The sequence below is a fragment of the Zalophus californianus genome, chromosome 13 (genome assembly GCF_009762305.2).
Source record: "Zalophus californianus isolate mZalCal1 chromosome 13, mZalCal1.pri.v2, whole genome shotgun sequence".
In the NCBI taxonomy this organism is placed as follows: Eukaryota; Metazoa; Chordata; class Mammalia; order Carnivora; family Otariidae; genus Zalophus; species Zalophus californianus.
The window spans coordinates 70717242-70861420 of NC_045607.1; the positions used below are offsets into that span (position 1 = coordinate 70717242).

Below are 144179 nucleotides of genomic sequence, written 5' to 3' on the forward strand. Positions count from 1 at the left end.
AGGAGAAGCTAATACTAGATCTCCCTCAGCTTCACCCCATCGTGACAACTAGTACTAAGTTTTGCCCTCTTTCAGAAAGCAGTGACAGAGATGTGCAGTACATTAAACATGAAAGGGAAATTCACTACTGCTATGGGCAGAAACCCGGCAAATTTTTAGAACTTTGGCTGATTGGCTTGGGAGATGAGGGAGTGGGTGCATAATACTTCTTAAGAATGGCACCAGCTGGGGTGCTGACTAGTTCAGTTGAAAGAGCAGATGACGCTTGATCTTGGGGTTGTGAGTTGGAGCCCTGTGTTGGGCATAGAGATTACTAAGTAAATAAATAAACTTAAAAAAAAAGAAGAAGAAGAAGAATGGCAACTGCTAAGCTGTCTTTCCCTTAAGTCTATCATGCTAATCTTAGATCCACCCAGACATGACAGTAAAGGGTCTCAGAGGTTTTGTTGTTGTTGATTTGTGTGTGTGTTTGTTTACAAGGCATCCGAACTGTTAGAAGGAGCTTTGCCACTCTCAGCTTCTTCTGGGGCCGACCAATTCTTGTGGGAAAGAATTTAGCTGTGTTTTCTCCGCCCCACATTGGGTTTATGATGCTGATGAGGTAACCCACTGAAGATTGAGAAACAGACCCAAAGAAATATAGATAAATTCTTACAGTCTGCCCTTGCATCATAGAAAACTTTCCCCTAGTATTGATGTTGAATTTAAGAGATGTTATTTTTTAAATTTTTTATTGTTATGTTAATCACCATATATTAAATCATTTGTTTTGGTGTAGTGTTCCATGATTCATTGTTTGTTCATAACACCCAGTGCTCCATGCAGAATGTGCCCTCTTTAATACCCATCACCAGGCTAACCCATCCCCCTACGCTCCTCCCCTCTAGAACCCTCAGTTTGTTTTTCAGAGTCCATCATCTCTCCTGGTTCGTCGCCCCCTCTGACTTACTCCCCTTCATTCTTCCTCTCCTGCTATCTTCTTCTTTTTCTTTTTTCTTAAAATATGTTGCGTTATTTGTTTCAGAAGTACAGATCTGTGATTCAACACTCTTGCACAATTCACAGCACTCACCGTAGCACATACCCTCCCCAATGTCTATCACCCAGCCACCCCATCCCTCCGAACCCCAACCACTCCAGTAACACTCAGTTTGTTCCTGAGATTAAGAATTCCTCATATCAGTGAGGTCATATGATACATGTCTTTCTCAGATTGACTTATTTCACTAAGCATAACACCCTCCAGTTCCATCCAAGTCATTGCAAATGGCAAGATCTCATTCCTTTTGATGGCTACATAATATTCCATTGTGTATATATACCACTTCTTCTTTACCCATTCATCTGTCGATGGACATCTTGGCTCTTTCCACAGTTTGGCTATTGTGGACATTGCTGCTATAAACATTGGGGTGCACGTACCCCTTCGGGTCCCTACATTTGTATCTTTGGGGTAAATACCCAGTAGTGCAATTGCTGGATCGAATGGTAGCTCTAATTTCAACTGTTTGAGGAACCTCCATACTGTTTTGCAGAGGGGTTGCACCAGCTTGCATTCCCACCAACAGTGTAGGAGGGTTCCCCTTTCTCCACATCCCCGCCAACATCTGTCGTTCCCTGACTTGTTAATTTTAGCCATTCCGACTGGTGTGAGGTGGTATCTCATTGAGGTTTTGATTTGGATTTCCCTGATGCCGAGCGATGTTGAGCACGTTTTCATGTGCCTGTTGGCCATTTGGATGTCTTCTTTGGAAAAATGTCTGTTCATGTCTTCTGCCCATTTCTTAATTGGATTATTTGTTCTTTGGGTGTTGAGTTTGATAAGTTCTTTATAGATTTTGGATACAAGCCCTTTATCTGATATGTCATTTGGAAATATTTTCTCCCATTCTGTCGGTTGTCTTTTGGTTTTGTGGACTGTTTCTTTTGCTGTGCAAAAGCTTTTTATCTTGATGAAATCCCAATAGTTCATTTTTGCCCTGGCTTCCCGTGCCTTTGGTGATGTTTCTAGGAAGAAGTTGCTGCGGCTGAGGTCGAAGAGGTTGCTACCTGTGTCCTCCTTTAGGATTTTGATGGACTCCTGTCTCACGTTTAGGTCTTTCAACCATTTGGAGTCTATTTTTGTGTGTGGTGTAAGGAAATGGTCCAGTTTCATTCTTCTGCATGTGGCTGTCCAATTTTCCCAACACCATTTGTTGAAGAGACTGTCTTTTTCCCATTGGACATTCTTTCCTGCTTTGTCAAAGATAAGTTGACCATAGAGTTGAGGGTCCATTTCTGGGCTCTCGATTCTGTTCCATTGATCTATGTGTCTGTTTTTGTGCCAGTACCATACTGTCTTGATGATGACAGCTTTGTAACGGATCTGGAAGTCCGGAATTGTGGTGCCGCCAGCTTTGCTTTTCTTTTTCAATATTCCTCTGGCTATTCGGGGTCTCTTCTGGTTCCATACAAATTTTAAGATTATTTGTTCCATTTCTTTGAAAAAAGTGGATGGTATTTTGATGGGGATTGCATTGAATGTGTAGATTGCTCTAGGTAGCATTGACATCTTCACAATGTTGGTTCTCCCAATCCATGAGCATGGAACGTTTTTCCATTTCTTTGTGTCTTCTTCAGTTTCTTTCATGAGTATTTTATAGTTTTCTGAGTACAGATCCTTTGCCTCTTTGCTTAATTTATTCCTAGGTATCTTATGGTTATGGGTGCAATTGTGAATGGGATCGACTCCTTGATTTGTCTCTCTTCTGTCTTGTTGTTGGTGTATAGGAATGCCACTGATTTCTGTGCATTGATTTTATAGCCTGCTACTTGACTGAATTTCTGTATGAGTTCTAGCAGTTTTGGGGTGGAGTCTTTTGGGTTTTCCACCTACAGTATCATATCATCTGCAAAGAGTGAGAGTTTGACTTCCTCTTTGCCGATTTGGATGCCTTTGATTTCTTTTTGTTGTCTGATTGCTGTGGCTAGGACTTCCAATACTACGTTGAATAGCAGTGGTGAGAGTGGACATCCCTGCCGCGTTCCTGACCTTAGGGGAAAAGCTCTCAGCTTTTCCCCATTGAGAATGATATTCGCTATAGGTTTTTCGTAGATGGCTTTTATGATATTGAGGTATGTACCCTCTATCCCTATACTCTGAAGAGTTTTGATCAAGAAAGGATGCTGTACTTTGTCAAATGCTTTTTCTGCATCTATTGAGAGGATCATATGATTCTTGTTCTTTCTTTCGTTAATGTATTGTATCACGTTGATTGATTTGCGGATGTTGAACCAGCCTTGCAGCCCAGGGATAAATCCCACTTGGTCGTGGTGAATAATCCTTTTAATGTACTGTTGGATCCTATTGGCTAGTATTTTGGTGAGAATTTTTGCATCCATGTTCATCAAGGATATTGGTCTGTAATTCTCCTTTTTGATGGGGTCTTTGTCTGGTTTTGGGATCAAGGTAATGCTGGCCTCATAAAATGAGTTTGGAAGTTTTCCTTCCATTTCTATTTTTTGGAACAGTTTCAGGAGAATAGGTATTAATTCTTCTTTAAATGTCTGATAGGATTCCCCTGGGAAGCCATCTGGCCCTGGGCTTTTGTTTCCTGGGAGATTTTGGATGACTGCTTCAATTTCCTTAGTGGTTATAGGTCTGTTCAGGTTTTCTATTTCTTCCTGGTTCAGTTTTGGTAGTTGATATATCTCTAGGAATGCAGCCATTTCTTCCAGGTTATCTAATTTGCTGGCATAGAGTTGCTCATAATATGTTCTTAGAATTGTTTGTATTTCTTTGGTGTTGGTTGTGATCTCTCCTCTTTCATTCATGATTTTGTTGATTTGGGTCATTTCTCTTTTCTTTTTGATCAGTCTGGCCAGGGGTTTATCAATCTTGTTAATTCTTTCAAAGAACCAGCTCCTAGTTTCGTTGATCTGTTCTACTGTTCTTTTGGTTTCTAGTTCATTGATTTCTGCTCTGATCTTTATTAGTTCTCTTCTCCTGCTGGGTTTAGGCTTCATTTGCTGTTCTTTCTCCAGCTCCTTTAGGTGTAGCGTTAGATTGTGTATTTGAGACCTTTCTTGTTTCTTGAGAAAGGCTTGTATTGGTATATACTTTCCTCTCAGGACTGCCTTTGCTGTATCCCAAAGATTTTGGACAGTTGTGTTTTCATTTTCATTGGTTTTCATGAATTTTTTTAATTCTTCTTTAATTTCCTGGTTGACCCATTCATTCTTTAGTAGGATGCTCTTTAGCCTCCATGGATATGAGTTCTTTCCGACTTTCCTCTTGTGATTGAGTTCTAGTTTCAAAGCACTGTGGTCTGAAAATATGCAGGGAATGATCCCAGTCTTTTGGTACCGGTTGAGACCTGATTTTGTGACCTAGGATGTGATCATTTCTGGAGAATGTTCCATGGGCACTCGAGAAGAATGTGTATTCCTTTGCTTTGGGATGGAACGTTCTGAATATGTCTGTGAAGTCCATTTGGTCTAGTGTGTCATTTAAAGTCTTTATTTCCTTGTTGATCTTTTGCTTAGAGGATCTGTCCATTTCAGTCAGGGGGGTGTTAAAGTCCCCCACTATTATTGTATTGTTGTCAATGTGTTTCTTTGCTTTTGTTATTAATTGCCTTATATAATTGGCTGCTCCCATATTCGGGGCATAGATATTTACAATTGTTAGATCTTCTTGTTGGATAGACCCTTTAAGTAGGATATAGTGTCCTTCCTCATCTCTTATTACAGTCTTTGTTTTGAAATCTAGTTTGTCTGATATAAGGATTGCCACCCCAGCTTTCTTTTGGTGTCCATTAGCATGGTAAATGGTTTTCCACCCCCTCACTTTCAATCTGGGGGTGTCTTTGGGTCTAAAACGAGTCTCTTGCAGACAGCATATGGATGGGTCTTGTTTTTTAATCCAATCTGATAGCCTGTGTCTTTTGATTGGGGCATTTAGCCCATTTACATTCAGGGTAACTATTGAAAGGTATGAATTTAGTGCCATTGTATTGCCTGTAAGGTGACTGTTACTGTATGTTGTCTGTGTTCCTTTCTGATCTATGCTGCTTTTAGGCTCTCTCTTTGCTTAGAGGACCCCTTTCAATATTTCTTGGAGGGCTGGTTTCGTGTTTGCAAATTCCTTTAGTTTTTGTTTGTTCTGGAAGATTTTATCTCTCCTTCTATTTTCAATGGTAGCCTAGCTGGATATAGTATTCTTGGCTGCATATTTTTCTCGTTTAGTGCTCTGAAGATATCTTGCCTGTCCTATCTGGCCTGCCAGGTCTCTGTGGATAGGTCTGTTGCCAATCTAATATTTTTACCCTTGTAGGTTACATATCTCTTCTCCCGAGCTGCTTTCAGGATTTTCTCTTTGTCTCTGAGACTCATAAGTTTTACTATTAGATGTCGGGGTGTTGACCTATTATTATTGATCTTGAGAGGGGTTCTCTTTGCCTCCTGGATTTTGATGCCTGTTTCCTTCCTCACATTAGGGAAGTTCTCTGCTATTATTTGCTCCAATATACCTTCTGCCCCTCTCTCTCTTTCTTCTTCTTCTGGGATCCCAGTTATTCTAATGTTGTTTCGTCTTATCGTATCACTTATCTCTCGAATTCTGCCCTCGTGATCCTGTGGTTGTTTCTCCCTTTTTCTCAGCCTCTTTATTTTCCATCATTTGGTCTTCTATATCACTGATTCTCTCTTCTGCCTCATTTATCCTCGCAGTTAGTGTCCCCATTTTTGATTGCACCTCATCAATAGCCTTTTTGATTTCGACTTGGTTAGATTTTAGTTCTTTTATTTCTCCAGAAAGGGTTTCTCTAATAACTTCCACGCTTTTTTCAAGCCCAGCTAGTATCTTTAAAGTCATGATTCTGAACTCTAGGTCCGACATCGTACTAATGTCCGTATTGAGTAGGTCCCTGGCTGACGGTACTACCTATTGTTCTTTTTGCTGAGGTGATTTTTTTCGTCTTGTCATTTTGTCCAGAGGAGAATAGATGAATGAGAGAACAAAATGCTAACAGGTTAACAACGTCCCCAGCAAATATACTGTACACAAATCAGAAAAGACCTGAAACCAGGAAAAAAGAAAGGGAAAGAAAGAGAAAAGAAATAGAAAAAAAAATGAAAAAAAAAGGATAAAAACAAAAACAGAGCAATACAAAAAAAGCAGAATGTGATCAAATATGATCAGGCTAGTGCATAGATCAGTGCCACACACTAGATTTTGGGCGTATTTTGGTCTGTTAGAAAAAAGTGTCTCCTAAGATTTTAAAGGAAGAAAGACATATATGTACAAAATAAGGGTTGATACAATGAAGGGATAGAAGATGACTGTAAAGATGAAAATTATAAAAGATTTTATAAAAGGACTTGATAAGTTGTTTGAAAAAAGAAAGAAGATTTAAAAAAATAAAAAGAAAAAAGGGAGAAAATGTGATCAGGCAGGAGACTAGAACAGAGCCATACACTAGTGATTTAGGGTATATTTTCATCTGTTAGAAGAAACTATCTCAAAATTTTAAAGAAAGAACAACTTATATATATATGCCAAAAATAAGGGTAACTAATATGAAGGGATAAAATATGACTGTAAAAATGAAAAATAAAAAATGTTTTTCTTTTTAAAAAAGAGATTGATAAGATGTTGGTTGAAAAAGGGAAAAAAGAAAAAAAAACAGTTAAGAAAAATTAACTTTGATGAACTAATGAATCATGGTAAAAAAAAGCCATGAATTCTATGTGCAGTATTCCCCTAGCGCTGGAGTTCTCCCATTCTCCTTGATCGGTAAACTTGGTCTTGGCTTGCTGGCTGTTCCGGCTGATCTTCTGGGGGAGGGGCCTGTTGCTGTGGTTTCCAAATGTCTTTGCCGGAGGCTGAATTGCGCCGCCCTTGTCGGTCCGGGCTAAGCAAGCTGCTCGGGTTTGATCTCAGGAGCTTTTGTTCCCTGCAAGCTCTCCGTACAGCCTTGGAGGACCAGGGCAAAAATGGTGGCCTCCCAATCTCCACCCGGAGGAGCTGAGAACTCGGGGCCCCGCTCCTCAGTGCGCCCCCAGAGAAAAGCAGTCACTCCCTTGTCCCCGGTCTCCGGCCGCTCTCCGTGCTCACCCGGCCTGTGACCGAGCGTTGCTATCTGTGGCACCCGACCCCGTGTGGAGTCTCCAAACCCAGCAGATCCCTGCAGTGCGTTCCCGCGCCGCTCCTCCCCGGGAAGGAAGGGGAGTCTTCCTGGATCTGCCGCCTGTTGGGTCCCTGCTGTAGGAGCAGTGGCCCGACTGGGCCGTGGATCAAAGTTTATGGCAACCCCAAGCTGAGAGCCCGCGCCTTGGCTCCGTCTCTGTAGTCGGCTTCCCCGCTCCGATACCTGGGAGTTCTGGCGCACTCAGGCTCCCCCGGTCTTTCTGTGACCCCAAGGGTCCTGAGACCATACTGTCCCGGGAGGATTCCACCCCCTGCTTAGCCACTGCAGTGACGTCCCTCAGCGGAGCCGACTTCTAACAGTTCCGATTTTGTGCTCCGCGACTCTTTTACTTTCCAGAAGGGGCCGGCGGAGGCCCCTCCCCCGCCATCTATCCTCCCGAATATCTCCTCGGATTCACTTCTCCTCACGTCCTACCTTCCAGGAAGTGGTCGCTTCTCTGTTCAGATAGTTGTTGCTACTCTCCTCTTTGATCTCCTGTTGAGTTCGTAGCTGTTCAGAATGGTTTGATCCCTATTCAGCTGAATTCCTGAGACCAGACGAAATCTAGGTCTCCTACTCCTCCGCCATCTTGCTCAGCCCCCCTCAAGAGATGTTATTTTGATAACGGGCAGCAGATGCCTCAGATTAAGGAGGACTTCTCAGAAAAGGCCATCCGCCTTTTCTTCTGAAAAGAAGGGCACAAACCCCAGCCACAGCTGGGAAAGGTGGCTGTGGCCTGCCACAGTTCCTGAAGCTGGAATCGGGTGAGCGAATGATGACTCTGCTGCTTAAGACAGGGCTTGGGCTGCATGGATAACACTGGAAATCTGTTTGGTTAAGCTGCAGTCAACCACTGCACCACTTCCAACAAAGTCCAGGCGCTTCGCTTCCAGCGCGCAGTCATCCTCCTTCATGCCTCTTGGTCCCTCCCTCTTCCTCTGTCAGCCTTTGCTGCTTTAATGAAAAGATGATTAGGGGAGGGCCAAGGATGCCCTGTCACTGAGGGGAATCAAAGGTCTATGCACCTGGCAAGTATGCTGGGCAACTTTGGTAAGGAGAGGAGCTCACCCCTGTATGGCTGTGCTGGATACACATGCCCAAGTCACCGTTCTAACCCTTACATGGGGACCCGGCACCTGGATTCAGCTAACAGGATTTGGGCAGGCTTCATGGGTGGGGGGGGGACGACTATCATGACCCTGTAGGTGGGGCCCTCCAGCCAGTTCAAAGTGTTATTGTTATTTTTACATCTGAATGTCTATGAGGAATTGATGTGTTAGGTACTTGTGTTTCCTCTCCTGAAAGTGCCAGATGAGATTCTCCTGATTGCGGAGAGCTAGTATGTAGGGAAATGCTAGTACCTTTGAGGCGCCACAGTTTGAGCTACAAATCTGTGGGACTGATGATCTTGCCGATCGGAGCCTCCTCTTGTCAGAGGTGCCAGTTTGGGGTTTTGGGACCCAGCTACTGTGTACACCCCTTTTGAAGAGCAGCTATTGGCTTGCTGCTGCGCTCTTGTTGCAACTGAAGGCCTGACGGGTAAAGGGCTTGCAACTCACAGCATGAGACTCCTATTTTAGGGTGGGTCAACTTGGACTGAATAGACTGTCCAAGTGAGAAGGGCTCAATAAGCCTCGCTTGTCAAATGGAAATGGTATATCCAGGAATACTCCTGGCCCCAGGGGCATTTTATACAAACAACTGGGAGCTATCCTCCCGGAGAAGCTTTATCCTCGCCTTTTCCTTCCTCTGACTTTTCTGCCAGAAGCAAAATCCCTGGCTTAATGGAGCTCTCGATTCAGTTTCCCCTAAATGCCTGGGTTTGATTCACTGATGGTTTGGCTACATGGAAGCCTGGTAGGTTTCAGAACTGTAACAGCTGTTCAAGCTCAGTGTCATCATGTAGAACTTTTGGTTCTCAGTGGGCAGAATTCAAGGCCACTCTCTTTATCTCTGCCCAATAATGCTCTTGTTATATTTGTGTTGACTCTTCGGCTGTTGCCAACGGTCTGGCTCTTTGGTCTGAACTTGGAAAACTACAGACTGGCAGATGGAAAACATCTCTCTTCTTTGGCGACATGAATTATGGAAACAAATCACAGCTGTGGAGCCAACCACGTGGGTCTCTCATGAAGATGTCCCTGGAAGGGGCCATTCTGAGGAGACCGACTAGAGTCCAGCTGCTGACGGAGCTCTGTGCTGCCCTGACCATCACCACTGCTATCTGTGTCTGTCACTGTGCTGGACACAGTCCACACCAACCATAGAGTGGTCACAGAGTACAGGAATTGATGTGTCTCATGCAAAGAGAAACTACCCTACCACTGCCTGCCAGACTTGGACTCCTGACCAAAGGTGACACATTTGTTTCACAGCAAACAAGGCCACCCTGCATGACTTATGGCCACCACCTACTCCTGGTTTACATTAGACTTTTGATCCACTCTCAGGGCTATTGGCAGTGCCTCCCTGCTGTTGACACTGTTTTAGCTTTGGTGTTACTGCTCCAGTCCAATTGACTGACTCTAGTCACACCATGTGGCCCTTTTGAAGTTAATCTGTGTCACGTGTTAGGCTTTCTGGACCATTTGCAGTCCTACAATGGTGTACTTTTTATTGCAAAAGCCACTCAACAATGGGCTAATGGCAAATGTACTTAATAGACTTCTCATGTTTTCTGCTACCCACAGGCATCTGGTAGTGTTGAGTGTTGGGACAGTTCACTTCAGAAATCAACTCAAAAAGATCTCTTACTCAATATCCCTCACCTCCTCCTAGTTCATATACTTTAATTGGGATATTTTGGTCACTGGATGTAGCCATCCCCAGAAAGGAATCATCCCCTCTTAGCCACTTCCTGGATTATGATAAGGACAAATGGGTGGGGTGGGGAGTTTACACCCCTACTTTGAAAATCCAGCAATCTACCCAGGACATTCCTGGGCATGTTGCTTCTTTCTTTCCCCTAATGGCAACTGCAGCCTGGCCTGCTTGGTACTCCCTCTTGGTGGCAGCACAGTCAGAAGGGGGCCTAAGGGACTTAAACTTAATTCTAGGTCAACTACTTGGATTTTTCTGCTGGACTGACATGGGCCTAGTGCATAAGGATAATAACTACGTAGCAGAGCACAGTCTTTCTGAGTTCCCTTATAAAGGCCCATGAGGGCCTACGTGGAGGACATAATGGGTCTCCATAAGTTTTAGAAAAATGTCCTCAACTCTTTTGCATCTTACCCTCTGGACACAAGGTGTAAGTGGGAGATGGTTGGGGAAAAGGTGAAAGGGAAAACACACTGGGGTTTGGTGGTAGAAGTAAGCAATCCCAACACCAGGGAAAGGAATGTCTTGGACCTTCCTTGGAGGCACAGGAGAGGGAGAGACAATAATCCTCCATACTTCCAAACTACCCCTGGACCTTTCTTCATAAAGGAAAGCACTCAGGTGAGGTTCCCCTGAACTAACATTAAATTTAACTGACTGTTAAATTGACTGGGGTCTGCTGTACCCCACCAGATAGCTCTGACCACAACTGATCCCCATTTTCCATAGATTTAATAAGAGGCCAATTGAAAATGGCAGGGGATGGCCCAGTTCTTGCACCTTTCATGCAAAACATCTGTCAACACCTCTGGATATCTTTCCCACTCCCATTCCTGGAGCCTTCACTAGTCCCGTGGACTGGATGAATGCCACCTGGACAAACAGGACAGTTTTGACTAGACTCCATAAATAAGGACTAGGCTCAATTCCAACAGATTGAGGAACCCAAAGGCCTACCAACCAGCTGAGAAGCCACAGTGAAGACACTGTCAACCCGTGCCCCCCAACTGATGTAGATCACACTTGGGGGGATTCCAAGAATTACAAACAACATTTGCTTTCCAGTTGTACCATGTGAGCTCCCAGGACTGTGCTTCTTTTTTTTTTTTTCAATTTTTTATTGTTATGTTAATCACCATACATTACATCATTAGTTTTTGATGTAGTGTTCCATGATTCATTGTTTGTGCATAACACCCAGTGCTCCACGCAGAATGTGCCCTCTTTAATACCCATCACCAGGCTAACCCATCCCCCCACCCCCCTCCCCTCTAGAACCCTCAGTTTGTTTTTCAGAGTCCATCGTCTCTCATGGTTTGTCTCCCCCTCCGACTTACTCCCCTTCATTCTTCCCCTCCTGCTATCTTCTTCTTTTTCTTTTTTCTTAACATATATTGCATTATTTGTTTCAGAAGTACAGATCTGTGATTCAATAGTCTTGCACAATTCACACCGCTCACCATAGCACATACCCTACCCAATGTCTATCACCCAGCCACCCCATCCCTCCCACCCCCCACCACTCCAGCAACCCTCAGTTTGTTTCCTGAGATTAAGAATTCCTCATATCAGTAAGGTCATATGATACATGTCTTTCTCTGATTGACTTATTTCACTCAGCATAACACCCTCCAGTTCCATCCACATCGTTGCAAATGTCAAGATCTCAATCCTTTTGATGGCTGCATAATATTCCATTGTGTATATATGCCACATCTTCTTTAGCCATTCATCTGCAGGACTGGGCTTCTTATGTGGAAGTCTGGAGTTACCTTGCTTCCTCTTGAAAACAACAGTGGCTTGCACCTTGGGGGTGGTCATAAGAGAGCTTCAAGTGTTTAAGAAAATACCATTAGTAGGGGTGCCTAGGTGGCTCAGTCGTTAAGCATCTGCCTTCGGCTCAGGTCATGATCCCAGGATCCTGGGATCCAGCCCCACATCAGGCCCCCTGATTGGTGGGAAGCCTGATTCTCCCTCTCCCGCTCCCCCTGCTTGTGTTCCCTCTCTTGCTGTGTCTCTCTCTAAAATCTTAAAAAAAAAAAAAAGAAGAAAATATCATTAGTAGATCCCAGAGCCCTCAGATAAGAGGGAGAACTCTCCAAAATGATGCTGCCCTTGATAACTTGGAGGAGTTTCTCTGAGGGATAACTTGCTTACTGTTTATATACAACCCGTGTGCAGTTATTCGTATGATGAGAACCACCCAATTAGAAGCAGTGAAACAAAATTTATCCTGACTTTAGCTGAAGAGATCAATGTATCACACTGGCCTTGGAAGGCATTCAAATAAGCTTCAACTCACTGCTCAGGGTTGTTATCATTGATATAATTGCCCTAGATTTCCTCCTTGCGGGCCACGGCAAAGGACGTACAATTACTAATGCATCCTGCTGTACCTAGATTAATACCTTGGGCCAAGGGGAAAAGTCAATACAGAAAAATCTCTAGGAGCCTGCCAAAGTAGACCTTCTTGGTTTGTGGGATTCGTTCAGCTGATTGGGTCTGAACCCCTGAGGAGTACAATTACTAATACTAACAGTTGGCCTCTTCCTGCTACTTAGAATCCTGTTGATATTAGCTATATGAAAGAAATTGAATGGATTTTGCCCCAGCCTCTGGTGGGCAGTTTAATCAGAATGATGAACAGAGTGACATACTAATGGGAAAGTTTGCCAGAAGCCAACAAAGTGTAGAAACAATGGGTAGATATTCCTGGGAGACAATTCTTCATGGGTCTCTCCTAATTCTGCACATCTTGGGAATATAGGCGCTGACTGCATGGGGTGGGCAGAATAATGGCTCTCCCAGGAAGTCCACATCCTGGTCCACAGAACCTGTGATTCTGTCACTTAAAATAAAAAAGGGATTCTGCAGCTGTGATTAAGGGTCCTGAGATAGGGAGATTATCCTGGATTATATGGGAGGGCCCAATGTCCTCACAAGGGTCCTTATAAGTGTGTGTGGGGGGGGTACAGTAGGTCAGAGATTGACAATGGAAGCAGAGGTTGGAATGACTTGGCCCCAAGCCAAGGAATGTGGGCAGTCTCTACAGGCTGAAAAAGGCAAGGAACAGATTCTCCTCTAGAGGCTCCAGAAGGAACACAGCCTCTGATTTTCGCCCTTTAAGATCCATTTTGAAGGGGACGGGGGTGGGAGGGTGAGGAATGGGGTAATTGGATGAAGGGCATTAAGGATGGCGCTTGATGTAATGAGAAGTGGGTGTTATATGCAACTGATGAATCACTAAATTCTACCCTGAAATTAATAATACACAATATGTTAACTAACTTGAATTTAAATAAAACAACAACAAAAAATGAAAACAAAAAGGTATAAACTTTCAGGTATAAGATAAATAAGCTCTGGGGATGTAATACAGCATCATCACTATAGTTAACAATATTATATTGAATATTTGAAGGTTACTAAGGGAGTATATCTTAAAAGTTCGAATCACAAAGAAAAAATGTAACTGTGAGATGATGGATGTTAATCTTATTGTGGTATCATTTTGCAATATATGCATATATCAAATTGTGTTGCACACCTTAAAATTTATACAATGTTATATGTCAGTTATATCTCAATAAAACTGGGGAGAAAAAGAAAAAGAAAGATCCACTTTGGACTTCTGACCACCAGAATTGTAAAATAATAAATCTCTGTTGTTTTTAGCCACTGAATTTGTGGTTATTTGTCACAGCTGCAATAGAAAACTAATACACTGCCTTTATTCTGGACTCCTTTTTCAAGGATATTTGTATAGTGAACAGTCTTTAAGGATATCATATCTCCCCCCAGAGCAAAGGGCTGCAGGTTTACTGCCCACTTAAAAGATCCAAGTTCCCCCTGCTTGGGGTTCCTCTCTTAGAATGCAACCCACTGCATGCACAAGTGTCATTGGCCCTCTCTGCATCATTCTGTGGAAGTTAGGGCTTGGGGAACTGGGGCAAGAAAATGCTGATACACTGCCTACTGCTATTGCTGTTAGTAAGAGTACTTTGTTTCTGACCTAGGAGTCTTGTATCTTCTGCCAGCAGTCACAAAACTGTTAGTTTGTAATAGGGAAAAAATCTCAGACTGTTCACAATTCTTAATAGATTATAGAACAACTCAGATAACCCACAGTGTTGTTCTTTGGTGAGAGCTCATGAAAATTTTCTAGGCATCATAACCAAAGCTTAGTTATAGAAGGATAAGATGGCACCAAGAGGAGACAGTTTCGAGGATGGAGACATTACCCCGAGGCAGAAGAACCTCTGTAGGACGCTATTGCTGTTATCTAGGCCAGAGTTAATAAGGATGTGACCTAGACTGGTGGCAGAAGAATAGTTTTAGATAATAGAAGCTATGTTACAAGCGATGAATTGTTAAGTAAATTGTTCTATTATGATGGAGGATCAGAGAAAAAAATTGATTCCGTAGGTGGCTGTTCAAGGTAGGTGTTAGAGAGGAGGCAGCAATAATGGGCACAGTGTGGGGGAAAGGGATGTAATGACTTGAAGGAATGACCAGAGGTGAGGAGAAAATAATGTTATGTACAAGTGCTTCTACAGATGGTGATAAATATGTATGACCGCAGTGGAGTCTATCTATAGGTTAATGGGAATGAAACTTGAAAGCCAGACTAGGAGTTAGTAGAAGGCCTTGAATTTCTAGTTAAAGAGCTTGGGCTTTATTTTCCAGGCAGCACGGAACTTCTGATGGATTTTGAATAGGGGAGTAATACCACTTATTTGACATGACATGTGTACTACCTTGTGTTGAAGTTATGTAAATTCTCGGACACAGCATTAAAATGTGCTCAATAAATTCATGTTGGTTGAATTAATTGCCTCATTTTGTCAAGGAAGAATTCTTCTACCATGTGAACAATAGCCTTTTGTCATTGTAGTTGAAGTTTGGGTATCTGGCTCACATTGGCTTGTGAGAACTGACTGGTAAAATTTCAGGAATCTTGTGAGCAAGTTGACGTCAAATTGGTAGCTTGAGATTGGCAATTCTGCAAATATTTACATCAAGGAAATTGGCAAACGCTATAAATCAAAGCTTGTTTTCTGAAGACTTGGTCATTAAACATTTACCAGCTTGTCACTGCTATCTCCCTCACTTCTCCTACTCCCCATCCAACCAGCCTCTAGGTTTTCTGAGGACATGGACTGAGTCTTATTTGTCTTGTATTCTCAACATAGTACTTGGACATTGGTCATGCTCAATTGATGTTTGTAGAATGAATGAAATATATGCTCCTGTAATTTTTCTCCAACTGACCATTTAATGAAAAAAATCATTTAGAAGAAAATGCCTCAAGTAGACATGTAGACCCTGGGGTTCCAATCAGATCCTAGGCCTGTTTTTTAAGTGGTTTTGGAACACAGCCACTAATTCATAGACTACTATGAATTGCTTTGTGCTGCAAGGGCAGAGCTGATTATTTGAGATAGAGGATGTATGCCCTGCAAAGCCTAACATATTTACCATCTAGTCTTCCCTGGAAATTTGTTGATCCTTAACTAGACCCCCACTACCAATGGTTCCTTAAAAGGTAGGATTATTTCTAAAAAGTGGCATATATACTATATATTCTTAGAGATAAATTGTTATTATTCCATAAACTGTGCACATACATTTTTTTAAAAGAAATTAGACACAGGTAATTACAGAGCAATTTCATAAGAACAGGGTTAGAGATAATGACTGGTTGTCTGATGGTGTAATTTTCTACCTTGAGAAGTAGTGATTTACCTCACATCTAAACACATGCAAGTAGTCACCCTTTAGCAGTGTGCATCCTTCAGCAGAGAGCCTTGTGTAATCTCTTCACCTTATTGAGCAATGCTGCCGGAAATCTAGCTGATGTCAAATGATGTCTATATTGCAATTTATTCTTTCAAACTCTTAACACCCAGATTCCCAAGGGGTTCTGCTAAAAAGTGGTCTTCATGGTACTGTATTTTTTGCCACAACAGAGCTGGATTGTTTAAAAACAGAAATACAGAATGTGTCTTTGCATATTTGAGTCATAGTGGGCTGTCAGTTTCCATTTGCGCAATACTATTTAATAAAGTTAATGTCCTGAGTTCTATATTCCTTGCAAGTCATCTTTAAAGGCAAATGATGACGTCATTTCAAATTCAGGATTGTCAGGGGAAAAATAATTAAGTAACTTATTTCTTATTTGTACCCATACTGTACTGAAAATGATTTTTGAACAACTACTGAAGTCTGAACTGCAGCAATAAATTAATTTGATAGACTATAAAATGAACACCTCAGCTACATTAACTGCCCCAGGAGGGTGGGCTGTCCTTGGGCACCCTGTTTCTGCTCCACATATTTTGAGGGCCAGTGTTCAGAGAATTCAGGGCGCTTGCGCAGTGCTGTCAGAGCAGAAGGAGAGGCCACGGTCAACAGAGGTGGCCTGATCGCCAGACCAAACCTGGCTGGCCCGAGGGCGGGACACCGTGGCCATGGAGCAATGACTCCGCGGGATTGCGCAGGGTGGCTGCGGCCCATTTTCCTTTCGTTATGATGAGCTCGTTCCCCCATTAACTTAGCTTCCAACTCCCGCGCACCGAGCAGTAAGATCAAGCATTTAAAATCCTACAAGTAGGCAAATGGAAGGATGTTAAAACGATAGCACAACTCGCCAGCATTTTCACAGCCCTCCCCTCGAGGTCCTGGTTGCGCGCAGAAGCCACGCGAGGAGGGCCTGACGGCACGGAGGGCCTGAGCACCGCCAACGCGGGGTCTGCAGGGGGCGGGGGACGCGACCCGGACAACCAGCGCGCAGGCGCATTCGCGGCTGCAGCGCCCAGTGGTCGAGCCCCCTTTCTAGTAATTTCGCTAGCCGTGAGGTCATCACAGCGCGCCGTTACAGCGCCTCCCAGAACCCCCTAATTTATTTTTTGGTTGGGGGATGAAATGAACTGATCTCTCCCACCCCGTTTTGCTTTTAGTCCTCCACTCTGGCTGTGCCTACCCTCCGAGGAATGGAGCGGGACAGGGAAAGAAAGGCAGCCGGAGGTGGCAGCGGGGCCGGCCGGGGATGACTCGGCGACGCCGCCAGCCGAGTTACCCGGCGTGCCCTGCGCGGCGCCGGCCGAGAGACGTGGGGGGAGGGGCGGGGAGGAGGAAGAGCGGCGGCGGCTGCGGATGTCGCTGCGACCGAGCGGCGTCTGAACACACGGCGGCTGCCGAACGCCCGACGCGGGCCTGCGCCGGAGCCCACACCGAGCTCCGCGGCCCCTCGCCTGCCAGGGCGGCCTTGCACCCGCTGTCACTGAGGCGGCGTGCCCCGCATTCTCCGCTGCCCGGGCCGGCCGGCTCTGCCGTCTGCTGGCTCCCCCTCGCTCGCCCGCTCCCTCCTGCGCGCCTGAGTCACCGCCGCCGCCGCCATGGCCGAGAGTGGTGAAAGCGGCGGCCCTCCGAGCTCCCAGGACAGCGCCGCCGCGGCCGAGGGTGCCGGCGCCCCCGCGGCCGCTGCCTCTGCGGAGCCCAAGATCATGAAAGTCACCGTGAAGACCCCGAAGGAGAAGGAGGAGTTCGCTGTGCCCGAGAATAGCTCCGTCCAGCAGGTGAGGGCCGCCCTGGCCTCGGGCCCGGGGTGGGGGTGGCGGCAGGACCTCCGCCCGCGGCAGGAGGAGACGGTTTTGGAAGGGTCTGGGAGGGGATCGTCCCCCGAGGTGCCCTGGGCACTTCTCGCGGGTCTCTTCTCGAGTTAGATCACACCCAAGTTCCTGGGTGTGCTTCTTGGGACACCGCAGAGGCTTCTGACGGGGCCCCGCGGCCTGTTTGTGGGACGCGCCGACGCCGCTTCCCTCCGCGCCCTCCTCCTGCTCCCGCGTCGGCCGACCACCAGCCTCCTCCCCCAGCTCCCCGCCCCTCGCCGCCTCCCTCCGGCTGCTCACAAAGGAAAGGGACCACCGCCGCGCTCCGGGCGGGGTGGGCTGGGGCGAGGGTTCGCTATAGCCTCCTCTGCGGTTTTGTCTCATGAATTAAAAAAAAAGGGGGGGGAGGTGGTGCTCATTTTTTTACCTGCCTGCGGATTAAGGTAGATTTTGGGGCGAGGAGCACGTGTACATTTAGTTTTGCGTTTTGATTGCTGAAATTTGTCCAACCTTCCAGTCTTCAAGAAAAAAATTAACCATGACGTAGAAATTGTTTTCAGCCACATGTTAATACTACTAGGCTTAAGGAGAAAGGTGGATGACTTTCATTGATGACTTGCTCTTTTCTTTTCAGTATATTTATCTCTCATCCCTTCCTTAGGTGCCAGTCATTGGGAAGGTTTTTGTTTGATTTTAGAGGGATGGTAGCCACGTTTTGCAGATTGCAATCGAATAAAAGAAAACAAAATTGGAATTAATGGAGAATATTACCAAATGATTTACTACTTAAAATCTCTTCAGGTATAGAAGCTTGGCTGTTAAGAATCTTGAGGAATTCAACAAATTTGCTTTAGCTTATTGTTAAATGTACATCCCAGGATATTTTTCATAATTGTTGAATTGATCTCTCACGATCTAAAATAATGCGAAGTCTATGAGGAAACAGTTCCTGAGACGTACCTGTGAGTTTCCTCAGGAACAGTACATGGAGTATTGATTTATATAGTTCTGAAAGGTGGTGTGTTTTGTGAAGCATTAAATAGTGTACCATCAAGTGAGAAACTTTTACCACTTACTGAATCACCTTTTGGTGGGGGGGGGGGTGTCCTCAATTAAATAAAAATTTCCTTTAACATTTTTATGTTTTCCAACATACAGGAAAGTTGAAAGAATGGTACAGTGAATATTCACATGTGCATCACCTACAATTGACATTTTGCTGTATTTGCTCTATCACACAACTAATCACGTATTGGTTCCTTTTGTTTTTTGGAGGCATTTCAGAGTAAGTTGAAAATACCATTAAATGTTTTTCACAAATACATGCACCTGTATGATCCAAAAGCTTTATCAAGATGTAGAACTTTATAGTTGACTAGAAAGTTCCCTCTTGGCCTTTCCTAGTTCGTTCAGTCCCACTCCCCTCCATCCACCATTGATATGATTTTTTTTCACCATCAGTTTTGCCTGTTCTAGAACTTCACATAAGTGGGGTTATATAGTATGTTCTCTCTTCGGTAAGGTTTTTTTCACTCAGCATAATGTTTTTGAGATTCTTTCTTGTGTATACCAGTAATTTCTTCTTATTGCTGTTTTCCAGTGTATGACTATGCCATAATAAATGCACTCTCCTGTTGAGGGCCACCTGGTCTTCTTGCAGTTGGTTGCTATGAACCCTTTTGTACAAATTTTTTTTGTTGGACAGATGTGTTTCTCCTGTTAAATACTTGGAAGTGGAATGACTGGATGATAGGATAGCTGTAGGCTTAGTTTTATAAGAAACTATGTTTTTAAAGAGTTCTAATGTCCTACAGTTCCACCAAAGGTGCTTGGGAGTTCCTGTTGCTCCATATACCTGCTAGCATTTGATAGTGTCAGTCTTTTTCATTTTAGCTCTTCTAGTGTGTGTGTAGCCATATTAGCTTTTGAAGCCCTTGGGTCTTCTTTCTAGGATTCCTAGTTCAGGTCTCTACTTTCCTACCTGCTTTTCAGCACTTTATTGTAAAAGATTAGGAAGAAAGAGTCAATATTTTATAAATAGAAAAATTCACTTAAGTCATTTTATGGTGTTCTGTGAGGGTTTGTTTTTACTTTTTGTGATGGTGACGTTAGAATTTTAAAGTCTGTGGAAGTTTTAATCTTACTCTTCTGTAACCAAAGTAAATTGGTTAAATTAAAGCTTTTCCAAAGCAGCTTATTCTGATGGCAGTTGAATTTTTATTCTGAAAAGTGCTTTCTATTGAAGCAGAAAACATGATTTAAAAAACATGTAACACTGCACCAAGAACCTGAGAACTATCTGTGGGGTCTGTTAAGGGAAACATACATGAAAAATGTGTGAGTACAAGAAAAGCAGTTTTCAGATGATTTGTAAATTCTACTTGAAGCACAAGAAAGTATGTCATTTTGTAACGTAAATTTTTCTTAAAGGGTTTGATAGATTTAAACTATTTGTTACCAAGTAAAATTTGTCATTAAAATATATTTAATGACATTAAGATTCCATGTTCTGTAAAAATGCTTAGTAAAAAATTGGAAAGTATTTGGTCCTGAAAATTTTTATCTAATTTTAGAGATAAAGAGGGTATGGTAGGCAAAAGACTTAGAAAAAGAAAATATTGAAGGCTTAGGCTTTCTATCAGGCAAGTTCCATATTCTACAGTTTAGAATCTCTTTCAGTAAATGTTTCTGTATAATGTAAATTCTCTTATATACTGAAACAGTATTTATATGAACAAATTATATTAAACTTTCTGGGTCAGTTCTAAAATATGTTGTAAGGTGTTAACTAATTTATTTTATCCTCAGGTTCTGTTTGAGTGTATATAACTAATAGGCAGAAACAGGATACCTTAATACAGTTGATATTAGTGTTACTTCTTTGGGGTTGATAATAATAACACTTTTTTTGAAGTTAAAGTGAAATTTACTTTTCATTGAGCAGTCAATTGAGTAATGTTTAAATTTCTAGTTAAGGGTAGTTAGAATATAAACTTAACCATGTGTGTTTCGAGGTGGTTTTGTAAATAGGGGTTTTCGTAATATAAGTAAGTACATTAAAAAAATAGATAAGTTGTGTGTATTGGCACAGGGTCCCTGTGTAGGAGACTTTTTTTTCCTATTAATTATTCATTATCTACTATGGGAAACAGTTTGAGGACTTCCAAGTGTCAACAAGGGAGATGAAATCCAAAGTGGGGTGGGGGTGTAGTGTGTCAGTCACTCATTAAAATTAGTGCAGAGAATGGAAGGGAGCTTTCAGGTAACATCTAACTAGCTTGTTCTGGGATTTTATAGCTCTCTAGGTTATAGTGTAAAATTTGGATTACAGTTACCTTAAATATTCAGGCAACATATAATCTAATTTTAGAAAACATTTTCATTACTTGAAACTTTTAGAAAAGTATTAATATACTTAGACCTAACATGAATACTGTATTGCATAGATTTGAGCCTTTTCTTGCTAAGGGAAATTGCTGTGTGTCAGGATCATTAACACAAACACCATTTAACATTATATTTTAGGATAGATCTAGAAAAGCACTGTCCACTTTGGTACTACCGGCCACATCTGAACTATTGAATACTTAAAATGTGGTTGGATTGATTTTTTTTTTTTTAAGATTTTATTTATTTGACAGAGATACAGCAAGAGAGGGAACACAAGCGGGGGGAGTGGGAGAGGGAGAAGCTGACTCCCCGCTGAGCAGGGAGCCCGAGGTGGGGCTCGATCCCAGGACCGTGGGATCATGACCTGAGCGAAAGGCAGACGCCTAATGACTGAGCCACCCAGGAGCCCCGGTTGGATTGATTTGAAATGTGCTGAAAGTGTAAAGATTTTGAAAACCTGTGACTGGGTTCTTTCACTTAGTGTAATGTTTTCAAGGTTCATCTGTGTTGTTGTAGTATGGATCAGTTCTTTTTATTGCTGAATAATATCCCATTGAATGGATGTATTTCTCATTTTATTTCTCTATTCATCAGCTATTAATCCTTTGGATTGTTTCTTTTTGACCAGTCTGAATAATGTCTCTGTGAATAACTCAAAAATTTTTGTGTGGACATAGGCTTTGGTATTTCTTTTGAGTGTGTACCTATAAGTGGAAATGTTGGGTCATGTGGTAGCTCTGTGTTTAACTTTTTGAGGAACTGCCAAACTATTTTCCAAAGTGACTGCACCATTTTATATTCCCACTAGCAGTGCAAGAGGATTCCAATTACTCTGCATTCCCCAGAACACTTGTTATTGTCTGTCTTTGATTATTGCCATCCTAGGTACTGTGAAGTGCATCTCATTGTGATTACATGACTCAGTGTGGTCGGTGGGGGGGGGGGGTCCCCAAACCCCTTCTAGGAGGACCGTGAGATCAAAACTATTTTCACAATAATTCTGTTGTGTTTTTCACTCTAATTCTTTCAAAAATCAACAGCACACTTTCTTGGACGTTGTAAGATGTGGGATATCGCAACAGATGTGAAAATCCAGCTGTCTTCTACTAGACTAAAGTGATTTGCAAAAGTTTAAAACAATGCTACTCTTCACCCTGGGGAAATATAGTTACTTTTCATAAGAATGTTATTTATATTAATGTATGAGTTTATTGTTACTTTTAAATGAATTTTTTAAAGATGCCTCAGTGTTAATTTTTAATATAGCAAACATCGGTAGATATAAATATGTTCATAAGCAAAAACTCGGGCTTCAAATTTGTAAGAGTGGTGTCCTAAGACCAAAAATTGCTCAAGTATTTAATAGATTAAATAGGTACTTCTTAGATTGAGGATTGATTCCATTAAGTTGCCATTGTCTCTTGCCTGAAAACTGTAGGAGCTTGCTGGTGAGTCTCCCCACCTCACTGCCCCCCGCAACATTCATTCCTACAGCAATCTCTGAAAAATGTTAATCAGATCATGTTATCCTCTACTTATAATAGCTCCCCACAGATCTTAGATTTACTTAGTGCTTACAGCTCCTGCCTGCCTCTCCATTCTGATGTGTTCTTTCCTCCTCGGTCACTTATCTTGCCATATTGACTTTTTAGTTCCTTGACCTGTTGTTACATTGTTTTTTCCTGCCTCAGACTTCTTTGCAATTTGTTCTTGCTACCTGGAATGGCTCCTACTCTGCCTGTTCCCACCCATACCGTAAATCTCAGTGAAAAGGTCACTTTCTCAGAAAAGTATCCCTGATTGTCTAGACTAGGTTGGGATTCCCTGTTGTATTTTCTCACAGCATTCTGTTTTTTGGTCATAATTCATCACAATTTAAATTCAGTGTTTGGTTATTTGATTAATGCTTATTTCTTCTGCTAGAGACGATCTCTGTCACCTTTGTGTTACTAAAGCATAGCACACAGTATGGGTTCAGTAAATATTTGTTTACAGGTGAATCTAAACCATTATGCACAATAATATCTATTTAATAATAACTGCCAGTTATTAAACCTTCATTGGGTGCAGGATATACATAATCTCATGGCTTCCTGCCCTTCTCACAGCTTGTCTTAAATTGCTCTCCCCTTAGGTTATTATTCTCCACAGCTCTTGAGTGCTTCAGATGTTCACTTTTGTTTCTGGTTGCTAGAACATAATTCTCCTAGAACAGCCATTCTTAGCTGGTCGTCTTCGTTTGAACCACAGAACACAGAATGACTGTTGAATGACTATCCATTTTTCTCAAAGACAGTTCACGACTACTATAATTTTATTTTTTATTTTTTTAAGATTTTATATATTTGAGAGAAGGAGCATGCATGTGAGTGGGGAGAGGGGACAGAAGTGGGGGGGAGAGGAAAGGGGAGACAATCTCAAGCAGACTCCACGCTGAGCACAGAGCCTGTGGCAGGGCTGGATCTCAGGACCCCGAGATCAGGACCTGAGCCGTCATCAAGAGTGGGATGCTTAACTGACTGAGCCACCCAGGTGCCCTGACAGCTAATGAAATGCATTGGAAGGAAGTATATACAGTCGGTGGTGTGTTGGTAAATGTTTGTCAACCACTTCTTCAGGAAAAACAGCACTGATTTGTAGTGTTTGCTTATTTTCATGGTGTACACTTACCATGCCAGATATTAAGCTACCAATATTAAACTGGCTGACAGAATTCCTGAAAATTTAGCAGTCTTAGCTGGTAGGAGTCATTGATTACAGTGCCTTAACGCAGGGGTCAGCCAATGATAGTGGGCTGAATCCACCATGTCCATTCACTTACATTATTATCTATGACTGCTTTCAGAATAGCCATATGGCCCAGAGAACTGAAAATACTTACTCTTCAGCCCTTTACAGAAAGTTTGGTGACTTCTGCCTTAGGGCATTAGAGCTTACTGTTCTGGATCTTGTCACATGGGTGCTCAAAACCCTTCTCACTGGAAAATTTTATCGTGGCTTAAATACAGTGCTATATAGTAGAAATTTAATGCAAGCCGTATGTAATTTAAATTTTCTCATATTCACTTAAAAGTGAAAATTTTTAATGGTAAAATACACATAAAATTTACCATCTTAACCATTCTTAAGGGTACAGTTCAGTGGCATTAAATACATTTGCATTGTTGTGCAACCATTACCACCATCCATCTCTAGATTTCTTTTCATCTTGCAAAACTGAGGTACTGTACCTATTAAACAATAACCCCATTCCCCTCCCACCAACCCCTGGCAACAAGCATTCTACTTTCTCTCTCTGAATTTGACTAATCTGTGTATCTCATAAAAGTGGAATCATAAGTATTTGTCCTTTTATGACTGATTTCACTTAATATAATGTCCTCATGTTTCATCCATGTTGTAGCAGATGTCAGAATTTTCTTCCTTTTTAAGGCTGAATAATACTCTATTGTATGTATTTGCCACATTTTGTTTATCCATTCATCGGATGATGGACACTGCATTGTTCTACCTTTTGGGTATTGTAATTTTAATAGTATGTTTTATTGAACCCAGGATGTCCTAAATGTTATTTCAACATGTAAATAGACATAAAAAGTTGAGATATATTTCCTTTTTTTAAAATACGAAGTCTTCAAAATCTGGAGTGTATTTTATACTTACAACACATCTCAACTTGGACTAACCATGTGTGGCTACAGACTCTGAATTACATAGCACAGTTAATAGAGTCTTCATGTCTTGCTCCTTACTTACCTCTCCTCTGTTATTCACTGCATTTCAGCCATTTGTATGTCTTCTTTTCCCTTAGATATCACTCACTAGCTTTCCCTTCCTGGGCCTTTGCAAATGCTGCTAATGACAGTAACAGAATAGCTAGTACTTATTCTAGACTTATCAAGGTGTAATACATTATTTTTTTAAGTTTCACAGCTTTATGATGAAAGCATTATTAACCCCCCTTTTTTTTTAATGAAGACACAGAGGCATCTGGGTGGCTCACTCAGTTAAGCGACTGACTCTTGGTTTCAGCTCAGCCAGTGATCTCAGGGTCATGAGATCAAGCCCTGCATAGGGCTCTGTGCCTAGTGTAGAGTCTGCTTGGGAGACTCCCTCTCTCTCTCAAATAAACAAATAAATCTTTTAAAAAAAGAAAAAAATTTTAAAAAGTGAAGAAACAGACTTAGGTTAACAATGTGATCAAATTCAGATACCCATTAAATAGTGGAGCCTAGGTTCAAATCGAGTGACTAACTTTGGAGCCCACATCTAACCACTACTCCAGGCTGCCTTGACTTTTCTCTGGCTGGGTTTTTCAGCCTTAAAGTTTGTTTATATTTTTTAAAGTTTTTATTTAAATTCCAGTTAGCATATAGTACAATATTTTAGGTGTACAGTATAGTGATTAAAGTTTATTTAAATGTTTATCAGAGTTTGCGCTCACCAGTCTAAATGAGTTCAACAATTCTAATTTGTGATACCATTTTGTGATTATATGTACTTTATCTTTCCCATCCCATATTGAATTTGCAAGACTGTTTTGCTTACCTCCTAATCCCATGGTGCTTGGCACCTATTGTGTAATGCAGGTATTTATTGAGTGAGCAAATAGTGTTTTAAAGATTTATTTGCAATATTTTGTACTTATTTGGGGGATATTTTTAACTGTGATTTACTTAGAAAAATGTGATGTTTGTTTTTAGTTTAATTGTTTAATGGCATTATTTCTGTTGTTTTTCTGTAAGAGCAGCTTCCACTGTTTAAAAAAAATTTTCATTAAATTAGGATTGGAATTTATTTAGAGACTAAAGTTGATATCTTCTGTAAATCTGTTTGATGCAAAAAGTTTTGGGTTAGCATTCCACTCATTATAAGTATGATAAAGTGTATATATGTGTGCTTGTACTTTGCAAAATATTTTCATTACCCCAGAAGATCTGAACTCTGGTCTTTACAGGTAAACTTACGCCATCATGAGGTAGTTTGATTTCTTACTGATACAACCTGGACTGCTTGGTTTATTTATTACTGGTTAAGCGGCTGCTTTAGATTTCTAGGGTTGAGACTTGGGTATAATCATTTTTGGTAAAAAAATTTTTATACCCTTTAAAACTCTTCTGGTGATTCTGTTCAGAAAAGTATTTATCTGTATACCCATATGTAATTTTCTGTTTATTCTTGTTAAGCAGATGGATCATTACGCTTTGCTTTACTCTCTTTTCACTTGTTTGTTTGTGATCTTTCCATATTGACATATGTGGAACTGACTTACTCCACTATTATTTATTTATTATTCATAAAAGTTTTGTTAGGATTTTGAGAAAGGGGGAAGTGTGTATTGGCATATTAATTTAAGTATGTTGAAATGTGGTTTGCATTTTGGAGAGAACATGAACATTGGAATTGGAGACATCTTTGAGAAAGGTGCTTTACTTCTTTGAGCCTCACTGGCAGCATTTTTAACATGTGATACAATACTTGATTCACTAGATTGTATGGAGAATTTCATGAGATAATATGTATGTAAGTACTTGGCTCAGGGTTTGTATGCTGTACTCGTATTGGTTTCTTTCCTCCTGCACCCTTTTAATTGCCAGTGAATTGAGTCTTAATTTTTTTGTAGTAGAAGGAAGCTTGGATAGTATCCTAGCATGTGAATAATTAAACATTTAGTTGGTTATTCTTTGTCAGATTTAGATCGTAGAAAGTCTTTTTCAAAATAGTACATTTAATGGCTAATGCAGTATAACATTTATGGCTGAGTGTTCAATTTTATATTTATAAGAAGGTGCCCTTTTCCCATATAACTGCTCATGTCTCTAGTTATGTCTTATACTCTACATCTTTGTGTTAGATTTATGCGGTGTTTTTTAATGAGGGTACTAATTAAGTTTACTTGGACAGCAGGTATTTGGAGAGTGATAACTGGATGAAGTTATGCTATTACATAGGATGATGTACTGAGTATGGATTTTTTTCAAGATTAGCAATATTGAATGAGGAACTGATTAAAAGACTTGTGACTTAAAATACTAAAATAGCAAATGTTTGAATGTAGTATATTATTCAGACAACTATTTAGAAAATTCTTGCTAAGTGCTATTAATATGAGGTTCTGCAAGGAATACAATTAATATGTATGTTTTAATATTCAGAGCTTTTTTTAAAAAAGTTGCAAAATTTATTTTTTTCTGAGGATAGTAAGAGCAGAGACAGCTAAAGGCAGGTTTGGATTGTGGGTTAGTTGTAAAGGGTGACAGTATTTCTTTTAGCTGACTTAAAAGTCAGATTAACTTAATTTTATTTATTTATTATTTTAGGTTAACTTAATTTTAAAAAGTGGTTATATTTCAAAGTTTATCTTCACATAATTTGGGTAGAATATTTGAGTGTTTGCATGAGTGTGAGTATTCTGCCCCCAGGTACTTTACATACTTCTCTTAATTCTCCCATCAGCCCTGCAGAATAAATATTATCTCCATTTTACTGATGAGGGAACCTAGGGTCAGAGATCCTTAGGTAACATCCTCAAGGTCACAACTGGAAAGTGGCAAAACCAAGATTTGAATTCAGGTCTAAATGTTTCAGAAACATTCTTTTTTTCTTACCATTTTGTTCCGTCTCCTCACTCCACTTGTATGTGTGTCTATTCCCCCAGTCAGTCAAGCACAGGAAATAAGTGAAGTGGGCCCTGAACAGCTGAGATTGGTGTCATAACATTTGAAATACTAGATCACACGTTTTCATGTCAGGAGAGCATTTCAAAGTATCTCAGCATTCTATTTTATGGCTTTCTAATTCTTGATTACTTATTTGCCTCTTCCTCCTGATTAAAAATAGCAAATTTAGGGGGAAGGGGGGATATGCTGTCAAGGTACGAACTCACAGTCTGGCAAAAAAGCAGATACAGGACACCTCGAGAGTCTGGAACAGTAAGTATAGTTGTATTGCAGAACAGCAGTTGATATGTGCAACAGTAACCCAGCATTTAAAAAAAGTTACATTATATTCAGTAGAACGGAAAATAATTTTGGTGATCACACAGGGGTAAACTTTTTTTTTTTTTAAAGATTTTATTTATTTATTTGAGGGAGAGAAACAGCATGAGAGGGGAGAAGGTCAGAGGGAGAAGCAGGCTCCCTGCTGAGCCGGGAGCCCGATGTGGGGACTCGATCCCAAGACTCCGGGATCACGACCCGAGCCGAAGGCAGTCGCCCAACCAACTGAGCCACCCAGGGGTAAACTTAAATTAGCTGGAGAATCTGTTGATGTGAAACATCTGACTTTGGATGATGTTGAAAGAAGTGGCTAGTGACGGTTGTTTTATACATGCTGGGTTGATTTCAAATTATTTGAAGTATGTTAGAATTTTGATTCTTCTGGTTATTGGGAAAATGTCTAGTACTTCTAAGTTTTCAACTGTTTGGCTTGTTGGTTATTACTGTAGGTTGTCAGTGCAAGAGCAGAGTAGGAAACATACATTTATAGGAAACATGGATCGTTAGAGGCCCATTCTAGCATATATTTTTCATTTTTGAGTTATTGGTGGCCACATGGGCCTCAGGACAAAAATAAGAGTATCTATCTGGATAGTCCAGAAATAAGTAAAGGAAATTACAAAAATCTTGCTCTTATGGTTAAGATTCTTCCCTAGATAGATGGAAACATTTTATATAATTTGTTGCATAAGTTTTATGTTTCTGAGGAGAAATAGTATCTGTAGACTGCCTCTGTGTTAAGCAGCTTTGACAGTTTTCAAGATTGCTAATTGTTCTTTTTTGTTGTTGTTAATACTACTTAGCCTCTAATTTTTTCTTGTGTTCAAAAAAAGTGTAGTAAATAAAACAGACATCAGACATGGAAGTAAAGTTCAGATGTTAGAAAATTTTGATATTTTGAAACCACTACAAGCTGAAACGATTTTCCTCTACCTAAATAGTGCAGAATAGGAGTTTAAGGAAATCTGAAATATGCAGAGTTTTGGCATTCCATAAAAACATAACATTGTTGGGTACTAAATGAGAAAAATATGCAGCCAAGAATATTTTATCCACCTAGACTGTCATTGAAAATAAGGAGTAAATAAAAGCTTCCTGAACAAACAGAAACTAAAAGAATTTGTCACCACCAAACCAGCCCTACGAGAAATATTGAAAGGGGTCCTCCAAGCACAGAGAGAGCCCAAAAGTTACATAGACCAGAAAGGAACAGAGACAGTATACTGTAACAGTCACCTTACAGGCAATACAATGGCATTAAATTCATATTCAATAGTTACCCTGATTGTAAATGGGCTGAATGCCCCAATCAAAAGACACAGGGCATCAGATTGGATAAAAAAAGCAAGACCTATCGATATGCTGTCTGCAAGACACTCATTTTAGACCCAAAGACACCCCCAGATTGAAAGGGAGGGGGTGGAAAACCATGTATCATGCTAATGGACATCAAAAGAAAGGTGGGGTGGCAATCCTTATATCAGACAAATTAGATTTTAAACCAAAGACTGTAATAAGAGATGAGGAAGGGGGACACCTGGGGGCTCAGTTGTTAAGTGTCTGCCTTTGGCTCAGGTCATGATCCCAGGGTCCTGGGATCAAGCCCTGCATCCGGCTCCCTGCTCGCCTGCTTCTCCCTCTCTCACTCCCTCTGCTTGTGTTCCCTCTCTTGCTATGTCTCTCTCTGTCAAATAAATAAAATCTTAAAGAGAGATGAGGAAGGACACTGTATCATAAAGGGTGTATCCAATAAGAAGATCTAACAGTTGTAAATATTTATGCCCCTAACATGGGAGCAGACAATTATATAAGCCAATTAATAACAAAATCAAAGAAACACATCGACAATAATACAATAATAGTAGGGGACTTTAACACCCCCCTCACTGAAATGGACAGATCATCTAAACAAAAGATCAACAAGGAAATAAGGGCTTTAAATGACACACTGGACCAGATGGACTTAACAGATATATTCAGAACATTCCACCCCAAAGCAACAGCATACACATTCTTCTCTAGTGCACATGGAACATTCTCCAGAATAGATCACATCCTGGGTCACAAATTAGGTCTCAACCAATACCAAAAGATTGGGATCATTCCCTGCATATTTTCGGACCACAATGCTTTGAAACTTGAACTCAATCACAAGAGGAAAGTTGGAAAGAACTCAAATACACAGAGGCTAAAGAGCATCCTACTAAGGAATGAATGGGTCAACTGGGAAATTAAACAAGAATTTAAAAAATTCATGGAAACAAAAACACAACTGTTCAAAACCTTTGGGATGCAGCAGAGGTGGTCCTAAGAGGGAAGTATATAGCAATACAAGCCTTTCTCAAGAAACAAGAAAGGTCTCAAGTACACCACCTAACCCTACACCTAAAGGACCTGGAGAAAGAACAGCAAATAAAGCCTAAACCGGGCAGGAGAAGAGGAATAATAAAGATCAGAGCAGAAATCAGTAAAATAGAAACCAAAAGAACAGATCAGTAAAACTAGGAGCTGGTTCTTGGAAAGAATTAACAAGATTGATAAACCCCTGGCCAGACTTAACAAAAAGAAAAGAGAAATGACCCAAATAAATAAAATCATGAATGAAAGAGGAGAGATCACAACCAACACCAAAGAAATACAAACAATTATAAGAACATATTATGAGCAACTTATGCCAACAAATTAGACAATCTGGAAGAAATGGATGCATTCCTAGAGATGTATAAACTACCGAAAGTGAACCAGGAAGAAATAGAAAACCTAAAGAGACCCATAATGAGCAAGGAAATTGAAGGCAGTAATCAAAAATCTCCCAACAAACAAGAGCCCAGGGCCAGAAGGCTTCCCAGGGGAATTCTACCAAACAAAGAAGAATTAATAACTATTCTTCTGAAGCTGTTCCAAAAAATAGAAATGGGAGGAAAACTTCCAAACTCATTTTATGAGGTCAGCATTACCTTGATCTCAAAACCAAAGACCCCACCAAAAGGGAGAATTACAGACCAATATTCCTGATGAACATGGATGCAAAAATTCTCACCAAAATACTAGCCAATAGGATCCAACAGTACATTAAAAGGATTATTCAACAGGACCAAGTGGGATTTATTCCTGGGCTGCAAGGTTGGTTCAACATCCGCAAAGGAATCAATGTGATATACTACATTGAAAGAGGACAAGAACCATAAGATCCTCTCAATAGATGCAGAAAAAAACGTGATAAAGTACAACATCCTTTTTTGGTTAAAACTCTTCACAGTGTAGGGTTAGAGGGTACATACCTCAATGTTATAAAAGCCATCTATGGAAAACGCACAGCAAGTATCCATTCTCCATGGGGAAAAACTGAGAACTTTTCCCCTAAGGTCAGGAACACGGCAGGGACGTCCATGTCCACTATCACCACTGCTGTTCAGCATAGTACTAGAAGTCATAGCCTCAGCAATCAGACAACAAACAGAAATAAAAGGCATCTGAATTGGCAGAGAAGTTAAACTTTCACTCTTTGCAGATGACATGATACTTTATGTGGAAAACCCAAAAGACTCTGCTCCCAAAACTGCTAGAACTCTTACAGGAATTCAGTAAAGTGGCAGGATATAAAATCAGTGCACAGAAATCAGTTGCATTTCTGTATACCAGCAATGAGACAGAAGAAAGAAATTAAGGAGTCAATCCCATTTACAGTTGCACCCCAAACCATAAGATACCTAGGAATAAATCTAACCAAAGAGGCAAAGGATCTATACTCAGAAAACTATAGAACACTCATGAAAGAAATTGAGGAAGACACAAAGAAATGGAAAAACATTCCATGGTCATGGATTGGAAGAACAAATATTGTTAAAACGTCTATGTTAGGGGCACCTGGGTGGCTCAGTTGGTTAAGTGATTGCCTTCTGCTCAGGTCATGATCCTGGGGTCCTGGGATCGAGTCCCATGTCGGGCTCCCCCTGCTCTGCGGGGAGCCTGCTACTCCCTCTTCCTCTGCCTGCCACTCCCTCTGCCTGTGCTCACTTACTCTGTCTCTCTCTGTCAAATGTTAAAAAAAATGTCTGTGAGAAGATGTGGTATATATACACAATGGAATATTATGCAGCCATCAAAAGGAATGAGATCTTGCCATTTGCAACGACGTGGATGGAACTGGAGGGTGTTATGCTGAGTGAAATAAGTCAATCAGAGAAAGACATGTATCATATGACCTCACTGATATGAGGAATTCTTAATCTCAGGAAACAAACTGAGTGTTGCTGAGTGGTGGGGGGTGGGAGGGATGGGGTGGCTGGGTGATAGACATTGGGTAGGGTATGTGCTATGGTGAGCGGTGTGAATTGTGCAAGACTATTGAATCACAGATCTGTACTTCTGAAACAAATAATGCAAGATATGTTAGGAAAAAAGAAAAAGAAGAAGATAGCAGGAGGGGAAGAATGAAGGGGAGTAAGTCAGAGGGGGAGACGAACCATGAGAGACGATGGACTCTGAAAAACAAACTGAGGTTTCTAGAGGGGAGGGGGGTGGGGGGATGGGTTAGCCTGGTGATGGGTATTAAGGAGGGCACGTTCTGCGTGGAGCACTGGGTGTTATGCACAAACAATGAATCATGAAACACTACAAAGAACTAATGATGTAATCTATGGTGATTAACATAACAATAAAAAATTTAAAAAATGTCTCCGCTACCTAGAGCAATCTACATATTTAATGCAATCCCTGTCAAAATACCATCAACTTTTTTCAAAGAAATGGAACAAATAATCCTAAAATTTGTATGGAACCGGAAAAGACCCCGAATAGCCAGAGGAATATTGAAAAAGAAAAGCAAAGCTGGTGGCATCACAATTCCAGACTTCAAGCTCTATTACAAAGGTGCCACCATCAAGACAGTATGGTACTGGCACAAAAACAGACACATAGATCAATGGAACAGAATAGCAAGCCCAGACATGGACCCTCAACTCTATGGTCAACTAATCTTTGACAAAGCAGGAAAGAATATCCGATGGAAAAAAGACAGTCTCTTCAACGAATGGTGCTGCAAAAATTGGACAGCCACATGCAGAAGAATGAAACCGGACCGTTTCTGTACACCACACACAAAAATAGACTCAAAATGGATGAAAGACCTAAATGGGAGACAGGAATCATCAGACTCCTAAAGGAGAGCACAGGCAGCAATCTCTTTGACCTCAGCCGCAGCAACTTCTTCCTAGAAACATCACCAAAGGCAGGAAGCAAGGGCAAAAATGAACTGTTGGGACTTAAAGATCAAAAGCTTTTGCACAGCAAAGGAAATAGTCAACAAAACCAAAAAACAACCAACAGGATGGGAGAAGATATTTGCAAATGACATATCAGATAAAGGGCTAGTATCCAAAATCTACAAAGAACTTATCAAACTCAACACCCAGGGAACAAATGATCCAATCAAGAAATGGGCAGAAGATATGAACAGAATTTTCTGCAAAGACGACATCCAAGTGGCCAACAGACACATGAAAAAGTGCTCAACATCGCTCAGCATCAGGGAAATCCAAATCAAAACCTCAATGAGATACCACCTCACACCCGTCAGAATGGCTAAAATTAACAAGTCAGGAAACGACAGATGTTGAGGATGTGGAGAAAGGGGAACCCTCCTACACTGTTGGTGGGAATGCAAGCTGGTGCAACCACTCTGGAAAACAGTATGGAGGTTCCTCAAAAAGTTGAAAATAGAGTTACCCTACAACCGAGCAATTGCACTACTGGGTATTTACCCCAGAGATACAAGTCTAGTAATCCAAAGGGGCACCTGCACCTCCACAATAGCCAAACTCTGAGAAGAGCCCAGATGTCCACGGACAGATGAATGGATCAAGAAGATGTGGTATATATACGCAGTGGAATATTATGCAGCCATCAAAAAAACGAAATCTTGCCATTTGCAATGACATGGTGGAATTAGAGGGTATTATGCTAAGCGAAATAAGTCAGTCAGAGAAAGACAATTATCATATGATCTCACTGATATGTGGAATTTGAGAAACAAGGCAGAGGATCATAGGGGAAGAGAGGAAAAAATGAAACAAGATGAAAACAGAGAGGGAGACAAACAATAACAGACTCTTAATCTCAGGAAACAAACTGAAGTTTGCTGGAGTGGAGGTGGGTGGGAGATGGGGTGGCTGGGTGATGGACATTGGGGAGGGTATGTGTTGTGGTGAGCACTGTGTATTGTTTAAGACTGATGAATCACAGACCTGTACCCCTGAAACAAGCAATACATTAAAAATCACAACATTGTTTACATTGATCATATTTGGATCATACTTTTCTAAAATACAGCATATTTGGAAAAGCATCATATCTGTTTGATATGGTACGATTAAAAGTAAGGTTTATGGAGTAGCAGGCAGCTGAATTGAGTAGTTAATCCTTTGTTTTTTGCTAGTTTGTTCCAGGCTTTGGATAATTAAACAGAATACTCATGTTAGTCTTCTACAGGATTACATTAGTCTTCTGTTTGGGAGTGGTTCTAATATCTAAATGTTTTGAGATTGCTTGAAATTTAAAATTTATTTTTAGTAAGGACTGAGTTAAAATTGGCCATCAGATGATACAGTTTTCCTCTCTCTAGTACAAGAGCTATAGCTGAAGTCTATCACCGTCTCTAACATAATGCTCTCCAACTTGTCTGTGAGTTCATACTTGAATTGCTTTAGGTGCCCCTGAGAACCAAGAGTTCCACCCTTGTCATCACCTCCTCCTCCCAAAGGTAACCACTATTTTCGCTTTGACACTATGGATTTTGCCCCTCTTTTCTTGAACTTTATATAAATGAAATCACAGATTATCTTCATTTGTGATTGGCTTTTGCTCTGCATTGAGAGATCCATGATGACATGTGGCTATAGTTCATTTGTTATCGTCATGTGTAATGTCATATTAAGTAAATATACCACAATTTCTTCTACAGTTAAAGAACAGTTGGGGAAAAAAAAAAAGAACAGTTGGGTTGTTTAAAGTTTTTGGCTAATAACAAAGAATTCTGGCTTGAACTCCCTTGAACATGTCTTTTGGTGTACCTATGGATACGTAATTTGTTAGATAAAATCCCGTAAGTGGAATTGTTGGGTCAGTAGAGTAAGCATCAATTCAGCTTCTGCCTCAAAATACTTTTCCAGGGGTGCCTGGGTGGCTCGGTTGGTTAAGTGACTGCCTTTGGCTCAGGTCATGATCCTGGAGTCCCAGGACGAGTCCTGCATTGGGCTCCCTGCTCAGCAGGGAGTCTGCTTCTCCCTCTGGCCTTCACCCTTCTCATGCTCTCTCTCTCTCATTCTCTCTCTCAAAATAAATAAAATCTTTAAAAATATATTTTTCTAGAATATACCAACCTATACTTCTATCTGTAATGTACGTGGATTCTGGTTGCTCCACATCTTCTAGAACACTCTGTACTAGTCTTTTAAGTTGAACCATTCTGTCAGTGTATCACTGGTTTTAATTGGAAGTTACCTGTTTGATAATTAGGAAAAGCAGCACTTTTCGTTTGTGTTAGCCATTTAACTTAATTTTGTGAAGGTCTTATTTTAGTCTCTTGACCATTTTTTAATTGGGTTTTGTTTTTGATATTTGTACATGTCCTGTGTAAAATCTGGATTCAGGCTCTCTTGGTTGTTGGTATTTTAGATGTTTTCTCTCTGTTGCTTACCTCTGTTAATGATAGTTCAATTTATTGTGCCTTTTTTGTTTAAAGATTTTATTTGAGAGAGCACGTGGGAGCATGCCTGTGAGCACTAGGGGGGAGGGGCATAGGAAAAGGGACAAGCAGACTCCCCGCTGAACAGGGAGCCCTATGTGGGGCATGATCCCAGGACCCCGAGATCATGACCTGTTGGAAGGTAGATGCTTAACCAACTGTGCCACCCAGGCGCCCCTGTTGTGCCTTTTTTTTTAAATGGTTGCATCTTTTTGTGTTCCGCTTAGGATATCATTTCCAGTTGTATAGAATTTTATTGATTTTCTTTTTGGTACTGTTTAATTTGCATGTGGTCATAGTTCATGCTTGGTAGGATTTTCACTTGAAATATGTTGCCATGCTTTATGGCACAGCATATGGTCTAATTTTATAAATGTACTTTAACAGGAATGTTTATTCTGCAGTTTTCTATACTTTCCAATTAGGACATTTGTTAATTATGTTCAAGTCTTGTGTGTGTGTGTGTGTGTGTGTATTCCTTTTCTTTTCTTTCTTTTTCTTTTTTTTTTTTTTTTTGGCCTGTTTCAGGTACTGAGTTAAATAAGCTAAAATCTTACTGTACTTTTGGATTTGTCTGTTTTTTGTTGTGGTTATGTTTAGTTTTTGTTTTATGTATTTTGAAGCTGTTTTATTATGTATGTATAATTTTAAAGTTTTATCTTGTGAATTTAACACTTTAAAACGTTTAAATGTTCTAGTTGCTTTTGTATTAAAGTCTATTTTGTTGACTAGAATAGCCTCACTCACTTGTTTGGTCCCACCCATTCTTTTTATTTTCAACCTTTCTTTTTCTTTACAGTTTAGGAATATCATTTTTAAGCAGCATGAAGTTGTTTTTAAATCCAGTCTAGTTGTCTTTGTCTTTTTAATATACAGTCTGTTATGTAATTGCTGCTAAATTTGGTTTACGTTTACCATTATACTATTTGATTTTTAAAATTTTTCCTGTTTATTCTGTACTGCCTTTTCTGTTCTAGATTATTTTGTATTATTTCATTATCCCCTTTATTAGGTTGGTAGATGTATGCTGTTTTTACTATTCTTTTAGTAGTTATTCTAGAGATTACCATATACATCTTAATTTATAAAATGTCTAAATTAATAAGTACTTGTACTTCTTCCCAGTTAGTTCAAGGACCTTAGAACAGTTGAATTCCCATGTACCTGCCTCTGGACTAGACTTTCTTTCATATATCACAAGGCATTATTTTTAATGCTATTTTATACAATCAGTTTTCATTTTGATTTACCCATGTATATATCCTTTCCATTTTTTATTCCTTAATTTAGGGTCATTTTCTTCTGAGGAACACATTAACATTTCCTATAGTCTGTATATGCCAGGTAACAAAATCTGTTTTTGTATGTCTGGAAATGTTTTCATGTTGAGGGATTTTTTACTGTATGTAAAATTTTATGCCTTTAAATTTTTTTGTAATTTTTTTATTATGGGTGATTTCAATTACACAGGGAGTAGATATAATAAGTTAAACTGTCAGGAATCCTGTACCGAGTTTTGACAGCTAATCTTAAAGCCAGTCTTGTTTCAGGTATACTTTCCCTTAAGGTGCCTCCCTCTTCCTCATTATTTTTTAAAAAGATTTTATTTATGTATTTAAGAGCAGGGGAGTGGGTGAGGGGACAGGAGAGAGAGCGCAAACAGGGGGAGGAGCAGAGGGAAAGGGAAAAGCAGGCTCCATGTGGGGCTTGGTCCCAGGACCCTGGGATCATGACCTGAACTGAAGGCACACGTCTAACCAACTGAGCCACCCGGGTGCCCCACCCGTCCTTCCTCATCATTTTGATAATCTCTCATGCATTATATCATTTCAGTTTCATCCCTTAGTACTTCAGCGTGTATCTCTAAAAAAATAAGGACGTGTTTTTTTTTTTTTAGTGTTCCATGATTCATTGTTTGTGCATAACACCCAGTGCTCCACACAGAACGTGCCCTCTTTAATACCCATCACCAGGCTAACCCATCCCCCCACCCACTCCCCTCTAGAACCCCCAGTCCATTTCTCAGAGTCCATCGTTTCTCATGGTTCGTCTCCCCCTCCTATTTACCCCCCTTCATTCTTCCCCTCCTGCTGTCTTCTTCTTTTTTTTTTTTTCTTAACATATATTGCATTATTTGGTTCAGAGGTACAGATCTGTGATTCAACAGTCCTGCACAATTTACAGCACTCACCATAGTACATACCCTCCCCAATGTCTATCACCCAGCCACCCCATCTCTCCCACCCCACCCCCACTCCAGCAACCCTCAGTTTGTTTCCTGAGATTAAGAATTCCTCATATCAGTGAGGTCATATGATACATGTCTTTCTCTGATTGACTTATTTCACTCAGCATAACACCCTCCAGTTCCATCCATGTCGTTGCAAATGGCAAGATCTCATTCCTTTTGATGGCTGCATAATATTCCATTGTGTATATATACCACAACTCCTTTATCCATTCATCTGTCGATGGACATCTTGGCTCTTTCCACAGTTTGGCTATTGTGGACCTTGCTGCTATAAACATTGGGGTGCACGTACCCCTTCGGATCCCTACATTTGTATCTTTGGGGTAAATACCCAGTAGTGCAATTGCTGGATCGTATGGTAGCTCTAAAAAATAAGGACCTTTTTAAAAAGCAATACAGTATCCTGCCTTTGCAGTGAATAATTCCTTAATTTCATCAGTTGAAAATTTCCCTGTTATCTCAAAATGATTTTTTAGCATAATGATAGTATGAATTTATTTTATCTTTTTGTTTTCAAAAAAGACTTGTATTTTTTTTTTTAGAGCAGTTTTAGATTCACAGCAAATTGAGTGGTGAGTACAGGGTTCCCATACCCCCTGCTCCACATCCCTCCCACCCCATAGTAGTACATTTGTTATAATTGACGGACATCATCACCTAAAGTCCATAATTTAAGATTCACTCTTTTTCACTTTTTTAAAGTTTTTTTTAAATTTATTGGAGAGACAGCATGAGTGGGGGGAGGGGCAGAGGGAGAGGGACAAGCAGACTCTCTGCCCACCCTGGGATCATGACCTGAGACGAAGTCAGACGCCCAACCGACTGAGCCACCCAAGTCCCCCCCCACCCATAGTTTAAGACACACTCTTGATGTTTTTACATTCTTTGGGTTTTTACTTAAATTTAATGACATGTACCTGCCTATTCATCAGCCTTTCCTAATCCCTAGCAACCACTGATCCTCATAGTTTTGCCTTTTCCAGAATGTCATATAGGTCATATAGTTGTAATTATAAAATATGTGGACTCTTCAGATTGGCTTCTCTGACTTAGTAATAATATATATTTAAGGTTCCTTGATGTGTTTTCATGGTTTTATTTATGTATGTGTATACACACACGCACACGGTTTTATATACATATATGAGTAGTATTCCATTGTCTGGATGTGCCACAGTTTATTCATTCATCTACTAAAGAATATCTTGGTAGCTTCTGAGTCTTGACAGTAATGAATAAAACTGCTATAAACATCTGTGTGCAGGTTTTTGTGTGGACATAAGTTTGCAACTTTTATCATTTGTTAATACTACTTAGCTCCTGATTTTCTCCTTTTGTGTGGACATAAGTTTTTAACTTCTTTGGGTAAATACCAAGGAGTGTGATTGCTGGATCAAATGGTAAGAGCTTTATAAAAAACTGCCAAACTGTCTTCCAAAGTATACCAAATGGTACCTCATCAGCAATGAATGAGAGTTCCTGTTCTACATCCTTTCTGGCATCTAGTGTTATTTTTGGATTTGGACATCTTTAAGAGTATATAGTGTGATCTCCTAGTTTTATTTTTCAGTTCTCTAATGATACAGGACGTGGAGAATCTTTTCATGTGCTTGTTTGCATTTTGTATTGTAATTTTTGGTGAGGTGTCTGTTAAAGTCTTTTGCCCATTTTTTAAAAAATTTTATTTTATTATTATGTTAATCACCATACACTACATCATTAGTTTTTGATGCAGTGTTCCATGATGCATTGTTTGTATATAACACCCAGTGCTCCATGCGGAATGTTCCCTCTTTAATACCCATCACCACATTTTTAAAATCAGGTTGTTTAATTGGTTATTGTTGGGTTTTAGTTCTTTGTGTGTGTGTGTGTGTGTGTGTGTGTATGTATATATATATTTTAAGTTTTTTTATTTATTTGACAGAGAGAGAGACAGCGAGAGAGGGAACACAAGCAGAGGGAGTGGGAGAGGGAGAAGCAGGCTTCCTGCAGGGCGGGGAGCCTGATGCAGGGCTTGATCCCAGGACCCTGAGATCGTGACCTGAGCCGAAGGCAGACGCTTAACGACTGAGCCACCCAGGCGCCCCTCGTCTATATATATATTTTTAAATATATTATTTATTTGAGAGCAAGAGAGAGGGCATGAGCAGAGGGAAGGGGCAGAGGGCGAGGGAGAAACAGACTCCCCTCTGAGCAGGGAGCCTGACGTGGGGCCTCGATCCTAAGACCTGGAGATCCTGACCTGAGCCGAAGGCAGATGCTTAACCAACTGAGCCACCGAGGTGCCCCAGTCCTTTGTATATTTTGGATAATAGTCCTTTATCACACATGTCTTTTGCAAATATTTTCACTCAGTCTGGCTTCTCATTTGCTTAAAAAGATTAATTTTTGAAGTGGAATGTAGATAAGGCATTGCAAATGACCAGTAAGTTTCTTTTTTTCTTTTTTTTTTCTTTTCCAGTATCTGTGCCTTTATTTCTTTTCCTGCCTTGTCGCATTGACTAGGATTTTGAGTACCATGTTGAGTAGAGTGGGGTGGTGGTGGTGTATTGGGGGTAATATCTTTGCTTTGTTCCTGTTATTAGTGGAAAAGCATTCACCATTAAGTATGATGTTAACTGCACATATATCCTTGATGCACTTTATCAGGTCTAAGTAGTTCCCTTTTATTCCTAATTTGCTGAGACTTTCATCATGAATGAATGTTGTCACATGCTTTTTTACTATTGACTCATAAGATTGTATGGTTTTTCTTCCTTTGTGTGTTGATATAAAATTACATTAATTTTCAAATGTTGGCTTAGCCTCTTGTTTCTCTGTATAGTGCTGGATTTGATTTCCTGGTATTTTTATGGAGGATTTCTACATCTGTGTTCCTGAGGGATATTGGTCTGTAGTTTTCTTCTACTTTGTTTTCTTGCTTTGGTTATCAGGGTAGTATTGGCCTCATGAAATGAGTTGAGAATTGTTCCCACTTGTATTTTCAAAAGAGATTGAATGAGTTCTGATAGCTAGACTCAACAAATTGACTCATTTCATCAAAGTTGTCACATATGTATGTGTGGAGTATCCCTTATCCTTTTACTGTTCATGAAGTCTATAGTCTTTCCTCCCTTGTTCCTGACATTGTTAATATATGTCTTGCTGTTTTTTCTTGTTCAGTCTAGCTAGAGGTTTATCAATTTTATTGATGTTTGAAAAGATTTTCTCTTTATTTTGTTGATTTCTGCTTTTTTTAATACTAATTCCTTGTTTGGGTTTCGTTTGCTCCTCCAGTTTCTAAAGGTTAAAACAGATTGTGATCTTTCTTCTTAGATATAAGCCTTCAATACTATAAATTTCCCTAGGCATTGCTTTAGCCGAATCTCACAAATTTTGACATATTGTAGCTTCATTTTCATTTAGTTGGAAATACTTTCTAATTTATACTCAAGACTTCCTTTTTGATCCATGAATTATTTAAAAGTATTTGTTTAACTTGGAGATTTTCCTGATATCTTCTCTTACTGATTTTTAGTATAATTCCAAATTGTCAGGGAATATATTTATATGATTTCTGTTATTTTAAGTTTCCAAGGTTTTTCTCTTCTCCAATTTATGGTCTGTCTTGGTGATGGCTCCATGTGTACTTAAAAAGTTTCAATTTCAGGGCACCTGGGTGGCTCAGTTGGTTAAGCATCTGACTCTTGATCTCAGCTCAGGTCTTGATTTCAGGGTCATGAGTTGAAGCCCTGCCTTGGGCTCCATGCTGGGCATGGAGCTACTTAAAAAAAGTTTCACTTTCATCTACAGGTCCTTCTCTACTTTTTTCCTCCTTAGCAACTTGTTTGTTCAGGACACTGTGTGTGTGTGTGTGTGTGTGTGTGTGTATGCGGTTGTATTCTTTTGATGACCTTTAATATGTTCCTTTATCATCTTCATTTTTGGGGAATATTTGTTATACTTAGAGCAGGCAGTGGTCCTTAAATTTTAGTGTGCATCAGGATTACCTGGGAGGCTTGTTAAACCATAGATTACTAGGCTGCATCCCTGGGGTTTCTGATTTGGCTGGTCTGGGGTGGGGATTGAGAATTTGCATTTACCAAGTTAACCTAGTAATGGTGAGTGCTGCTCATCTGGGGACAGTACTTTAAGAAGTACAGGTCTAGGGCAGTTTTGCAACCTTGTCATTATTGACACTTTGAATTGGATAGTTCTTTGTTGTTGGGACTATCCTGTGCATTGTAGGAGGTATAGCAGCATGTCTGGTCTCTACCCACCAGATGACAGTGGTTGTGACAAGCAGAAATGTCTTCAGACTTTGCCAGATGCTTCCTGGGGTGGATAGAGGGAGGCACCCATCCCCGTTGGGTATCACTGTTCTAGGGTGCCTGGGAAAAACTCTTATATCCATATCTTTAAGTATTTTTCTTTTAGGATGGTTAGATTCTCCTTGGAGACACATTTATAATATTACAGTCTTCCTGCCTGATGGTGAAGGCCCCCTGCCAGTGTTCTGTTTGATAGATGTGGGGTGAAGGGGTAAGGGATCAGCATCTAGTATGTCTGTGTTTTCTTAATTTTCTTCATTTTAGTATTATACTCTTGCTTTCATTGTGCCTTGTGTGTTTAGTCGAGACTCTCTGTTCCCTTTCTTTCTTTTTTTTTTTTTAAGATTTTTTTATTTATGTATTTGACAGAGAGAGACACAGTGAGAGAGGAAACACAAGCAGGGGGAGTGGAAGAGGGAGAAGCAGGCTTCCTGAGGAGCAGGGATCCCAGTGTGGGGCTCAATCCCAGGACCCTGGGATCATGACCTCAGCTGAAGGCAGACGCCTAATGGCTGAGCCACCCAGGTGCCCCTCTGTGTTCCTTTTCAAGAGAAGAAAAAATTCTCTAGTCTTTTGTCGGGTTTGAGGAGGGGCAACTGCTTAGTGTGAAGTGAGGATATGTCTGTTTCTGAGACTTTGAAGTAGTCCTCTTTGTTTTAGACCTTAAGCATCTCTCATCTCATGACCCCCTGCCCTCAGCCTTACAGTATTGCGTCTTCTGGGAACTCTGCAGATTCTGGGGATTTAATTAGCGATTAGCTTTCTGCATTGAGAGTTTAGGATTCGGTTCTCTTGGGTCTGCTAAATCAATTGATCAGGTGTCCATGTGATGTCCAGCTTTAAAATTTTGTTCCAGTTGAGATTAAAAGGTCTCAGTTTGTTCTGTCATCTCTTTTTGCTAATCCTATCCCCGAAAGAGATTTGTATCTGGAATATATAAAGAATTTTTGAGGGGTGCCTGGCTGGCTCAGAAGAGCACACAACTCTTGATCTTGGGGTTTTAGTCAAGCCCCACCTTGGGTGTAGAGATTACTTAAATAAATGAAACTTAAAGAATTGTTGTAACTCAATAATAAAAAGACAAACCAATATAAAACAGGGTGAAGAATCTGAATAAATAGTTCTCCAAAGAAGATATACAAACAAGCACATGAACAGATATTCAGTGTCATTAACTATCAGGGGAATGCAAATCAAAACCACTAGAATGTTATAATTAAAAAGTGGGACAATAAATATTGGTGAGGATATGGAGAGATTGGAACCCTTATGTACTGCTGGTGCGAATGTACAATGGTACAGCCGCTTAGAATAACACTTTGGTGATTCCTCAAGTGGTTAAATGAAGAGATACATATGACCCAGTAATTCTACATCTAGATACATACCAAAGAGAAATGAAAACCTATGTCCATACCAAAACTTGTATATGAATATTTATGGCAACATAATTTATAAGAGCCCAAAGGTGGAAACAACCCAGATGTCCATCAGTTGATGAATGGCTAAACAAAATGTTGTATATCCTTGCAATAGAATAGTTTTTGGCGATAAAAAGTAAGGAAGTACTGATACATGCTACAACATGGGTGAACCATTATGCTAAATAAAAGAAGCCAGTTACAAAGACCACATATTATATAATTGCATTTATGTGAAATGTCAAGCATAGGGAAATCTGTAGAGATAGAAGGTAGATTAGTGGTTTCTTAAGGGTTGCAGTGATGGGGGAATAGGGAGGTAATAGCTAAAGGGTGTTAGTTTCTTTTAGAGAAGAAAGAGAAGAAAATTTCTAAAATTGACTTGTGATTGCACATATCTGTGAATATACTGAAAACCATTGAACTGTACACCTTAAATGGGCAAATTATATGTGAGTTGTACTTCCATAAAGCATTAAAAAATCCTTTACTATTTTAGTAGGGATTTAACAGGATATAAGAGTAGATGTATTTCTTTGGCATTTTACCTTCAGATCTTAAAATACGCTAAAATGCGATATAATTACAGGTTAGACAAATCATGGGATATTAAGGATTCTGAAAATGTTTTCTTTAAGGTTAGGAAAACACATTTAGATTTAAATTAATCTCATTTTACATATGAAACAGATTATAGTTTATCTGGGTGGATTGGTCCTTGATGTTAGACTTAGATTTGAGTCCTAACCGGGGAGTTTGTTAGCATGTCATGGAGAGGGACATATTGAACCTATCTTTGTTTCTGTATCTGAAATAGGATTGAAACCCATCTACCTCAGAGTTATTGAGGATTAAAAGAGCTGGCATTGTATTAGCTCCAATTTATTGAACACCATCAATGTGTTTGATGTTTGCATTTTACATACATGTCATTCAGTCCTTAGAAAGCCATGTGTTCTGGGGCACCTGGGTGGCTCAGTCAGTTAAGCGTCTGCCTTTGGCTCAGGTCATGATATCAGGGTTGTGGGATAGAGTCCCGAGTTGGGCTCTCTGCTCAGCAGGGAGTCTGCTTCTCCCTCTGCCTCTCCCCTGATCGTTCTTGCTTGCTTTCTTTCTTTCTCAAATAAAATCTTTTAAAAAAAAGAAAACAGAAAAATAGAAAACCATGTATTCTGCTGCTCATTACATTGTTACTCTTTCTGGTAGCTACCAAAGGGAGAAATGACATGTCAGTAATAGGAGAATGGTTAAATTATTGATTGGCCTCTCTTTATAGGGTATTATCAAATGGTGTTTTACAAAGATTTTGTAGTTATTTGGAAATTGTTATCTTAGATAAAAAGGTTATATATTTTTAGATGAAGGAGAGCTCAGGTGGAAAAGCTCCAAAATATTTACTGTAGCATTATTTTGCATTATCGTTTTTTTTTTTGTTTTTAAGATTTTATTTATTTATTTGACAGAAAGAGACACAGCCAGAGAGGGAACACAAGCAGGGGGAGTGGGAGAGTGAGAAGCAGACTTCCCCCCGAGCAGGGAGCCCAATGCGGGGCTCGATCCCAGGACCCTGGGATCTTGACCCAAGCCAAAGGCAGACGATTAATGACTCATATTTTGCATTGTCTTTATGATTAAAAAACAACAAACAGTTGCTTACACTGAGTGTTGTAACTTGATTATGGAAAATTTCATTCATACGCAAAGGTAGAGTGTGATGAACTTTCATGCACTTCTCATTTTCAACAATGATTGACATATAGTCTGTCTTGTTTTTATATCCCTCTACACTTCCCCTTCCCTGCTTTCTGCAAGATTTTATAAAATCTCAGGTATTACTTAATGTGTCTTCCTACTTATTTTGACAACCAAACATATCCCCTTTCTATTTCCAAAACATTCCCTTGGTGATAGCACCTTCATCTTTTGAGACCCATTTCTGTAGGGCATTAGGAGTGGTTTAAGATGCGATACTTTTCTTAATTTGGACTGATTCTCTGAGGTAGTCTGTTAACATAGATTCCTTGGCCTACTCTGAGATTTCCTGATTTGGAGGGTGGGATAGGCCTAAGCATACAGGTGCTTGTGAAAGAAAACACTGATCTAACATGGAATAAATAAGGTTTTTTTAATAGTATGAAGATCTTTTCTCTGTGTTTGCATGTTATTCTTGTCCCTGGAAAGCCTTTCTTCAGGTTTTCTTGGCTACTTCCTAATCTGCCGTAGTTTTCATTGGAAAGCTTTCTTTAATTGCCCTTGTGCTTCCTCTGTACTTTGTGGTTTACCTAACTCTTTCATTGCTGTCCTTCAAGGAAAGATTTTTGCTCTGTATCGCTGCATGTGGACAATAGTGTGTGTGTGTGTGTGTGTGTGTGTGTGTGTGTGTGTATAGATAGTACTTCTTGTTAATGAATGTTGAATGAAAACCGTGGGGAAGAAAGTAAGTATAATAGGCCAAGAATATGAGGTTGGCTGTATATGTATTCAACTAGAACGAGCAGGACTGGAGATGGAAAGCTGAGGCATAGATTATTGTAAACATGGTAGCAGCTATGTATGGCTTGAACTATTGTTAGCACCATTGATACAAAAAGAACAAGGATATTGGGAAGAAATGAGTTGTCAGGCCTTAGCAGAAAGTTGAATATATAGGACATGTGTACTTACAATACAACCTTAGTGTTGGAGATGAGTGAAATGTTAATACTCATTTCACACTATGATTAAGATACTGACACAGAAAAGATGTTTCTTTATATTGTTTGAATTGTAATATCTGTAGTAGGGGCCTTTTTGAAGTACTAGTAGAAACTAGACTAGATGGTGTTATGCAAACACCTGTAATAATTATTTTATTTTTATGTTATTTAGTTCAAGGAAGAAATTTCTAAACGTTTCAAATCACATACTGACCAACTTGTGTTGATATTTGCTGGAAAAATTTTAAAAGATCAAGATACTTTGAGTCAGCATGGAATTCATGATGGACTTACTGTTCACCTTGTCATCAAAACACAAAACAGGTATGTTTTTAGAAGACCTAGAACTTTAAACTGTGAATAAATGTTTATACAGTTAACCCTTGAATAATGCAAGTGTTCGGGGCACCAATCCCCATGTAGTCAAAAATCTGAGTATACCTTTTGACTCCCCCAAAACTGAACTACTCTAGCCTGCTGTTGAGTGGAAGCCTTGCTGGTAATGTAAACAGTTGATTAACACATATTTTGTATGTTATACATATTATATACTGTTTTCATACTATAAGCTAGAGAAAAATGTTATTAAGAAAATCATAGGAGGGTGCCTGGGTGGCTCAGTTGGTTAAGCGACTGCCTTCAGCTCAGGTCATGATCCCGGAGTTCCAGGATCGAGTGGCGCATTGGGCTCCCGGCTCAGCGGGGAGTCTGCTTCTCCCTCTGACACTCACCCCTCTCATACTTTCTCTCTCTCTCTCTCAAATAAATAAAATCTTTAAAAAAAAAAAGAAATCATAAGGAAAATACATTTATAGTACTGTCCTATCTTTATTGAAAAAAAAAACTCCAAGTATAATTGGACCTCTGTAGTTCAAACCTTTGTTCTAGAGTCAACTGTATTTCTTTAAAAAAAAAAAAAAACAGTCTTGGGGCGCCTGGGTGGCTCAGTTGGTTAAGTGTCTGCCTTCTGCTCAGGTCATGATCTCAGGGTTGTGGGATTGAGCCCCACGTTGGGCTTCCTTGCTTAGTGGGGAGTCTGCTTCTCCCTCTCCCTTTGCCCCTACCCCTGCTTGTGCTCACATGTGTGCGCACACTCTCTCTCAAATAAATAAATAAAATCTTTAAAAAAAATAGCAAAAAATAACCAGTCTTGGCTTTACATGGCTTTCTCTGCCATTAATATGTAAATAGATTAAAATTCATTTATTTGTTGTTGATAACAAGTTAAAAAAACGAATGATTCAGTAATGCTGATGCTTACACATTTGATATTTTAGGGAATTCATCAGTATCGAGTCATATTTCTAAATTAAGTCAATTCTAAATTATTTGCATTATAGAATAAGCAAATTAGTATGTTTTTAGCGATGTTTTTTGTTTTAGGGAGATTTTTGGACAAGATCAAAGGTGACTCATCTCCTTGACAAACCACAAATGAGTAGCCATTTTTCATTATCAATTTTTTTAAGGTTTTATTTATTAGAGAGCATGAGCGAGCACAAGTGGGGTGGGGCAGAAGTAGAGGGAGAAGCAGGCTCCCCGCTGAGCAGGGAGCCAGGTGCAGGGCTCTATCCCAGAACCCTGGGATCATGACCTGAGCCGAAGGCAGATGCTTAACCGGCTGAGCCACTCAGGTGCCCTTCATTATCAGTTTTTAAGAGACACCTTCATATTGTGTATCACTAATAAAAAATACTGCCGAACTGTTATGTTTTCTTTTCACTTGAAATTTTTATTCTATATTTAGTGAAAGAGCTCCTTTAGACTCATTTTTGGATATAACTCTTATGCATGCATACAAAGAAAATATACATGAAATAAATTGGTTAAAGTCTTCCTAACACTACTTCATATTGAGTGATTCTTTTGAATCACGTTTTGACGTCGTCATAAGTATTCATGTTTTTGCATATGTGATGAAACTCTACTGTTGAGAGGTTGTGGTGCAGCATTTCATAAAAGAGTGCTACGATATTTTCTCCAGGAGTTTCTTCCAAGCCACTGACACCCATTCTGCAAAGTTTTATGCTGGCTTTCCCCCAACAGCAAGTAGTTGTTTCCCTGACAAAAAATTCATTCCTTCTGTTCTGTTCTTACGCTTTTCTGTATACATAGTAACTTTATTAGTACCAATTAATGGTGAAATTTTCCTGAAGACTTTTTTTTTTAATTTTATTTATTTGAGAGAGAGCGAGCATAAGCAGGGGGAAGGGCGGAGGGAGAGGCAGAAGCAGACTCCCCACTGAGCAGAAAGCCTGATGTGGGGCTCAATCCCAGGACCCCAGGATCATGACCTGAGCCGAAGACAGATATTTAACTGACTGAGTCACCCAGGTGCCCCTCCTGAAGACATTTTATGTGCTATTAAATAACACAGCATGTCTGGTATAATCACTTAGTTGAAGTCCTACAGAATACCTCTGCATAGGCATGACAATTGGTGCCTGGTTGTCAGCAATTGTAAGACAGATCTTGATTTCAGAAATGTTAATAATGAAAAAATGTACATCTTAGAATCAATGAAAGAAGCAGTGAGATTCAGAGCTCTTAACTGGTATCAGATGGAAGGGGTTTCCAATAACGTATCTCTATTTTTTTTACCTAAAGATAATATTAAGTAATTAAAACAATACAAGTTATTACTGGTATTGATTTCTCAGTTTGCTTTTGGTGATCTCTTTTTATATTTTACTTTTAACAATTTCAAGAGGCTGAGTAGAACTGCCCCCAATCCTCAAGAACTTAGAAGGGAGTAGATAAAAAAATTGCTTATATAGTCAAGCTTTGTGGGTGTGACTAGTCATTGATTTCTCTTCTCTGGGGTGACCCATCTCCATATCTTACATTATCATTATGCTTGAAAGTAGTGAAATATTTATGTACCTATACTGGAGGTGGGGAGCAGTTGAAGTATAGTTTAACTTGTATAGGGTTTTGCTGTGCTTCTTCATATTTATGTTCTTAATGCTTAGTTATCTCAGGGTATTTACCTTATGACAATTTGAATTGGTCTGAAAACTTACACTTTTATTTCTGAGAATTCTGGAATTTCAGAGGTTCTTTTAAAAATAATTAGCTCCACTGTTTATACCAGGATTTGGTTATTTTTCCTAGGCCTCAGGATCATTCAGCTCAGCAAACAAATACCAGTGGGAGCAACGTTACCACATCCACAGCTCCTAGTACTAACTCCACATCTGGTTCTGCCACTAGCAACCCTTTTGGTTTAGGTAAGTGTCTTTAATTATTTTACAGGGATAGGAAAAAAACTCCTTTTCACCCAGGGTGGTTTTGGATAAAATGATAGAATTAAACATTAAGTCACTTCCACAACAATAACAATTATTATGTTTGTAGCTTACTTCTTCAATTGTAGGTGTTAAGGAAGTATTTGGGAATACAGATTGCTTGGTTAGCTTACATTTACATTTAATAAGTGATAAATTAGCGGCACTTTTTTTTTTAAATAATCAAAGAGATGTAGCATATGTGTACCTGATCTGACTTACACATCATTGAATCTGAGGAAGATTAGCTAATTGTTGATCATAAGCTAAGCTAACCTCCTGAATATAATTTTCTGATTTGTAAAACGAAGGACTTTAGGGCCTAGGGGCAAGTCCATTGGCTAAGGAGCTCCTGCATCAGCCCAAACCACTTTTCTTATATCAGTTTTATAGTGAGGTTCTGTGGAAGGTTTTGTTGAGGAAAAAGAGTATTCTGAAACTAACAGACACTTCAATTAGAAAGCTAAATGGTTTGGTGCTTCTTTCAGTTCTTAAGTTGTATAGTAGTACCTTGAAAAGACATTTTAAAAAAATATGTATAGTTTGCACATCAAGGATCATATCTTATATCTTCCCTTTCTTCCAGAAAAAGTTTTTTAGTAATTTAGTTCTACTGTGCCAGCTATGTTGGAAACCTTTTAGGGTATGGCAGGGATTCACATTTCCTTTTTTTTTTTTTTTTTTTTTTTTTTAGTTTTTACATTTTTGCTGCTCTTGTTTTCTAGAATGATCTTAGGGTAAATGTATCTCTTTTGGTAAATTTTAGATGGCAGAATTATTGACATGAACAATCTGGAGAGATTAGGATGAAATGATTTAATGTTCAGAGTCATGAAAGGTATTGTTGAAGTAAATCTCTTCCCTCTTCCTTCACTTTATAGGCAATTCTCTTCTCTCATTTTATAGGCAAAGAAATTGAAGCCCAGAAAAGCTTTTAGTTAATTTGTCTGAGGCCACACATCTCCCCCATTTCCTTCCATTTCCAGTCTCATTCCTATCCCCTCCTGTCTCAGTTGCTTTTCTTCATCATTTATTCCATTTACCCTATATAGTTAGCTTTTCTTTTTTGGTGCCTCTTTTCATGAAGACCCAGCCCATGTATAAAAGCTACAGAATCGCACCATCACCCTTTCCTTTGCTTCTCTTCTTAGCTGTCTTTGGAAGAGGCATTTTCCTTTTTCTGTCTGTATTTCCCTTTCACTAAGTTTGCTGTGCTCTGTTGTTTCCCCCATCACTTCATTGAAAATTCATTTGGTAAGGTCACTATTGACCTCTTGGCTTGCCAAATTTAGTGGACACGTTTTTGTTTTTGTTTTTGTTTTTTTTAAAGATTTTATTTATTTATTTGAGAGAGAGAGAGAGCACATGAGAGGGGGGAGGGCCAGAGGGAGAAGCAGGCTCCCCACTGAGCAGGGAGCCCGATGTGGGACTCGATCCCGGGACTCCAGGATCATGACCTGAGCCAAAGGCAGTCGCCCAACCAACTGAGCCACCCAGGCACCCACGTTTTTGTTTTAATTCAGTTTCTCTCAGTGCTTACCAGTCTGTCCTTGAAATTTTCTTCCTGTTAACTCCTGTTACTGTTTTTCCCTGGTTAATTTTCTGGCTTTTTCTTTCTGTCTCATTTATGGGTTTCTTTTCTTTTGATTGGTATTGTTCCCCAGAGTACTGCCTTGTCTTTCTTCTTGTTATGACATTATCTTCCTCCTGTATCTTGGTGATTCTCAAATCTGTTCCTCAGCCCATAGCACTTGTGAACTCTGTGTCTTTATTCAGCTCTCCTCTTTGATATTACTTGATGTTCTCTAGTACTTTAGCCTGTGTGTGTCTCCTCAGAAAGCAAAGGAAAACAAATGCAGAAACTCTTACCTTGCCCCTCAAACTACTGCCTCTTCCCCACTAATTCTCTCCATACCTCTTCTCTATCCCATCCCTTGCAAATATTCCCTGTTGTTACTTCCTTGATGCAGTTCCTTGACTTTTTAAAAAATCTGTAATGTTTACTCTGAGTCATTCTACACTTACTAGAATAAGAACATCTGAAGTGACTGTTGTGCTTAAAATCTATCAAGACTTTAAGATTTAGCTTTTGCCTATCTCTCCATTCTCATTTCTTAACACAGCTCAGCAGTTTTATTAGGTTATTTATCTTTTGGTAATAGATAACCTCAAACTCAGTAGCTTCTTACCACAAAGCTTAATTTCTTGCTCCAGAGCTTTCCTTCATTCTGCAGTGAAGCCCCCATCTACATGGTCAGTCCTCAGGGACTCAGGCTAATGGAATCCTGCCATCTTGTAGCTACATCACTTGGGACATGGCAGAAGAGATAGCCAAGAGTCTCAAGCTGGACATTCTGTACTTTGGCCAGAAGTGATGCATTTTTTGCAGTCCTTTGGTCGTAACTGGTCACATGGGTCTGTCCAACTGCAAAAGAAATAAAAGGCTGCACATGGAATGTTTGGTGAGCACTGCTGTCTGCCATTCTAGTCAGACTGAATTTTTTGTGATTTCAGGAACACATCAGTAGTCATATTTATCTCTATGCTTTTTGTATATAATGTTTGTTGTGCTTAGTATTAAATCTTTCTTCCAATCCTTCCCATTTCTTGCCATCCTATTCATTCCCTGTATTCATTAAGTGTCATCTTAGGAAGTAGCCATCCCACTTAGGTACTATATCACCATAGTATCATATGACTATTTCTGTTAAAGTACTTACTCTGTATTTGTTTTCCTTGTCTGCCTTCCCACTACATTGAGTTCTGTATGTTGTACTTGTTTCTTATCATGTTATTCCCTATGTGGGTAGCATAGTCCTTGGCCTATTAGAAAGTGCTCAGTAAATAAAACAAATACAAAAACTCTTCTCTTGCCCCTTAAACTACAACTTCTTCCCTGCTAAATCTCTTTCCATACCTCTTCTCTATGCAGTTATTCCCTCTTGTTACTTGAATGAATGCATTTGGTTGGTTACGTAATTTTGACAGTTAACATTTTATGATAATCACTCAGTCATCTTGGATCTGTTAGGTTTTTCCATGACTTAATTCCTCTAAAGAGACATCTGTTTCCATTGTATGTCCTGGCCTTTTCTCTCCTTGATGAGCAGCAGCTCTGTTCTAACTAGAGTTCATAGGTGAATTCTACTAGCTCGTCTGGAAAAAGATTTTAGAAGTATAATCCAGTTCATATTTTTCATCTTTTCTTTGAGAGGGCATGTTCTAGGTTATCTCTTTGACACCAACCAACCCTCCAACACCATCTGGGTGTCTTTTAGTTCAGTTCTGACAGTACCTACCTTGAGTTAGTGTCCGATCCCATAGATTTAAAAGTGTGTCATTCAGTCCCCCAAGACTGCCTCTCCTTCAGATACCAGTCTAGGTACTGGAGCCTGTGTTTTGACCTGCAGGCTATAAATTGGGGGGGTCCCACAGTTCCCCTCCTCATTTGATAATTTGCTAGAACAACTCACAAAATTCAGGAAAACACTACTTATGTTTACCAGTTTATTAGAAATAAACAAATGGAAGAGAAGCATAGGGCAAGAAATGGGGGTGTAGGAGAGTGCAGAGTTCCCATGCCCTAGAAGTGTTCACCAACAGGAAAGTTTTCTGAATCTCATTGCTCAAGAGTTTTTACAGAGCTCAATCTCTAATCTAGCTCTTTTCCCTTCCCTTCCTGGAGGTTGGTGGGTGGGACTAGAAGTACCAACTCTTGTCACTTGGTCTTTTTGGTGATCACCCATCCAGAAGCTATCTAGGTGCCCCACACTAAGTAAGTAATTGGCATAAATGAAGTGTGATCTAAAGGGGCTTGTAATGTAGAACAGAAGACACTCCCTTTACTCGGGAAATTCTAAGGCTTTTAGGAGCTCTGTGCCCGGAATCTGGGACAAAGACCAAAAATATATTGTATTATATCACACGTAGGAAATACATATTTAAAGTATATATTTTTAAAGATTTTATTTATGTATTTGTCAGCACAAGCAGGGGGAGTGGCAGGTAGAGGGAGAGGGAGAAGCAGACTCCCTGCTGAGCAAAGAGCCCCATGTGGGACTCGATTCCAGGACCCTGGGATCATGACCTGAGCCAAAGGCAGACATTTAACCAACTGAGCCACACAGCAAATACATATTTTAGTTTGTTTTATTATTTAAAATTAAATAACAAAGTGAGTGGATTTTTGGCTAGTATTAATTACAGAAATCAAACATGTATTTTTAAAAGTAATAGGAATTCTGTGTGCTTTAAAATGGTTTCCTAGGGCGCCTGGGTGGCTCAGCCGGTTAAGCATCTGTTTTTGGCTCAGGTCATGATCCCAGGGTCCTAAGATCGAGTCCCACATCGGGCTCCCTGTTCAGTGGGAAGCCTGCTTCTCCCTCTCCCTCTACCCCTCCCACCCCCACCCCCAACCCCTTGCTCGCTCTCAAATAAAATCTTTAAAAACAAGTGGTTTTCCATAATGGGACTATTGAGTCAGTATTTTTGCATTTTCATATTTTAGCACAGTCATATTAATGATAAAATTTCTGACTTTTATTTATGTGTCTTTTTCCCTTTATCTTAGGTGGCCTTGGAGGGCTTGCAGGTCTGAGTAGCTTGGGTTTGAATACTACTAACTTCTCTGAACTACAAAGCCAGATGCAGCGGCAACTTATGTCCAATCCTGAAATGATGGTCCAGATTATGGAGAATCCCTTTGTCCAGAGCATGCTCTCAAATCCTGACCTGATGAGGCAGTTAATTATGGCCAATCCACAAATGCAGCAGTTGATTCAGAGAAATCCAGAAATTAGTCATATGCTGAATAATCCAGATATTATGAGACAAGTATGTGGAAAGTTCTTTCAGCTCACTTAGCTAAAGAATTATATACTTAGTTCTTAATTTTTTATGCTTAAGGAGCTTGCCTTTTGTAGATGGCTAAGCTACAAAAAGAAATCCTGGTATTCGTTTAAGAAAATTCAACAACACACTAATTTGGACTATTTGAAATTTGAATTTTCTGCTATATTTTAAAGATCACTGTAAACAGTTATTTTGCAGATTTAAGAAACAAAAAGAATCCGATTCAGGAGATGGGCATTCATTCACAACAGAGTGCTTCTTTCTTGGTGTTATTTGAATGTTAGATTGAGGTGACGACATCCAGCAGGAATTATTGGAAATAAGTTTCTGATTTAATTTTTGAAGACTGCTAATTCATAGTTAGAAAACTTGTAAACAAATCAGCTCTGCTGGTTAGTAGCTAAATTAATTCATGTGTATTTCAGTGCCTTTTTATATGGATATCTTTTTCGTAGACATTGGAACTTGCCAGGAATCCGGCAATGATGCAGGAAATGATGAGAAACCAGGACCGAGCCTTGAGCAACCTAGAAAGCATCCCAGGGGGATACAATGCTTTACGGCGCATGTACACAGATATTCAGGAACCAATGCTGAGTGCTGCACAAGAACAGGTGATAATGCAGGCCCCTAAGGCGTAGGCCAAAGGGCAGCTCCTGTTTTAACAAATATGTGTGTGATTGAAGGGTACCTTTATATGGGGAGTACAGTTTTCATTCAAAAAAGAGTTTCATATCTGTAATTTAAAACAAAAGCTTATTCTTTATGATTTTTGTGTCTTTTATTACAGTTTGGTGGTAATCCATTTGCTTCCCTAGTGAGCAATACATCCTCAGGTGAAGGTAGTCAACCTTCCCGTACAGAAAATAGAGATCCATTACCCAATCCATGGGCTCCACAGGCTTCCCAGAGTTCATCGGCTTCCAGTGGGACCACCAGTGCTGTGGGGGGCACTGCTGGTAGTGCTGCCAGTGGCACTTCTGGGCAGAGTTCATCTGCGCCAAATTTGGGGCCTGGATTAGGAGGTAGGCTCATAACAGCTCACACTGTTTTTCTTTGTTATCCTCACTTATTGGAATAATGAAAACATTTTTTATACTGTTATTCTTTGTGCTTTGTGTGTGTGTGTGTGTGTGTGAAGTAACTTTTATGAATTATCTTTTCGTGTTGCAAGTTTTTCAGTGGAATTTTTAAATATGTAGTGATTAGTATTAATCACTTGTGTGCATTATAGTGGAAAGGGTTACTGATGAGATGACCACCCACTTCTCCCAAAACTATCTTATGGATGGTTTTGGGAGAAGTGGGTGGTCGTCTTGTTTCAACAGTAGGAAAACAAGTGCAGAGAGAATACAGTTACCTGTGGACTCCCTACTGGAGCATGTGTTTTCTTGGCTTTAGTCTAGTTTCTATGGTAGATTGGTGGATTCTCACACTCCAGTCCTAAAACCAGGGCTAAATGGGCTGGATCAGAGCACCTGCCTGCTTTGTTACAAGTCCGATTCCCGGGTCCTAACCTCAGACCTCATGGATTGGAATCATCTACAGCGGCTTTAAGATCTGTTTATAAAGCTGCTGGAGATTCTGATATGTGAACAGGTTAGGAATTTACTTTTGATCATTTCTCCATAGACTACACTCAATAAATGGAAGTCCTTTTGTCAGCTATTCAGATGATAAGCATTAGGTCTAAAATCTGTAGCTAGAGTGATGATTTTAGTTCTAGTGCTTGGCATGGAAATGAGAAGAAATGAAAGCATGGGGCCACTTCCCTCAGGTGAGGAGGACCTGGATATGCTTTCAGAGATGGCTGGTGTTTGGCAGAGGGAGTGGAAAGGTGAGGTGCTGGATGAGGAATTTTTCAAAAGGTCATTACTGAGAGAAGTCATAATGGAGAGTCATTGGTGGTCAGTGTAGTAGATATTCTTTATAGACCGTAGTGGGTATCATGAAGTTTTTGAGTATAATAAAGAGTTGTTAAAAACTGAAGTATTGGCCATTTTTGAAAACTGAACTATATTTGACATAGTGTTAGTTATTCATGATCACCGGAGTAAGTGGTGATCATTTGGGAATGATCTAAGTCTAGTTCACATTGAAGTAATGCCATTTTTAAATCAGGAAAAAAATTACCCCGTTCTGTTATTTAAGCTATGTTAAACTGTGTTTTTTGATTCTTAAACTATGTTTTGAGAGAGATACTTTATTCACATTACAAAGATCTTAGAGCAGACAGAGCTAAGATTTAATCAGATTTCCTAACTGATAGGTGAATTGCTTTTTTTTTTTTTAAGCTTTTTATTTGAGAGAGAAAGAGAGCATGGGGGGGGGGGGACAAGGGAGAAGCAGACTCCCCGCTGAGCAGGGAGCTAAAGCGGGACTCAGTCCCGGGATTCCAGGATCATGACCTGAGCTGTAACCAACTGAGCCACCCAGGCACCCATGAATTGCTTTTTTTAACTATAGCATGGTTATCTGCAGTAACAGCTTTTGTCAAAAAATCAGTTTTGTGACTTTTTATTCAGATTTTTTATTTAATGGCTTGATACTTTAAGATTTCATGTTATTGTTTCCATCAAAGGAAAACAAAAAACAGCAAAAGGAAATGGATTCTGCTGGCCTAACAATTTGGGTTTTTTTTTTTAAGATTTTTTTTTTTTTTTATTTTGGCCTAACAATTTGTTAGCATAGTGTACATTATTGTGATTTTTTACTCAACTCTTTGCAGTTACATACACACATATATACACACGTACCTGTAAAGATAAAACTCTTGACTCTTCTTTTGCCCTGTAAGCACTTACTCTAGAGGGTGAGGAAATCTTAGAGCAGGAGTCGGCAAATTTCTCCTGCAAGGGGCCAGGTAATACTTTAGGCCTTGCATATCAAGAGCAAAGTGAGAATATTATGAGAGAAAACACATTACGATAAGTAAAAATTGAGTGTAATACTTTTTCATATGTACCTACTAATGATAGGAATGGAATTCTTTTTTAGGGATGACATTTGCTAATTGATGTTCACAGTGTTTCCTGTTGTCAAAATCAAATTGCATGTTCATCTGTTAGTGTGATGTGTAATGAGATTTTACTTAAATATGTACTTATTCCAAAAGTATATGATTTTAATAGCATAGTCGTCAGTTGGAAGCATTTATAGGATTCTGTTAGATTCTTCTTTGCTTTTAACGTGTCATTGCCAATCACTTCCAATTGAAGGTTAGGTGGTAGGACCTCAGTTACACAGTTAAATGAATTTTGAAATGTGGAGATTTTCTTTGCACTTGTATTGAGGCCCAGAAAATGCTGCTGAACAGTAGTATGATCTAAAAAAAAAAATCTATAAATTTGTGGGAATGGAGATCTCATTTTAACTTTTGACAGCAAGAGAATGTATAAAGCACCTTGACGTCGTTTAAACAGTTTCTGCTGTTGTCAAAATCACTTTACCACAGTATGAGTTTCACATGTGTGCATGCCGTTTGCCTTATAATTATGGGTAGAATTCATTGGGAAACATTACCAAGTCTCTAGCAAAAGATAATTTCCAGAGTCATTTGGTGTTTGGTAATGGTGGTTAAGTGGTTCAGAATTTCAGTCTTAGCCTTTAGCTAAAAAAAATTTTGAAGTAAAACTTTACCTCTTACAAAACAAAAACTTTATCTCTGGTAAGCCATCAAACTGCTGCTGTGTGGTTGGACAAGTCAGGATATTTCTGGCAAAAATTCACGGAATTGAGTATCACGAAGTTCACAAGAGTGAAATGGTGTTCACCATTGATACTCCTACTGGTTGACTAACATGACAGTTCAAAATATTTTCCGGAGTACCTGCTGATGAATAAGACAATGAATAACCATAGTTTTTAAATACCTTATTTTTTTAATAAGCTTTCTGTATTTAATCCTTTTAGTCCTCCACATATGTTTTCATCATCATCAGATATGCACATCTTAGCTGATTGTATTTCAGTGGTTGCATTGAATTAATATTTTCTCGACTTTGAAAGTAGTTTTTTGCTTGTAGTTCTTTGCAGACTGTTTATAAAAGCTAATTTTTCAGTCACTTTAAATTTGGCATTGACTTCTCAAACAACTGAGCTGTAACATCTGTCAACTCATTAAAAACAAAGGAATACCACTCAATAATTTGCATTGTTTTTTAATTGAATATTGATGCTGTGAGCCCAATGTCCTTAACTTTTGAGAAATTGTTCTCCTTGGAAGACTAATGGATTTAAATGAGTTTATTTTCTCTGGACACATTTATATTTGGCTGCTGCAATCAAGATTTCATTAAGCATGCCAATTAATCACTACTAGTATACTTACTGCTTTCCTTTTTGGCTAACAAATAAGCCACTTGCCAACTTAACTGGTTATAGGCTTATTTTCATTTTTTATTTCTGTAAAGAAATCTATGATGAGATGGCTACATTTTAAATTTTGTATTTTCCTGACTGTTGCTTACCTCTGAGTTGGGAATACTGTACTGTGATGAGTGCTTAGTCTAGCAATGTTGAAGTATATCATATTCCTTCAGCATCATTGCATAAAAATACAGTGCTTTACCATCTCATTTGATAAAATAATCCATGCTCCATTGTGCCTTAAAAGCACAATATTTGTAGTCCAACTTTCTTTTTCTTCTTGTTCTTATGTGATTGGTATGTATTGGTAGTTAAAAAATAACAACATGCTACAGCAATAGTGTGGTGCACTGAGCCGCAGTAGGAGAGGGCCGTTCACAAGCCTCTGTCAGACTACTTGGTCTTGGTTGTACACAAGCAGCCATAGACTGTGAACGCCTTAGCAGGACTGTGTTCCAAGAAAAATGTTATTTAGGGACACTGAAGTTTGAATTGCATATAGTTTTTACTTTTCACAAAATATTTTTGTTTCTTTAGCCATTTGAAAATGTAAAACCATTTTCAGTTTGTGGGTTGTATAGAAACAGGTCATGGGCCATATTTGCTCTGCAGGCTGTTTGTCAACACTTTTGTTAGAATATTCTTAGACTCCAGGATGTCGAAAATAACCTAATTGAAACAACTTGAGAAAATAGGGGGAAAAAAATGATTACCAAAAAACCCCCAGCAAAATTAAAATAAACTAGAAAAATAAATGGGAAGTGTCAGTGTTTTAAGCCTGATCAGATTACACTGGATGGAATGAGAGCAGATGGGAAATGAAAAAAATGATGAGTTAAGTTTGCGTATGAGTTTGAGAATATTTGAGGTTGAGTATATCTAGTCATCAAGTGAAAATCTGGTTATGTGTTGAGCAAATTAGCTTTTAAAGAAAGTTGAATTTGCATAAATTTAGCTATAGCTCTTAGCAAAAAAAATAATAAAAATAAGTAACAAGCACTTTTTGTGCATTAACTAATTGTCACAACCTGCCCTGTGCAGTAGATACTCTGTTCCATTTGACAGATGGGGAAACTGGAAGTATGAAGAAGCCAAATAACTTGCCCAGGGTTACGTAGTTAGATTAAATTTGAACCCAAGTAATCCGGCTCTGGTCACTGTTCTTAGTCTGTGCTCTGAAATGTTAAATGTGCCTGCTATTTTGCTGAGTGAGTGTCAGTACTGAGTTAAAATGGGATGGAGGCTGTATCTGTGGCTTCCTGGATATGAGAGGGCTTACTTTCTTTTAAGTATGAGCATATCAAATGCTGGACGTGATTCTTCTAATTAAGCAGTCCTAGAGGAAATGTTGGCTTACTCTCTATATGGGATTTTCAGTAGTAACTTCGACTATATCTAATTTTTGCTTCTTAAATTGACTTTAGAACCTAGCCTTTCCATGAGATTTGATTTTACTATAAATGTAACCAGAATGTTTAATATCATAAACCCTCCTTTACAGGTATATGTTGAGTGTGTAGGTTTGGAGATCTTAGTTTTAAAATTCTTTCTTGGTTCAATTGGTTAATAAAATGTATGCTCATCTGCATTTCCTAATTACACATGGTATATATTGTATTTTAAAGCTTTCACTTTTATGTGTCTTTTTCTTGATACAATGTCTTTTTTTTTTAACAAACTTTCAGCTAGTATGTTCAACACACCAGGAATGCAGAGCTTGTTGCAACAAATAACTGAAAACCCACAACTTATGCAAAACATGTTGTCTGCCCCCTACATGAGAAGCATGATGCAGTCCCTAAGTCAGAACCCTGACCTTGCTGCACAGGTGAGTTTGTAATTGTATTAAAAAGGACTGTGCAGTATGAATTGAAATAGCCTAATCAAATAATTGTGATTTAGGCACATTTGGGTTGTGTTGTGTTACCTACTAGGTAAACTGCATCTCCAATATTTTGGACATTACATTTCTTTGCAGTAAACTAATTCTTCATATATAATTAAAACAGTTTCACCTCTGCTATTTATTGGCTAGAAGGAAGTGTAGGTTTACTTTGTGTCTACATATGTTGATTTAGAAGATGAATACAAAGTTTTGGATTACTCTCCATTTGGAAGATATATTCTTTAGTGAAATGTAAATCTTGAAAGTGATTAAGTGCAGTGTTAATACGTTTCTTGGAATACTTGTATTTATTAGGTCACATAGATTTTGAGTAATAGTCATGTTTAAAATAGCCTGAAATCATTTATTAAAGGCAGAGGGAGATTTGTGGGAACAGTATTCTCATTTTTTCCATTATAGATCCCCCCAAAGATAGTATAATGGTATTTTATTAATTTATTCATTTTCTAACTTGATTTGAAGAGACCATAACTAAGGGAATTAGTGGATCTCAACCCGGGCTGAACATTTAGGATCCCTTTGGGAACTTTAAAGTTAAAAAAAAATCTCTCCAGCCTGAGAGATTTTGGTGTAAGTACATTACATTTCCCCCTCTCCCTGAAGTTCCCTGGGCAATTCTGATGTGCCCCTAGGTTAAGAACAACTGGGCTTGAAAAACCTTGGAGACTATTAAATAACCTTGATCATGTGTAGTTTATATTTGCTGGGTATTAAAAATGTCTTCTATAAAGTGTTAGGGATTATAAATATTTTCCTTTATTTTTTATTATTATTTTTTAAAGATTTTATTTATTTATTTGACACAGATTGACAGCCAGAGAGGGGAACACAAGCAGGGGGAGCGGGAGAGGGAGAAGCAGGCTCCTGACCGAGCAGGGAGCCCGATGCTGGGCTTGATCCCAGGACCCCTGCTTAATGGGGGAGGGGGATGAAGGCAGACGCTTAATGACTGAGCCACCCAGGCACTTCTATTTTCCTTTATAGTGTATTCTCATTTCCAAAATTCTAAAAGCTTTTAAAGTTACTCACTTTTCTTTCTTCATTATGTCAAACGAAATGGTTTTTATTTTCTAAAGTCTGGAACCATATTGATTCACGTATATAGCGTATATCTTTGCATTATAATCCTCAGCAATAACTTCTGCCCTCTTGATATTTGTGGAATTGGAAACAAAACAAGTTTTTAGGTGAATTTTTGTATACTCTTGTTTTAGTCATATAAAATTATCTGAGTTATTAGTATTAAATGCTCATCTTATTGTGATCATAGCACTTTTGTTTAAAATGTGGAAAATATGTTGTGATGGTATTTGTATGTTTTTAAATGTCTATTTGATTAATTAGCACTGAATGTGCATCTCATTTAAAAATTTTGACTTTAATAAGCACATTCCCAGCCATTTAATTAGAACAACAACACTGTGAAGTGACTTGAGCACTTTGATACATTGTTTTTTCACTCTAAAGCAAAATGTTAACAAAGAGGGCTAGATATGGATGTCTTTTGTTGTAGACAGTTTAGAAATGTTTACAGTGTACTCTGGTTATCAGAAAATTAAAGTTTTTTAGTTTATTCTGATTTTGATTTTTAGATATTCAAAAAGGTCTTAACATATAAAATGTATTGTTGTATAGTCAGGTAAGTTAGGAAAAATATCTTAAACGAGATAATGCTTTTCTGAGAAAGAATGAATCAGTTTAAGATGCCATGCTGTCTCAAATGACATGAGTCCTGAAAGATAAATGTGATAACTTTATTATCTGTTCATAATAAAAAGTATTTTACTGGAGCCAATAAAGAAGCGTGTTTATCTCAAGTTCGTATTTTATTTACTGTGAATTTTATTGGTCACTTTGAAACAAATACTGTATATCCATAAAACACTGACTTCCTCCTACTTCTGTTATTTTGTTGAAATTAACTAAATAATCCACTTTGTAACCATAGACAAAGGGAAAGTGGAATTCTCTCTACTTCTAGTGTGTACATATAATTAATTGCTCTCAAATGTGGTTAACTACTTGAGGGCAAGGATCATTTCACTTTACCCTCCAGACTTTGGACGGGTAAATAGGTGATCAGTAAATCATTATCAGTTGACTTTTCACTCCTTCTGGGGAAAGTGATAAAACTCTCTTTTCAAAGCTATGAGAATAGTTTCTGGTTATGCTGATCGTGTATCGTAATCTTATTTTCAGATTTTTAACGTTAATATTGACCTTGACTTTAATTCTTAACACCTGTGTGAACGTTAGGAGGCATGCCAGTTTCCTCATCTCTGGTGGTAGTGAGGTGAAATCCAGAGGCTAATCTTGGTGTTCTCAAACGGATTTACATCTTTCAGGTCTTAACACATTTTAATACTTGCCCCGGAGATCTGTTGGTGCTAGTCCTGGGCCGTTTTCACCTAAGCAGCTCCATTTCTCTGGCAGGGTGGTTGCTGTTCTGCGGTGTTATTTTTCTGGACCTAATACTAGCTGTTTTGCAGTAGGCAGGTAGATAGATATAGTGGTTCCAGATCTGGATTTTTCTCTGTGCTTGCCACTTGTGTGTTGAGGGGTCTGAGCAAGCCATGTATCGTTTCATGTATTGATGCGTATGTTTATTCTGTCAGTGTAGCAGCAAATGTATCCCCCTGAATGCCAGTTACCCCCATTTTTTTTTCAAGAGCAAATACTCATCTTTGCTCAAGGAAAATCCTAAGAAAATGATTGTTTTTACTTTTTAGGATATTGCATGTCATTATCATAATCATCATTCTCATTGAGAGAGAAGATGCGTCTTTTTTTTTTTTCCTGGAGATCCTTCTTGTGGACAGTATCTTCCCTTCTCCTTTTTTATTCATGTTCTACCTTCCTCCCTGTAAGTGCCAGGTTAGGCACTTGGGGGAAGATAGACTATTAAACAAGGTACATTACTTGTTTCAGATATTTCCAGTTAAAATTGTTTGAACACTTGCCCCATAGATGATGCTGAATAACCCCCTATTTGCTGGAAATCCTCAGCTTCAAGAACAAATGAGACAACAGCTCCCAACTTTCCTCCAACAAGTGAGTAAGAAAAGATGCTAGCTACCTTCGGTAATGATTTGCTTGAAAAAGTTTGATGATAAACATTTTCCGTGCTCTTCTCTGGCTGATAGCAAACCATAGAAGTTAGTTTGATAATGCTGTCAATTTGCAGAGAATTCAGCTTGATCTTAACTGAGCCCCATTTCACTGCTGACCTTTTGCTTATATTTCTTAAACATAAGTTCTCAGGAAAAGGACCATTTTGTTTTTGCTTTTGAGGATTTAGGATTTTGAATGCTTCGTTAATACCATAAACCATTTCCTTTCACTTTACTAACTTTGAAGTGCATCATTGTGTCATGTTATGCTTTATGGTTTAACTAATCTCGAGTAATAGGAAGGAGCTACCCTGTTGTGTTTTATAGGTTTGGTTTCTTTGTAATGTCTTAATTCCTACAAATTAATGGAATGTCTCTTTTTTGAGGGGTAGATCTCATTTCCTCAGACTCGGAATTAGCATGATTAAAATTGACAGTGTTGTCCTACAAGAAAGGTTTTATTATTAAAAAAAAAAAACAACTTGAGATTGGAATGGTATTTTACTATTTAAAAAGACAAGAGAAGTCAGTCTTGGTGTTTTGAAACTGGTAGTTCTAGGGCTTTTAAATATTATACAAAAGATTCTTGGGCTTGTAAACCATTATCCAAGGTTAGGTATTGTCCTTGACCTCTTGTAATGAAGTTAATGTCAGCCTATCTTTTTTGGTCAGTCAGATGCTGTATATTTGGAAGTAGTGAAGCTGAATTCAGGAGACACATATTAACTTCAAATTTGGAACTACTCTTTTAGAGTGTATCTTACTGGTCAAATTGTTTAATCAGTAACAGATAACGGTCGGGAGGAATATGTGGCTTTTACCATATGTTGACCACGTTACATAAATTGTGCAGTTGGAAGTTGTCTCTTAGAAATAACACTTCTATCTTCTGTTGGAGAACGGGAACAGTTGTGGCTTCCACAGTAGCTCTTGATTGTCTTTCATTATGAAAAATGGCTTTCATGATGGACTTGGGAGGAGGTCAGTTAACGGTTTGCACACTAGGTTTGCTGTTGAGGAGGAGGTGCTTGTGTTTATCTGGGGAAAGAAATTCTGGATTACCAGTGTCTGGGAGTAAGGTTTTAGATTTTCTCCAGAAACATAGCAAAGAAACATTTAAATTTTACTTTCACTGATTTTAATTCCCTTGTTAACCACCTATTTTCTTTCTTCCTTAGATGCAGAATCCTGATACATTATCGGCAATGTCAAATCCTAGAGCAATGCAGGCCTTGTTACAGATTCAGCAGGGTTTACAGACATTAGCAACGGAAGCCCCCGGCCTCATCCCAGGGTAGGCTTATTTGAGGATGACTATGAAAGTGCATATTGGTTACTTCTCTCTTAAATATCATTCTGCCTATTTTTGTTGAGATTGTTTTCAAGACTGAGTTTTCAAAATTAGAAATGTTCATTTTAAGAAGATAACTGCTAACACTGTGTTAAATTGTAACTGATTTACCATCAGGGGCCTGGTCTGGCCTCCTATTGCAGTAGCTTAGGTTTATTACCAATTCATGCTTTCCTAGGTTTACTCCTGGCCTGGGGGCATTAGGAAGCACTGGAGGCTCTTCAGGAGGCAACGGTTCTAACTCTGCACCTAGTGACAACCCAAGTCCCACGACAGGAACCACTGAACCGGGACACCAGCAGTTTATCCAACAAATGCTGCAGGCTCTTGCTGGAGTAAATCCTCAGGTGAAGATTCTTTTCTGCTCACATTTGGTATTCCTTGTTGGAAATTTAGAAATTTCCACAAACAACCAAAAAAAGAAAGAAAAGAAGAAGGCAGTTCTTCAGGGTTTAGAGTATAATGAAAAGCACAATCTTATAAAACAGGCATTACAAAAATTACTGACTTTGGTGTACTATTAGACACTGAAGGAAACAGTTGTAGGGAAGAAATACTACAACTTTGCCTTATTTGGAAGTTGCCATTTAAAATGCGTTTTTTAGAGTCCCTCTTTGGAAATTACTTGAAATACGTTGTATTTTATAAAAGTTTGTCAAGGAGGAATAGAAACTTAAATATCCCAAATACCTCCTGAACAACTATAACTACAGTTCTATCTAGTCCTTGTATTTTGACTTAAAGAAAAAATCCTATCTCTCCCTGCCCACTAATACTTCCTGTGGTAACTTGTGTTACATATATAAACCTCACAAATATGGCTTAAAAATGTGGACTTCTAATAATGTTCTTACATCTGGAAACATTTATTAGCTTTACTAAGAATCTGCCCCTGTAATTCTGCATGGCAAAAAATAGAGCATGCTTTCTGATTTTAAGCCTTATTAAATGTAATAAACGGGCAGGGTTTTATCCTGTACAAGTATTTGTAGTCCCAAATCTAACATAGCTTCTGGATCAGTATAATAGTCATGGAATTAATAAGAAAAAAAGATTTTAGGTATTGGACAGAATTGTTACATAAGTTGAGCAATCTATAGACCTCCTTATCAGATTGGGCAGGATTGATTGATCATTTATGTATTTGTGTCTTAACTTCATTTCTGAAGAAAGACTTGATGCAGCTGAATTGTCAGGAGTATATTCTCTGGGCCTGGAACTGGAACTCTCCTGAAGACTTGACTGGCCAGTGCAGAAATTGAATGCACATTCTTTTTTTTTTTTTTTAACATTGATTTATTTATGAGAGAGAGCGAGCATGAGTGGGGGAGGTCAGAGGGAGAAGCAGACTCCCTGCTCAGCAGGGAGCCCGATACAGGACTCAGTCCTGGGACTCCAGGATCATGACCTGAGCTGAAGGCAGTCGCTTAACCAACTGAGCCAGCCAGGCACCCCTGAATGCACATTCTAAGCCTCATTCGAACTTTAGAATTTTGTACATGAGGACACTGGCTTTTATATTTACCCAATTGGTCGATAACTACAAAATAAATCATTAGTTCTGAACTATTTGCATATATACTTTTAAGTTCTGCATTTTCATCAGCTTCTTAATGTATCTAATGTAACAGATGAGGTTTATTACGTGATTTTTTTCCAAAGATTTTATTTATTTATTTTTGAGAGAGAGAGTGCGTGTGCAAGTGGGGCGGCAGGCAGAGGTAGATGGGGAGAGAGAATTTCAAGCAGACTCCCTGATGCAACGCTGGGCTTGATCTCATGACTCTGAGATTGTGACCTGAGCCGAAATCAAGAGTCGGACGCTTAACTGACTGAACCACCCAGGGATCACCCCAAAAGCGATTTTTTTTTTTAAAGCAGAGTTTTGTGTTGTTTGACAGGGTTAAGTATAAATTAGATTATTTAAAAACAAAATTAAGTGCTAATGGACTTTCAAATATGTTGACTATGTTTCAAGAGAGGCCAGTGCTTTTATAGCTTATAGACCAGCACATATTTGTAAAAGAGCATTTAAAACTTTTTAGAGGTTATCCAGGTGTGACACAGACTGATTATCCTTAGAGTTTTGGTTAGTGTTTTTTTTTTTCTTTCTTTAACAGCTACAGAATCCAGAAGTCAGATTTCAGCAACAACTGGAACAGCTCAGTGCAATGGGATTTTTGAACCGTGAAGCAAACTTGCAAGCGCTAATAGCAACAGGAGGTGATATCAATGCCGCTATTGAAAGGTTACTGGGCTCCCAGCCATCATAGCAGCATTTCTGTATCTTGAAAAAATGTAATTTATTTTTGATAACGGCTCTTAAATCTTTAAAATACCCGCTTTATTTCATTTTGACTCTTGGAATTCTGTGCTGTTATAAACAAACCCAGTATGATGCATTTTAAGGTGGAGTGCAGTAAGATGTGTGGGTTTCTCTGTGTGTGTTTTTTTTTTTTTTTTTTTTTTTTTTTTTTTTTAACAGTGGGAATCAATGCTTTTTCATTTAAGGCTACTGCATGCATCAAACACTTCTGCATTTATTGTAATTTTTAAAAAAATATCACCTTTTATAGTTGGGTGAACAGATTTTTGTCCTGCATCTGTCCAGTTTATTTGCTTTTTAAACATTAGCCTATGGTAGTAATTTATGTAGAATAAAAGCATTAAAAAGAAGCGAATCATTTGCGCTCTATAATTTGTGGTACAGTACTGCTTATTGTGACTTTGGCATGTATTTTTGCAAACAAAATGCTGTAAGATTTATACTACTGACGGTTTTTGCTTTATTCGTATACAATGTAGTATGCACAGTTGGGATTGCATTTCTAGAAAAAACTGCAATAGATTGAGCAAAGCACCTGTAACCAAAAAAGTGAAGATAAGGAAATATTTTAAAGCTGAGTATTTCCTAATTGTGTAGAATCTTACAGCATCTTTGATAAACATCTCTCAGCAAAAGTGCCGGTTAGTCAGGTTTGTTGAAAATATAGTAGAAAACTGATTCTGGTTATCTCTTAAGGACATTTAATTGTACAGACAACATAATGTAACATTGTCTCAACATTCACAGATTGACTGTAACTTACCTTCATCTTTGTGCAGACTGAAGGAGCACTGTAGTATAACCCAAAAGTGCATTTGCCTAGGACTTTTCAGCTTCTCCCATAGGTAGTTCAACAGGCATTACAATTTGTAATTGAAATGTTGCTTTCACTGAAAGTGTCTTGATGTTTCAGTTATTTTTAATTGCCATATAAAAATAGAACTATCTTTTGGGTTTATCAGTTTTCTCATGCACAGGCAATACATGAATTTAAAATGATTTGTGAGCCACTTGTTTCTGAAGTGTTTTGGTAGTTCTATTAAATAGTTAAATATTGTGCTTTTCAGAGCCTCAGAGAAGGGGAACTGGGGGCGGGGGGTGGGGATCTCTCCTGGATTGGGCCAGCCTAAATAATACTGGCAACCAAGATTCTGTTAGGATTTCTGTGCATATAGTGTAGTAAAGAGGTATCATTCAGGGGTGAAAAACAAAGAGCCGTTTTAACAATGTTGAGTACATTTGGCTGTTCTGCAGCCTTTTTCTTCCCTCCCCAAAGAAGTTCTGTTTGCCTAACTCTCAAACTGTTGGGGTATGGTACATTCCTTTAGGACCAATTAAAACATAACTTTGGGGTCAGTATAACTTTGGGGTCAGTAATATATTTGGCTGACTCTGGTTCAGTATTCTCTTAGGTCGTTATATTCTCTCATGTACAGTTACAGGAAATTAAAATGTTAAAGTAACCTATAATGAGTTCAGACCAATAAAATCAAGGGAAATACAAGTTGAATTCCATTACTTCTGTAAGTTGCTTGCTATTAAAAAAGGTCAAGAGGCCAGGTTGCCCACCAGCCCATGCACTGTTCTGACACTTTCCCCAGGAGGAAAACATGAATGATGGTCAAGGTGGAGGCATGACTAGAGGAGGTTGTTAAGGATGATATCCATGTGTCTTTGCTCTCTCTGCCTTATGCCTCAGTCTGGTTCAAAAACTTTTGTACTGGCGAATGGTAATGGTGGTATACAGTGTGGGATAGTGTCATAACCAATTTGACAGTTTATTAATCACAAAATAACAATAAATCTCTAGCTTTTACACTTGGTTTGTCTTGCCTCTTTTGTAGAAAGAAAAGGATGTTTTCAGTTTACTTTCTCTCATCATGTCCTTTGAAGACCACTGGAGTTGATTTACCCCAGATTTTATCACAATTCAGATCATTCTTCATCAGTTTTTAAGTTTCCCCAGTTAAAATCTGTGTATTCACTGTTATCGTGTATTAAAAAGATAACCAACTGGCATGTCAGCTGACCTGAGCTCTGCTTGCTGTTTTTGGTACCTAACTTGTTATTTGACTTTGAGTAAAGACATCATGATTTCTTGTAACAAGGCTGCCGAGGCCTCTTTCAGCACACTAGATTGGGTGGTCTCTTGAGTACCTACCAGCTTCTGTAGTGGTACTGTTTTGTTGTTGTTGTTGTTTGGCTCTAGTATGTTTATCTTAAATCTAAATATCTTTTTAGGAGTTCAAAATACTTAAAATTCTCAAAGGCATTAAAAAGGCATTTAAAATATTATAGGCTTAAATTGTCCTCATGTTGGGTTATTTATTGCAAATTGAATCAAGAATGGAGTGGTGAAAATAACATTTCAGGATTTTATTTCCCAAGTGGAAGATTTGTGATAACTAAACAGTGTGTAGTGAATATTGAGCACGATCTTATTAAAAATGACAGCTGGCCTCTGGGCATGTTCAGAATTGGAGTTGCAGACTTGGTTTAATGAAAGGAGTCTTTCGTTTGAGGACACATTACTATGTTAGTTTAGTAGGCAAAGTACAGCAAAATGAGGTGGGTAAAAATGTCACTAACATTAGTAATAGAAGTTAAGCTTGGCTGCATGTCTGTGTGCTTGTGCAAAACAAGAAAAGATTGTGTGGTTAAGGCAGGGAGATACTGCGTACTCTACTTTCTCTCTTAGAGATTGACATTAAACATGTTAACCAAGAAGCCCTGCATTAAAGAAATCTGTTAAAGGTGTCTCATCCAACATGTTCCACCATCCTTTTCACCAGACTGTTCCTCAGGGTAATGCTGTATGAACACACCTTGGGAAGATTGCCCTCAGCAAGCCTCCACTTGTCTGGTAGTGCACATGGTCCTCTTGTCTCTGTAATTTCATCTGTCGTCCTTGGTTTACAGAAGGCCGACCATTCCTTCTGGGCTCAGTTCTGAAGTCTTCCTAAACTTCGCTGAGCAGTGTAATTTGCTCTGAACTCCTTAGCCTTTACTGTCAGCTGCTGCATCTGTCCCTCTCAGTCACCTTACAGCTCTGGGTTTGGGGTTTGTTTGTTTTAATGTTTTGGTTTTTTTTTTTTTCCCTGCCCTGAAATTTTCTTGGTATTTTTTTAAGTAACATTAAATATTCTTGATTTCTTTGTATCGTTCCTCTAATGGACCACAGGCAGCCATTGCCTCAGAAAGTTAATACTTATTGAACATCTGTTAAGTATAGGGTTCTTTTCTAGTTGTTCAAAGTATAACAGGAAATAAAACATGACCATATGGGGTTTACATAGTAGAATGTAGGGAGACAATAGTAAACAAAACAGACACATAGCCTGGTTAGGTAGTAACAGAGGGCTTTGGTGAAAAATTAAGCAGAGTAAGGAGGCTAGTTCAGGAAGAAGGTGTTTCTTATTTTATGTAGGCTAGTCCAAGAAGTACTCGTTGAAACGGGGACATTATTTAAATAGAGACTTGAAGATTATCTGTGAGGGTGAATAACTTTCCAGGAAGAGAGACAACTATTGAAAAAGCTCAGTAGTGGGAGTGCTCTGAGTGCTTATAGAACACAGGAAGTTCACTGTGACTGAGCAAGGTGAGCTAGGGAGAAAGTGGTATAGGGAATATGATTGGAGAGATGGGGGCAGGGGAGTGGCCTCAGATATGGAGGACTTAATTACCCCAGTTTTTGTGTCCCATCCCCAGAGTTTCTAATTTACTAGGTTTGGAGGAGAATTTGCATTTCTAAAAAGTTCCTAGGTGAGAACCACTGGACTAGGGGAACCAAGGTGGAAGCACGGAAACTGTTAGGAGGTAATAATTTTAGTGAGGGGTCATATGGGCTTGGGCTTAGTAGCAGTGGAGGTATTAAGTAGTAGTCAGATTTGGGATATATTTTGAGAGCAAAGCCAGTAGGATTTACTGATGGATAAAACTGAGGTTAAGAGCAAGAGAGGTGTCAAACAGGGTGACAAGGTACAGACATATATGGGGCAGAGTATAAATCAGAATTTTAGTTTTGACGTATTAAGTAGGATATACTTGATAGGACATATAAGTGGACATAACGAGAAGGCAGTTGGAGAGGGTTCAAGCTATAGCCAGTGCATATGGTGTATATACAGCAGCTGCCAAGTGTATATATCTGGTATTGAAAGCCAAAGAACTAGGCCAGTGGTTCTCAGCCAGAAGCCATTTTGCCCCCCCCCCCCCCGCCAGGGGCTGTTGGCAATGTCTAGAGACACATTCTTTTTTAAGATATTATTTACTCATTTGAGAGAGAGAGAGCACAAGCAGGAGTAGCAGAGGGAGAGGGAGAAGCAGACTACCTACTGAACTAAGAGCCTGACGCGGGGCTCCATCCCAGGACCTGGAGAGCATGACCCAAGCCGAAGGCAGACGCCCTAATGTCTGAGCCACCTAGGCACCCATGGAGACACATTCTTGACATCATGATTGGGGCTGCTATGGGCATTTAGTGAGTAGAGGTCAAGGATGCTACTAAACATTCTGAGAAGCACAGGACAGCTCCGACAACAAAGATTTATCTGCTCCAGAATGTTACAGTGCTATGGTTGAGAAATCTTGACCAGATGAATTGTAGAGAGTGTTGATAAACACACTTTGTGAGAATTGAGGCCTGGTTTGCTCTAACTTCACATTCAGGGAGAGGAGAGGAAACCGACGAAGTAGACTGGAGAGGCCCTGAGAGCAAGCAAGGCACTTTTTTACAAGGAGAAAGATGGTAAATGAACTGTTAAATGCTCTTACTTTGTATACCCATCATGGTTTGAATATTAATCTCCGTATCCGTTAAGGGAGCTACCCCCCTCATAACTGTGATAGAGGTTTTATAGAGTGATGAGGGTAAAATTCTGGTGAGAGCGGACTGTAGATACCAGGAGACACAGAGTTTTGAAGCAAAGAGAATCAGAGAAATGGGGGCTAAATAAGGAGATGGGAGTGGTGGTGTAGAGGAAGTTTTACCTTTTGTATTTTTTTAAGATGGGAAGTACTACAACATATTTGTCTTCTAATGTGGGTGATTGTGTGCACGTGCACAGGGGAAGGGGGAGCTGATTTAGGAAGAGAATATGGGAAATTGTTTTCTACCAAAAAGTAAAAAGAGAAAAGAGTTACTAGCTTTTGATCCCCGGAATAGATTTTATAAATTAAATAAACAAGCACGTACCCCTCTGTTACACAGGCTGAAGTGTGAGGGAAAGGGTTCTTGGTCTCTCCAGCCATTTTCCTCAGAGCTGCCTTTCCTTGCCTGCAGGAGGAGTATTACCTTCCCAGCCCATCTGAAATATTTTTTATAGGCAACCGTTCAGAAATGGAGCAAAAGCACCCCCCTCCCCCCATTCTTGCTTTGGTGAGATTGAGGAGAATGAGGTTGAGGTTTCTTTCAGAACTGGACAGTGATGAAGCACATGGCTCAGACCATGATTCCAATTTGAACATGTTAACATTTGTTGTATTTCAGACCCCCTGTTGTAATGTAACCTGCCCCAGATCACAGCACCAGTGTGTCATGCTTGCCCCACTCTATGCTTAAAACAGCTAGGCACATACTAGAGCTCCCAGTATAGTTTTTCCTCAAAAGACCAGAGCTGAAATACTTGCTTTGTGTTGAAGCTAGATTTTTTTTTTTTTGTAAGCTGTTTAGACACATTATCTGCTCCAAGAGAGGGAAGGGAATTTCCACTGCGCTGTGTTATCTGATGCTTCATAACAAGCTATCCTGCAGTATTGGCAGGGCTTGGTGAATACTGCTGGAGGACTTGACTGGGTCTGGAGTATTTACTTCCGAGAGAACTTACTCACATGGCTCTGGAATTGCTACATGCACCTGGGAGTGTGGTTGGGGTTTCAGTTCCTCTGCAACATGGGCCTTTCCACAGGGCTGTTTGTGCTTCTTTACAACATGGTGGATAGGTTTCAAGATCATGGAACATGACACATGAAAGCTGTCATTTTTTTAAACATCTGGGCCCCAAATTGGTCCAGTGTCATTTCTCCCATATTTTAATGGTCATTCTTAGCTTGGCCAGATTTAAGGGTCATAGGCCCCACTTCTTGATGGGTAGAATGTCAGATAATTTGTAATTATCTTAATCTACCATACACTTACAATCTCAGGAGGGGAAAAATGTTAGAGGAGCATATTTTTCTTCTCCAATGTTTATTCTTTTCCCAGGAAGAAGTAGTAACTTACCTACTTGTAGAATACTGTGGAAGGAACTGTGTACACTTGCCCGAGTCTCTCTTCTAGTCTGGATGTCCTAGCATATAGTAATAAGGTTAGTGAGATAGGCTCTGCTTTGTGGGAAGGGCCTGTGGATTGTTTTTTTTGTTGTTGTTGTTTTTTGTAAAAATTGTGGTAATGTAGACAATAAAATGTTACAGTTTTAAAGTGTATAGTTCTCTGGTATTAAGTACATTCAGTATTGTGCAACCGTCACAATCATCTAGAACTTCATCACCCCAAAAGGAAACCCTGTAGCCATTAAGCAGTCACTTAGCATTTCCCCCATAACCCTGGCAACCACTAGTCTGCTTTCTGCCCAGATTTGTCTGTTCTGGGTATTTTATTTAAATGGGTTTATATAAAATGTGGGCTTTTGTGTCTGGCTTCTTTCACTTAGTATGTGTTCCAGGTTTATCCAGCTTATAGCATGTATCAGTACTTGATTTCATCATGGCCGAATAATACTCCATTGTATGGGGAGACCACATTTTATTCATCTGTTGATGGACACTTCCACCATATGGATGTTGTGAATAATGCTTCTAACATTGGCATGTAAGTATCCATTTGTGTCTCGATTCTTTCAGATACATACCTAGAGTGGAATTGCTGGGTCATATATAGTAGTTTTAATTGTTAACTTTTTCAGAAACTGCTTGTTTTCCACAGCTGCACCATCTTTCATTCCCACCAGCAGTGAACGGGCTCCAGTTTTCTCTCCATCCTTGCCAACACGAGTTCTTTTCCGTTTTTAAATTACAGCCATTCTACTGGTGTGAAATGCTATCTCTTTGTGGTTTTGACTTCCATTTCCCTAAGGACTAATGAAGAGGAGTATTTTTTTCTTGTGCGCTTTAAGATTTTATTTTTTTATTAGCGAGAGAGAGCACAAGCAGGGGGAGCAGCAGGCAGAGGGAGAAGCAGGCTCCTCACTGAGCAGGGAGCCTGATGCGGAACTCAATCCCGGGACCCTGGGATCATGACCCGAGTCGAAGGCAGATGGCTTAACCGATTGAGCCACCCAGGCGTCCCTTTCTTGTGCTTTTTTTATTGGCCATTGGTGTGTTGTCTTTGTATAAATATTTAAGTCCTTTGTCTATTTTTATTTACTTATTTATTATTTGAATGAGAGCAAGTGGGGGGAGGGGCACAGGGAGAGAGAGGGAATCTTTCTTTTTAAGATTTATTATTTATTTGAGAGAGAAAGTGTGGGGGGGAGGGGTAGAGGGAGAGAGAATCTCAAGCAGACTCCCTACTGAGTGTGGAGCACGAGGGGCTCAATCTCAGATCATGATTTGCATATATTTTCCCCCTTTTCTGTAGGTTGTCTTTCACTTTCTTGATAATGTTTTTTGCACCAAAGTGTTTCATTTTTGATGAAGTCCAGTTTATCCGTTTTATGTATTTATTTTTGTTGCTTTTGGTGGCATATTTAAGAATCCATTGCCAAATCCAAGGTCATGAAGATTTTTCTCCTGTGTTTTTCTTCCAAGAGTTTTACCAGTTTAGCTCTTACGCATAGGTCATTGACCTGTCTGAATCGGTTCTGCAGTCCTAGACCTGCAAAGGAAAGACAAGAGGTCAACCCATTTCCATTCCTCTCTTTCAAGAAAAAAAAGAGAAAGAACGAGGACAAATAACGGTTCAAACAGAACATGGTAACTAGAGGTTAAAGTACAGCTAGCTGCAGACCATGCTCTTGGCCCACCTGACCTACCTGCATATGCTACCGTTCAGTCTGACCTCCATCTTCCAGTGACTGAAGGGTGATTTGTGTCCTATCCAAACACTAAGCCTGCAATCTCATGTACTGTAGTCGCCGTGAACACCGATCCCAATCTTACTGTGGCTTTGCTGGAAATCCAAATATCACATATTAGGCAGGCAATACCTGCAAACCAGCCTAGCAAAGGCATGTGGATGAAATCCATGCAGAATTTGTGAAGAGGTGGTAGTTCTCAACCCTGGCTTCACATCAGAATCAACTGAAGAGATTAAAAAATAAGCCCGCCACAGACTCAGTGGAACTGTTTGAGTAAAGTCAGGCATGATTTTGTAAAGCTGAAGTGATTGTGATATGCTGCCAAGGTTAGAACCACGGATTTAAAGGGAAATGGGAATTGATTAGTCATTTAAGGCAGTGCTTCTCAACTTCATTGTGCGTGCACATAACCTGGGATCTTGTTGCAATTCATATTCTTATTCAAAAACTAACTCAGAATGGATCCAAGACATAAATGTAAGAGCCAAAACTATAAAACTCAGAAGAAACAAAGGTGCAAATCTTAACTTTGGACTGGGCAGTAGTTTCTCAGATATGACACGAAAAACACAGGTAACCAATGAAAAATAAGTTGGACTTTAGCAAACTTTAACTTCTGTGCTTCAAAGTTGATCAAGTAAACAAACCCCACAGAATTGGCAGATGATGTATCTGTTAAGCATCTAGTATCCAGGATATATAAAGAACTCTTACAACATAACAATAAAAAGAGGAAAAAACAACCCAATTTAAAAAGGCACAAAGGATTTGAATAGACATTTCTCCAAAGATAAGCAAATGGCCAAATAAGCACATGAAAAGATGTGCACCATCATTAGGGAAATGCCCATCAAAACCTTAATGAAATGCCACTTCACACCTGCTAGGATGGCTGTAGTCACGACAAAGAGAAAGTGACAAGTGTTGGTAGGATTGCTGGTGGGAACGTAAAATGGTGCAGCTACTTGGAAACCAGTTCAGTAGTCTTTTAAAAGGTTAACCACAGGAGCCCCAACTACAGAAGGAAGTGGTATAGATCCTCAGAGATTAATCTACTAGTTCTCTGTTATTCAACCCTCTGACCTCAGAGTGTAACCAACTACTGCAACCTGACCCTTTACTTAAGATGGAAAGCCTACTAATTTCTCACTTCTTGAGAATGGAAGTTCAGGTTAAACCCTCTGAGCTCTGCTTTGTGTCCTAAAGATAAATGTGTCAAATCTAGGCCTAAAAAACCTTGGTGACAATGATACCTGACAAGTAGAGGGAAGAAAAGCAGTGCCTGGCATCCAGGAGCTGGCCTACTACTAAAAGTGAGGTGTCTTTGTCCTTCTAAATAATTTCGCAGAATACCTACATGGCTACAAGACTACTCTGTGACCAAAGTCAAAAGATCCATTTTGTAATTGTGCCTGCACAAAGAGAAAAACAAGAATGTCATCCGTTCCACAAAAATGACCAAATACCTCCCTGTCCTAGACATGTCTTGATGAATGATCGCTTTTAGCCTCACTCAGTTCATTTCTCTCACCCTACTAAGACACCCAATCATTCCCTACTTCCTCCACAGCTTCCTTGAATCCCCCCCTCAAATCACCTAATGTGTCCAAAATACAAGTCCTTTTGTGGGGCGCCTAGGTGGCTCAGTTGGTTAAGCAACTGCCTTTGGCTCAGGTCATGATCCTGGAGTCTCGGGATCGAGTCCCACGTCGGGCTCCCTGCTCAGCGGGGAGTCTGCTTCTCCCCCTGACCCTCTTCCCTCTCATGCTCTCTATCTCTCATTCTCTCTCAAATAAATAAAATCTTTAAAAAAAAAAAATCAATATAAGTCCTTTTGTGACATCTTACTGAGATTCCCCCCATGGTTCTGAAGGTCTGTTCTCTGTTACAACGAGCAATAAACCCAACCTGTATAATGCAGGTATGTTCCTGCATCATCTGGAGCTGAGTAGTGCTGCCCTTTTTAGATAATGCATGCATTTTCTATTGTGCCATAGTCCTCACCATTCCCTAATGTCTGCTACATCCCACCATTATTGTTTTTGCTTAGGTCTCCTGGGCATTCAAATGTGCAGGTCCTACCATTGACTGTCATGATTTTGGGGCATTTCCCCCACACCATCTGACTGGATCCTTAGTTGAGCTATGTGTTAGATATTCAACATTAGGTCTTGGGTCCTCCTGAGTGATGGCCCATGACTTTCCATCTGTAACCCAGAAAGTGAAATTCAGTTTCTATAGCATCTAAGGCCACTGGGGGAAACTCCACTGGAGGGATTGAAGATTGTCTGGAAATCGGCACTAGGCTGTATTTTACACCTGGATTCTGTTGAGGGTTGAAAACACCTCCCTACATTGAGGTCCAACACAACCTGTAGGCTGGATGTCTAATATTCTACTCCTTGGTAATTGTTGGCATTCATAATGCTCATAATACAGTTAATACTTTAATTTCAATCATTTTGAACATACAGATTTGCTATTCAGTGAAGGGAGAATAAACTTGCATGGTAGTTTCAGAAATTAAAATCTGGTTGATGGTATCTTTGGTTAGGCCAGCCTGTTTTAATTTCTCCCTTCTTGCACTCCCATCCACTGAAAGATAGTTTGCTCATCAGAGCAGTCTCCAGAGAGGCCTGGCCTGACAGTTCTGGAACTTTGAGGCAGCTGGTGGGGACACCACTAGCCCTGCCCGTGGTTACCCAGTGACTGTGTAGCAGTGTTGTGCCTGGAGCTCAGTCTCTTCCGGCTCCTGATTGCAGCGCTGGTAGACGGCAGATGTCCGAGTCTGGTCAGGCCCCCGGGCTGGCGTGGAAGCAGCTGGCAGCGGTTAAGAAGGAAGACCTGTTAGAGCCTAAAGACTTAAGATTCACCTACTTAGCAGGGGTTCATAAGCTCCTCCACAGCCGGGAAAGCAGAGTGGGAGTTTGTCCTGTGGCCATGCAGCCTCGGATGCCAAGGGTGACAAGCGTAACGAGCTAGCATTCGTTGTGTTGGTTGTGGTCTCCACACCGTGCGTGTACTCTCAGTTGTCACAACTTTATGAGGCAGGCGATGTCTTAGAGGAAAGGAAAACGTCGAACCTGCACTTCCTCCCGTGGAGTAGGGGGCAAGATGGAGAATTCCTGCCAGAGGGGGTGGTTAAGTGGTATTTGCAGGGTGGAGAAAATCATTGGCATCTATTTGAGCCACAGCAAACAGGTCTCAGCTGCCTCTTCTTCACAGGTCAGAGAGCCTGAGCAAGGGTATGGTCAGGGCTGGGTGGGGAGCTGCCTTCCACTGCCCCCAACCGAGGGACAGGACCTATGGCTGCCTGCAAGTGGTGGTCTCAAGGGCTGGGAGAGCGGTTTGTGCTTGCGGTGTTCCTCGGGGCCGCCAGAGGGCAGTACTGGTGCACGCGTTGGCCTCCCTGTGTCCATCTTGGGAAGATTTAAGCAGTTCTCAACCCCAGGAGATCCAATGCCTCTCTTCATTTTTAACAACTATTTTCTGATGTCCCACTTCCAGAAGTGAAATTGATGTCTAATAAAACCCCAGCAAATAGTAAATATGATACCTTCCCTCTAAAGGAGAAAAAGGGAGAGTAACTTCTGATACACTATGAGTTTCAGTATGTAACACTTGGACACAGTTGCCCTAGACCAACACAGTGGAGCAGCTGGGTGCTTGTGCCTATGGGCTGATCACTGTGAATGAAGAATTACAAACACAGGTTGATGTAGGTGTGTTACATTCGTGACAGAAAAAAACACTTGATTTTTCTGACATGGTGAACAACTCCAGGTAAAATTTAAAAAGAATACAATTGTTCCTTTTTGGTACTTTTGGGAATTTCAGTGTATATTACAACTGCAAAAACATTTTCATTTATGCATATAATAGCTTCTGTGCTCTTATAAGCAGTCTTTCTCACCAGGTCCTACGTGACAGTCCAGTGGAAAATCAGTTATTTTTTGTGAGCAACGGCCTTCGCTGAGAACTCTAGCCTCTGCCAGAGGATGTGAGATGCCCTGTCCTTCCACCCTGATGGAAGCCACCTGAGAACCAGAGCTTTGTGTTGCATTACAGGTCCACAGACCCTGCAGAGTGCCCATCACAGTATCCAGTCCAGACTCACTGAGGAGAGTGGACTGATTGAGTCCTTCCTCTGTGTCTGGGGGTGACTCTCAGCCAGCCTGAGTCTGTGGACTGGCCAACCTGAGGGCTTGGAGCCCGAGTACTGAGCGGTGATGCAGACTGAAGCCAGGCAGGAGATGCCTCTCAAATCGCCTGGCAGAGAGGAAGATCTGAGGCTTCATGTTTTAAGCAAGGTCTGCCTACCCAAGAAGGGCCCTTTCACTCCCCTGACACCCCGGCACATATTCTATCTGTAGTTCCCAAGACAGGCTGCATGCCCTTGTGGGGAAAAAAACGGGTGATTGGTTCCAAAGCTCACTTTCTGGGCAGGGCTAATCAGTGGCGCTGCAGAATAGCTGCATTCTGGGGCTAGGACAGAGGTTAGGATAGGTGGGTAAGAATGCTTCTTTCTGGAGCCTCTGGGGGCAGGGCGGAAACGCAGGCGGTGCTGGCCCAGAACGCACCAGGGCCTCCAGCCTCCCGCACAGCCTCACCCAGCCCAGTTGCCCCTGGACCATTGCTGCCCCGGGGGGAGGTTCGTTTCATGTCAGGCCATAGCGGCTCTGGTGCTCTTTGTCTAGAGTCCTCTGCTGACAACTTTAGCAGCAGGAGGGCAGGTGGCTGCCACCAGCCTAGTCTCACAGGGGTCTCCGTGAAATGAGTGGGGACAGTTGGGTGAGTCCCATTCTTCATCCACTGAAGTTCCACCTCTGCAGTGTTTTATATCCATGAACTATATGTGCTTTTTACATATTTGTCTTGAGATGATCCAAAGAAAGAGGATTAGGAAGCGTGTGGTGTGACGTGACGCATCGGTGAGCGGTCGATTCTGTACGAGTTTCTGCTCCTGGGACCAATTTCCAGGGGATGCCAAGGATAGCCAGGTTTCATTTATTTGTTCAAATACAGACATGATCAGGGATGTTCTGAATAAGGTTGTGATTTACAGCATCGATTATAGAATTCCCTCTGGTCATCTGTTTAGATCACAGGAATTTGGATTTCTGTTGAAGCTTTACTTTCAAAGCTCCCTCCCGTCTCCTCCCCAGGTGCCAGAGCACAAATTCCTAAAAATACACCCAGACAAGTATAGCTCAGTACACTAGGGCTTGTTCACCCCAAGAATTTAGAATATGGTATTGGCAAAGACACTGGAACATAGTTTGGGATGGGACAGAGGTGTCTGCTTGATTGTTCTGGACCCCCGAGCTGAAACAGTATATTCTCATTTTAGAGTTTCCATGACTGTAGCAATTATCTCTGAAAGGTTTTTGTCCACACTGATTTGGATGAAATTTTCTGGAGCCGATGGGGGCTCCAAAGTATCGAACTGGGACTGCAATAACTCAGGGGGCATAAAATGTCCTTTTCTTTTGAGTAAACGTCTAGAGATGACCTCAAACGACCCACTCAGATGGACCACAAGGAGCTTCACCTCAGCCGGCTGTTTGTCCTTCCCCGTCTCATCACACTGCAGGGGTGCACATTGTTTTCCTCGTATTAAGACGTCTCTGTACGCTTTCTTCAGAGCTGAACAGGCTAGAACCACATGCTGTCCAGAGGCTATATCTCTGTTAAAAAAGGGGGGAGAGGGACTAAAGAGTGAGGACCTTTGAAGTAACTGGTGTCGATTCTAGGTTGAAGGCTCTGGTCCTTCTCTGCTGGTGGAAGGCATTACAAAATGGTGGTCGAGCGTCAGGCAGTCCTGGCTTTAAGGTAAAGATCCTCCTTCCACTAGTGAACCGAGCTGTCTTGGGCAAGGTATATACCTCCCTGACCATCAGTTCATCATCTGTTAAATGGGCTACTTAGAGCACCTGTCCATAGAGTTGTGAGGAACAGTTTATCAAGGTGCCCAGTGCACAGGAAGTGCTTGGAAGGTGTCAGCTCTGCCCCTCAGCCACCAAGTGTGGACACGGCTACTGGCGGGTGCCTGTGCCACACACACCTCAGCTCAGGTTTTCCACAGGTGTTCAGTGATTTAAATCTCACAACTGGCTTCTCCCCGTTCCTACTCTACACTATGCTGGGAGTCTGGTGAAGTTACCAGTGCACAGCTGGAGAAAGCAGGAGAAAGGGGAGTATCAGACTCTCTTGTGGTCAAGGTGAGCAAGATAAGAGAAGCATCCAGGGATGTGCTGAGAAAAAAAACCTGAGCCAGAAGTAGAGGCAGAGTGACAAGGCACCACGAAGCGAAGCCAGTGTGCTCGAGACTGCCCACGTAAGTGAGCCCCCTCTGTGCCCCCATCCGTGGTCAGGAGAGGCAGCCATCTTCTGGCTGGGAAGGGACTCAAGTAAAGAGGTGAAGGGTGAAGGGTAAACTCTGGCTTGGGTACTTGGTAGAATGCTTCAGAACTGAGAATTCTGAAGGCGCCTGCCTTGGATCTACGGCCAATGTACACTTGAGATCCAGTGGATGGAGTGTATCATCAGCAACGAACGTAGGTACCTGAGCCTTCTGGCTCTTCCCAGAGGCCATGGGTGAGAACTTGTTTATTCTGGGTCTGAATGTCTGATTGCTGCTCTCCTGAGCATCTTCATTTCTGCTTACATCACAGGTCAGTGTATTTGATCTCTCATGAGTCTACTTATGTTAGAGACCCAGTTGGGTAGGAGTTTTCAAACCCTAAAACCCTAAACCCCTAAACTCTAAGCCTATGCAAAGACAGGGTTGCCAGCTATGTCAGTGAGGTGTGAAAAAGTAAACTGAATCTTTAATCTTAAGTATATTCTAATTGCATATGGTACAGATGGTTTTAGATTTATAAAATATGAAATGTCATCTTCATTTAAGAAAGCAAGATTTATAAGCCATTCCCTGCCTTTTCTTTACCCTTCTCCAGATCCCAACCAGGATTCCCAGGGTTCAGGTCGCCAGATAGGTGAAGGGGACCTCATTTGCTCAGAGGCATGATACAGAGCAGACAAACTGGGACTCCCAATTCTGGTGACCAGTTAATCTGTTCACTTACAAATGACCCCAGGTCTTCCCTGGTTGCCCCAGCTTGAAGTGGGGGGAAGAGGTGGAGACAAAGATGTGACTAGAACAGTCACTGGTGGCTTCAGTTACCACCTTCCCAGCACTTACGATGTTTTAGAGACCGTTCTGAGTGCCCCCCAGGCCCCATCTCACTAATTCTCACAGTGATCTGTGAGTAGGAACCATATCCCTATTTTCAAATGAAGAAACAGGCTTATGGAGGCCAATTGGCTGACCAGGATTCCCAGATGATAACTGTGGAGCTGTCTAGAAGGTTCATTTCCAGAACTCAGCTAAATTACATGTGGGTTCTGGCTGATGTAAATCACTGTTGATTACTTGACAGAAGTGCCCTCCATTTCTGGGATCCTTTATCATCAGCCAGTTGTGATTTCAAGAATGGTTTTTTTTTTTTGCCTCTACTTTCTGAAGTTTTCTTTACTCACTGGCTTATGCCAAGGTCTCTTACCTTAGTAAAATGTCATGTAAGTTGCAGAGCCATGGAATCCTGTCCTGAAATTAAAGCAGACACAAAGTTACTTTCCCAGGTCTTGTTTATTTATGAAGAAACACAGTTAATCACGTTCATCGGTGTTGAAGTCCAGAGAAATCTTAGTGGTTTTGAGAAGTAGGCCATGACAAGGCTGCGGGGTCAAGTCTCTGGGCAGTTAAGCACAGTGACATTATGATGGGGTTAGCGCCCTCTGAAGAGACCAGGCAGCTATCGTGTGCTCGCCCTCCAGTGCTGTGGCCTCTCCTCTCCCACACACCTGCAAGCCAGGGAGAGGGCCCTCACCAAGACCCCGCCCATGCTGGCATCCTGATCTGGTACTTACAGCCTCTAGGACTGTGAGAACTGAATGTCTCTTAGTTAAGCCCCCAGTCTGTGGTATTTTGTTACCAGCGGTCCAAGCTGACCAAAACTCATCTGAAAAACCATCTGGGCCTGGGGCCTTTTTTGAGGGGAGAGCTTGGATTACAGATGCAATTTTTTTAATGAGCATTATGTTATGTTCAGGTTTTCTATTCTTGATTCAGTTTTGGTATCTGAGATAGCAGGAAGAGACCACACATAAAGTTAGATCTTTGGACCCTCCTGATTCTTAAGCCAGCTGCAGCATCAGCAAGGTCTTAGTTCCATATGGGGGGAAAACGCAGAATAGGCTCTGCCACCAGATCACTGCCATCCAAGCCCATTTTCCCACAGTAATTTATATTTTTCTAAGAAATTGTCCAATTTAAGTCTTTAAATAATACAAACATCAGTTTGTTCACAGCCTTCTTTTCATTCCTACTCTTAATTGTGCTTTTTTCCCCACTCTTGATCAGTCTTGTTAGAGATTTGTCTTTTTTTTTTTTTTTTAAACAGCACTGCCCATCACCTACATAGTTTCTTTGGCTTATATTCCATTAATTTCAGCATTCATTTCTGTTTTTTTCCTACATTCTTCCTTTTTGTTTATTGTTTTTTCCTGCTTGAACACTTAGCTCATTACTCTCTATTCTTGTTATTTTTCCAGAAATGCTTCCAGAGCCCATAGATTTCCTTCTAAGTAATGTTTCAAAGGCATCCCATAAGTTTTGGTTGACAGCACTTTTGTTGTACAAAAGTAGAGGGAAGGGCATAATCCAAGACTGGGATTATTAAAGATAGTGTACAGACACTCTTGAGTAAATGGCTGAAGCAGATGCTTCTTAGCCCTGGTGAGCAGGAGGTGTGGGAGTTGGCGGTGAGGAAGATCGGGAGAAACCGTCTTGACTGGTGGTCAAGAACTTGAGTGACTGATAAGAAGGTTGGGCTTTACTGTAAGGGTATTAAATAGGACTTGGAGGCATGAGCTCAAATTTTGTGTTCACATTTGTGGTGAAAGGGAGTGATTTGAGATCCCCTCTTCACAAAAGCAGAAATTGGAAAGAAAAGGAGATATTAGAGCCAATTCACTCAACTCTGAGTAGTTACTATGAAAGTCAAACACACAGAGTCTTAGGGGAAAGAGAAGAGGAAACAGCATAACCCAAATGAGCATCTCTGCCTGCTGGGTCTGACATTCAAGGTCATCTCATTTCTGATGGTGTCCCCTGCCCCCAGCCCAGTGCTTGGAGGTAGTGGGCACAACATCTGCTAGAATGTTCTAGCAGGAGTTCAATCCGAACATCAAGAGGACAGGGAAAGATTCCTGGGCCTGTGGTTTTGGTGATGTGATGGAAACATCTAGAGACATGAGGTGTCTCCTGGAAGGAGATGGTGGTTAAAGGGAGAAGGGGAGTTGGAGCTCAGAGGAACAACTCAGGAGCCCGATTAGGCCCAGCGCTACTGGGGGAGGCGGACGGAGCGGAAGGAAGGAGCGGGTGGGGAAGAGCAGCGGCCAGGGACCGGTGTTTACCAGGGACGAAAATGAACTTGAGACCACAGAGAAAATAACACATGTGAAAAGTATACATACCCCAAAAAAGATAGGAAAAAAACTCCAAAATTCAAACTCCAAAATTCGTAGGTATTTTTTGAAAGATAAAACTAAGAGTGGGGCGCCTGGGTGGCTCAGTTGGTTAAGCGACTGCCTTCGGCTCAGGCCATGATCCTGGAGTCCCGGGATCGAGTCCCACATCGGGCTCCCTGCTCAGCGGGGAGTCTGCTTCTCCCTCTGACCCTGTTCCCTCTCGTGCTCTCTCTCTCTCATTTTCTCTCTCTCAAATAAATAATAAATAAAATCTTTAAAAAAAAAAAACAAAAAACCAAGAGTGATATATTCTGTAAAAACATTTTCCAGTACTTTACTTTCCAAATTTTCTATACAGGGCAAGTGTTATATTTATAATCAGGAAAATTTTTCTCAAAAATCCCCTCATTTAACAGACTTTGAACTCTGCTTCAGTGTCACTGCAGACTGCTGGGAAAGCATGGACCTGGGGGGGGGGGCGGCACTGGCAGCTTGCAGCTCCTTTATCAGCACCAGCATCATCACACTAATAACATCCTGTCACAGCCTGGGGGGCATGTCTGTCTAGGCCAGCGCTGTCCACTAGAGCTTTCTGTCATGAGGGAAGTGTTCTCTGCGCCATCTGGGTGGTAGCCCCGGGCCGCGTGTGGCTACTGAACACTTGGGCAGTGTAACCCCGAGAACTGGAGTTTACAGTTTATTTTGTATTCATTTCCATTTAAATAGCCTGAAGGAGCCCTTGGAATATTCAACACAGATTCTCTCTCTTCAAACCTCAGCCCGAGCACAGAACCCTCCCCAAGCCTTCCCCAGAGGAGAGGGGACCTCTGCTCAGGCTTTCCCATGGGTCCTCCTCACAGGGTCACGGGGGCGGGACTGGTTGCTAGGGTGGCCAGGAGCCGCTCTCCACCCTCCCCACCTTCCCACCCCCGCCAGCCCAGCTGTGACCCACACCTTCACTCTTAGCTGAGCTCTCAGGAATGTCAACCATCTGCCATTCTAGCTCTTTCTCTCCCTGGAAGAGAGAAAGTCTAAAGCGTGGCTAACTTGTACAGTTTCTCCTAAATATATTTAGTGACTCATTGTGTTTCTTCCAGTAACCAATAACCTTTTCCTCCGTACAATAAATTCCTCTTCTGAACTCTACTCCTCCCCCCATCCAGGCTGCCCACTTAGCAAGCCTCGCTTGTGAACAGGAGGAAGGATGTTTAAATACCATTTTAAAAAAATCCATCCATTTGGATTGCTGTACTTAGTTCTTTAACTTTTATTTGCACTCACCAAGGAGAAAAATAACACTGGCACGGTCACATTTTACACACTCGGTAGAAATGGTTTATGTTACGCATAACATGAACATATAGATACATTAGCGACAATAATAAGTGATATTTACAGAATGCTTTGGGTGCTTCACTGTGCATATTTTTAGTGGTATCTCATTTAATCCTCCCAAGAACCCAATGAAATGGGTCCTGTTACCATCCCTACTTCACAGGAGGAAAATGAGGCATGGAGAGACTAAGCCATTTGCCAAAGGCCACACAAGCTTAGTGGTGGAGCCAGGTTATCTGCACTATGTCTTTATCACTAGTATAATGTCATTATTATGCTCCACTTACTATTCTGTATCTCTTTTATGGTTCCCTCCTCCTATCTTCTAAAGTCAAATGTCGCAAACTTAATTTTGATGGTTCAAAGTCTGAATCTTGGCCACCTCAAGCCATACTCCCTGAAACAGAAGTGTACACTCAGAGTCCCTAGAATTAGACCTAGTGACGGTGAGGGACTCCAGTCCCTTGGGGCAGGACAAAGGGAAGAGAGTGAGCTAGCGGCAGCACAGCTGGGGCCAAGGTCTCTGGAAGTGGAAACCACAGCGTTGGTCTTTGGCCAGTTCCACTCTGTTCCTGCCCTTTGGACACCCTCGCCTGTGAGCCTGGCTGGGGTCCCAGCCCTCACATTTCTCCTGGGCTACAGTGAGTTACACCAGCGAGTCCAGTTTGCACCTCTGCTTTGGGAGGGACCCTTAGGAAATGGCCTCATGACGTTGCATAAAGGAATGAGGTGCTATTCATTCCTTCCCTTACAACTGAGTCACAGGTATCTTCCGACATTTACTGTGTGGCCAGCCCTGGGGGTATATAATGGTCAAGAGAAAGGCCACAGTCCTAGCCCTTTCAGAAGTAAAATCTAGTTGCAGAGATAAATAGTGCCAACTTGCAACCGGGCCCCGGGCCGGGTGGGCCGTGGTACTATGAGAGTTTATTACAGGAGGTTTTACTTCAGTAGATCCAGGAGGGCTTCCCTGAAGAAGTGGCACGAGAGCTGAGCTGTGAACAGGAGCAGGGTTAACGAAGAGGGACAGAAGTGCATTTCAGACAGTGGGAACAGCAGGTGCAAAGGTCCTGTGGGGCAGAGCAAGGTAGCAGGAGTGACTGACAGGGGCCAGGGGGGCTCTGGTGGAGAGGGAGAGCGGGCACAGCACCCGAAGAGACTGGAGCGGGGCATGTTGAGGCGCACAGCTGTTTGGTCTTGACCCTGAGATGGATGGGAAGCTTCCAGAGGGCACGATTTGAATTTGTAACAATCCCTCTGGCTTCGGGGTGGTTGCAAGTCTGGTGCCAGTGGAGCTCAAAGGCCTGGGGAGGAGATGAAGGTAGAACCTGGGGAATTAACATCCTGCAGCTTAAAAGCCTGTAACAAAGTGTCCTGGCAGACCCTGCCCAAGCAGGGGTGGGGTGGGATCCTGCCTAGCTCTGCGTTCGGAGAGAAGTTCAGGGCCAGAGCTGACCACGTGCAGGACCCCGGGCACCTGGCTTTGGAGGCATAGTCCCTCCTGGCCCGAACTCTCCTCCACCACGTGCTGCGAGAGCTCCGCCTGCGGCTCCTGGCTGGAGCGTACGGCAAATGTTACCTGGTCCTTCAGCGGGATCCCTTTTCCCATCTTCATTCGGTTTTCCTCTGGGTGATAGTCGTCCGCATCGTAGAATTTCCATCCCAGCTTTAAGAACAAAGGAAAGGGTGTATGTGACAACCACCATTACTGATACTACCGGGCAGGTGTGGAAATGGGCAGCCCGAGGACCACCCCCGCCTTCCCCTTCCCCGGTGGCCCCCCTTCCCCCACTCCCACCCCCCACCCCCCACGAAGAAGCAGGGAGGCTGTGATGCCACATCACTATCCCTGCTCACTGGGTTGCTGCTCCTTTCATTCATCACTCTTGGTGATCACCAAGGAGAAAACCAAGATTGCTCCATTGGGCTTCACAAGCCACGTCCGTGGTGAGTTTTACAAACCACGATGGGCCAGAGGAAGGGGTGCCGAAGGGGGAGAAGCAAAGAGACAGCGCAATAGGTCTCACCATTGGGAGGCATTAGAACAGGTTACCTTAGATGCCAGCAGGGCGCCCACGGTCGATCTGTGGAGAGGACACAGAGGTTCAAGTGAGTGCCCTTCCCAACCTGTGCGTGCCTCCTACCATGCGGGGTGCCCTGGGAGACAGACAGCCATCCTGCCATGGTGAAACCCAGTAATTTCATGATATTGAAGCAGTGACAGTAATGCTCTCGGCCCTGGAGTCCAGAGCATGATGTTAGCGTTCTCCAGGAATTTAAACAGTTACCAAGTTCCACTAATTTTCTTTTCCAAAAAGCAATATATAAGATCTCATTAAACTCCTGAAGTTCTTTCTGAAGTTTTTTGTTCCCCGTTCTAGAGATAATTATATTTTGCAAAAAAAATGCTGAATAGAGATGAGCTTTTATGGAGGGTACTGGAAGGAGGGGTCCAACAGGGGGTTTAACCTCCCAGCGCAAGGCTCAAGGAGCTCATAAAAGCATTGACACCTTGTTTGGGGTTTAACAGAGACATACTCTTAAAGAATAAAATAAGATTCGGAATGAGAAGTCAGTCTGGGAGGGAAATGCCCTCTGTGCGGTGCGTGTGGTAAGGACCTTCTGCTCCCCTAGCAAGCAGCACTCTTGGGAAGAAGGGCTTGGGTCTCAGCACCTAACAGCTGGCCACGTGCTTCCATGCAAGTCACCTTTCTCTCTACCCCTGTTTTCTCACCTGCAAAATGGGGGAACTGAGCGACATGTATCCACTCCCTACTTATTTCACTCAGCCAATACTGAGCACCTGCTAGTCCCCAGGATATGAAAATAATGAAAATAAAACCCTGCTTACATTCTAGCTGGATTCAAGGGTCCTCTCTTTTGTGAAGAAGGTCTCAGGGAGCTAGCCATTAAAGACACACGTGTACCCAACTGAGACCTGCTCCCTGATGTAACCAAAGGATTGCAGAGGACTGTAACTTCTCCCATTAGGTTCACTGTGCTGAAGTTTGCAAAGGGAGACATACTGCAGCCTACTGGTGATGAACTCCACGGCTGGGGAAGCCAGAGTTGTGCATGACAGAAAGTACACTGAAGACAGATGAGCCAGGGATGGACACATCAGGCACCACTCACAATTTAAAAGAGCTATAGAATACTCATGAAAGAAATTGAGGAAGACACAAAAAGATGGAAAAACGTTCCATGCTCATGAATTGGAAGAACAAATATTGTGAAAATGTCTATGCTACCTAGAGCAATCTACACATTTAAGGCAATCCCTATCAAAATACCATCCACTTTTTTCAAAGAAATGGAACAACTTATCCTAAAATTTGTGTGGAAACAGAAAAGACCCCGAATAGCCAGAAGAATGTTGAAAAAGAAAAGCAAAGCTGGTGGCATCACAATCCCGGACTTCCAGCTCTATTACAAAGCCGTCATCATCAAGACAGTATGGTACTGGCACAAAAACAGACACCTGGATCAATGGAACAGAATCGAGAGCCCAGAAATGGACCCTCAACTCTACGGTCCACTAATCTTCGACAAAGCAGGAAAGAACGTCCAATGGAAAAAAGACAGTCTCTTCAACAAATGGTCCTGGGAAAATTGGACAGCCACATGCAGAAGAATGAAACTGGACCATTTCCTTACACCACACACAAAAATAGACTCAAAATGGATGAAAGACCTAAATGGGAGACAAGAATCCATCAAAATCCTAGAGAGACGTGGGGACCATGTTCCAACTCAAGCTGTCGGCCCTCGACTACCACAACCTGGCTGGCTTCAACTGCAAAGATGAAACAGAATTTAGAAACAGAATTTAGAAACTTTATTGTTTCTGGCTTGAACACCAGAAAATCAGACACCACAAGATTGAAGACAGAGGTAATTTAAGAAACATCCACAGCAGTGACTGGCCCAAGTTCTTTGAAAAGTATCTCAAAGGTGTTAACTGTTCTTTCAAGATTCAAGATTGACAAGAAGGAATTGACTGGCTTCTTGGTTTAGCTGTTAGACTTGAATATGGAGATAAAGCTGAAAAATACAAGGACTTGGTACCTGATAATACAAAAAATGCTGACAGTGCAGCTAAAAATGCAGAGTCATTGATCAACTTGGATGTAAATAATCTTGATTTTAAGGCCAGTGTAATGGCTTTGACTAACCTTCTTCAGATTCAGCGTCATGATGATTACCTGGTAATGCTTAAGGCAATTTGCATTTTGGTCCAGGAGGACCTGACCTAGGATGCAGTTGCTAAAGCAAATCAAACGAAAGAGGGCTTGCCTGTTGCTTTAGACAAACATATTCTTGGTTTTGACACAGGAGATGCAGTTCTTAATGAAGGTGCTCAAATTATGCGATTGCTGCATATAGAAGAGCTCAGAGAGCTACAGACAAAAATTAATGAAGCCATAGTAGCTGTTCAGGCAATTATTGCTGATCCAAAGACAGACCACAGACTGGGGAAAGTTGGAAGATGAACATCTTAGGATTTCAGCTTCTCACCTACTTAGTACAACTGGGAACCATGTACGCTCTGGCATGTGTTTGGAAATCAAATGTCACATTTTCAAAGGAAGAATCCTAGAAAATTGACTATGTTCTCGAGATTTACCATCATTGCTTTTTCTTTAATCAAGTTCAGGAAAGTGGATTTTTTTTGACTGTTATGTTTATGTATCTATAATGCCGACCCCCAGCTTTGTTACAGAGACAATACAGATACTCAAATCATAGGAAAACTTAAAATATTTTATTGGAGTAATCTAGAAAATTTGAGAAGTGTTACATCTTTGGTATTTATAAATGTACTAACTTCTGTACCTAACTACAGAGGGACTTGCAGAATCAGAAGATACAAATTGAAACATTCTAGCACCTGTTAATATAAATAGAAATGCAGTGATGCAGAGATTAAAAAAACAAAAACAAAATTTAGAACTTTCACTGGAAAACTATAAGTTGTTTTTCCCCCACCAGCTGTGCATAGTCTTCTCTAGGTCAAGGCTTAGGGTCTGTAGGATTGTGTCTTTATACAGACAACCTTGCTGTAATTTCTTGGCCAGAAAATTAGATTTAAAAAATTAGATTTAGGGTTGTCACATATTCTAATTGGTTCTTAGTTGAATGAACTTGACTTTTTAAATATGATAGAAATGTTTATAAAAATTGCTTTAATAAGCAGCAATTAAAATTGTTACTTTAAAAAAAAATCCTAGAGGAGAACACAGGAGCAACCTCTTCGACCTCAGCCGCAGTAACTTCTTCCTAGAAACATCACCAAAGGCAAGGGAAGCAAGGGCAAAAATGAACCGTTGGGACTTCATCAAGATAAAAAGCTTTTGCACAGCAAAGGAAACAGTTAACAAAACCAAAGACAACCGACAGAATGGGAGAAGATATTTGCAAATGACCTATCACATAAAGGGCTAGTATCCAAAATCTATAAAAAACTTATCAAACTCAACACCCAGAGAACAAGTAATTCAATCAAGAAATGGGCAGAAGACACAAACAGACATTTCTGCAAAGACATCCAAATGGCCAACAGACACATGAAAAAGTCCTCAACATCGCTCGGCATCAGGGAAATCCAAATCAAAACCTCAATGAGATACCACCTCACACCAGTCAGAATGGCTAAAATTAACAAGTCAGGAAACGACAGATGTTGGAGGGGATGCGGAGAAAGGGGAAGCCTCCTACACTGTTGGTGGGAATGCAAGCTGGTGCAGCCACTCTGGAAAACAGTATGGAGGTTCCTCAAACAGTTGAAAATAGAGCTATCATACAATCCAGCAATTGCACTACTGGGTATTTACCCCAAAGATACAAATGTAGTGATCTGAAGGGGTACATGCACCCCAATGTTTATAGCAGCAATGTCCACAATTGCCAAACTACGGAAAGAGCCAAGATGTCCATCAACAGATGAATGGATAAAGATGTGGTATATATATACAATGGAATATTATGCAGCCATCAAAAAGAAAGAAATCTTGCCATTTGCAACGACGTGGATGGAACTAGAGGGTCTTATGCTAAGCGAAATAAGTCAATCAGAGAAGGACAATTATCATATGATCTCACTGATATGAGGAATTTGAGAAACAAAACAAAGGATCATAGGGGAAGGGATGGAAAAATGAAACAAGACGAAACCAGAAAGGGAGACAAACAATGAGACACTCTTAATCTCAGGAAACAAACTGAGGGTTGCTGGAGTGGAGGGTGGTGGGAGGGATGGGGTGGCTGGGTGATGGACATTGGGGAGGGTATGTGCTATGATGAGCACTGTGAATTGTATGAGGCTGATGAATCACAGACCTGTACCCCTAAAACAAATACATTATATGTTAATACCAAAAAAATAAAAAATAATAAAAAGTACTGATAAAACAAAAGAAAAAAAAGAGCTAACCAAATTTGGGTGTAGACTGGCAGGGAGGAGACTGAAGGAAAAGGAAAAGCCCCTGTCTGCTGCTTATCCAAAGCTCCTGAACTAGAGAACAGCAGGACCTGACATGGACACAGACAGGGACCCCAGGCACAGTGCTCGGCTCAGAGGAGACTGGTTGGAGCAAGCATTACAAGCCAGTCTGGAGCCCAAAGGTCTCTAAGCAGGTTGGTCTAAATCAGGATCAAGGAGACTAAAATAGACTGTAGGACGGTGGTGGTTGGCTGGGGCACAGATTAAATGCAAAAGATATTCAAAAGGCCAGAAGCTGAGGGTGTATTCATGAAGGCTGTTAAAACATAAAGAAAACTAACATTGCCACCTATTCAAACAGCTCTGTTCATTCATTTGTTCATTCATCCATTAAGGCAGCAAATATTTTTTGAGCATCTACTACATGCCAGGCATTGTTCTAGACATGGCAGTAAACAAAAAGATCCCTTGCATTCAGGTAGGAGAAGGGGAGGCAATAAACAGTAAATGAGTAAATGCTTGACATTGTTGTTCTAACAGTGGTTTAACTACATTCTTTCTGGTTTGAGACTGTTGTTTTCTTGAGACATTTTTTTTCTCTCAAATGTTATGGAGTATAATTTAAAATCCTGCAAGGCCCTAACAAGAGCTCACAAGTCACCAAAGAACTCAATGTTGCTACATCTGTTGATCGATATAATCATTCTCATTTTATTACTCAGTCTGTCAGCGATGGTCAGAGGGCCCAGGGCTCAGTCCTTGGCCAGCTTCTTGATCTTTACTCACCCCCTCAGTGATGTCAACATCTTATGTCTTTAAATATATCTGCGCACCAAGGATTCCTACATTTGTATCTAAAGTTCCTCTCCTGAACTCTGACTTGGATATCCAATCAACCACTTGACCAACCCACTCAGATGACTGATAGGCAATTCACCACATCCCACCACATGAGCTCCTGCTATTTTTTTTCCCCAAACTTGCCCTGCCTACTGCTTCCCCATCAGTCAGTAGTAACTCCCTTCTTTTAGTTACCCAAGCCAAAAATCCCGAAGTCATCCTTGACAACTTTGTCCCTCTCTCATGCCCCACATCCAGTCCATCAAGGCATCTTTCTGGTTCTGCCTTCAGAGTATCTCCAGCATATGACTTCTCCTTGCCTTCATTGTTTCCCTGACCTCATCTCCCATTACTCAGCACAATAGCTTCCCTGGTAATCCACAATGAAACAAAGCCTCCGGGCCTTTGCACTTGCTATATTACCTTTGCCTATACTGCCCTTTCCCTAGCTAGCCACCAGGCATAGTCCCTCACTTCTTGTGGGTCTTGCTCAGATACCACTGCCTCAGAGTAACCTTCCCTCACCATCCTGCCTGCTCTTCTTTGTTCTACTTACTCTCCTTTATTTTCCACTTGGAGCACCTCCCACTGTCTACCACACTATGTACATGTTATTTATTCACTTCCTGTCTGTTTCCCATACTAGAATGTAAACTCTTTTGAGGGCAGGGATTTTATCTGTCCTATTCATTATATATCAGTGACATGGAGTCAGGATCAAGCTCTATAAATAATTACTGAACGCATGAATATCATAACCATATAAAGAATATGGTTCAGACCCCCCCCCCATCTGATCCAAGGCGCAGAGGGGCACATGAATTGTCCAAGCTCACACAAGCAGGCAACAGCAGCAGAACCAAGACCCTGGGCTCTTGACATCCACTACATCACACCATAGAAGCAGTCTTACACTCAACTTCTTCAACTCATGCAACAGCTAAGTATTTTCAGGCTCCATGTTTTATGTTACTTTTATTCCAAGACTCCCCAAATTATTTTAATTTCTCAAGAGGTGAGGCTAAAAATGCCACAATTTTGAAAACCTAAACTTTCCTACCTGGAGCAAGAAAGAGTCTTTAATATATACTTGACCACACAAGCAGTTCGTGGTTCAGAAAATTCTAGAAGGGTACTATAGGCCTTTGAAGTTATGATATTTCACTTGATTCAGATCTGTCTTTTGCCGCCTGTGGCGGAATGCTGCCGTAGCTGCCTTTTCCGGTAAAGAGCACAGTTAGTTTGGTCTAATCAGGAAGCCAAAGTCTAGCTCCCAGCCCCCAAGTTGGCCAGACTGGGCTGGGCAGAGGCTTTGTGGCATCCGTTGTTCCTCCTTGCAAATCCTTAGGGGGTTTTGTGACTCCTTATTAACACTGACTCGTTCCAGGTAAAGCTGATAAACGCTGATCGCAGCCCAGAGAAAACAGACCAGCAGGTGAACTCATCACGAAAGTCCGGCACCTCGCAGGAGGGAGCTGCCGCTCTGCCCAGCCTGACAAGGTCTGTGGGAGACTGGGACGAGGTTTGCCCCTGTGCTTTGGGCCTCGCACCCTGCCACCGCGTTCTGACAAGAGACTCCCAAACACCGGCCCTAGTGACCGCCGGAGCCACCGCGGGCGGCGCCCCAGCAGGCGCCTCTTCACAAAGGGCTTTCGCTAGAGCCTCTCGGGGTATCGATGGAGAACCCGGGTCTCGGCGCCCCGGGGCGGACAGGTGCCCCGGGCCTCAGCTTCCTCATCTGCAAAGGGAAGCTGGAGGTTCCCCAGAACCCTGCGTACCCCGCGGGCCCGGAACGGTGACGGCTTCGGCCTTCGCCGCGCGCGCCGCCTCCTCCAGTGTGCCCCCCGCGACCCTCCGCCCTCCCAGACCTACTTCCCCGAGCCGCTCACGCCCATCACCAGCAGCGCGCCCGGCGCCGCCATGACACAGGGTCCGGCTCCTTCCCGCCGCCTTCCCCGCCACGGACTACCGAGCGGCGGGAGAGCTGCACAGCTCCGCCCCCGCTGCGCTGCAGCGCGCGCCCCGCCCCCCCGCTCCGCGCCCCGCCCCCCCCGCTCCGCGCCCCGCCCCGTTCCCTGCAGTGGCGGGGAAGTGCAGCCAGCCCTCAGCTCTTCTCCGCCTACTGTCCTCTTCCCCCAGACCCGTGCAGGGGAGCCTCGCCCTCGTCCTCCTCCACCAACGAAAGTAGCTCTTATTTTTTTTTTAAGATTTTATTTATTTATTTGAGAGAGAGAGAATGAGAGATAGACAGCACGAGAAGGGGGAGGGTCAGAGGGAGAAACAGACTCCCTGCTGAGCAGGGAGCCCGATGTGGGACTCGGTCCCGGGACTCCAGGATCATGACCTGAGCCGAAGGCAGTCGCTTAACCAACTGAGCCACCCAGGCGCCCGCTCTTATTTTTTTTTAATTGTAGAAAGAATAAGCAGAAAATAAATTCACACGCCATGCAGCAAAAAACATCCATTCCTTTTTAAAAGAATCATTTTATTATTTGGTTTTCATCATAATAAGTGTAAACATCCATTCTTAAAATGATCCCTCCTCCCGTATAGACAGGTGGGTATGAATACTTTATGAAATTGGGATCATGATATAGACAGCCTATCGTAACCTGGCGTTTTGTTACAAGAATAGGAGGCGGACATCTTTTGGTGTCCCATATGGATTGGACCATAGTGGCACATGTTGTGGCTGTATGGCTCTGCTATTTAATCTGGCTCCTGTTCTCCGGTAAATTACTTAAGGGGAACGACTATCCCTTTGAAGGGCCCATTTACTTTAGAACAGTGTGTTAATTATGTGTCATTTAAAATATTTGATTAAAAGCACTTCCAATGACATTCTGCCCAACCTCCCTTGTTACCCAAGTTCATACTAATTACTGTGTCCTCGAAAACAATAAAGCTGACATAAAGCACTTATCTAATGAGTATTTCAATTAGCCCTGTACTAACTTTGTTTTATTCCTGCTTAGCCGGAGTGGGTGTTCCTGGATATGCATTTACAGATGAAGAAGTTGAGACCTGGAGAGGAGGTGACCTGCCTAAGGTCTTACAATTCAGTTATGGCTGATGAACGTATCTTGAACATCTACCGTCCCCAGGACTCCAAATATGAATACTACCCTCCAGATGCTGCCAGGTAGGTGGGGAATAGATGCAAGCAAATGCTGTAACTTGTGCTCTGCTTTTTGGCTTGGGCAAAATAATAATAATAATAATAATAATAGTAATAATAATAATAAAGTTCACATTTCTTTCAAAGTTCAAAACACAATGAGTAGCAGAAAGTATGGTTTTTCTCCCCAGATTTCCCTCTCAAGATATGTTCAAGAACCTCAAATTTGCTTTACCTGTCAGGGTGGTAGCAGGAATCAGTACACTCAAGTTAGGTTGTTTGAAAAGGGTTTAACAAAGGGACTGTTTACAGAGATGCGGGTAGGGTCAGTTAAAGCATCAAGGGGCAGTATCGTTTCCAGTAACTGACAGGAAAAAAAGCCTTAGGAAGAGAAAGACAGAGATGCCCCTTGTTGGCCCAAAGGAGGAAACCAGGAGAATAAAGGACCTCCCCTCCCCTTCTCTTGCCTTCTGGTCTTCTGCTAGTGACAAAACCCCACTGTCCAAACCTAATTGGAAGGCAGAGTTAGGGAGTCTGTTGAGTTGGCTCATTCATGGGCTCTGTGCCCATCTCCCAGGCACAGAGCAGGGAAGAGAAAGGTGTAGAGTTATCTGCTGGGGCAAAGGAAAGATACCCAGCATTTCTGCTCTCAAGTCAGTGAAATAATCCTGCGCTTGCTTCCAGGGCAGAACTCAGAGGGGCCTTGAGAGCTGAATTTCACCTTTTTGTTGGGTAGATATTCCCATAAAAGATGCCTTACAAATCCAACATATCTCATTAAGAGGTGACATCTGTATCTCTTCCGTTCTAGAAGAGTCCTTGATACTGATTCAATTTTGGGAATTCAAATAGATGCATGTCAGGGGCGCCTGGGTGGCTCAGCCAGTTAAGCATCTGCCTTTGGCTCAGGTCATGATCCCAGGGTCCTGGGATCAAGCCCCTTGTCAGTCGGTGGGGAGCCTGCTTCTCTCTCTCCCTCTGCCCCTTACCACCCCCCCAGCATGTTTTCTCTCTCTCCTTCAAATAAATAAATAAAATATTTAAAACAAACAAAAAACAAATAGATGCATGGGAGAACTCCACAGACCAAATCCAGGATCATGGCTAATCCCCCAAAGAGCTTGTTACATGCCCTCCTGGAGATAATGCCGTGTACTTGCTTCACATCTTCATAACTAAGAAGGGTCACTTGACAGGCCCAGAACAAGGTTTACACAAAGGCAAAATGATTTCTGTTATCTCAGTAGATGCAGTAAAAACCTTCGGACAAAATTTGACATGTCTTCACAATCAAAATACTCCACGAACTAGGAATACAAAATTCTCAACCTGACAAAGAGCATTTATGGAGCCCCATGGCTAACATCCTACTGAATGTTTCCCCTAGGATGAGGAACAGGCAAGGATGTCTGCTTTCACTACTGTCATTCAACATTCTACTAGAGGTTCTAGACATCACAGTAGGACAAGAAAAACAAAGGCATACAGATTGGAAAGGAATTAGTAAAACTATAATTCCAGATGATATGATTTTGTAATAGAGAAAATCTAAAGAATGCATGATGAATCTATTAAAGTTAATAAATTTGTTCAGCAAGGTCAAAGGCTATAAGATCAACATACAAAAATCAATTGTATTTCTATACCCTTAGCAATAAACAATCTGAAAGTGCAATTAAAATTTAAAATAGCATCAAAAACAGCAAAATAATGAGGGGAAATTTTAAATAAAATAAGTATAGAACTTGTACTCTGAAAACTATAAGACATTATTTAAAAAATTAAAGACCTAAGTAAATGGAAAGGCATCTCCTTTTCATGGTTTGGAAGACATAATATTTTTGAGATAGAAATACCCCCACATTGATTTACAGATTCAGTGCAATCTCCATCAAAATCCCAGCTGGCTTCTTTACAGAAAATGACAAACTGATACTAAAATTCTTATGGAAATTCAAAGGATATAGAAACAATCTTTTTTTTTTTTAGAAGCAATCTTGAAAAAGAACAGAGTTGGAGGACTTACATTTTTCAAATACAAAACATGCTATACCTGTATATTCATAAAGAACGATGTGGTGCTGGCATAAGGATACACATACAGACCAATGGAATAGATCTGATGGTCTAGGAATAAATCCATACATTCATGGGAAATTGATTTTCAACAAGGGTGCCAGGAAAATGCAATGTGGAAAGAATGGTCTTTTCAACAGATGATGCTAGGACAACTGGATATCTGCATGAATAAGAATGAAGTTGAAGCCCTACCTAAATCATAGACAAAATTTACTCAAAATGGATCAAAGACTTAAATGTAAGAGCCAAAACTTCAAAGCAGTTAGAAGGAAACATAAGCATAAATTTTTTTAAATAATTTTTTATTGTTATGTTAATCACCATACATTACATCATTAGTTTTTGATGTAGTGTTCCATGATTCATTGTTCATGCATAACACCCAGTGCTCCAAGTAAAATGTGCCCTCTTTAATACTATTCACCAGGCTAACCCATCCCCCCACCCCCCTCCCCTCTAGAACCCTCAGTTTGTTTTTCAGAGTCCATTGTCACTCATGGTTCATCTCCCCCTCTGACTTGCTCCCCTACATTCTTCCCCTCCTGCTATCTTCTTCTTCTTCTTTTTTTTCCCTTAACATATACTGCATTATTTGTTTCAGAAGTACAGATCTGTGATTCAACAGTCTTGCACAATTCACACCGCTCACCATAGCACATACCCTCCCCAATGTCTATCACCCAGCCACCCCATCCCTCCCACCCCCCCAACTCCAGCAACCCTCAGTTTGTTTCCTGAGATTAAGAATTCCTCATATCAGTGAGGTCATATGATACATGTCTTCCTCGGATTGACTTATTTCACTCAGCATAACACCCTCCAGTTCCATCCACATCATTGCAAATGGCAAGATCTCATTCCTTTTGATGGCTGCATAATATTCCATTGTGTATATATACCACTACTTCTTTAACCATTCATCTGTCGTTGGACATCTTGGCTCTTTCCACAGTTTGGCTATTGTGAACATTGCTGCTATAAACATCGGGGTGCACATACCCCTTTGGAACCCTACATTTGTATCTTTGGGGTAAATACCCAGTAGTGCAATTGCTGGATCGTATAGTAGCTCTATTTTCAACTTTTTGAGGAACCTCCATACTGTTTTCCAGAGTGGCTGCACCAGTTTGCATTCCCACCAACAGTGGAGGAGGGTTCCCCTTTCTCCACATCCCCTCCAACATCTGTCGTTTCCTGACTTGTTAATTTTAGCCATTCTGACTGGTGTGAGGTGGTATCTCATTGAGGTTTTGATTTGGATTTCCCTGATGCCGAGCAATGTTGAGCACTTTTTCATGTGTCTGCTGGCCATTTGGATGTCTTCTTTGGAAAAATATCTATTCATGTCTTCTGACCATTTCTTGATTGGATTATTTGTTCTTTGGGTGTTGAGTTTGATAAGTTCTTTATAGATTTTGGATACTAGCCCTTTATCTGATATGTCATTTGGAAATATTTTCTCCCATCCTGTCGGTTGTCTTTTGGTTTTGTGGACTGTTTCTTTTGCTGTGCAAAAGCTTTTTATCTTGATGAAATCCCAATAGTTCATTTTTGCCTTTGCTTCCCTTGCCTTTGGCGATGTTTCTAGGAAGAAGTTGCTGCGGCTGAGGTTGAAGAGGTTGCTGCCTGTGTTCTCCTTTAGGATTTGGATGGACTCCTGTCTCACGTTTAGGTCTTTCAACCATTTGGAGTCTATTTTTGTGTGTGGTGTAAGGAAATTGTCCAGTTTCATTCTTCTGCATGTGGCTGTCCAATTTTCCCAACACCATTTGTGGAAGAGACTGTCTTTTTTCCACTGGACATTCTTTCCTGCTTTGTCAAAGATTAGTTGACCATAGAGTTGAGAGTCCATTTCTGGGCTCTCTATTCTGTTCCATTGATCTAGGTGTCCATTTTTGTGCCAGTACCATACTGTCTTGATGATGACAGCTTTGTAATAGAGCTGGAAGCCCGGAATTGTGATGCCGCCAGCTTTGCTTTTCTTTTTCAATATTCCTCTGGCTATTCGGGGTCTCTTCTGGTTCCATACAAATTTTAGGATTATTTGTTCCATTTCTTTGAAAAAAGTGGATGGTATTTTGATGGGGATTGCATTAAATGTGTAGATTGCTCTAGGTAGCATTGACATCTTCGCAGTGTTCTTCCAATCCATGAGCATGGAACGTTTTTCCATTTCTTTGTGTCTTCTTCAATTTCTTTCATGAGTATTTCATAGTTTTCTGAGTAAAGAGCCTTTGCCTCTTTGGTTAAATTTATTCCTAGGCATCTTATGGTTTTGGGTGCAATTGTAAATGGGATCGACTCCTTGATTTGTCTCTCTTCTGTCTTGTTGTTGGTGTATAGGAATGCCACTGATTTCTGTGCACTGATTTTATATCCTGCTACTTTACTGAATTCCTGTATGAGTTCTAGCAGTTTTGGGGTGGAGTCCTTTGGGTTTTCCACATACAGTATCATATCATCTGCAAAGAGTGAGAGTTTGACTTCCTCTTTGCCGATTTGGATGCCTTTGATTTCTTTTTGTTGTCTGGTTGCTGTGGCTAGGACTTCTAATACTATGTTGAATAGCAGTGGTGATAGTGGACATCCCTGCCGCGTTCCTGACCTCAGGGGAAAAGCTCTCAGCTTTTCCCCATTGAGAATGATATTCGCTGTAGGTTTTTCATAGATGGCTTTTATGATATTCAGGTATGTACCCTCTATCCCTATACTCTGAAGAGTTTGATCAAGAAAGGATGCTGTACTTTGTCAAATGCTTTTTCTGCATCTATTGAGAGGATCATATGATTCTTGTTCTTTCTTTCGTTAATGTATTGTATCACGTTGATTGATTTGCGGATGTTGAACCAGCCTTGCAGCCCAGGGATAAATCCCACTTGGTCGTGGTGAATAATCCTTTTAATGTACTGTTGGATCCTATTGGCTAGTATTTTGGTGAGAATTTTTGCATCCATGTTCATCAAGGATATTGGTCTGTAATTCTCCTTTTTGATGGGGTCTTTGTCTGGTTTTGGGATCAAGGTAATGGTGGCCTCATAAAATGAGTTTGGAAGTTTTCCTTCCATTTCTATTTTTTGGAACAGTTTCAGGAGAATAGGTATTAATTCTTCTTTAAATGTTTGATAGAATTCCCCTGGGAAGCTGTCTGGCCCTGGGCTTTTGTTTGTTGGGAGATTTTTGATGACTGCTTCAATTTCCTTAGTGGTTATAGGTCTATTCAGGTTTTCTATTTCGTCCTGGTTCAATTTTGGTAGTTGATACATCTCAAGGAATGCACCCATTTCTTTCAGGTTATCTAATTTGCTGGCATAGAGTTGCTCATAATATGTTCTTATAATTGTTTGTATTTCTTTGGCGTTGGTTGTGATCTCTCCTCTTTCATTCATGATTTTGTTGATTTGGGTCATTTCTCTTTTCTTTTTGATAAGTCTGGCCAGGGGTTTATCAATCTTGTTAATTCTTTCAAAGAACCAGCTCCTAGTTTCGTTGATCTGTTCTACTGTTCTTTTGGTTTCTAGTTCATTGATTTCTGCTCTGATCTTTATTATTTCTCTTCTCCTGCTGGGTTTAGGCTTCATTTTCTGTTTTTTCTCTAGGTCCTTTAGGTGTAGGGTTAGGTTGTGTATTTGAGACCTTTCTTGTTTCTTGAGAAAGGCTTGTATTGATATATACTTTCCTCTTAGGACTGCGTTTGCTGTATCCGAAAGATTTTGAACAGTTGTGTTTTCATTTTCATTGGTTTCCATGAATTTTTTTAATTCCTCTTTAATTTCCTGGTTGACCCATTCATTCTTTAGTAGGATGCTCTTTAGCCTCCATGTATTTGAGTTATTTCCGACTTTCCTCTTGTGATTGAGTTCTAGTTTCAAAGCATTGTGGTCTGAAAATATGCAGGGAATGATCCCGGTCTTTTGGTACCAGTTGAGACCTGATTTGTGACCTCGGATGTGATCAGTTCTAGAGAATGTTCCATGGGCACTAGAGAAGAATGTGTATTCTGTTGCTTTGAGATGGAATGTTCTGAATATGTCTGTAAAGTCCATTTGGTGCAGTGTGTCATTTAAAGTCTTTATTTCCTTGTTGATCTTTTGTTTAGATGATGTGTCCATTTCAGTCAGGGGAGTGTTAAAGTTCCCCACTATTATTGTATTGTTGTCAATGTGTTTCTTCGCCTTTGTTATTTATTTCCTTATATAATTGGCTGCTCCCATGTTAGGGGCATAGATATTTACAATTGTTAGATATTCTTGTTGGAATGACCCTTTAAGTAGGATATAGTGTCCTTCTTCATCTCTTATCACAGTCTTTGTTTTAAAATCTAATTTGTCTGATAAAAGGATTGCCACCCCAGCTTTCTTTTGGTGTGCATTAGCATGGCAAATGGTTTTCCATTTTCCATTTGCCAGCTTTCTTTTGGTGTGCATTAGCATGGCAAATGGTTTTCCACCCCCTCACTTTCAATCTGGGGGTGTCTTTGGGTCTAAAATGAGTCTCTTGCAGACAGCATATTGATGGGTCTTGTTTTTTAATCCAATCTGATAGCCTGTGTCTTTTGATTGGGGCATTGAGCCCATTTACATTCAGGGTAACTATTGAAAGGTATGAATTTAGTGTCATTGTATTCCCTGTAAGGTGAATGTTACTGTATATTGTCTGTGTTCCTTTCTTATCTATGCTGCTTTTAAGCTCCTCTTTGCTTAGAGGAGCCCTTTCAGTATTTCTTGGAGGGCTGGTGTCGTGTTTGCAAATTCCTTTAGTTTTTGTTTGTCCTGGAAGCTTTTTATCTCTCCTTCTATTTTCAATGACAGCCTAGCTGGATATAGTATTCTTGGCTGCATATTTTTCTCCTTTAATGCTCTGAAGATATCATGCCAGTCCTTTCTGGCCTGCCAGGTCTCTGTGGATAGGTCTGTTGCCAGTCTAATGTTTCTACCATTGTAGGTTACATATCTCTTCTCCCGAGCTGCTTTCAGGATTTTCTCTTTGTCTCTGAGACTTGTACGTTTTACTATTAGATGTCAGGGTGTTGACCTGTTTTTATTGATTTTGAGAGGGGTTCTCTGTGCCTCCTGGATTTTGGTGCCTGTTTCCTTCCCCACATTAGGGAAGTTCTCTGCTATAATTTGCTCCAATATACCTTCTGCCCCTCTCTCTCTTTCTTCTTTTTCTGGGATCCCAAGTATTCTAATGTTGTTTTGTCTTATCTTATCGTTTATCTCTCGAATTCTGCCCTCGTGATTCTGTAGTTGTTTATCTCTCTTTTTCTCAGCCTCTTTATTTTCCATCATTTGGTCTTCCATATCGCTGATTTTCTCTTCTGCCTTATTTATCCTAGCAGTTAGTGCCCCCATTTTTGATTGCACCTCATTAATAGCCTTTTTGATTTCGACTTGGTTAGATTTTAGTTCTTTTATTTCTCCAGAAAGGTTTCTCTAATAACTTCCACGCTTTTTTCAAGCCCAGCTAGTATCTTTAAAGTCATGATTCTGAACTCTAGGTCTGACATTGTAGTAATGTCCGTATTGAGTAGATCCCTGGCAGACGGTACTACCTCTTGTTCTTTTTGCTGAGATGATTTTTTTTGTCTTGTCATTTTGTCCAGAGGAGAATAGATGAATGAGAGAACAAAATGCTAACAGTTAACAACGTCCCCGGCAAATATACTCTATACAAATCAGAAAAGACCTGAAACCAGGGGAAAAGAAAGGGAAAGAAAGAAAAAAGAAAGAGGAAAAAAAAAAAGATAAAAACAAACAAAAACAGAACAAAACAAAAAAAACAGAATATGATCAAATATGATCAGGCTAGTGCATAGATCAGTCCCACACACTAGATTTTGGGCGTATTTTGGTCTGTTAGAAGAAAGTGCCTCCTAAAATTTTAAAGGAAGAAAGACTTATATATGTACAAAATAAGGGTTGATACAATGAAGGGATGGAAGATGACTGTAAAGATGAAAATTATAAAAGTTTTTATAAAAGGAATTGATAAGTTGTTTGAAAAAAGAAAGAAGATTTAAAAAAAAAAGAAAGAAAAGAAAAAAAGGGAGAGAATGTGATCAGGCAGGAGACTCGAACAAAGCCATACACTAGTGATTTAGGGTATATGTTGATCTGTTAGAAGAAACTGTATCTCAAAATTTAAAGAGAGAACTATTTATATATATATACATATATATATATATATGTATATATATATGCCAAAGATAAGGGTAACTACTATGAAGGGATAAAATATGACTCTAAAAATGAAAAATAAAAAAGGTTTTTATAAAAAAACGATTGATAAGATGTTGGTTGAAAAGGGGAAAAAGAAAAATTAAAAGAAAACAGTTAAAAAATTAACTTTGAAAAACTAATGAATCATGGTAAAAAAGCCATGAATTCTATGTGCACTATTCCCCTAGCGCTGGAGTTCTCCCGTTCTCCTTGATCGGTAAACTGGGTCTTGGCTTGCTGGCTGTTCGTGCTGATCTTCTGGGGGAGGGGCCTGTTGCCGTGGTTCCCAAATGTCTTTGCCGGAGGCGGACTTGCCCCGCCCTTGTCGGTCCGGGCTAAGGAAGCTGCTCGGGTTTGCTCTCAGGAGCTTTTGTTCCCTGCAAGCTCCCGGTACAGCTTTGGAGGACCAGGGTGAAAATGGTGGCCTCCCAATCTCCACCTGGAGGAGCCGAGAACTCGGGGCCCCGCTCCTCAGGGCACCCCCAGAGAAAAGCAGTCAATCACTCCCGTCTCCCTGGTCTCCAGCCGCACTCCGTGCTCACCCCGCCTGTGACCGAGCGTTTCTATCTCTGGCACCCGACCCCGTGTGGAGTCTCCAAACCCAGCAGATCCCTGCGGTGCGCTCCCGCGCTGCTCCTCCCGTGGGAGGAAGGGGGGGTTTCCCCGGCTCTGCCGCTTGTTGGGTCCCTGCTGGAGGAGCAGTGGCCCGACTGTGTCACGGATCACTGTTTATGGCAACTCCGAGCTGAGAGCCCACGCCTCGGCTCCGTGTCTGCAGCCAGCTTCCCCACTCCGATACCCGGGAGCTCTGCCACACTCAGGCACCCCCGGTCTTCCTGTGACGCCGAGGGTCCTGAGACCACATTGTCCCACGAGGATTCCACCCCCCACTTAGCTGCTGGAGCGATGTCCCTCAGCGGAGCCAACTTCTAAAAGTTCCGATTTTGTGCTCCACGGCTCTAGCACTTGCCAGAAGTGGCCGACGGAGGCCCCCTCCCCCGCCGTCTATCCTCCCGAATATCACCTCGGATTCACTTCTCCGCACGTCCTACCTTCCAGTAAGTGGTCACTTCTCTGTTCAGAGAGTTGTTGCTACTCTCTTCTTTGATCTCCCGTTGAGTTCGTAGGTGTTCAGAATGGTTTGATCCCTATTCAGCTGAATTCCTGAGACTAGATGAAATCCAGGCCATCTTGCTCCACCCCCCATAAGCATAAATCTTTGTGAACTTGGAATAGGCAATGATTTCTTAGATCTGACACCAAAACCACAAGGCATAAAAGAAAAAAATTGATAAGTTAGACTTCATCACAATTAAAAACTTTATGTTGCAAAAGGCACCATTAGGGAAGTGAAAAGACAACCCACAGAATGATGAAAAATTTTTGCAAGTCACCTATCTGATAAGGGACTTGTACTTAGAATATATAAAGGAAACTTACAACTCAAAAATAACAAGACAAAGAACCCAATTAAAAAGTGGACAGGGGCACCTGTGTGGCTCAGTCGGTTAAGCATCTGCCTTTGGCTCGGATCATGATCTCAGGGTCCTGGGATCGAGCCCTGTGTTGGGCTCCTCACTCATTAGGGAGCCTGCTTCTCCCTCTGCTGTTCCCCCTGCTTGTGCTCTCTCTCAAATAAATAAATAAAATCTTAAAAAAAAAAGGTGGACAAAAGCTTCTAATAGACCTTTTTCTGAAGATATACAAATGGAAAATAAATACATGAAAATATGCTCAACATCATTAGCCATGAAGGAAATGCAAATTAAAATGACCATAGATACCACAGCATGCCCGGTAGGATGACTAGACTCAAAAAGACTGATGCCCTGCCCATCTCTGCTTGAGTCTCAGCATGCCTCTGGGGTTGTGACAACAGCAAGGGCTAGGAGCCTTGGGTTATCTGGAAACAGCTCTTCAGGCAAGGAAGCCTCTGCACACATGTCACGGGCCTCAGAAAGAGTGTCCAAAAGGAAGCACCTAAGAGGAACCTGAGGACACCATCACACTGTATTTCTAGCATCCTCCTGGTTTCCCATAACAACCGTCTCAGACTTTCTGGCCTCTTCTCAAATCTCAGGTTGCCCTCCACCCACAGCCTCCCTCATGGTCTACAGAAGACTGAATTCTATTGCCCATCGGCAGAGACAGAAGAAACCTCTGCTTCCTCCCACTGTTCCATTAAGATGGTGGTGCTGAAAGGTTTTGGTCTCAGGACTCTTTCACTCTTAGAAATTATTGAGGACTCCAAAGAACTTCTGCATATAGGCATGATATCTATTGGTATTAACTGTATTAAAGATTATCACTGAGAAATGTAAATATATTTATTAATTTGTTTAAAAATGAAAAGAATAAACCCATTACATGCTAACATAAATAACCTATTTTTAAAAAATTATCTATATTTTCTAAAACTAAAATTACTAATGAGAAGAGTGGCATTATTTTACATTTTTGCAAACCTCGTTCATGTCTGGCTTAACAGACGAATTTTCAATAGAATACCTGCCTCTGCAGTCGATCAATACGTTGTTCTTGTTTGACATATATGACGAAAATATGGCCTGACATGGACATGCATTAGAAATGGTCGTGGGGGGAGGGGGCGCCTGGTTGGCTCAGTCGGTTGAACAGCCAACTCCTGATTTCTGCACAAGTCGTGATCTCGTCTCTGGGTCCTGGGATCGAGCCCCATTTCGGGCTCTTCGCTCATCCCAGAGTCTGCTTGGGGACTCTCTCCCTCTCCCTCTGCCCCTCCCCCCTGCTTTCTCTCTCTCTCTCTCAAATGGATAAATAAATCTTAAAAAAAAAAAAGAAATGGTGGGTGGGTTGGAGATGGGGCTATTTTACAAGTCTTTTAAGAGAGTTGCCCATATTCTTTGATATATTGAAACTTGATAAATAGTTTCTTAGTCTAGTTGCAACATGGAATCTGAAACCATACAAATGAACTTTGTGTTTTCTGTTACATTAAAATCCCTTCACCTGTCTTATGCTTTGTTTATTTGTTTTGTTTTTTAAAAGATTTTATTTAGTTATTTGTGTGTGTGAGAGAGAGACAGAGCACAAGCAGAGGGAGAAGCAGGCTTCCTACTGAGCAAGGAGCCCTGTGTGGGACTCGATCCCAGGACCCTGGGATCATGACCTGAGCTGAAGGCAGATGATTAACTGACTGAGCCACCCAGGCATCCCCTGTCTTATACTTTGAATGCATCTTTCACCCATGCCATGATTTTGTAACATTATGCATTGATCATTTGGAAAATATCGGTTCACTGCTATAAATCATCCAGATGTTAACACACTTCACTATAAAACAAATTTCAAAATCACCTTTGTAGGGTGCCTGGGTGGCTCAGTTGGTTGGGCGACTGCCTTCGGCTCAGGTCATGATCCTGGAGTCCTGGGATCGAGTCCCGCATCGGGCTCCCTGCTTGGCCAGGAGTCTGCTTCTCCTTCTGACCTTCTTCCCTCTCATGCTCTCTCTCTACCATTCTTTCTCTCTCAATAAATAAATAAAAATCTTAGAAAAAAATAAAAAAAATAAAAATCACCTTTGTAATATCACCATTGATCTCATGAGAAAATTGTGTTTATTTCTTTGTTTATTTAGAAAAGTCTTTAAGTCTTGGGACGCTCTCAAGCTCCCATGGGGCCCCAGGGTTTTGTGGACCTCACTTTGAGAACTGTTTTAAGAGTTGATTATTAACTACTGTTGAGGTGGTTAGCTTCTGTTCTAATTACCTTTTCTAACCAAGGTTGAGTTCAAGCATATGGGGTTTGTAATTTTGTTTCCACCATTTACTTTGTTAAAGTCCTCTTGCTACTCTTGCCTTTATGACTGTGGGAGTCCTTACCTGTATCTTTAGCATCTGATACTGTGCCTGGTGTATAGACAGTGCTCAAAATACACATGCTGAATGGACAACTAGGAGGGATGAAGAAAGGAGGAAAGGGGAGGGCGAGGGAGGGAGAAGGGAACCCACCCCGGATACCTCACTGGCCCGGACTGGCATAGACCTCAAGTAAAGCCTGACCCCTAGTGGAACTGGTTTGTTGCGTGAGCCCGACTGAGAACGGTGCAAAGAGAAAGCAATTTTATTATTTCTCAACTTGACCCCTTCAGGTCCATTCTGTTAGCTTGTTTTTCTCTGTCCCTGTGCGAAATTCTGAGCATATCCCATAGCATTCCTACTCCTCAGGAATCAACATTTTACTAGTAAAGGATTTGATTCCTGGCTTTTTAAGTCTGTAAAAATGATTGTTTTTAAAAAGATTTTATGTATTTGTCAGATAGAGAGAGCAGAAGCAGGGGAAGCAGGCTCCCCGCTGAGCAAGACCAATGCAGGACTCGATCCCAGGACCCTGGGATCATGACGCTTAACCAACTGAGCCACCCAGGCATCCCCATAAAATTGATTTTTTTCAGTCTCCAGAGTTGATTAGGCCCAGAGAAGTGATTCTTTTTTTTTTAAGATTTTATTTATTTGAGAGAGAGAATGAGATAGAGAGAGAGAGCATGAGGGGGGGAGGGTCCGAGGGAGAAGCAGACTCCCCGCCGAGCAGGGAGCCCGATGTGGGACTCGATCCCGGGACTCGAGGATCATGACCTGAGCCGATGGCAGTCGCTTAACCAACTGAGCCACCCAGGTGCCCCCCAGAGAAGTGATTCTGATGCAAACTCATGATCGATAACAAATGTAAAGGTATTTTGTTAGCTATAAATCTGTTACAAAGTGTTAGTTTCTTTTTTAAATTGAGATATAATTGACATATAACATTGTGTAAGTTTCAGGCATACGTTTCCATATTACAATATGATTACCACCATAACCTTAGCTAACACCTCTATCATGTCACATAATTACCATCTCTTTTGTGTGGTGGGAACAATTAAGATCTAGTCTCTTAGCAACTTTGAAGTTTATAATAACACTATTATCGGTTATCACTGTGCTGTGCATAAGATCCCCAGGACTTATTTATCTGCTAGTTGCAAGTATGTACACTCGAACATCTCCCTAGTTCCCTCACTGGTTAGTTTCTTTTACTATGAGACTGATGTACAAGTCCCAGAGCTAATTTATGCATTCGTGATTTATGATGCAGTTCATCCTATTCAGGTTCCAAAACCCTGACAAAACAAATTATTAATCGGAAGCTCCTTGGTGGGCGTGGATTCAGAGTGAAAAACGTATCGAATGGGCTCAGCAGATATTTACCACAAGCCGTGAAGAGTCTAATGAGCCCTAGTTCATTACTCTGTATTGTGCACTGTTTCCTGTGCCAGGAATCACCAGACACTGTATTTGTAGCTCTTCTTCAGAGTAATGCCCATTCTTCCTGTCCTTCCTCCATTTTCTATTCATTGTTTCTTTTTCTTACTGTGTTGGAAAAGCCTCTAATGTTGGTAACCATTTTCTATTGGTTGTTTCTTTTTCTTACTGTGTTGGAAAAACCTCTAATGTTGGTAACCATTTTCTGTTGGTTGTTTCTTTTTCTTACTGTGTTGGAAAAGCCTCTAATTTTTGTAACATATTTTCCAATTTGTCTTTTATTTTATTACTTTATTTATAGTATTTTCTTTTTGGCCTGGTGATGTCTAAGATTTTTTTTTTTAATTTTTATTTTTAAAGATTTTATTTATTTGACACAGAGAGACACAGCGAGAGAGGGAATACAAGCAGGGGGAGTGGGAGAGGGAGAAGCAGGCTTCCCGCGAGCAGAGAGCCCGATGTGGGGCTCGAACCCAGGACCCTGGGATCATGACCTGAGCCGAAGGCAGATGCTTAACGACTGAGCCACCCAGGCACCCCAAGATTTTTTATCTAATGTATATGCTGAAATATTTATTTTGAGTGAAACTAGAAATCATGGCACTTTTAGATAATATGAAGCAATATTTTGGTATTTATTTCTGTCATATCAACTAGGAATCCCTTTACCAGCAGAAAAATGTTTGATGCATATCAGAAAAGTTACATAATTAAAAGATTTTTTAATATTTTAATATTGATTTTAAATATTTCATTATCAGTTTATAATTTGAATCATTTACTGGTGATGCTCAAGATTAGCATGTGTCAAAAAGTGAAAGAAAATGTATGAAAGAAAAAATATAGTCGAGAAAATTCTATTCATAAACTTACTTTAATTCTGTGGATTGGTAAAATGAATTGCCATTGTATGATTTTAGTTGGTCCATCTCATGGGAAAATGAGTGTTTCTTGTGAACGTAGTGTACAAACCTCTATGTCATAATTCTGCATTTTTGCTCTCTGTGGGGCCTCTAATGGGTATTCAAGAAATATTTGGACCCAAAATTTTCAGTTAATTAAGAAATGTATTTGTCACAAATTTTAAAATAAACATAAAGCTGAATCTTTAAAAATTAATGATAATTGGGGCACCTGGATGGCTCAGTCAGTTAACTGTCCGACTCTTGATTTCAGCTCAGGTCTTGATCTCGGGCTCATAAGTTCAGGCCCCACATTGGAGCCCAGAGTGGAGCCCAGAGTGGAGCCCAGCATGGAGTCTCTTTAAAAAAAAAAATAATGATAATGTTTTCATATTGATGGGAGGGATTACACTGATATCTGTCACGAGGTATTTATATACACCTTGATGAAATGCTTAAGTACTAGGTTACGCTCAACACCTTTATTGGTTTATTTCCTTAGACTTGACCAGTGGATTTAGAGATTCACAGTGATGAGTCAGAGTGATGGCAGGTGCTGGGCGCCCATCAGATGGTGTTGTATCACAGAGAAATGATGGGCAGAGCTCACTGGTGCCTGCATTCAGCGAGTAATCCAACCAGCATGTCACGCATATGTTGCCATGGAGAAGGATTCCTACTCCAGTCTGGCTTCATTCAGTCCTGGAAATTCATTCTTCATGTTCTACAATCATCTGCATATGGTGTAAAAATATGCCCAACAACATGCCACTGATTTTATTCTTGAGCAAATGAAGAACCATCAAATGTGGGGAAAGAGCCAAACTTCACAATTAGTTGTTTGCACAGTTGTCCCTTACTCTTAAGATATCCTGATAGCCTTTTTCCCGCCTCCCTCCCCCTGCATTAAAACTTGAGACATTTTGGACCCGAAGGAATGGGTAAGACAATTCACTTGAGGACTATTAAACAGGCCATTTGATATGATAAAAGCAATCCTTAGTTTGCAGTATTGGCATGATAAAATAATGCTTGTCTTTGAAAAATATATGCCTTGGTTAATTCAGAAACAGTATAATGAAACAAAAATCATTTTTTGATGACAGTTCAAGTAAAATTAGTTCCTCATCCTCAGTACAAAGTGATCTGAAAGAAAAACAAGCCCAAATTCTCTAAATCATGAATCTCTGTAAAAAAAAAAATGTTAGGTTTGGGGCGCGTGGGTGGCTCAGTCAGTTAAGCTGCCGACTCTTGATTTTGGCTCAGGTCATGATCTCAGGGTGGTGAGCTTGAGCCCAGCATCACTCTGCTGGGTGTGGAGTCTGCTTAAAGATTCTCTCTCTTCCTCTGCACCTCCGCCCCCCACTCCACTTTCACTCTCTCTCTCCATCCTTCTCCAAAAAAAAAAAAAAAAAAGTTTCTCTATTCTCCTGCAGTATATTCCAAATTTTGATGGAGCTACCATTAATGGACTGGAGCTATCTCAACCTTGGGCACACCACTTAAATTTTGGGAGCTTAGTTCCTTCACAGTGTTGCTGAAGGGAAGCTGAAAGCATTTGTAAACTGCAAAATGTTATAGAAATGCTGGCGGCACATATTAGTTGATACCAATTTAGAAGAAAATTGTTCAAAGGTTAAGTCTATTCCTCTTAGCTACCATGTTAGATATTACTATATTACAGTAATATATATATATGTTTTGGTAGTATTCATTACTATGCTATGTTACTATATATTTCAGTAGTATCTATTACTGTATTACTTATTGAGAGTAACATGCTAGTGAGGTGACAATACTCCAAGATTAAACCACAAAATCTTTGAAATGTATGTACAATTTTTTTAAAGATTTATTTATTTATTTATTTATTTATTTATTTATTTATTTGGTGGAGGGGGGGGAGAGAGAGAAGGAGCAGGGGGAGGGGCAGAGGGAGAGGGAGAAGCAGACTCCCCACTGAGCAGGGAACCCAACTTGGGGCTCCATCCCAGGACCTGGAGATCATGACCTGACCCAAAGGCGGATGCTTAACCAACTGAACCCCCCAGGCGTCCCAAGCAACTTTCTAAAAAATTTAACTATTATGGGGTACTTGGGTGGCTCAGTTGGTTAAGTGCCTTTGGCTCAGGTCATGAACTCCAGACGCTGGGATCCAGCCCCCTAATGGGCTCCTTACTCCGCGGCGAGTCTGCTTGTCCTCCTCCCTCTGCCCCTCCCCCTGCTCATGCTCTGTCTCTCTCAAATAAATAAATAAAATCTCTAAAAAATAGATATGTAACTATTGAGAATGTAGGTAGGGTAGGCACTCGGTGGCCACTGTACAGACTCACCTCCATTCACTTGGGCATCTCGTTCTGCTTCCTCTGCAAGCTTATCTGACAAACCCGATATGGCTGAGATTGAGCAATCTGTCAGATGGCAATGGAAGGAGACAGAAACTCAAGAGAAGCACCCACTGAACAGGGGAAGCAAGCAGGTGAATCGGAATGAGGCGAGCACCACCAATATGCACTGTACCTTCCACCGGGATTGCCTTCGTGTTTTACTGCTTTTAGCTGTTTAACTTTGCAAGATGCAAAGAGGTTGGATCAAGTTTAAATGACTGTACTACCCCTTTTCACATCAAAGAATGGAGAAGTACTGACAACGAGCCGTGCCTGTCTCTCCCATCTGCCCGCTGGTTGGCAGGGAAGGAAAAGAGCCTGCCTGTTGGTGAAGAAAGAAGCTGGTGGGATGACAGTGAAATCTAGAGTAAAAACCAAGCTGGTCCAAGGTGTCCTGCAGGCTGTAAAATGCAGTTTAGTCAGTGCCATTTTTTTTGTTGTTGTTCCAATGATCTTAATTATTGGAACACATGATTTTGACTCTGCAAAGAAAAAGTTTTAAAACCCGAGAAAAAAATGTAACAAGATGCCTGTGAAACTTGTGGTTTAATATTACATTCCAAGACTCTGAAATCTATGTAAACCAAATGGTTTGATCACATTTTTTTCCCGAAATGACCACACTATCAAAGAGCATCTGGCAGGCTTTTGGAGACCGCTTATGCATGTGGACGGTATTTGCAACCCCACGTTAATGCAATGGAAGCCGTCTCCACAATGGGCACACAATGGGAAGACCTCTTGACTGCCGCGACGGTCAACCTGGGTTAACAAGACTTTTACCAGCCCTCCAGTATATCACACAGCAATTTGAATCCTTCTGGTAACCTCAGTGCAGCCTCTCTTTTAAACAGAGTTGGATGTCTTGAGTCAGAAGTATATATTATTAGGGGTGCGTGGGTGGCTCAGCCGGTTAAGAGTCTGACTCTTGATCCGGGCTCAGGTCTTGATCTCACAGTCATGAGGTTAAGCCATAGGTTAGAGCCTACTTAAAAAAAAAAAAAAAAAAAAAAAAAGAAGTCTATATTATTACTGATCATTTTACGGATGGAAGAAATTAGATGAAAGTGAAAGATGCTCCCAAGGTCACAGAGCAAGTGTGATTTCCATCTGAATTGAATTTGGTCTCTGTACTTGGGTGTGGTGCGATGTGTGTCAGGTGGAGCAAACAGTTTTTCACTTTTTTAATTTACAGGAAACTCAGTTAATTTTATATGCCCTTTTCTGGTATTGTCGTTTGATTTCTCGCTTTTATCACATGACATTCAAACCAGACATCTGAGCCACACTTACCAAGTTTTAACCTTATATAAAACTGCAGAAAGCCACAGCATGGGGACAAGCCACTAGCTGGCCTGTAGGTTGGAAGGAAGCATAAAGCACCCGTGACTGAATCAAAGTGAATGGAACATGAATCATCCAAAGCACTGCTCGGCCTCCTATGAACTCGAATAGTATTGACTCAGTAACCTATATTCTCCTCTGCTTACTCCATTAGCTCGCTTTGGTTCCGTGTTAAATAACGTGGATCCTCGATGTAAAACACTTCCTTTAAAATCTGTGCTTCTTTAGTTGTGTGTGGGAGGAACATTGTCATAAGCACATAAAAACAAGGGGGTAGATGTTGAGAGAAGTAGAAAGGGGGAAAAAATCCTGTCTCATAAACATGGTTCTGATTATGTATTCAAGGAGAGCAGTTAAAATGGTTTGGCAATCTTAGGAAGAAAGGAAACCTAAGAATAATTATCATGCAAATTCTGAATATTTATTGACAGCCAAGACAGGTGACTGAATTTCTTTACTGTCACTGGCTGGATGCAAATACCTCCTCTCTCTCCTGAGTGGCAGGGGGTGGGATGGACAGATTCCAAATGAAACCACCAGCTTCTTTCAACTTGAGATCAGGAAGCACACTGAGCAAATTTGTGAAAAGTTCAGCTAGTCTTTCTTGTCTTTATTTATTTTTAAAAATTTTATTTATTTATTTGAAAGAGACAGAGAGAGAGCAAGAGCAGGGGAAGGGGCAGAGGGAGAGAGACACAGACTCCCCACTGAGCGGGGAGCCCGATGTGGGGCTCGATCCCAGGACCCCGAGATCATGACCTGAACTGAAGGCAGATGCTTTATCATCTGAGCCACCCAGGCGCCCCTCTTGTCTTTACTTAAAAAAAAAAAATTACACATAATTAAAAGAAGACACACAACATAAAAGTGCCCATTTTCACCATTTCTAAGTGCACAAGGTACATTCACATTGTTGTGCAACCAATCTCCAGACCTTTTTATCTTTCGAAGCTGAAACTCTGTACTCATTCAACAACAACACCCCTCCTCACCTCCCCTGGTAGCCACCATTCTACTTTCTGTCTCTGAATTTGATACCTTTAGATCCCTCATATAAGTGGAATCACACAGTATTTGTCTTTTTGGACTGGCTTATTTATTTCACTTAGCATAATGTTCTCAGGGTTCATCCACGTGGTAGCATGTGACAACCTTTTCAAGGTTGAATGATATTCCATTGCATGGATATATCATATTTGTTTATCCAGTCATCTGTTGATGGACCTTTGGGTTGCTTCTACCTCTTGGCTTTTGTGAATAATGCAGCTGTAAACATGGGTGTGCAAATCTCTTTGAAATCCACCTTTCATTTCCTTTGATATATCCCCAAAAGTGGCACTGCTGGATAGTATGGTAGTTCTATTTTTAATTTTTTGAGGAACCTTCATACTGTTTTCCAAAATGGCTGCACCAGTTTACCTTCCCACCAGCAGTGCATGAGGGTTCCTTTTTCTCCATATCCTCAGCAACACTTATTTCCTTCCTTCCTTCCTTCCTTCCTTTCTTCCTTCCTCCCTCTTTCCCTCCCTCCCTCCCTTCCTTCCTTTTTTCTTTTTTCTTTTTTTTTTTAAAGATTTTATTTATTTATTTGTCAGAGAGAGAGAGAGCACTCTCTCAAGCAGGGGGAGCGGCAGGCAGAGGGAGAAGCAGTCTCCTGCTGAGCAAGGAGCCCAATGTGGGGCTCGATCCCAGGACCCCAGGATCATGACCCGAGCCGAAGGCAGACGCTTAACCGACTGAGCCACCCAGGTGTCCCCTTCCTTCCTTTTTTAATAGAAGCCATCATAATGGGTATGAGGCAATGTCTCATTGTGGTTCTGATTCACATTTCCCATATGATCTGTGATGTTAAGCTTCCTCTTATATGCTTGTTGGCAGTTATACACCATCTTTGGAGTAATGGCGATTCAGCCTTTACTTGGCGCACTCTTTCTCCATCTGAGTGGACCTCCTCCCTCTTTCTTGTCCATCTCCTTTCCTATTTAAATCCACCTATATCCTAAAAGAGGAGTTGTGGCAGCCTCCAAAGGTATGTATAAGAAGACAAAATGAAATCGCTGAGGAAATGGGGTAAAGGAAAGCACAAGGAGGAAAAGAAGGTGAAGCTAGCAGGAGGGGGAGCGCACAGGTGCTTTTCTAAGTCCTCTCTAGTTGCTGTGGCTGCAAGTTCCTTAGCAGCTGGACAAAGTGGGGAGTCATTTACCATAAGGTAAACCCAAACCAGCTTCTCCAAAGGGCCCAGTCTTTCCTGTTGCTGCACCTGAGAGGTTTTCCCGCTGGGTCCTTACCTAGGGGACCCTGAGAGATGCTGAAGCCCACATCCTCCATTCCTTCCTCACAGAAAATTCAATAGCAGTTTTCATAGTGGCTCTTTCTTAAACATTCCACCATAGCAGGCAGTGGCTCATTCAGAGACTGATCAGCTCATTCAGTAGGGCAGGGGGAGTGAATTCAAACTTCCCTTGCCTGTTTGTTCTGTTTGGACCCCTAATGGGTTAGATGATGCCCACACCTCTTAGGGAGGGCCATCTGTCTTTACCAAGTCCATTGATTCGAATGCTAATCGCTTCTGAAACACCCCTGACGGACAAGCGGGGACATAATGTTTATGCAGCTACCTGGGCATCCTGGGGCCCAATCAAGCTGACACATGAAACTGACCATCACACCTCCCTTGGCTTACTCCTTCCCCAGTCCAATCCCCAGTATACTCTGTCACTGGTCCTGCTATCCCCAGGCTCTGCCCAAACAACCTAACTGACTTATTGTTACCCAGAGCAGGGGTTTCAAGCCTTTCCATGTCAAGGCGCGTAGAGAAAATTAAACATTTTTATTGCACCCAAGTGTTAACTAGAGGGATTTGAGGGTGTATGCATGGGGCTTGGTGAAAAAAATTACTTTTTCTTTATATAATTATAACAAAAAAATAAAATGCTAGACATTTAGGAAGATATGAAATAGTTAATTTGCAAAAAATTTCCAAATAATGCATCTTCCGTTTTTTTTATTGGGGCATAACTTATATACAGTATAGTGTACAGATAAATATATGATGAATTTTTACACAAACGTACATGCATATATAATCACTTCCTAGATAGAGATGTGGAACATTCCACCATCCCAAGAAACTCCCTTCTGCTCTGCTTCTAACTCATAACCCTCAAAGGTTAAATGCCATTCTGACCTGTATCATTATATATCATTTTTGCCTATTTTTGAACTTCATGTACCCAGAATCAAGGAATATGCACTCTGTAACTGATTTCTCTCATTCAACATCACATCTGTGTGATTGATGAATGAACTGTATTGTCTTTTCCTTGTTATGTAATATTCTATTAATTAACATAACACTAGTAATTCATACATTCTGCTGCTGAGAACCTTACAGGTTTTTCCAGTTTTGGGGCTATTTTAATTAAAGCTGCTGTGAATATTCTTGAAATATGTCTTTGGGAGCACCTAAAGTCTCATTTCTTTGGAACATACCCAGGAGGGAACTGGATTGTTTAAACTTTCTATTATTGCCTTTCTTTTGTTTGTTTGTTTGCTTGCTTGCTTGTTCTATCAGTTACTAAGAGAAATTGTTAAAATCTCCAACTTTGATTGTGGATTTGTCTATCTCTCCTGGTAGTCTGACAGGTTTTGTTTTATTTAATTTGAAGCTGTGAAGTACATACACATGTAAGATTAAAAAAAAAAATCTTCCTAATGAAGTTATTCTTTTATTATTATGAAAGTTCTCTCTTTATCCCTCATTTGCCATTTGGGATATTCACCATCCCTTCCTACAGAAACCAGCATCAATATCTAGGTTCCCTGTTTATGTTGTTCACACATAAAGTTAAAAAATATTAATTAGATAACTCACTTGTGTCAAATTTCTGTATAGTTGGGATTACATTTGTCTGCCTGTACCAGAAAAGCCAAAAATAACAGTGGATTAAATAAATTGCCATTTTATTTCTCTCTCATATAAAAGGAATCTGGAAGTAGGCAGTTTAGGACAGAATGGGCAGTTTCACACAGTCGTCAGGGACTCAGGCTCATGTCTCTGTTAGCAGAGGCTTCCAGACGTGAGATCACCTCATGGTCCAATAGGGCTGCTTGGAGCTCCAGCCGTCGTGTTGCATTCCAGGCAGCAGGGAAGAAGAGAGAAGAGTGTAACCTCACTTCTGCTTACATTCTGTTGGTAAAATTTAGATGCATAGCCACACCCAACCTCAAAGGATCCTGGGAACTGTCATCATTGTTTATGGGTGTATATATAACAGTTTCTGTTACCATGTTTATTTGGTATTTCTTTCAAGACTGCTACCTTTCTTGTTGGGTTCTTTTGGCCCTCAGGCTTTCCATCCTGGGCCACTTGACTTGCTGTATCAAAGGGACCACCTCACTCGTCATGGTTGGGAGAGGTTTGCAATTTGTATAGAATGAGGCTGACCTGTGGCCACCCTGTAGGTTTCCCGACTTGTGTCTCCTTCACCTACCAGTGACGGTGCTGCCAGTGAGGGGATCGGAAGGCCACCCGCCACCCTCCCCACAAAGTTTACAACCATAACATGGGAGGACCTGGGATGTTGCCAGTCCCCCTGAGAGGCTCCAAATGAGAAAAGTAGATCTTTTCAGGGTTTTATTGTGGTTCTAGATTAAGAAACCTGAGACATAAACACAAGGTGAATTGAAATGCATTATTCTTGTTCCCAAGCTGCCCCTGTCTTTCAGTGGCTTGCTATAAAGTCTTGATTCATTTAATTCAATAACAGAAGTCTTGATATAATGATAACAGCTAACACTTACTACATGCTCGGCATCTTACTTGTAATACTATTACCCCATTTCACACACCAGACAACTGATGCACAAAAAAGTTAAGTAACTTCCTGAGGTCACACAGCCAATAAGTGGCAGATTCCTGCGCTTCTATCCTGAGAGAATCACTGGTTCTCCTTCATACTGCCTCTTGAGGAAAATTGGAAGAGTTATGGCACAATTTTGAAAGCAAAGTGAAACTTGTTTGAAATATCCCAAAATACTGGTTTCAAGCAGCATAACTTTCTAGCTTCCTTCCTAGTGTTCACTCTTTCATCCCCATCAGGGGGTTTAGAGTTAGGAAGAACAGTGAACGCGGTACTTCACTTACCATCTCAGGTCTCACCTTCCCTCTCAACAGCTCAGCCCGCCCCGTCTTCTTCCTCAGAGGACCTTGCTCTGGGCTCCCAGAGGCTCTCATTACCACTGAGGTCTTAGCTGTCAGTCACTGAAGCCAACTCGCCCATTGGCTGGCAATCTCTGAGGTGGACACGCCCATTGGCTGGAAATCTCAGAGGCGGCCATGCCCATTGGCTGGCAATCTTTAAGGTGGACACGCCCATTGGGGGGCAATCTCTGAGGAGGACACGCCCATTGACTGGCAATCTCTGAGGTGGACACGCCCATTGGCTGGCAATCTCTGAGGCGGCCATGCCCACTGGCTGGCAATCTCTGAGGTGGATACGCCCATTGGCTGGCAATCTCTGAGGCGGCCATGCCCACTGGCTGGCAATCTCTGAGGTGGCCACGCCCATTGGCTGGCAGTCTCTGAGGTGGACATGCCCATTGGCTGGCAATCTCTGAGGCGGCCATGCCTAAGGAGCAGGGATCTGGCCATAGAATTGTAAGTGTGGATGAAGCTTGTGCGGGTAAGAGTTATTACTTCAAGTCCCTTCTTAAACCATTCTGAAAGAGGACTTCAACTATGTCCATTTTGACCTCAGTCTGTACTTTTTTTTTATTTCTTTTTTAGTCTTTAAATTTTTTATTGTTATGTTAATGACCATACATTACATCATTAGTTTTTGATATAGGGTTCCATGATTCATTGTTTGTGCATAACACCCAGTGCTCCATGCAGAACGTGCCCTCTTTAATACCCATCACCAGGCTAACCCATCCCCCCACCCCCCTCCCCTCTAGAACCCTCAGTTTGTTTCTCAGAGTCCATCATCTCTCATGGTTCGTCTCCCCCTCCAGTTTCCCCCCCTTCATTCTTCCCCTCCTGCTATCTTCTTCTTTTTTTTCTTAACATATATTGCATTATTTGTTTCAGAGGTACAGATCTGCGATTCAACAGTCTTGCACAATTCACAGCGCTCACCATAGCACATACCCTCCCCAGTGTCTTATCACCCAGCCACCCCATCCCTCCCACCCCCCACCACTCCAGCATCAGTCTGTACTTTCTAATGAAGTTCTTCTGTCCAGTTAATCTCTTAACTCAGGCAAATGACCCTGTGGACAAAGCATCCCCTGATGGGAACTGAACTACCCCCTCAAGCAACAGGGACTGCCCTGATGCCAGCAAGATCCTGCGTGATTGACCCAAGACAATGATCCACCTGACCTTCACTGTCCACCTGCACGTACCCACCGACCTGTGTCCCACATTCTGCTTAGCTACAACTGCAAGTATTGTCAGCACCTTGGAGACAGTTTTTGAGACATCAGTTCACCGCCTTCCCAGTGTTGGCCTCCCTGAAGTAAATTCCTTTCTTGTTTCGTCACCACTAGTCTCTCGGCCTTTGGATTTCCTCAGTGGTGAGTGGCCAAACCTGGTCTTTTTGGGGACCCCTGGAGCCAGGTGCTCTTGCATCCTTGGGCTCCTCTGGTTACAATCTCAGATCCAACTTTCCCTCCTACTTGCCCTTCTCTAGCCACATTTTTCTCTGGGTAAAATAAAATCTATATTTTTCTTTATTGTATATCATAATGATAAGGCTTCAAAGTCCCTGAGTTACATGTTATGGAATATCCAAACCACAGCAGCCAGAATATTTCCATTCTCACCCAGATTTCACGGAGGAAGCTCATTTCCTTTTAGAGAGTGTAGGGGCCAAGGCTGTCCCAAAATGTGCCACTTTGGCATATTGATTATTTTAAAAGTTACTCAAGAGATACTCGGACACTCAGGCCCTCCCCTGAGAGCAGGCAAGAACTCTCCCTGTGGAAGTTGCCCTCCCTGTACTCAGAGACAGAGACATTCTTGGCACCGGAGCCGGAAGATTCGGAGCCCAGAAGACTGGGTAAACAACACCTGTTACTTTTTACTAATGTACTACTCCAGCCCAAATTCTGTGTAGAATTCCTTACTAATAATGGAAGCTCCCAAAGTTGACTTGTCTTTGTTCTGTCAATTCCTCACAGATTTATTGTCTCCATGTCTAAAAAACATAACAACTGCCTCCCTTGGTCATTTCTTTAGGTCTCAGTTGCATTCCTGGGCCTCCATGAGCATGTAATAAAACTTTTCTCTACTCTTAATCTGTCTCATGTAAGTTTAATTCTTAGTCTAGCTAGAAGACCTTGAGGGTGGAGAATTCCTTCCTTCCCTTCAAGAGTGAAGCGCTCCTTGCATCCCAGAGGGCTCCTCTGTGCAAGTGACCTTCAGCAATGCATTCCCTTAAGAGAAAGCAGATGCCCCAAGGCAGAGAGATTCTCAAACTTGCCAAGGATCAGAGTGCTCTGCAGGGGGTTTGTTGAAACACAGATGGCTGGGCCCCACCCTCGGACTGGCTGATTCCACTGGGGTGGGGTCTGAGAATTCCTAAGCCTATCAAGTTCCCCAGGAGCCTGCTGCCATGGCCCAGGGGCCATGCTCCTGACAGTGCTGCTCTGAAGGCCCTCTCCCTCACTTCCTGATGCCGCGGCTCAGCTTCTGTGGGTGGCCAGGGTCAGGGGTTGAGCCAGCTGTCCCTGTTGTCGCCAGCCATACAGGCATTCCGGGGAGACCAAGGGGTACCTGGAGCATGGCCCAACTTTGTGGATGTTCTACTTTACCTCTGTCAGAGATGAAGGGAGGGAAAGGCACCAGGATGACAATTTTCAAGGGTCTTTTTCAACATCTTGCCACTTAGCTTAAGTTTAGAGGAATTCATTGCTTACTTAGCTGGCCCAGAACTTGCCTTTCTCTTTGTTTATTCATTATTAATACTATTGTAACTGGGGCGCAGGGAAGCCAGAGCACCTGGCTCCAGGGGTCCCCAAAAAGACCAGGTTTGGCCACTCACCACTGAGGAAATCCAAAGGCCGAGAGACTAGTGGTGGCTAAACAAGAACACCGGCAAGGTTGTAGACTGATGTCTCAAACACTGTCTCCAAGGTGCTGACAATACTTGCAGTTGTAGCTAAGCAGAATGTGGGACACAGGTCGGTGGGTACGTGTAGGTGGACAGTGAAGGTCAGGTGGATCATTGTCTTGGGTCAATCACGCAGGATCTTGCTGGCATCAGGGCAGTCCCTGTTGCTTGAGGGGGTAGTTCAGTTCCCATCAGGGGATGCTTTGTCCACAGGGTCATTTGCCTGAGTTAAGAGATTAACTGGACAGAACTTCATTAGAAAGTACTGACTTGAGGTCCAAACAAAGGTAGGTACTTGAAGTCCTCTCTCATTATGATCTGGGGCAATGAAAGTGTGGATCTCACATTTTATACAACAATGCCGGGTTAGTAATTTACTGGGATCCTGGGATGGTCTTCCGGAAGCTCATGGAGAGCAGCAAATCTTTGCCATTTTTGCTAGGTTAAAAAAGAAAAATCACAGAAAGTAGAATACGTTCATTGTAAAAAATTCAACTGGTATGAACCTGTACAGAGCATACAATGAGTTTCCTTTCCCCGAGGCACCTGCTGCTAAAGTCTAAAGGCGTTTCCTTTGGATCTGTTTTTGAGCAAATATTCAGGGCTGATACCTGGCTGGTTCCCAACTCCAGGGCTGCAGTAGTTACTAAAGTATTGAAATGCTTCTAAGAGCATTGGTAAGCAGCCTCTGCCTGAATAACCCCCCTCCCCCACCCCCACCCTGTCCCCGGCTCTGTCTTCCAGGTTTCACACTGCAGGGCATGCATTTAAGTTGGAGTTTTTTTGTGAACTCAAGTCAAAGGAAATCTGGAAGGGTGGCTGGAAGCCCACAGTACCCACAGGCAGCTGGAGAACAGACTGAGAAACCGAGAGGAACCAGAAGGTTCTGGGGGCAGGAACCACTGGAAAATTCAGGCAGCCCTTAGAGAAAATGGATTCAATCCTCCTCTGTCGGTCTCGTCCCTTTGCTCAAGGGTCTGATCCCAAGGACAAGGTGTCTGATTGGCCTAGCTTGGACCAGGTGCCCTCCCTTTGACTCAGGTTGGACAAGGTACCCTAATGAACCCATAAAGAGACTAGTTCCCCGAAGCAAACAGGTGCTGTTACTATAAGAGGGGAGAATGCATAATGAGCAAATCAACCAAACCCTAGCTTATGGCTTAATTTTCATAATTGTTAACTTAAAAAATTTATATTGAAACACTTTTTCAAAAGATTTATTTATTTAAAAGAGAGAGAGCGCGAGAGTGCATGAGCTGGGGGAGGGAGAGAGAGAATTCCAAGTAGACTCTGCACTGAGCACAGAGCTGGACGTGGAGCTCGATCTCATGACCCCGAGATCATGATCTGAGCCGAAATCACGAGTCAGATGTTCAACCGACTGAGCCATCCAGGCGCCCCACCTAAATACTTTTTAAAAAGAGATTTGGATGGTTTACAAGAAGGAACATTTTTAGTCAATCAAGTGGAAAAAATCAGAAAAACCGAGATAATTAAAATGAGGAATAAAACAGTGACAAATGGTTAATACATTTGATGTGACTGGGCATCTTTTTCTTGAAGTTCCAGGTAGAGCGAAGTTTATAGAGTTCTTGCTATCAGGATGAGTTAGAGCAATTGTTAAGAGAAAGTTTTAGATCGTGGATCACTACATCAAAAACTAATGATGTATTGTATGGTGACTAACATAACATAATAAAATAAAATTGAATTAGAAAAAGAAAGTTTTAGAAAAGCTTAATAGACATTTTTTTCCCCATGCAAGAAATACTGACAGGATAACAGACAGTATCTTTTTTTTTTTTAAGATTTTATTTATTTATTTGAGAGAGAGAGAGAGAGCACATGAGAGGGGGGAGGGTCAGAGGGAGAAGCAGACTCCCCGCCGAGCAGGGAGCCCTATGCGGGACTTGATCCCGGGACTCCAGGATCATGACCCGAGCCAAAGGCAGTCGCCCAACCAACTGAGCCACCCAGGTGCCCCAACAGACAGTATCTTTGACAGCAGTTTAATATACAGAGAAGAGATTAAACTCGGTTATTTCTGGGAAGGATTCTGGTGCAGGCAAAAATGTCACATTAGCGTGTACTCCACTGAAAGAAATCCTGTGGAGAAGTGCTTGGAGACTTTATTCGTTCATTTAATAAATGTTGATTGCCTACTTACCATATTCAAGCACTTGCTAAGTGCTGGTGATTCTATGGGGAGCAAAGCAGACATGGTCTTTGTTCTCGGTGTTGACACAAAATGAACAAACGTTTTAGGATCTCTAGGAGTAAGAAAGCATTTTATTGGAGCCCAAGTTAGGACAGCTGCCTGGGAAACACTCTTCAAAGGGAAGAAAGTGCTCTGGAGAATGAACAGTTTTGACAAGGTTATATACTTATTTTACATCTTCTAAAAGCTCAAAAGATTATAGATTAGCAGATAGGCAGGCAGGAATCATGAGTTTTACCAGGAAGGAATTCAGGGAGTGGGAGCATTGATGGGTATCTCGAGGACAACATCGTTTTCCTTTAGGCTACTCATTCACAAAGCCCGTATACAACGCATGCATGGTGGGCCACAAATTAGGCTTTTGGCTTAGGCAAGTTTATGAACAACCATGCTGACTTAGAAATCGAAAATGGCTTCCCTCCTGTCTTGGGCCTTTAGTTTTTTCTCTCATCATTAGGGAGGCTACAGTCTAGTTTCCAATATTGTGGCCCCTAGCCACAAGTGACTGTTTAAAAACTTAAATTTGTCTCACCTGCACTGAGAAGTGCTGTACATGCAAAACACAACAGATTTTGAAGATTTAGTACAGAAATAGAATTAAGGTATTCTATTAATAATTTTCATATTGGTTACAAGATAAAATGGTATTTTGAATGTAGTGAGTTAAAGAAGAGGGCTTAAAATTAATTTCACCTGTGGCTACTAAAGCACTTTAACTCACACAGGTGGCTCACATTCTGTTTCTCTTGGATAGCACTGGTATAGAGAAAAAAACAATCATCAAACCAAAAAAACAAAAAAAACAAAAAAACAAAAACAAAAAACCCCACCTTGTTTTATTATGATTTATAACAAGAAATATATATTTGGTCTCCGTCCCTGTTTCTGACTCACAGCTCCGAGCCATTGGAATTTTCTAAGTGTTGAGGATGGTAAAGTGTCTTTCCTCATGTTAGTGAGTGACTTTTGGAAAGCACCAAAGTCGGGGGCGAAGGGCTAGAGATTGAGTTCAATCACCAACTACCAATGGTTTACTCAATCATGCCGGTGTAATGAAGCCTCCATAAAACCCGCAAAGGACGGGGTTAGGGAACACGTGGAGGTGCCGGGAGGCGGTATGCTCAGAGGGGACATGGAAACTCTGCACCCTTCCCCCACACCTTGCCCTATGCATCTCTTCCAGCTGACTGTTCCTGAGTTAGTATCTTTTTATAAATCAGTGATCTAGTAAGTGGCATGTTTCTTTGAGGTTGGTGAGCTGCTATAGCGTATTCATTGTGCCCGAGGAGGAGGTTATGGAAACTTTTGGTTTAGAGTTGGTCAGAGCACAGGGGACAGCTTGGGCTTGTGATTGGTATCTGAAGCTGGGCGTGGGGAGAAGTCTTGTAGGACTGAGCCCTTAACTGAGCTCACCTGTGGAATCTGAAGCTCTTTCCAGGGAATGTGGGTCAGAATTGAGTTGAATCCTCCGAAACCCTGCTGGAGTCCAAGAGTTGCTTGTTGTTGTGTGGGGCCCCCAGAAACTGTTTATACACACTTATTAATAAATAATTAGACATTGGGTACAAGAGAGGTAAACTAAAGTTAGGGGACTCAAAGTCGAAGATGTTGAGAATGCGATGTCTGGAGGGAGGATTAGGGCTGGGGCATTCTGGGATGCTGATGATTTTGACCTGGGTGGCGGCAGGGAAGGGGGAGACAATGGGTGCATTTCAGATACTTTTAGGTGGTAGGTTGATAGAACTGGGTGATTGGTTGGATGTGGAGACAGGAAGAGAAAGAGAGGAGTTCCGAATGACATCCTGGTGTCTGCTTTAAGAAACCAGGTGGGTGGAGATGCTTTTTACCGAGACATGGAAGAGTGGAGGGGGAAGGTGATCATGGGGAAGGTCAAGAGCTCCATCTTGATCTGTGGAGTCCCAAGACTCAGAAGAGGAGTCTCTATCAAAGGAGACTGAGGAGGTATGGCCAGAGAGGTGGGAGAAAAAGAGAAAGCTTTCTAGAGAGCTGCCAACCTTCTAAGGCATGGACTAAAACGTGCCCAGTGGATCTGGTAATGCAATTTAAATTATTCTTTGAGAAATATGATGAAAATGTATTTTCCCTTTGGAAAAACTGTTAATATAAATATGCTCAGGACTATGGGAAAATTTGAAGAAGAAGAAGAAAAAGCTTTTGCATTTTAAAATTGCTGAGAGTTGGGGGACGCCTGGGTGGCTCAGTCTTTAAAATTGCTGAGAGTATAGCTAGAAAGGACCTGTACTTCTCCCTCTAGTGGCAGGGATCAGGCATGGCTGGTTCTATGTTTAGGGGGACCAAGTGTGAGTAGGGTGATTAAGTCCTTAACACTGAAGTTTTCCAAAGTGAAACTTAGCCAACATATTCTTTTTTGGAGACTAATAGTAAAAGTAAACTAAATTTTTACAAGGACAGAAAAGGCAGGAAAAATAGGAAAGAAAAATTTCACTAAAATGACTTCTCAAAAATAGAGGAGATTTGAAAGTCACAGAATTATTTAGGATGGAAAATAATGACTCTTGGCCCTGGAAATGAATCCTCTAACTCATGGCCAGTGAGGATTCTAAGTATCACCTGAAAAGGACTTAGTGTTTAGCAGAACAATTTCAGTTTTTAAAACACATTGCTTAGTTATGACTAAGGATGAGTTCCATGTTCAAAGCTTTTGTGGGCAAAGAGGCTATAGGCTTATCTCTCTCAATTGGAATTTCTCTTACAATTTGAGATTGATTTTCTGGATGTGTGTGAGAAATTTTGTACTAGTTGTAGCTAATGTCAGCTCTAAGTCACAAAAGGAGCTTAAGTTTGAGAAAGTGCCTGGCACTATAAAATCAAGTTTGGAAGCTCTCCAAAGCTCTCCCGTTCCAGGGCCTTGATGTTAAAACCTAGCATCTCACCAACATTTCATTTAACTACTAATTCACCTTAAGTTTATTATCAATGACCTATAGCCTGAGCAAGTTTTGTTGTGTTTTTGTTCTTTTAGGTTAACAGGTTCCATTCTAGAGAGTTCTGTAACTCCTCCAAGTTTATCATTAGAGCACATATGTGAAAGTTGGTGATTTGGGGGTGTCCTGGTATAAGGGGGGTTAATATCTTTTCCTCTCCTGAAATTTTAAAATAAAAATACAATTCTTTGTTAAAATATCCAAGCTTGAACAAATGCTAAGTTCCCTAATGAAGCAAGTTTAAGGGAAAATAAGTTATGCAATATCACTGTAATTGAATTTAAGAATTGGAAATTTCCTTTGAATATCCACTGTATAGCCTTTCACTAAACCTGGAATGTTTCTAGTCTCAACTTTTTCTGATCTGGGTCTTAAGTCTTGATTAAGATACTTTTTTTTTTTTAATAGCTTTATTGAGCTGTAATTCACATATTATACTATCAAAAGCATACAGTTCAATGGTTTTTCACAGAGTTGTGCAATCATTGCCAAAATCAAGTTTAGAACATTTTCATCACCCCCAAATGAAACCCTGTACCCATTGATAGTCTTTTCCATTTCTCTCCAGCCCATTCTGGTTATTTCATATAAATGGATTAATACAATATGTGGTCTTTTGTGGTTGGTCTCTTTCACTTAGTGTAGTATTTTCAAGATTCATGCTATAACATGTATCAGCACTTAATTATTTTTATTGCCAAATAATATTCCATTATATGAATATACTATATTTTATCTATCCATCAGCTGTGCATTTGGATTGTTTCCACTATTTTGGATAATGCTTCTATGAACATTTGTGTGTAAGTTTTTATGGGGACAAAGGCCTACTTCTGTTGGGTATACACCTAGGAGTGAAATTGCTGAATCATATTTTTAATATTTATTTACAAATTTATTTGAGAGAGAGAGTATGTGCAAACAAGAGCGGGTGGGAAAGGGGCAGAGAGAGAGGGGGTCTCAAGCAGACTTCCCTCTGAGTGAGGAGACTGGCTTGGGGCTGATGTCATGGCCCTGAGATCATGACCTGAGCTGAAATCAAGAGTTAGATGCTTAACCAACTGAGCCATCCAGGCACCCTTTTAGTATATTTTTAAAAAGATTTAATATTTTGGGGGCACCTGGGTGGCTCTGTTGGTTAAGCAACTGCCTTCGGCTCGGGTCACGATCCTGGAGTCCCAGGATCGAGTCCTGCATCGGGCTCCCTGCTCGTCAGGGAGTCTGCTTCTTCCTCTAACCCTCCCCCTCTCATGCTCTCTCTCTCTCATTCTCTCTCTCTCAAATAAGCCAAATCTTAAAAAAAATATAAAAGAAAAGATTTATTTTTTTAAAGATTAAAAATTTTGAGTATCATTGACACAAGGTTTATGTTTATTTTTTTATTTTTTAAATTTTTTAAAGATTTTATTTATTTATTTGTCAGAGAGAGACACGGTGAGAGAGGGAACACAAGCAGGGGGAGTGGGAGAGGGAGAAGCAGGCTTCCTGTGGAGCGGGAGCCTGATGAGGGGCTCAATCCCAGGACCCTGGAATCATGACCTGAGCCGAACTGACTGAGCCACCCAGGCGCCCCGACACAAGGTTTATGTTTAATCTTTGAGGAACTGACAAGCTGTTTTCCAAAGTGTTGTCATCCTTTTACATTCCTATTAGTAATATTTGAGGGTTGCAATGACTGCCCCCTTGCTGACACTTAATTATGGCTGATTATAGTCATCCTGGTAGGTGTGAAGTGGTATTACCATTGTGGTTTTGATTTACGTTTCCCTGATGACTAGTGATGTTGAGCATCTCTTCATGTGCTTACTGGTCAATTGTACATCTTTAGAGAGCTCTCTGCTTGGATCCTTTGCCCATTTATTTTAAATTGGGTTGTCTTTTTATTATTGTAAGAGTTCTTTATACTCTCTGTATGCAAGTCTCTTATCAGATATATACTTTGCAAATATTTTTTCCCATTCTATGGATTGTCTTCACTTTTTTGATGGCTTCCGTCGAAGCATAAAATTTTAAAATTTTGGTAGTGTCTAATTTACTTTTTCCATTGCTGCTTGTGCTTGTGGTTCCTCATTGAAGAAGGTTTTGTCAAACCTAAGCCTGCAAAGATTTACCCTATTTTTATTTCTAAGGGTGCTATAGTTTTAGCTTTTGCATTTAGGCCTCTGATCTAATGATGACCCATTTGGAGTTTTTGTGTATGATTTGAGAAACGGGTCCATCATCATACTTTTGTATGTAGAAAGCCTTTGTCCCAGCACCATTTGTTGACAAGACCATTCTTGCCCTCATTGAACTGTGTTGACATCCTGGTTGAAAATCAATTGACCATAAATGTGAAGGTTGGTGTGTAGAGTCTGATTCTATTCCATTGACTTACATATCATTCTTTGTCTCTACCATACTGTCTTCATTACTGTTGATTTGTAGTAAGTTTTGAGATTGAAAGTGTGAGTCCTTTACCTTTGTTCTTTTTCAAGATGGTTTTGGCCATTCTGAATAATTAAAGGAGAAGTTTGTCAATTTCTGCAAAAAAAAAAAAGGCAAGTTGGGATTTTGATGGGGATTGCAGTAAATGTGTAGGTCAATTTGAGGAATATTGCCATCTTAACAGTGTTCTTCCTATCATCAACATGGGATGGGAGGTCTTTCTATTCACTTAGGTGAATTTCTTTCAACAATGTTTTATACTTTTCAGAGATCATAGTCCTTTCTTAAAATTTATTCCTAGGTATCTTATTTGGTAATATTGTAAATGGAGTTATTTTTTAAAAATTTCAGATTGTTCATTGCTAGCGTATGGAACTACAGTTGATTTTTTTATATTGTTCTTATGCCCTGCAAACTTGTTGAACTTGTTCATCAGTTCTAATAGCTTTTTCATGGATTCATCATATTTTCTCTACATAAAATCATTTCAAAATAGAGATAGTTTTATTTCCTCCTTTCCAGTCTGGATGCTTTTCTTGCCTTTTCTTGCCTAATTACCTTGGCTACAATCTCCTGTACAATGTTGAATAGAAGTGGTAAGTGGAATGCTCTTACAGGGAGAGCATTCAGTCTTTGACCATTAACTGTGGGGCTTTTTTGTACATACCTTTTATCAGGAAGAGGAAGTTCCTTTTTATTCCTAATTTGTGGAGTATTTTTATTCAGACAAGGTGTTAGTTTGTCAAATGCTTTTTCTGCATCTCTTAAGATTATTATTTGGTTTTGTCCTTTATTCTTTTGATATGATATTGTACATTAATTGATTTTTGGCTGTTTTTAAACCAGTTTTGCATTTTGGGATAAATCCTACTTGGTCACAGTGATTAATCCCTTTTATATGTTGCTGGATTTAGTTTGCTAGTATTTTGTTCAGAATTTTTATGTCTATATTTGTAAGATTCTATTGGTTTGTAATTTTCTTATAATATCTCTGTTTGGCTTTAGAGTCAGGCCACATAGATTAAGTTGGAAAATGTCCCTTTATCTTCTGTATTTTTGGAAGAGTTTGTGAACGATTGGCAATTTTTTTCCTTAAACACTTGGAAGAATTCATGAGTGAAGCCATCTGGGCCTGGGCTTTTCTTTGTGGGAAGTTTTTAAATTACTAATGCAATTTCTTTACTTGTTACAGGTTTATTCAGATTTTCTATTTCTTCTTGAGTCAGTTTGATAGTTTGTGTCTTTCTAGGAATTTATTTCATTAAAGTTATCTAAATTTGTTGGAATACAGTTTTATGTATTTGTTGACCAAGTATATCTGGGAACTTGTCCACTCCCATTCTCTGGTTATAGGGACAGAGTTCCCGAGTCACACTTAGACTGTGTGATCCAGGCTACCTAGCTACCCTCGATTGGTCCATCTGACCAGAGATGAGAACGAGCTATTTTTCCTCTAGTCACATAGACCAGGAACATGTATACCTAGAAGCTCTTGGCAGCCACATTTGCCATCCCGTTGCCTACAAAAGAGAGAAAACCATTCTGCAGTGAGAAGCATTGGAGAAGCTGACTGGAGGTGGAGGTTTGATTAAGATCAAATCCCTGGTTTTTGTTCATGTTATTGAAATTGGGTTGCATCCCTTTGCAACTTTCAAATATGCACTTCTGTATTACCTATAGGCACCATGCTGTGCAGACTTGGATTTTTGCTTTAGTTAATCTTAGTAGGTTTCTGCTACTTGCAACCAGGAGAATATTACCTAATGCATTCTGTTAAAGAGACTAACCTCCTACTTGTCCACATTCTTTCATTTCTTTTATTTAAGTATGATCTTAGGACAGACCTACTTTTGTACTCTACTTTTTCCTCCCCAAAACAATTGTATTATCTTTCCATGATGTTCATAGCCTTCAAAATTACTATTATTGCTTCAATATGGGAAAAGATAAATTTAGAAAGTATTTATACTGAATATTTCATAAGACAAACTGAAGTGGAAAGTGCTTTCATCATCTCCAACAAGGCAAATCTCCTCCTTTCCTGCTGCATTGTCTTCTCTTGCAAAACCACATCCTGCTCAAGACCAGTTTTTCTCTTATACCAGACTTGTTCCTGCACTTCTGAATGTGTCTCACTGTCTGGTCTCACGTTCACTTCCTGATCACTACCCCCAGGAGGGCCCTTGATGTTATGCAGCCATCATTCTAGGTTTCCTGAATGTACTCACGCTCTCATTCTCCTAGGTGATTATTTCATTCTTGGCCCTCCAGCCTCTAACACTGTCTCTCTCCCCCAGCCTCTTTCTGAGCTGATGACCTTGCAGTTTCTTTTACTGGACAATGAGAGGTAACCAGAAGAGAATTCACAAGATTCCACCTCTCCTTATCTTCTTCCGTTTGTTCCAATGTGCTCTGCCTCTCCTCTTGTTACTATGAATGAACGGAACATGCTCCTCCTTAAGGCTAGCTCTTTCCTGGCACTGATTCTATCCTCTCTCACCAGCTCCAGGATTTTGCACCAGCAATTCCCTGCCATCCCTATCACCTTCATCTCTTGCATCACTATTATTTTCTTCTTTAAAAAAATTTTTTTTTCTCTCTCAAATAAAAAAAGAAAAAAGTTGGGGGAGAGAGATGGGGAGGGGCAGAAGGAGAGGGAGAGAGAGAATCTTAAGCAGGCTCTATGTCCTGTGCAAAGCCCAACATGGGCCGATCTCACAACTCTGAGACCATGACCTCAGCTGAAATCAAGAGTCAGACGCTTAACAGACTGAGCCACCCAGGTGCCCCACTATTATTTTCTTCTTTACTGGACTCTTCTCCTTAGACTACAGATGTGTCATTAATTACTTCTTTCCTTAGCACATGTGTGCACACACACACTCACGCCTATACCCAAAAAACTTCTCTTGACCTACTTCACCCACTGCCTACTGCTCCATTTCTTCCCTTCCTCTGCAAGCAGAATTCTTTGAGTCCGTTTGTTCCCAAAGTGCACTTTGGGATGCAGCATCAGGATCACCTGGGAGCTTGCTAGAAATGCAAATTCTTGGGCTCCACCTCCAATGTAATGAATAAAAATTCTGGCAATGGGTTCCAGCAATCTGTGCTTTAACAAATCTTCCAGGTGATTTTGATGCAGGCTAAGAGTTAAGAACCACTGTTTAACATATAATTATGGACTCCAATTTCTCTCTTCTCTCGTTCTCTCCTAAACACATTCCAGGCAAGCTTTAGATTCTTGCATTCCACAGAAACTGCTGGGAAAAGGTCAAGAATGACTTCCATTGGTAGGAGCCACATTTTTCATTGTCAGGGAGGAAAGTTAGAGAAGGAAGACAGGAAGGCCACAGTGAATCCTGTGGTCCTAGAGTAGAGTCAAGATAGTAGTATGAACTTAGGCTTGGCTTAACATAACCATATGTGGATATAGATAGGTACAGAAATAATTGTAGATACGTGTGTATTCATGGATGAGCACACATATATATGTTAGCCCTGTCTGCTGAGAGGGCTGAGGGGTCATGAGCACCCCAGTAGCAATGAGCACAATCAAGGTCTAGATTTGACTTCTATTACCATTTTCCAGTAAAAGGAACTGGGGCCCCTTGAAGAAACAGCTGATTTTAGGGCTGGGATGGGGAAAATATAAGAGCAGCTGGAGCATCTTGTACCAGAAAGTAGCAAAATACAAAAAAAAAAAAAAAGAAAGAAAGAAAGAAAAAGAAAGAAGGAAGGAAGAAGGAAAGAAAGGAAGAAAGAAGGAAAGGAGGAAAGAAAGGAAAAAAGAAAGGAAAGAACGGAAAGAAAAAAAGGAAAGAAGAAAAGAAAAGCAAAAAAGAAAGAAAAGAAAGGAAAGCAAAAAAGAAAAAAGAAAGGAAAGCAAAAAAGAAAGAAAAGAAAGCAAAAAAGAAAGAAACGAAAGAAAGAAAAGCAAAGGAAAGAAAGAAAGAAAGAAAAGCAAAGCAAAGAAAAGTTTTCGTCCAGGACACCATGGGCCCTGGTTCTCTCTTTATCTCACTGGCTAATTGTCCTCAGTCTCCTTTGCTGATACTTTCTCATCTCTCTAACCTTTAAACACTGGAATGTCTCAGGGTTCAGTTTTTGGACTTTTTCTCTCTAGAAATCACTCCCTGGTGATGTCATCCAGTTTCATGGCTTTAAGTGTCATCTGCAGACCCCGTTCCTATCTTAGCTAGACCTCTTCTCTAATCCCAGACTTATAAATACGGTGTCTACGTGAAATTTCAATTTGGATGTCAGCAGGCAGTTGAAATTCACCTTGGCCAAAACCGAGCTCCTGATATCTCCCACACAAACCTGCTCTTCCTATAGTCTTCCCTATTTTCATGATGGCAATTTCTTCTTTTTGGTTGCTCAGGTCAAAACTTTGGAGTCCTCTTTGGTTTCTCTCTTGTTCTCTTGCCGCACATTTAGTTCATTAGAAAACTTCAGCTCTACTTTCAAAATATATCCAGAATCCAGTCACTCCTCACCACCTTCATTGCTACCACTGAGCTCCAAATCACCATTATCTCTTGTCTAGATTACAGAATCAGATTTCTAACTGGCCTCCCTGCTTCTTCTCTTGACTTTCTCAGTCTGTTCTCCACACATTAGCAAGTGATCCTATTAATTTTTAAGTCAGATCATGTCCCCTCTGCTTGAAATCCTTTATTGATTTCCCAACTCGCAGAGTAAGCGTCAAAATCCTTTCAATTACCTAGAAGTTTCTACACGATCTACTTACCCCACAGTGCACCCTGACTTGTGGCCCTATTCTTCTCTTGCTCTCTCATTCCGTTCCAGTTACACAGACCTTAATCCAGGCACACAGGAGCCTCAGGATCTTTGCACTCATTGCACTTTTTGCCAAGAACACTGAGTTTGTGGTAATTTGTTTTGCAACAACAGAAAATCGATGCAAATTGAATGATAAGAAATTGCTGGTAGTCAGTCATAGTTGACCTCCAAGATGGCAGTTTCCTATAGTTCTGCCTAATAACTTGCAACATCCACCCCTGCTCTCAAAACCCTAATTTCCTTTCCCTGCTTATTTTCCCATGAAGAATGTAATCACCATCAATTTTACTATTTTTCTGTTTATTTGTGATTTCTCACTATAAGTAGGCCAGGCACCTTTATGTGTTTTGTTCATGTTGTATATTCCCGGTGCTTAGAGGAATGCGTGTCAAAAAGTAGATGCTCAGTAAATGTTTGTAGAATTTCACATGAGTGAATGGAGGTAGGAGGAGGAAGTGGGAATTAACATAAACCACTTTGTTGGTCAAAAAACCTCACACCAAAAAATCTGGTGGGAACAACCAGCCAACCAACCAACCCCGGGACTTCTGTACCCACCCTTAAACTTTGGAGTTTCCAGAAAGCAGCATTCTAGGGAATTTTAGTTTCTTTATTGAAATGCTTTTGATTTAACATAAACAATTGAGGAAAACTTGCATGGAATATTCTCAAGACATTTTACTCTCAGCTGACCAGGTCAGAAAATCTGCGAGTCAAATTTAGAAAATTAGAAATAGAGGGGCACTTGGGGGGCTCAGTCAGTTAAGTGTTGGACACTTCATCTCAGCTCAGGTCTTGATCTCTGGGTCTTGAGTTCAAGTGCCGCTTGGAGCTCTATGCTGGGTGTAGAGCCTGCTTAAAAAAGAAAGGAAAATATTAGAAATGGAAACAACAGCAATCAAATGGCCACTTTCCTCACTTCCTTGATTTGAGGCTAATGGCATGACAGAGGAAGGAAGCATTGCAGGCTTCTGAGGAGAGGCTGGGCGCTGGGCAGCATGCTCTCACCTCAGCCCCCAGGACAGGCGGATGCCTGTGGATGGGGGCGGGGGAGAGGACTCTTTATATTGGTGTGCGGGAGAACCTATTTATCTAGAAAGTCCGTCTGCAAGAGGAGAGTGCTCTCTTCTAATGTGAGGTGGGGTGCTGTAGCAATCCATCTCACATAAACATGCTACATTACAAAGATGGTGTGAGTCTTTAAAAAATGGCATTAAATATCTGTTTGTTTCATCAGCAGAGTTCAGTGCCTGGAGCACAGGCCTCTCCTTGATCTACCATCAGAGAACCTCTGGAACAGTCAGAGTAGAATGTTTTTGACCATATCCTTCCTTTTCTAAGATTATTATCTTTGTAAAAAAAAAAAAGTTTAACTGGACAACTTGAAGAAAACAAAACTGGGTCTATAATCCTACCCCTTGCTCAGATCAGCTTCTGACATTTTCCAATACTTTGACAAATGTTATCCATACTTGTGTGCTTTAAAGAGTTACAATGATAGTATACATACTATTTTGATTTTTTTTTGTCACTGGGTATAATTTAAATGAGCTCTGGCATATTTCGACATGATTTTTTTCGGTTGGACTGTTTATTGTAAATAGTGCGGTAGGAGCCCACCTCCGTTCCTCTCTCAGGTAGGGGGTGCAGAGCTGGCTCCCATGTCAGCTGAATAATTGGTGGCTTATTTGATGTGAAATGAGGCCTTACCCCAACTTGTTTCCAAAAATTTCTCTATTAGCCTGCTGTATTGCTTAAAATCCCCGTCATTAGCAAAAGTCAGGTTAAGGTTTAAAGTTCAGTTAAATGCATGTTACTGTATTTGGAAGGACAACACATACATCAGCACCCATTGCTTCCTGAATGCTAGCTGTGGGTGGGTGCCCACCATTCACCCACCAGACATGAGAGCTGTGGGATTGGGGCCAATCGGGTTTTGTCATGGGGCCAGGGACTGTGTCTCTGCAGGGGTGAGTAGGTCTCAGGCTTGGGAGCCCCGTGTCCGGCAGTGAGGCTCTAAGAGGAAGAAGAGAACTCTTGATCTGGGGGTGGCCTCTTGGTAAACAACTTCCTCTCATTCTTGCTTTTCCTTATTATCTTATTCCGAAATGACTGCATGTGCTTTCAGTAAACCAAAGTGCCCTCCAAATCAATAGAAAATCCCCAGTTTTGGGCATTGTCATTTTCCTATCCATTTGCCACGCTGGTGCAGCGGGGCCCAGAGCGTACTTGAAGGAGCAGGAGTGGGCTGCGTATGCGATGGGCACTGGTCTCTGCCCACTGCTTCCATTTCAAAAATAGCATCCCTGGTCTCTGGAATTCTTCAGCAGAATAATGGAGTAAGGAAGGCAACTGGAACAATTGTGTGCCTGATCAAATCTCATTATGAGTATTATTCCCGGGAAATGGGCTCTCTGAATTAGTGAGTTCACGCAGTGTTTACATGGAAAATGAAGTTAAATGTGCTTGGTGTGCATGACCTGACTACCAGCCACAAAAGCCTTAAATAGAACATATTTCCAACATTTGCTGCCTCTGCCTTCCGAGGTGATTATCTTCCAACTTCGGCTCGCTCCATGGCCCCAGGTTTGCTAGCCTGCTCCACTGTATGGCCTCTTGGTGTTAGAAAGCAAATCATCCACTCTGCATGGCTCCTGGGCTGCACCTCCTTCAGTCTCCCCAACTCCCCCTTTGGTATGCTAAGCAGAAGTTTTTAAAGAAATATGTGTATTTTGTGCCAACAGTCAGAACTATCTGGTGCCTGAAGCGCTAGCTCTTGAGCACAGACAGGGGCTGTGTTTCTCTCTTTATAAATGGTCCAACATCTGCCTGTTCAGCACAGACCAGGTCACAGGAAGATTTGAGCAACTGAGGCAGATGAGAGATGCGTTTTCCTGAAACGCGGGCATAAAGGACTCTGTTTCCTGCTGTTAGGAAAACCAGCCCATGTATTCACATACCATTCTCTACTGGGCTTTATTAAGTTGTCAAGTTTTAGACAGTCTGGTTGTAAGAGACTTGGTCGTCTTGCAAATGTGCAAACATAAGGAGAGACAGACTGCTGGCCTGCCCCTGCTGTCTTTCCTGGGACCATTTGGAGCTTGGCATTTACTAGGGATTTAGAAATTCCTCCTTCCCTCTTTCCCTTTCCTCATACTTATGTGGAGTAAAATTGGAGAGGAATATTTAGGCGGTAAGGAGAGAAAGTCTATACAGCAGTGGTGATTATTTTTTAAAAAGTTGGATGAATTGCAATGTTCTCAGTAAGTCAGTTAACAAACCTTTGATTGTGGTCTCCGCTTTAGATGTGGCCACGGTACTTCCTGATGCCTGCAGACTGATTCAGACAGAGACCCAGACTTGAGACCCCTGGCAAGAGCCTTTCAATATAGTGACCATGAATTTACACTGGAAAAGACTAAGGAAGGGCCCATGGTGAGGAAGTTCTGTCCAAGGTAGGCACAGTGAGCTGGTACTGCTAGGTGGGAATACTGTCAGGAGACCAATTTTTTTAAAGGTTTTTTTATTTAAAAATGAGATGAAATCATGGAGGGGGACGAACCATAAGAGACTCTTAACTCTAGGGAACAGACAGGGTTGCTGGACGGCGGTGGGTGGGGGGATGGGGTGACTGGGGGATGAGCATCAAGGAGAACACGTGATGTAATGAGCACTGGGTGTTATGCACAATGGATGAATCACTGAACTTCACCTCTGAAACTAATAATACACTATGTTAATTAATTGAATTTTAATTAAAAAAGAAAATCCTAAAAAAATATTTGAGAGCGAGCACGAGCAGGGAGAGGGGCAGAGGGAGAGGGAGAAGCTGACTCCCCGCTGAACAGGGAGCCCAATATGGGGCTCAATCCCAGAACCCCGGGATCATGATCTGAGCCAAAGGCAGTTGCTTAACCAACTGAGCCACCCAGGCGCCCCAGGAGACCAATTTTAAATAAACATGTCAGGAATGTATACAAAGAAACATGTTACTGTTTTGCGTAGTCCCCCTTTTTTTTTTTTTAAGATTTTTTATTTATACATTTGACAGAGCCACAGCGAGAGAGGGAGCATAAGCAGGGGGAGTGGGAGAGGGAGAAGCAGGCTTCCCGCGGAGCAGGGAGCCCGATGCGGGGCTCCATCCCAGGACCCTGGGATCATGACCTGAGCTGAAGGCAGATGCTTAATGACTGAGCCACCCAGGTGCCCCTCGCGTAGTCCCCTTCTGAAGATATGTTTTTATTCTAATAAAATAACACCAGTGAGAGTTCTCTGAAGACTCTCAAGCACTTTGTGCAGGGTCATGTTTGTGATATTGACCTGTCCGCAGTGTCATGCCCCATTGTTTGTTCTTTTTTCCCCTCTTAGCGGAAAGCAGAGAAAAGCAGGCTTCCTCCCGGCTTTGCACTTCAAAAGCCCCAGCCCTCTCTGGCTGGAGGGGCCTGGGGCATGGCCTGTGTGTTGGGAGGCCCAGAAGAGATTCCTGCTGGGAACTGGCTGGGGTCCGGTTGGGGTGCCAAGAGAACAGAAGGGCAGTGGAGCTGGAGGGAAGTTTCCCTGGAGGCCTGGGTGGGGCAAGGTGGGCTTGGTTTGAGCTCCTGGGAGCCAGCCGGGAACCCAGGGAGAATGCCCCTGCGTGAGCATGTTCTCCATGTGAGCTGGGGGCTAGGCTAACCCAGCTTTTTGTTGGGGGTCTATAAAGCCTTTACTTCCACAGCCACCAGCATTTTAATTAGAGGCTACACAACAGGACTGTTACCTTGTGAAGACAGGTCCCTTGACCCCACATTCCCTCCGGATACCAACAGAAGTGGTGGTAGGGCTCTAGGCACCCAGGGGGTGAAGGGAAAGTCCCCAAACCCGTGCTGGGAAGTGTAGGGGTGGGAGCTTGGGAGACAATTGGGGAGCCCCTGAGCTGGGACTGGTTAAAACAGCTTTGTTATAGCGTGTAAGGCCCTGGCTGGGTGTCAGGGCATCTGGCTTATAATCACAACCCTGCTTCTAAGTTACCATGCAACCCTGGGTGCAATGCTGCATTTCTTTGGGTCTCAGTTTGTACATTGTACGCCTTCTTTCATTCTCAGACTTTTTTTTTTATTAAAATATTTTTCATTTAGGGGCGCCTGGGTGGCTCAGATGGTTAAGCGTCTGCCTTCAGCTCAGGTCATGATCCCAGAGTACTGGGATCGAGTCCCGCATTGGGCTCCCTGCTCCTTGGGAGCCTGCTTCTTCCTCTGCCTCTCTCTCTTTCTCTCTGTCTCTCATGAATAAATAAATAAAAATCTTAAAAAAAAATATTTTTCATTTAACAAGTATTTATGTACTCTTCTCTTATTCAGTAAACTTTGTTGAGCACCATTCATAGGCAAAATCCTGCACTGGCCACTGGATATGCACAGACATGGCTCTGTCATCTAGAAAATTCCAGCCCAGAGCTCCAAAGTGAGGGGGTTATAAGTGATTGGTCTGTGAGTTCCCAGCAATCCTGATGTTCTGTAGTTCTATTATTACAGCAAGTTTGACATGATATCTTGTCTTCCATTCCTGTACCCCCCCATGCAAAAAAAAAAAAAGTAGAACACTTCTTTCATGAGCCTGTGGCTCAATGACAGCAAATTCTTGCCCGAGAGGTTGTTTTCAATACTTGGAAATGGCTAAAGGCCATTTGGAGCCACTTAGGGCGGAAGAGGCAGCTAAAGCAGAAAAGAACCATGCCCAGGTGGCTTGGCAGTGGGGCGTTCTGTTCCTGTATTTGTTTCTGCTTGATGTCCCCTTGAGCATGGCTTTTGAATGCCCCGGGGTGGTCTGCCCAGGTTGTGGTTTTCATTAAGGTTTCACATCATTTCCCTGGAGTGCAGCTTGCTGACGCCTGAATGTGAGCCTCCTGGCTGCTTGTGGGCAGCCTCCATCAAGGAAGTTATGGTGGTGGTCGGCTCCGCCTTTGCCAGAGTCGGTGCTATTTTGTCCTCCTTTCCTCTCCCCCACCGTCCTTCAAAGAGTGACAACCAATTCAAATAGTAAAGGATAACACCTCTAAGAACCTACTCATCATAAAAGCTAATTACATGCCTACTCTCATCTCAGTTTATAGGTATTCTCCAAACCTTTTAGGTGAAGAAACCATTGTCCTTCACTTGCATATCTCACACCTTCTCTAGACCAGGAGCACTTAATTCCATCCACTCACTTATTCCCTTAATCTCAGATGATAGTTACCTGGTACTGGGCGATGTGCTAGGCTGGGATGATGCCTAAGACATGATCCCTGGTTTGTGGATAAAGGATGGACACATATACACTTAATGGTGCTACGGCAGGTAAGTGCAGACAGAGAAGTAGGAGATAGAGCAGAAGCACAGGAAAAGAGAGACTGAGCTCTTCTTTGTGGTAGAGTGTGTTGCTCTTTGCAAATATCCACTGTTCTTTTCTGTGGCTAAGATTATACTCCCCTACTATTGTTAATATACTTCCCTCTATTAATGTCAGGCTTGGCCATGGGACTTGCTTTGGCTAATTCGATGATGTGTATCATTTTGGGTCAGAAGCTTTAAAAGCCAGAATGTGGCCTTCCATCTTCTTTCCTTTTGCCCTTTGCCGTGATGACCAGCAAGTATTCTGGGTTGTTCTGTCCGTCTGGGTCCTGAAGGGGAGCTGACACGTGATGGTCATGCAGATTAAGTTAGAAATAAATTATTTAAAGCTATTGAGGTTTCAGCATCCTTGGTTAGTGCCACATAATCTAGTAAATTCTGACAGATGTACTTTCCTCTTTGTATCCCAGTGGCTGGTGAACAGTAGCTGCTCCATAGAAATTGTTGAATGATTGAAGCACTGAAGGGATTAGATGGGCTTGAATGAGAGTGAGGAAGAGAGGTTCAGTGGAGTCTGGAAGGCCTTTTTTTTTTTTTTTTTTTAAGATTTTATTTATTTATTTGACAGAGACAACAGCGAGAGAGGGAACACAAGCAGGGGGAGCGGGAGAGGGAGAAGCAGGCTTCCCGCAGAGCAGGGAGCCCGATGCGGGGCTCGATCCCAGGACCCTGGGATCATGACCTGAGCCGAAGGCAGACGCTTAACGACTGAGCCACCCAGGCGCCCCTGGAAGGCCTTTTGTAAAGAAGTTCAGCAGAAGCTTGGCCATGAACTTGACAGGAAAGGCTCAGAGTGCTTTTGTTTCTCTTTATGTCTTCTCCTTGTTGGCCACGTCACATGCAAGCTTTGGAAGCGCACTCTGCTGATGAGCCAGAAAAGAAGTGATATTAAGAGGGTATTGGGTAGCTCACACAATCACTGGGGAGGGGGCAGTGGGAAAGAGAAGCAGACTTGGGGCTAAGTTTCCAGGAGGAACACCATAGAACTTCTCAGAGTTTCCCAACTCCATTACTAAGAGTAAAAATAAACAGCTGTGACAAAGACACTTCAAATACAATGGTTTTAAGTTCTATAGAACTTACTTCTCTTTCGTGTAACAGTACCAAGGTGAGCGGTCTATGTTGGTGGCCATCCAGGGACCCTGAACGCTTGCCAGCCATTTTACCATTATCCCTTAGGGCATTGTTGTCATATGAATGATCAAAGCTGAGTGGCTTCCGTATCTAGGTTCTAGCCAGTGGGAAGACAGGGAGAAGCACATTCATGGTCTTTCCCAAATCTGAAAGTGGTATCTAGTACTTCTGTGTGTATTTCACTGGTAAGAAATTATGTCCCTTGAGGTTAGGTATAGACATGTGACTATGGTCTAGTGAGGTAGCCATGGGTCCAAACAATAGTACTGTTCGTGTGTGTTTTAGTCACCTATCATTGCAATAATGCCGTGTAACAAACCACAAATGTTTTTAAGCAAGCATTTATTCTCACCCTCACAAATCTGCATGTTGGCTGCCGAGCAGCTGACCCAAGCTAAGCTCAGACTCCGATTAAGGCTACAGGTTGGCTGGGCATGGTGCTAGGCTGTGGGTTGGGTTTAGGTCTGCTCCACATATGTTTGTTCTGGGGCTCAGGCTGAAAGGTCAATGTCTCTCTGGGGCATGTTCTTCTTATGCTAGAAGTGCACAAGAGTGAACAGAAATGCCTGGTGGCTGAGTCTGGGGACTCTGCCCAGAAGTGCCACATTGTTACTTTTACCCACATTTCATTGGTCAAAACAAGTCACAGGAACAAGCCCAACATCAACAGGGTGGGAGAAATACTCTGTCTACTCTACTGGGAGATACTGCAAACTCCTATAGCAAAGGTATGGGTGTGTAATTCTAATACAAGGAGCATATGGATAGCCAAGAACAGTAATTCAACCTATACTCTGTGAATTAAGGGAAGAATGTATTTTGATGCATAGATAGAAATCTGTGCCAAATCTAACTTTTTCTTTTTTGATGTTCATAGTATTTGTATAGAGCACTGGAATGATTTGGAAGGAATATGGGCCATTTACTGGGGATTGGGTGAAAAAATTCAGTATGTACTTATAATAAGATGAAATATAAAATATCAGGGAAGATATTAAATACTGAATATAAAATGCATAAATAAAATATTTTCAATTTT

General features: G+C 41.2%; 2 protein-coding genes and 1 pseudogene across 7 annotated transcripts; 2 read left to right on the forward strand and 1 right to left on the reverse strand.

The window, feature by feature from the left end:
* The first annotated feature begins 17386 nt into the window (after positions 1-17386).
* Positions 17387-69429, forward strand: UBQLN1 (ubiquilin 1). Of its 2 annotated transcripts, XM_027615574.2 has the most exons (11): positions 17387-17566; positions 46585-46736; positions 49527-49642; positions 54270-54532; positions 55006-55164; positions 55341-55575; positions 60604-60746; positions 63792-63875; positions 65113-65228; positions 65464-65632; positions 67406-69429. In XM_027615574.2, the coding sequence occupies exons 1-11, from the start codon at positions 17387-17389 to the stop codon at positions 67556-67558; spliced, it is 1770 nt and encodes a 589-aa protein (XP_027471375.1). In that variant the 3' UTR covers positions 67559-69429. The 2 variants fall into 2 exon arrangements, with proteins under 2 accessions (XP_027471375.1, XP_027471376.1); XM_027615575.2 differs by lacking the exon at positions 63792-63875.
* A 5664-nt stretch (positions 69430-75093) lies between these two features.
* On the reverse strand, positions 75094-95779 carry IDNK (IDNK gluconokinase). 5 transcript variants are annotated; one of them, XM_027616976.2, is made up of 6 exons: positions 95650-95779; positions 88549-88579; positions 88075-88161; positions 83192-83235; positions 81178-81313; positions 75094-75424 (listed from the first exon to the last, which is right to left on the reverse strand). In XM_027616976.2, exons 1-6 carry the CDS (start codon positions 95697-95699, stop codon positions 75419-75421), a joined length of 354 nt encoding a protein of 117 aa, XP_027472777.2. In that variant the 5' UTR covers positions 95700-95779; the 3' UTR covers positions 75094-75418. The 5 variants fall into 5 exon arrangements, with proteins under 5 accessions (XP_027472777.2, XP_027472774.2, XP_027472775.2 ...); XM_027616973.2 differs by lacking the exon at positions 75094-75424 and adding an exon at positions 78127-78446; XM_027616974.2 differs by lacking the exon at positions 75094-75424 and having other exon boundaries at positions 80111-81313; positions 95556-95724.
* Positions 90149-91095, forward strand: LOC113935143 (annotated as a pseudogene).
* Positions 95780-144179: the final 48400 nt, after the last annotated feature.

What these genes read in the sequence shown, in the direction of transcription:
- UBQLN1 (XM_027615574.2), top strand. Translation starts at nt 17,387, where the DNA reads ATGGCCGAGAGTGGTGAAAGCGGCGGCCCTCCGAGCTCCCAGGACAGC. An exon ending in TAGCAACCCTTTTGGTTTAG is followed by an intron (nt 49,643 to 54,269) that starts GTAAGTGTCTTT and finishes CCTTTATCTTAG; the next exon opens with GTGGCCTTGGAGGGCTTGCA. An exon ending in ACCCTGACCTTGCTGCACAG is followed by an intron (nt 60,747 to 63,791) that starts GTGAGTTTGTAA and finishes CTTGCCCCATAG; the next exon opens with ATGATGCTGAATAACCCCCT.
- IDNK (XM_027616972.2), bottom strand. Translation starts at nt 95,699, where the DNA reads ATGGCGGCGCCGGGCGCGCTGCTGGTGATGGGCGTGAGCGGCTCGGGG. An exon ending in GCGCCCTGCTGGCATCTAAG is followed by an intron (nt 88,162 to 88,548) that starts GTAACCTGTTCT and finishes TTGTTCTTAAAG; the next exon opens with CTGGGATGGAAATTCTACGA. An exon ending in GGATCCCGCTGAAGGACCAG is followed by an intron (nt 83,236 to 88,074) that starts GTAACATTTGCC and finishes CTTTAATTTCAG; the next exon opens with GACAGGATTCCATGGCTCTG.